The sequence below is a fragment of the Phocoena phocoena genome, chromosome 14 (genome assembly GCF_963924675.1).
Source record: "Phocoena phocoena chromosome 14, mPhoPho1.1, whole genome shotgun sequence".
NCBI classification, from domain to species: Eukaryota; Metazoa; Chordata; class Mammalia; order Artiodactyla; family Phocoenidae; genus Phocoena; species Phocoena phocoena.
Window position 1 is genome coordinate 43,716,111 of NC_089232.1, and position 144,179 is coordinate 43,860,289.

Below are 144,179 nucleotides of genomic sequence, written 5' to 3' on the forward strand. Positions count from 1 at the left end.
TAGCTATCTGTTTTACGTTTGGTAGTGTATATATGTCCATGCCACTCTCTCACTTTGTCACAGCTTACCCTTCCCCCTCCCCATATCCTCAAGTCCATGCTCTAGTAGGTCTGTGTCTTTATTCCCGTCTTACCCTTAGGTACTTCAGGACCTTTATTATTTTTTTTCTTAGATTCCATATATATGTGTTAGCATAAGGTATTTGTTTTTCTCTTTCTGACTTACTTTACTCTGTATGACAGACTCTAGGTCCATCCACCTGACTACAAATAACTCAATTTAGTTTCTTTTTATGGCTGAGTAATATTCTATTGCATATATGTGCCACATCTTCTTTATCCATTCATCTGTTGATGGACACTTAGGTTGCTTCCATGTCCTGGCTATTGTAAATAGAGCTGCAATGAACATTTTGGTACATGACTCTTTTTGAATTATGGTTTTCTCAGGGTATATGCCCAGTAGTGGGATTGCTGGGTCGTATGGTAGCTCTATTTGTAGTTTTTTAAGGAACCTCCATACTGTTCTCCATAGTGGCTGTATCAATTTACATTCCCACCAACAGTGCAAGAGGGTTCCCTTTTCTCCACACCCTCTCCAGCATTTATTGTTTCTAGATTTTTTGATGATGGCCGTTCTGACCGGTGTGAGATGATATCTCTCTGTAGTTTTGATTTGCATTTCTCTAATGATTAATGATGTTGAGCATTCTTTCATGTGTTTGTTGACAATCTGTATATCTTCTTCGGAGAAATGTCTATTTAGGTCTTCTGCCCATTTTTGGATTGGGTTGTTTTTTTTTTGAAATTAAGCTGCATGAGCTGCTTGTAAATTTTGGAGATTAATCCTTTGTCAGTTGCTTCATTTGCAAATATTTTCTCCCATTCTGAGGGTTGTCTTTTGGTCTTGTTTATGGTTTCCTTTGCTGTGCAAAAGCTTTGAAGTTTCATTAGGTCCCATTTGTTTATTTTTATTTCCATTACTCTAGGAGGTGGATCAAAAAAGATCTTTCTGTGATTCATGTCAAAGAGTTTTTTTCCTATGTTTTCCTCTAAGCGTTTTGTAGTGTCTGGTCTTACATTTAGGATTTTAATCCATTTGGAGTTTATTTTTGTGTATGGATGGTGTTAGGGAGTGTTTAATTTCATTCTTTTACACGTAGCTGTCCAGTTTTCCCAGCACCACTTACTGAAGAGACTCTTTTCTCCATTGTATATCCTTGCCTCTTTTGTCATAGATTAGTGGACCATAGGTGCGTGGGTTTATCTCTGGGCTTTCTATCCTGTTCCATTGATTTATATTTCTGTTTTTGTGCCAGTACAATATTGTCTTGATTATTGTAGCTTCGTAGTATAGTCTGAAGTCAGGGAGTCTGATTCCTTCAGCTCTGTTTTTTTCCCTCAAGATTGCTTTGGCTATTTGGGGTCTTTTCTGTCTCCATATGAATTTTAAGATTTTTTTTCTAGTTCTGTAAAAAATGCCGTTGGTAATTTGATAGGGATTGCATTGCATCTGTAGATTGCTTTGGGTAGTATAGACATTTTCACAATATTGATTCTTCCAATCCAACAACATGGTCTATCTCTCCATCTGTTTGTGTCATCTTTGATTTCTTTCATCAGTGTCTTATAGTTTTCTAAGTATAAGTCTTTTTCCTCCTTAGGTAGTTTTATTCCTAGGTATTTTATTCTTTTTGTTGCAGTGGTGAATGGGATTGTTCCCTTAATTTCTCTTTCTGATCTTTTGTTGTTAGTGTATAAGAATGCAAGAGATTTCTGTGCATTAATTTTCTATCCTGCTAATTTACCAAATTCATTGATTAGCTCTAGTAGTTTTCTGGTGGCATCTTTAGAATTATCTATGTATAGTAACATGTCATCTTCAAACAGTGATGGTTTTACTTCTTCCTTTCCAATTTGTATTCCTTTTATTTCTTTTTCTTCTCTGATTGCCATGGCTAGGACTTCCAAAACTATGTTGAAAAATAGTGGTGTGAGTGGACAACCTTGTTTTGTTCCTGATTGTAGGAGGAAATGCTTTCAGTTTTTCACCATTGAGAATGATGTTTGCCATGGGTTTGCCTTATAAGGTTTTTATTATGTTGATGTAGGTTCCATCTATGCCCATTTTCTGCAGAGTTTTTATCATAAATGGGTGTTGAATTTTGTCATAAGTTTTTTCTGCATCTATTGAGATGATCATATGGTTTTTATTCTTCAATTTGTTAATATGATGTATCACTTTGATTGATTTGCATATATTGAAGAATCCTTGCATCCATTGGATAAATCCCACGTGATCATGGTGTATGATCCTTTTAACATGTTGTTGGATTCTTTTTGCTAGTATTGTGTTGAGGATTTTTGCATCTATATTCATCAGTGATATTGGTCTGTAATTTTCTTTTTTTGTAATATCTTTGTCTGGTTTTGATATAAGGGTGATGGTGGCCTTGTAGAATGAATTTGGGAGTGTTCCTTCCTCTGCAATTTTTTTTTAGAATTTGAGAAGGATCGGTGTTAGCTGTTGTCTAAATGTTTGATAGAATTCACCTGTGAAGCCATCTGGTCCTGGACTTTTGTTTGTTGGAAGATTTTTAAATCACAGTTTTGATTTCATTACTTGTGATTTATCTCTTCATATTTTCTATTTCTTCCTGGTTCAGTCTTGGAAGTTTATACCTTTCAAAGAATTTGTCCATTTCTTCTATGTTGTCCATTTTATTGGCATATAGTTGCCTATAGTTGTCTCTAATGATTTTTTGTATTTCTGCAGTGTCCATTGTAACTTCTCCTTTTTCATTTCTAATTTTACTGATTTGAGTCCTCTTCCTCTTTTTCTTGATGAGTCTGGCTAAAGGTTATCAAATTTGTTTATCTTCTCAAAGAAGCAGTTTTTAGTTTTATTGACCTTTGCTATTGTTTTCTTTGTTTCTATTTCATTTATATTTGCTCTGACCTTTATGATTTCTTTCCTTCTACTAACTTTGGGTTTTGTTTGTTCTTCTTTCTCTAGTTCCTTTAGGTATAAGGTTAGATGTATATTTGAGATTTTACTTGTTTCTTGGCATAGGATGGTATTGCTATAAATTTCCCTCTTAAAACTGCTTTTGCTGTATCCCATAGGTTTTGGATCATTGTGTTTTCATTGTAGTTTGCCTTTAGGTATTTTTTGATTTCTTATTTGATTTCTTCAGTGATCTCTTGGTTATTTAGTAACGTATTGTTTAGCCACCCTGTGTTTGTGTTTTTTACGTTTCTTTCCCCTGTAATTTATTTCTAATCTCATAGCGCTGTGCTCAGAGAAGATGCTTGATATGGAGAGACCTTCAAGATGGCAGAGGAGTAAGACGTGGAGATCACCTTCCTCCCCACACATACATCAGAAATACATCTATATGGGGAACAGCTCCTATAGAACACCTACTGAACACTGGCAGAAGACCTCAGACTTCCCCAAAGGCAAGAAACTCCCCATATACCTGGGTAGGGCAAAAGATAAAAGAAAAAACAGAGACAAAGCATAGGGACAGGGCTTCCCTGGTGGCGCAGTGGTTGAGAGTCCACCTGCCGATGCAGGGGACACAGGTTCATGTTCCGGTCCTGGAAGATCCTACCTGCCACGGAGCGGCTAGGCCCGTGAGTCATGGCCATTGAGCCTGCACGTCCGGAGCCTGTGCTCCACAACGGGAGAGGCCACAGCAGTGAGAGGCCCGGGTACAGCAAAAACAAAAAAGTATAGGGACAGGACCTGCACCTCTGGGAGGAGGCTGTGAAGGAGGGAAAGTTTCCACACACTAGGAAGCCCCCTCACTGGCAGAGATGGGGGTAGTGGGGTTGGAGCTTCAGAGCCACAGAGGAGAGCACAGCAACAGGGCTGCAGAGGGCAAAGCGGAGAGATTCCCACACAGAGGATCGGTGCCGACCTGCACTCACCAGCCTGAGAGGCTTCTCTGCCCATCCACCAGAGCCGGTGGGGGCTGGGAGCTGAGGCTCTGGCTTTGGAGGTCAGACCCCAGGGAGAGGACTGGGGTTGGCTGTGTGAACACAGCCTGAAGGGGGCTAGTGTGCCACAGCTAGCCTGGAGGGAATCTGGGAAAAAGTCTGGAACTGCCTAAGAGGCAAGAGACCATTGTTTCAGGGTACGCGAGGAGAGGGGATTCAGAGCACCACTTAAATGAGCTCCAGAGATGGGAGCGAGCTGCAGCTATCAGCACGGACATCAGAGACGGGCATGAAATGGTGAGGTTGCTGCAGCCTACAAGAAGCCTGTGTGCAAGCACAGATCACTATCCACAACTCCCCTCCCTGGAGCCTGTGCAGCCCGCCACTACCAGTGTCCAACGATCCAAGGACATCTTCCCCAGGAAAACACATGGCACGCCTCAGGCTATTGCAATGTCATGCTAGCCTCTGCTGCCACAGGATCGCCCCACATTCCATACCCATCCCTCCCCCATGGCCTGAGTGAGCCAGAGCCCCCTAATCAGCTGCTATTTTAACCCCTTCCTGTCTGAGTGAAGAACAGACACTCTCAAGTGACCTACATGCAGAGGCGGGGCCAAGTCCAAAGCTGAATGCCAGGAGCTGTGCACACAAAGAGAGAAAGGGAAATCTCCCTCAGAAGCCTCAGGAGCGGTGGATTAAATCTTCACAATCAACTTGATGTACCCTGCAATTCTGGAATACCTGAATAGAAAACTAATCATCCCAAAATTGAGGTGGTAGACATAGGGAGCAACTGTAGACAGGGTTTGCTTTCTGCATCTAATATGTTTCCGGTTTTATGTTCATCTTAGTTTAGTATTTACAGTTTATTATCATTGGTAGATTTGTTTATTGATTTTGTTGCTCTCTTCAATTTTTTAAATTTATAGATATATGTATTTTTTCTCTTTTTGTGAGTGTGTATGTGCATGCTTCTTTGTGTGATTTTGTCTGTATAGCTTTGCTTTTGCATTTGTCCTAGGGTTCTGTCTATCCTTTTTTTTTTAAATCTAGTTTTTAGCACTTGTTATCATAGGTGGATTTGTTTTTTGGTTTGGTTGATCTCTTCTTTCTTTTTATTACTTTTTAATTTTTTAATCCTTTTTTAAATTTTTTATTTTAATAACATTAAAACATTTTATTTTGTTTTGTTTTGTTTTATTCCTTCCTTCTTTCTTTTTTACTCCCTTTTCTTTTGAGCTGTGTGGCTGACCAGGTCCTGGTGCTCTGGCTGGGTGTGAGGCCTGTTGCTCTGATGTAAGCTAGCTGAGCTGAATTCAGGACATTGGTTCACCAGAGACCTCCCAGCTCCACGTAACATCAAACGGCAAAAGCTCTCCCAGAGATCTCCATCTAAATGCTAGGACCCAGCTCCACTCAATGACCAGCAACCTACAGTGCTGGACACCCTATGCCAAACAACTAGCAAGACAGGAACACAACCCCATCCATTAGCAGAGAGGCTGCCTAAAATTATAATAAGGTCACAGACACCCCAAAACACACCACTGGACATGTTCCTGCCCACCAGAAAGACAATATCCAGCCTCATCCATCAGAACACAGGCACCAGTCCCCTCCACCAGGAAGCCTTCAAAACCCACTGAATCAACCTCAGTCACTGGGGGCAGACACCAAAAACAACGGGAAGTACAAACTGGCAGCCTGCAAAAAGGAGACGCCAAAAACAGTAAGTTAATCAAAATGAGAAGACAGAGAAACAAACAGAAGATGAAAGAGCAAGGCAAAAACCCACCAGACCAAACAAATGAAGAGAAAATAGGCAGTCTACCTGAAAAAAGAACTCAGAGTAATGATAGTAAAGATGATTCCATGGAAATACAATGGAGAAAATACAAGAAACGTTTAACAAGGACCTTCAAGAACTAAAAAGCAAACAAACAATGACGAACAAAACAAATGAAATTAAAATTTCTCTAGGAGGAATCAATAGCAGAATAACTCAGGCAGAAGCACGGATAAGTGACCTGGAAGATAAAATACTAGAAATAGCTATCACAGAGCAAAATAAAGAAAAAAGAATGAAAAGAATTGAGGACAGCCTCAGAGACCTCTGGGACAACATTAAGCATACAAACATTCAAATTATAGGGGTCTCAGAAGAAAAGAAAAGAAAGGGATTGAGAAAATATTTGAAGAGATTATAGTTGAAAACTTAAATGATATGGGAAAGGAAATAGTCAATCAAGTCCAGCAAGTGCAGAGAGTCCCATTCAGGATAAATCCAAGGAGAAACATGCCAAAACACATATTAATTGAACTATCAAAAATTAAATACAATGAAAAAATATTAATGCAGCAAGGGTAAAAGAACAAGTAACATACAAGGGAATCCCTATAAGGTTAACAGCAGAAACCCTGCAAGACAGAAGGGAGTGGTAGAACATATTTAAAGTGATGAAAGGGAAAAACCTACAACCAAGATTACTCTATGCAGCAAAGAGCTCATTCATATTTGACAAGAAATTAAAACCTTTACAGACAAGCAAAAGCTAAGAGAATTCAGCACCACCACACCAGCTTTACAACAAATGCTAAAGGAACTTCTCTAGGCAGGAAATACAAGAGAAGGAAAAGACTTACAATAACAAACCCCAAACAATTAAGAAAATGGTAATAGGAACATACATATTGATAATTACCTTAAATGTAAATGGATTAAATGCTCCAACCAAAAGACATAGACAGGCTGAATGGATACAAAAACAAGACCTGTATATATGCTGTCTACAAGAGACCCACTTCAGACCTGGGGGCACATACAGACTGAAAGTGAGGGGAAGGGAAAAGATATTCCATGCAAATGGAAATCAAAAGTAAGCTGGAGTAGCAATTCTCATATCAGACAAAAATAGACTTTAAAATAAAGACTATTACAAGAGACAAAGAAGGACCCTGCATAATGATCAAGGGATCAATCCAGGAAGAAGATATAACAATTGTAAATATTTATGCACCCAACATAGGAGCACCTCAATACATAAGGCAAATGATAACAACCATAAAAGGGGAAATTGACAATAAGACAATCATAGTAGGGGAATTTAACACCCTACTTTCACCTATGGACAGATCATCCAAAATGAAAGTAAACAAGGAAAAAAGCCTTAAATGGTACATTAAACAAGATAGAATTAATAGATATATATAAGACATTCCATCTAAAAACAACAGAGTGCACTTTATTCTCAGTGCTCATGGGACATTCTCCAGGATAGATCATATCCTGGGACACAAATCAAGCCTTGGTAAACTTAAGAAAATTGAAATCATAACAAGTATATTTTCCAACCACAACGCTATGAGACTAGATATCCATACAGGAAAAAATCTGTAAAAGATACAAACACATGAGGCTAAACAATAGACTACTAAATAACCAAGAGATCACTGAAGAAATCAAAGAGGAAATCAAAAAATACCTAGAAACAAATGACAATGAAAACACGATGACCCAAAACCTATGGGATACAGCAAAAGCAGTTCTAAGACAGAAGTTTATAGCAATCCAAACCTACCTCAAGAAACAAGAAACATCTCAAATAAACAACTTAACCTTACACCTAAAACAATTAGGGAAAGAAGAACAAAAATCCCAAAGTTAGCAGAACGAAAGAAATCATAAAGGTCAGATGTGAAATAAATGAAAAAGAAGTGTATGAAACAATAGCAAAGATCAATAAACTAAAAGCTGGTTCTCTGAGAAAATAAACAAACTTGATAAACCATTATCCAGACTCATCAAGAAAAAAAGGGAGAAGATTCCAATCAATAGAATTAGAAATGAAAAAGGAGAAGTAACAACTGACACTGCAGAAACACAAAGGATCATGAGAGATTACTACAAGCAACCATATGCCAATAAAATGGACAACCTGGAAGAAATGGACAAATTCTTAGAAAAGCACAATCTTCCGAGACTGAACCAGGAAGAAATAGAAAATATAAAGAGACCAATCACAAGCACTGAAATTGAAACTATGATTAAAAATATTCCAACAAACAAAAGCCCAGGACCAGGCAAATTCTACCAAACATTTAGAGAAGAGTGAACATCTACCTTTCTCAAACTCTTCCAAAATATAGCAGGGGGAGGAATACTCCCAAACTCATTCTACGAGGCCACCAACACCTTGATACCAAAACCAGACAAAGGTGCCACAAAGAAAGAAAACTACAGGCCAATATAACTGATGATCATAGATGCAAAATACCTCAACAAATACTAGCAAACAGAATCCAGCAGACATTAAAAGGATAATACATCATGATCAAGTGGGGTTTATCCCAGGAACGCAAGGATTGTTTAATATATGGAAATCAATCAATGTGATAAATCATATTAACAAATTGAAGGAGAAAAACCGTATGATCATCTCAATAGATGCAGAAAAAGCTTTTGACAAAATTCAACACCTACTGTTGATAAAAAACCCTCAGAAAGTAGGCAGAGAGGGATAGTAAAGCCCATATATGACAAATCCACAGCGAACATCATTTTCAATGGTGAAAAACTGAAACCCTTTCCTCTAAGATCAGGAACAAGACAAGGTTGTCTACTCTCAACACTATTATTCAGCATAGTTTTGGAAGTTTTAGCCACAGCAATCAGAAAAGAAAAAAAAATAAAAGGAATCCAAATCAGAAAAGAAAGAACAAGACAAGGTTGTCTACTCTCAACACTATTATTCAGCATAGTTTTGGAAGTTTTAGCCACAGCAATCAGAGAAGAAAAAAAAAAAAAGGAAACCAAATCAGAAAAGAAGAAGTAAAACTGTCACTGTTTGCAGATGTATATACAGTACCCTAAAGATGTTACCAGAAAACTATTAGAGCTAATCAATGAATTTGGTAAAGCAGCAGGATACAAAATTAATGCACAGAAATCTCTTGCATTCCTATACAGTAATGATGAAATATCTGAAAGAGAAATTAGGGAAACACTCCCATTTGCCATTGCAACAAAAAGAATAAAATACCTAGGAATAAACCTACCTAAGGAGACAAAAGACCTGTATGCAGAAAACTATAAGACACTGATGAAAGAAATTAAATATGATATAGGTGGAGAGATATGCCATGTTCTTGTATTGGAAGAATCAACATTGTGAAAAAGATTATACTACCCAAAGGAATCTAAAGACTCAGTGCCATCCCTATCAAACTACCAATGGAATTTTTCACTGAACTAGAACAAAAAATTTCACAATTTGTATGGAAACACAAAAGACCCCAAATAGCCAAAGCAATCTTGAGAAAGAAAAACAGAGCTGGAGGAATCAGGGTCCCAGACTTCAGACTATACTAAAAAGCTATAGTAATCAACACCATAGAGTACTGGCAAAAAACCAGAAATATAGATCAATGGAACAGGATAGAAAGCCCAGAGATAAACCCATGCACCTTTGGTCAACTAATCTATGACAAAGGAGGCAAGGATATACAGTCGAGAAAAGACAGTCTCTTCAATAAGTGGTGCTGGAAAATTGGACAGCTACATGTAAGATAAATGAAACACTCCCTAACACCACACACAAAAATAAACTCAGAATGGATTAAAGACCTAAATGTAAGGCCCGATACTGCAAAACTCTTAGAGGAAAACATAGGCAGAACACTCTATTACATAAATCACAGCAAGATTCTTTATGACACACCTCCTAGAGAAATGGAAATAAAAACAAAAATAAACAAATGGGACATAATGAAACTTAAAATCTTTTGCACAGCAGAGGAAAACTTAAACAAGACGAAAAGACAACCCTCAGAATTGGAGAAATTATTTGCAAATGAAGCAACTGACAAAGGATTGATCTCCAAAATTTACAAGCGGCTCATGCATCTCAATTTCAAAAAAAACCAAAGAACCCAATCCAAAAATGGGCAGAAGACCTAAATAGACATTTCTCCAAAGAAGATATATAGATTGTTAACAAACACATGAAAGGATGCTCAACATCACTAATCATTAGAGAAACGCAAATCAAAACTACAATGCGGGGCTTCCCTTGTGGTGCAGTGGTTGAGAGTCCGCCTGCTGATGCAGGGGACACGAATTCATGCCCTGGTCTGGGAAGATCCCACATGCCGCAGAGCAGCTAGTTCCATGAGCCATGGCCGCTGAGCCTGCGCATCTGGAGCCTGTGCTCCGCAACGGAAGAGGCCACAACAGTGAGAATCCCGCATACCGCAAAAAAAAAAAAAAAACAAAAAAAACCCACTACAGTGTGGTATCACCTCATAGCAGTCAGAATGGCCATCGTCAAGAAATCTACAATAAATGCTGGAGAGGGTGTGGAGAAAAGGGAACCCTCTTGCACTTTTGGTAGGAATGTAAATTGATACAGCCACTATGGAGAACAGCATGGAAGTTCCTTAAAAATTAAAAATAGAACTACCATATGACCCAGCAATCCCACTACTGGGTATGTACCCTGCGAATACCATAATTCAAAAAGAGTCATGTACCACAGTGTTCATTGCAGCTCTAGTTACAATAGCCAGGATATGTAAGCAACTTAAGTGTCCATCGACAGATGAATGGCTAAAGAAGATGTGGCACCTATATACAATGGAACATTACTCAGCCATAAAAAGAAACGAAATTGAGTTATTTGTAGTCAGTTGGATGGACCTAGAATCTGTCAGAGTGAAGTAAGTCAGAAAGAGAAAAACAAATACCGTATGCTGACACATATATATGGAATCTAAAAAAAAAAAAGTGGTTCTGAAGAATCTTGGGGCCGGACAGGAATAAAGACACAGACATAGAGAATGGACTTGAGACATAGGGAGGGGGAAGGTTAAGCTGGGACAAAGTGAGAGAGTGGCATGGACATATATACACTACCAAATGTAAAACAGATTGCTAATGGGAAGCAGTTGCATAGCTCAGTGAGATCAGCTACGTGCTTTATGACCACCTACAGGGGTGGGATAGGGAGTGTGGAAGGGAGACACAAGAGGGAGGAGATAGGGGGATATATGTATATGTAGAGCTGATTCTCTTTTTTATAAAGTCAAAACTCACACACCATTGTAAAGCAATTATACTCCAATAAAGGTGTTTAAAAAAATCTATCTGGTCTATTTTGTCATCTAAAGCTTTTGTTTCCTTATTAATTTTCTGTCTGGATGATCTGTCCATTGGTGTTAGTAAGGTGTTAAACTGCCCCACTGTTATTGTGTTACTGTTGATTTCCACTTATATAGCTATTTGCCTTATGTATTGAGGTGCCCTTATGTTGGGTGCATATATATTTATAATTGCTATATCTTCTTCATGGATGATCCCTTGATCATTACGTAGTGTCCTCCCTTGTTTCTTGTAACATTCTTTATTTTAAAGTCTATTTTATCTGATATGAGTATTGCTACTCCAGCTTTCTTTTCATTTCCATTTGCATGGAATATCTTTTTTCATCCCCTCACTTTCAGTCTGTATGTGTCGCAAGGTCTGAAGTGGGTCTCTTGTAGACAGCATAGATCCAGGTCTTGTTTTTGTATCCATTCAGCAAGCCTGTGTCTTTTGGTTGGAGCATTTAATCCATTCACATTTAATGTAATTATTGATATATATGTTTCTATTACTATTTTCTTAATTGTTTTGGGTTTGTTTTAGTAGGTCCTTTTCTTCTCTTGTGTTTCCCACTTAGAGAAGTTCCTTTAGCATCTGTTGTATAGCTGGTTTGGTGGTACTGAATTCTTTTAGCTTTTGCTTGTCTGTAAAGCTTTTGATTTCTCCAGAGAAATCTGAATGAGATCCTTGATGTGTAGAGTAATCTTGGTTCTAGTTTCTTCCCTTTCATCACTTTACATATATTGTGCCATTCCCTTCTGGCTTGTAGAGTTTCTGCTGAGAAATCAGCTGTTAACCTTATGGGAGTTCTCTTGTATGTTATTTGTTGTATGTCCCTTGTTGCTTTTAATAATTTTTCTTTGTCTTTAATTTTTGTCAATTTGATTACTGTATGTCTTGGTGTGTTTCTCCTTGGGTTTATCCTGCCTGGGACTCTCTGAGCTTCCAGACTTGGGTGGCTCTTTCCTTTTCCATGTTAGGGAAGTTTTTGACTATAATCTCTTCAAATATTTTCTCGGGCCCTTTCTCTCTCTCTTCTCCTTCTGGGACCCCTATAATGCAAATGTTGGTGCACTTAATGTTGTCCCAGTGGTCTCTTAGGCTCTCTTCATTTCTTTTCCCACTTTTTTCTTTATTCTGTTCCTCAGCAGTGATTTCCACCATTCTGTCTTCCAGGTCTTATCTGTTCTTCTGCCTCAGTTATTCTGCTATTGATTCCTTCTAGTGTATTTTTCATTTCAGTTATTGTATTGTTCATCTCTGTTTGTTCTTTAATTCTTCTAGGTCTCTGTTAAACATTTCTTGCATCTTCTCAATTTTGCCTCCATTTTTCTTCTGAGGTCCTGGATCATCTTCGCTATCATTATTCTGAATTCTTTTTCTGGGAGATTGTCTATCTCCACTTCATTTAGTTGTTTTTCTGAGGTTTTTTCTTATTCCTTCATCTGGCACATAGACCTCTGCCTTTTCATTTTGTCTATTTTTCTGTGAATGTGGTTTTTATTCCACAGGCTGCAGGATTGTAGTTCTTCTTGCTTCTTCTGTTTGCCCTCTGGTCTCCTTAAGGTCTTTCTGATCCATCAGGTTTTTTAAAAAAGTAAGATATCTCAATAAAATCTATATATTATATTATCATAATTGAGGGTTAAAAAAAGCCAGATTTTCGGGGCTTCCCTGGTGGCGCAGTGGTTGAGAGTCCGCCTGCCGATGCAGGGGACACGGGTTCGTGCCCCGGTCTGGGAAGATCCCACATGCCGCGGAGCGGCTGGGCCCGTGAGCCATGGCCGCTGAGCCTGCGCGTCCGGAGCCTGTCCTCCGCAACGGGAGAGGCCACGACAGTGAGAGGCCCGCGTAACGCATAAAAAAAAAAAAAAAAAAAAAAAAAAAGCCAGATTTTCAATTAACCAAAATACAGCATGATTATAATCCAGGAAGTTATGGTATTTCAATTCAGTAATGACTAGAACTTGGGCTAGAGATTTTTCATAGAGAAAATCAGAGCTTTCATAGAGAAAATCAAAATTTTCATAGAGAAAATCAAAAGCTTTACAGAACATTACAAAATATGAAGAAATGTTTAAAATATAAATGTTAAGAAAGATAATAAAACAATATACAAAATCTTGTACATATATAATGTACATGTTCCAAAATAACAATGTTGTCTACATTTGCATATATACTGAGAATAAATATTGGGGAAAGAGAGAAATCAAGACAGAGCAAGGGAGCATATAGAAAAGTCTGGAAAGAAATACAACCAAATGTTAACAATAGTTGTCTCTTAGAGTGATAATGTTTAAGTTATTTTTGTTATGGGTGATTTTAATTTACATCTTTATATTTTCCTATTTTTGTAAAATGTCTTCATTGAGCAAATATTACTTCTAAAATCAGAAAAAAACAAGTACTGTTGTCAAAAAGAGTCATTAGGAAGAAGGAAGCTACAGAATGTTTAGAAACATAAAAAATTCATTTTTCAGTGTTAGCAAACTATGGAAAATAAGCTTCTAATTAAGGGTGTAATTTTAAAACCTATTGTCATACTCCTTTAATATACTTCAGAAGAAAAATAAATGCTATTTTGTCTAAAATATAGCTGATTCGTGCATTATTTTTAAATTGCTAGTTATTAGTTAACTCCAACCAATAATTTCTGAATGTTTGAAAGAAGACAGAGTGATAGAAACTCAGCGTGTGTACACAGTAGAACCCCATTTCCTTCACTGATTGGACAGTTCCTCAGAGAAAAGAGAAAATAACTCCTCAATATAGCAAAACTTATATCCAGACTAAGTCTTCACACACAGAGAAGGAAAATAATAACCAGATATACATAGAATTTGCCAGGTATTTAAACCAGCCATCTGGAGATTCAAGACTAAGAATAGGCTTTATTTTCATGTATGTGAATGTGATCAATTGAATCATGATCCATTTTGCATCACACCTTCTCTCCAAGCCAACCATTCAATAAAAAGATGAGGATGACAGCAAAGATGACACTAGTGTCTTTACTGTTCATTCCACAAATGTCTGATGAGTATCTACCAAGTGCAAGGCTATCTTCATTTCTTCAGCAGTATGAAGATAAGACTATCAATTTCAGCTCCCAGGTAGATGGGAGCTGGGCTTTAGCATGGACAAGGGGCAGTGTCCTGGGAGCTTACAGTAGGGGCAGATATGAGGGTCACTTGACCAAGATCTGCAGAGCATAGTGTTAAGCAGAAATAATACAAAAGCCAAAATCAAAGTCAGGCTGACCAAGTGAATTGTCAGTCCAAAGGAGAGTGTAGGCTGAGAGGAGGACTCCTACTAGGAGTCAATAGGTAGAAACCAAAACAGAGAAGAGGATTCATAGGCTAGGGATAGGTGGAGAAATTTCCTGAGGCAGAGTGCATTCTGCATATAGCTTCATAGAGCATGTTCTGCAATGTGGCCTGGAAGAGAGGTGGACAAACACAATCCCTGCCTTCAAGAAAATCACAGCCTAGCCGAAGATATAAGATCCATTTCATTCTGCACACTTACATGTCAGCGCCACCCAACAGCTCCCTAAGCCTTGAAACATGCCTCAGTCAAACGCTCACTTTGTGTTATATGAATAGATGATGATAATGAAGATTATGTCAAAGAGACAAAGGAGGCTGTAGATAAAGAGACGAGGCAGGGAAGTGGAATGCTCCAAAGACAAGGTGTCAAGACACCTGGTTCTAGTCCTTGGCTCTACTACTAACAAGGGTTAAGTTGGACAAGTCATCTAAGCTCCAAGTTTCATGAAGGAATTGGAGCAGATAAGATCCCTTTTTTCTCCTTTTTCCTTTTCTCCATAAAATGAATTCATCTTTCTTAAATCAGATTGGAAAGTTCTTTCTGATCCTGCCATTCTTCCAAATGTATTGAATAAATTCAAATATTTTATAACTCTTGGCCCTTTTAAAAATTAACTGCAATTGAAGCATCTGCTTGAACAGAGTTATTTAGGAAAAAAAAAAAAACAACACTTAAATCTAAGTAGTATCCTTGCATTATCTCCCTTGTGGATATGGAAACTTTTAAACTCTTACCTTGAATAGAGTTTCCACATTTGCCCTATTTAATCAACGATAAAAGTCAGATATGTCATTCCTTATACTTTATCCGTTAGCAGCATACTGTAGATTCCAACAGAAAGACTGTTTTTCCCTTTCCACATTCTATAGTGATAAAGAAGTTACTGCTAGTTTATCAAAATAATTTATGCCTTAAAATTCCTCTAAGGGCAGAGAGAAAATAATAATGTCCATTCCATTTTAGGCTTTGGTCTCAGCAGTTCCATTGGTATAGGATATGACATACTAAGGAGAAAAAAATCATAAATCAGTTTTAGTAATGCTATTACACATTTTTCTAAAAAATTCTAAATTTCAACATATCAATGTCTTTGATTTTGTTTGAACCACTGCTCCCGAAAAAATTAATTTAAATTTTTTCAAAGAGATTTTAAAACCTGCTTTGTTATCTATAATCGGTATCAAGATACAAGATTAAGGGCTTCCCTGGTGGCACAGTGGTTGAGAGTCCGCCTGCTGATGAAGGGGACGTGGGTTCGTGTCCCGGTCCAGGAAGATCCCACATGCCACGGAGCAGCTGGGCCCGTGAGCCATGGCCACTGAGCCTGCGCGTCCGGAGCCTGTGCTCCGCAACGGGAGAGGCCGCAACAGTGAGAGGCCCGTGTAACGCAAAAAAAAAAAAAAAAAAAAAAGATACAAGATTAAGTATTCACAAAAGGAAAGATAAGGAGGATTTTCTATTTTAATAAAAAATCCACAACGGGAAGGAAAAAATAATTCAAATAAGGTAAAACAAAATTGGAAAGTAGAACACAGAAAATTCTAAAAGTCAACAAAATATTATGGAAAGATTCCAAACTGGCAAAAGTGGGAGAGTGATGATCCATTTCGTTAAATTACATTTTGAAATAAAATTACTAATTTTCAGGGGATATTATTTCTACTTTCATGCTCCACAATGCAATCATCTTGAAACCCCATCGGCCTTGATTAGCCAAATGAAGTTTCCAGAAAAGCTAATTTTGAAAAAAGGGAGGAAGGAACTTGTTGCTGAAAACAAAATAAAGCTTCACATCTGTGTCCGCATCTGAAGTTGTTCTGTAAGATCTGATAACTTGTTAGAAAGCAACTTTTTTTTTTTCAAGACAGTGGATTTACATCATACATTTTATCTCTCCAAGGAAATTCTAATTAGTCGTTCCAATCATTTCTGATTGATTTGCTTTTTATTCATCCAAGGTATTCTCTGCTCTATGATGAAATCAAGCCTTCAATAAAATTCCAAAAATTTGAGAACAATTTACAAGCTCCAGATGACTGAAAGTTTTCTCATGTCCGTTTGGCATTCAGAAGGAGAGTTTCACCAAATATATTCTGAAGAAGAATACATCTGGCACTCACTAAAACAAAGAACTCACCAGTGACATACTTGAGGCAAATTAATATCACATAAATGCAAAGTTGCCAATATTCTTTGAAGCCAAAGCTGCAATCCAACCTCCATGTATTTCAATGAGTCTTCTTCTAGCACAGGCCACCAGCCACATAGGTTAATGTTTGGGGGTGTTTTAGCAATCAATTTAATAAACACATTATCTTCTGTGTAGAAGTTTATAATGGTGTGTGTGTGTGTGTGTGTGTGTATTAGAAAAGACTTAGCATGTGCTGAAAGCCCACTTAAATTCATTTTTTCTCTTGGCCTGATGCTGACTCCAATTCAGTAACAAAAGATAAGATAAAAATCAAAGAATTTTAGCACTAAAAGACAATTAGAAACTATCTCTTCCAAGGACTTGTTTTAATAATGGCAAGTATATCAGAAATCCTTATGTGTATTTACCGCAAGAATATTTTCTTGGATAATAATGGTAAACTTAGCTATTCAGAACTATTGAATTTTTAAGCATCAGTATGAAAGCAGCCCAAGAAAACAAATAATTTAATCAACATTATTCTTGCAAGACTATGCTACAGGGGCTATCAGTAGTCAGTGTCAAATTTTATCATGTCACTAAGAAATCTAGTATTTAACAAATGAACTCTTTTTATGAAAGGCAAAGACTTATACAGCCAAATATGGCTCAAGCATTGGCTTCTCTTTCAACAGATTCATAAGGGCATATACTTTCACAAACCAACTGGACCCAAATATAGTCTTATTTGGCTACATGGCCAAAAACTGTAGGCTATGTCTGCTATTCATGCCTTGGTCTCTAGGACACCAGGATTACCCAAGGTTGGGCATAGTTAGCCAACACCTTAATCAGCTGCTCTTAGAACTGAGCCACACTGATAGGACACCTTTGATTTGGATGTACAGTCGAAAGCAGACAGAGACTTAAAGCACGCGCAGGCACTTCCCTGGTGGCGCAGAGGTTAAGAATCACCTACCAATGTAGGGGACATGGGCTTGAACCCTGGTCCGGGAAGATCCCACATGCCACGGAGCAAATAAGTCCATGCACCACAACTACTGAGCCTGCACTCTAGAGCCTGCGAGCCACAACTACTGAGCCCACATGCCACAACTACTGAAGCCCGCACACCTAGAGCCCGTGCTCCGCAACAAGAGAAGCCACCGCAACGAGAAGCCCATGCACCACAACGAAGAGTCGCCCCAGCTGGCTGCAACTAGAGAAAGCCCGCGCACAGCAACAAAAACCAAACACAGCCAAAAATAAATAAATAAAAGGAATTAAAAAAAAAATCACGATGTGTAGTCATCGACATCTGTGAATCTCTTCTGAAATTGTCATTTCCCCCCCACCAAACAGATCTTTAAAATCTCAGATTCCCGTGGGTTCATAGCAATTTAGCAAGGTGAATTTATTGCAATCTCCAGTTGCAGTCCACTCAATCTACACGTCCAGTTTGAATCTGTGTAGTTGTACCACATTGAAGAATCATCCATGTTTCTGTTCTATCCCTGCAATCCTAGATACTCAGTTGGTGGTAGGGAGGGAGTAACATAGAGGAAACTTTAGAGTAGGGGTTCTTGCTACCAGAGAGCTTGCTTTAGAACCCCTACTTTGCTGCTCACTACCTATATGACCAGGGCAAGGTACTAAATTGTTCTGTCTCAATCTCCTTTTTAGTAAAATAGGCATAATAATAGTGCTGTTGAATTAACACATGTAGCACTTGCTTCAGTTCCTGACATAGTGTAAGTACTACATACATGTTAACTATTACTATTTATTACCAGTAAGGAAGTATAATTTTATAAGCCACTTGAAATTCAAAAAATTAGGTATCTCAGAGCCACTTATTCGAAAAATACCATTGGTTTAGGACGCTGCTCAGGGTGGGGTCACAGGTTTCCATGACCCAGTCATCAAACTGCAGTAAACTATGTGTCCAGACCCTGATTCCTCTAAATAGCCCATAAACTAGACAGAGTTACACACAAAAATATGAAGCAATTTTTAGACTTAATAACCTCTTTTATTCTATCATGCAATTAACCCGACTACGTGATTTAAGATTAGTCACTGTGATCAATAATAACAGCAGCAACAGCTATGTGCAAAGAACTGTACTAAGGGTTTTATGTGCATTTTCTTATTTAATACTCATAAAAATTCTATGAGATAGGAATTATCATTAACCCCATTTCACATGTGAGGAAACTGAGGCCCAAAAAGGGTGAAGTAACTTTCCCAAGTTCACACAGTCAGCGAGTGGCACAGCAGGACTTGAACCCAGGCTCTCCGGATCCAAGCCCTACACTACACTAACTCCTCATTGGGGGTTATCTTAGGGTGTGTCCATCATTCCTGAACCAATCACTGTGTCTATAGATTTGATGTTGATTGGCAGAGACTGAGCCACATGCTCACCAAAAAGTCACAGGAAAAATAAGCTCCATACAAACTGTATGAAGTGGGAGTACTCAAGGCCAAACTGTGGTGTCTAGATTCAAAGATAGTAAGAATAAGCAGGCAAAGGATACAGCAGTCCCCAATTACCCATGGTTTTGCTTCCCACAGTTTCAGTCACCCAAGGTCAACCACGGTCTGAACATATATGGAAAATTCCAGAAATAAACAACTCATAAGTGTTAAATTGCTGTACCATTCTGAGTATCATGATAAAATCTTGACTCATCCTGCTCCACCCCACCAGGGGTCCCCAACCATTGACATCATCTGCCTACATCCAATCATAGACATCATCATGGTTCGATGATCCAGGATCACCAGAAGCAGATGATTCTCCTTCTGACTTATTGTCAGAATGTCAATAGTAGCCTAACACTAAGTCACAATGCCTATTGTCATTCACGTCACTTCATCTCATCATGTGACCATTTTATCACCTTACATTATCACAAGAAGAAGGGTGAATACAGTACAATAAGATATTTTGAGAGAGAGACTACATTCACATAACTTTTATTATAGTATATTGTTATAATTGTTCTATTTTATTATTAGTTATTGTTGTTAATCTCTTACTGTGCCTAATTTATAAATTAAACTTTATCATAGGCATGTATGTATAAGAAAAAACATAGTATATATAGGGTTCAGTACTATCCATAGTTTCAGCGTCCACTGGGGGCCTTGGAACATACACCCCGTGAATAAGAGGGAACGACTATATAAATGAAATAAAAGCTCAGGGTGGATGCCCCAGCTCCTGGTCTGCCGTGTAGCTCACAGAGACAAACCTAAATCTAGAAGTCCTTACAGCCCGTGTAGAATGGGCTGTCTTCCAGTCAGAGAAACCTGGAATCGCAGGCTCAGTGCCCTTCGTATCCTCAGGCTCATCGGCACACAGAAACAGCTTAAACCACTACAGAAGACGATAATTCTGCCACATCACCAGACCTAATAGCCAGGTTCTGGACTTTGACGTTCTTGTTTTACTGACACTGGGCCATTTCTCCTTATTTTTTGGACTTAGGAGTTTTTCCTTTGTGTACACGTAGGGGCATTCTATGGGCAAAACTGGTCATGGCCTACCACTATAAGGGAATAGATGATGAACAGGCAAAAGCAATGTGATAAATACAGGAAAGTAGAATGTGATAACAACAGGCAAGTATCAATACAATATAATAACTACAAATAAATGTTGTTACCCAGGTCAATGTGTGTGCAGAACTGACTCAAAGAAGTTGAGCAACTGCCATGGTTCCCCAGCTAAAGCATGGCAAAAGTCCAGGCAAGAACTCCTGAGTCCTATCCTATTTTCTTTCTGCCACACCTTTTCTGTACACTTTTTTTTTTTTTTTTTTTTTTTTTGTGATACACGGGCCTCTCACTGTTGTGGCCTCTCCCCATTGCGGAGCACAGGCTCCAGACACGCAGGCTCAGCGGCCATGGCTCATGGGCCCAGCCGCTCCACAGCATGTGGGATCTTCCCAGACCGGGGCATGAACCCGTGTCCCCTGCATCGGCAGGTGGACTCTCAACCACTACGCCACCAGGGAAGCCCCTGTACACTTTTTTATTTATTTATTTTGGCTGCACTGCACAGCTTTCAGGGATCATAGTTCCCCCACCAGGGATCAAACCTGGGCCCTGGCAATGAAAGCACCAAGTCCTAACCACTGGACCACCAGGGAATTCCCTTCTCTATACCTTTAAGTTTGCCTAGGACTGAGGGCTTTCCCAGGACACACAACTTTCAGTGCAAAAACTGGAAGAGTCCTGGGCAAAGTGGGATGAGTTGATCACCCCACCATTAATCCCTACGTAATTGTTCCATCTTCACTGCTTTCTTACTGAATTCATTTTTTCACAGATTTCACTTTCCAGTTGCCCACACCCAATAAAATATTATTAGCCAGGTTTTAACCACAAGACTTGTGGCTCCATGACTCAGTTAATTAAAGACCCTTGTGGATCCTTGAGACTTCTAATTATTTTCAGGGATTTTTTTAAAAAAGGGAAATAGTAAAGAAAACATAATAATATAAGTTTTTCTTTGTGATACATATAGTATAATAGCTGGCAAACTGGGAAATAGAGGGCTCCTTTATAAAAGTTGATCACTGGTTATTTGACAAATGCTGTGAAAAGAAGCCAGAGTTGCCTTCCTGAGGCAGTGACTATTAAAGGAAGATCTGAAGTCTTAAATCTTTGAAAATCACAAACACACACACAAAGGTAAGGGGATGGAGGGGGACCCAGAAGCTGATCCAAGAAGAAGTGGTTGGAATGTTCAGCTTGCCCCAGGACAGAAAGCCTGGGAATCTCTCCCAACAGCCTCTCCCAAGAATCAGCCAAGGCCTGCCACTCTGGGGTGCAGGACACAGGTACAACACATCACAGGAGCCAGAGCCCCCGGAGTAGGAGGCTTCCTCATGCTAGCAGCAAGACATTTTCTGCTCCAAGTAACTGAACACCTGACTCAAACTGGCTTGTGCCATAAGGAAATACATTACACCTCACAAAACTGGGGTGCAGAGGCAGGACAGAGTTCGCTTTTGGCTGATTTAGAAGCTCAACAATCAGGGCCACATTATGATTTTCATTGTCCCTGGGCACTTTTGCCTTCACGGGTCCCTTTCTCCATACAAAAATTATATTTTACAAACTGCAATGGTATAAGGACAAATATAATCCAGACTGGATGATATTTATTTTTTCCTTCTGACTTTAAAAATTAAACCTTTGTGGAGAACCCCTAAAAGTATCATGAGTTCTAGGGTCAGTCAGCCCTCTGAACAATCCCTCAAGATCCAGGTTCTCTCCATGTGATTGGCCATGCATAGTATGTATCACCCTTATGCTCAGGCTGGCTTCCCTCCAGGCTGTAATATGGCTGCCAGTGGCAACTGAGGCAAAGGACTCCACTGTTCTCCTCCACTGTGAGCTCAGAAAGCCTTTTACCTAGGAAAGAAATCCTTCCTTTCAGTTCTGATTGGTCAAAGTGGGATAATGGGCTACCCTGAAACAACAGCCAGAAAATGCCATTGCTGATTTCATTACCTTAGACTAGTCAGGAGATACCCTATTGTAAGAAATACCTAAATAATCCTGGGTTATGTTACGATGGAGGAACGGTCTACTATAGCCCATCACATTATATATTGTAATACCTAAGAACAATCATTCACATGTATTTGGTGTTTGATTGATGAGTTTCTTTCTCAATCCCCACAACCTTAAGTAGAGTGTGTTATCCTACCCATTTTACAGAAGCAGAAACTGAGATTTATAGAGCTTACAAGATTTGCCCAAGGTAAGATTTTGTAAATAGTACATAAAGAGGACAAAACATAAAACAACAACAAAAAAAGTTAGACTTCATCAAAATTTAAAATGTTTGCTCTCAGAAGACAGCATTAAGAAAATGAAGAGGCAAAGCAAAGACTGGGAGAAAATATTCAAAAATATATATCTGACAAAGAACTTGCAGGGAGACTATATTTAAAAAAAAAACAAACTCTTACCACTAATAAGACAAAAAACCAAAAATAAATGGATGAAAGATTTGAATGGGCTCTTCACAAGAGAAGACATAATGATGGATAATAAGCACATAAAAATGTTCAGTATCATTAGATATCAGAGAAACGTAAAATAAAACCACAATGAGATGCCACTTACACACCTGCCATAATGGCTAACTTATAAATTACTGACAATATCACATAGAATTTCACATATTGCTGGTAAGAATGTAAAATGGTACAGTCACTTTGGGAAACATTTTGGCACTTTCTTATAAAGTTAAACATACCCATACCATATGATCCAGAGGTCCCACTCCTAAGTATTACCTAAAAGAGAGGAAAACTTCTGTCCACACAAAGATTTCTACATAAATGTCCATGACAGCTTTATTCATAAACAATCCAAATATCCATCAACAGGTGAACAGATAAACAAACCAGGGTATATCCACACAATGGAATACTAGTCATCAATAAAAACGAATGAACATCTGATACACCTAACAAGGATGCATCTCAAAAGCATGCTGAGTGAAGGAAGACAGACACAAAAAAGTCCATACTCTAGGATTCCATTTATATGAACTTCTGCTGAGAAATGGCTGCAGGGGACCAAGGGTATAAGCAAGGAGACCAATTAGGAGGCTGTAGTAATTTGCTTGGAAGATGGTGGTGGCTCAAGCCACCATGGTCGTGAACGAAGTGATGAGAAGTGGTTCAGTTCTGGATACAGTTTGAAGATGGAGCCAACAGAGTTTTCTGAAGAATTGAATGCAGGGTGTGTGAGAAAAACAGAAATCAAGGATGACACTGTGATCTTGGATCTGAGCAAATGGAAAGATAAAATTGCTATTCACTGGGATGGTGAAGCAGGTGGGTAGAGCAGGTTGGGAGAGAGGGTGAGAATCAGCAGACCCGTTCAGTTTGAAATAACCATTAGGTGTACAGCTGAAGACAGCAAGTCAGTAGTTGGATGTACAGGAAGAGTTCCAGGCTGAGAATAGAAATTTGGGAGTTTTAACTCACTTTTTCTGGGGAAAGGGCTGAAGATAGGTAAAAAGAATTCAAAAAGTAGAAGAAAATGTCTATACAGATCTTTTACTGTACAAAAGCAAAGATCCAACTTTTTAAAGTCTGGAGGTCATTAATGATTGGGAAAACAAACATTTGAATTTTGGTACCAAAATCTTCAGTACTGTTAGCAAAACCCCATGTACTAAAGTAAGGTTCAGGCTCATGAAGCTCCTTTGATCTTGTCCAATATTGCGTGGCTTGCAGCCAAACTGGCAGGGTTGGCGACCCATTGCATACCCCAGAGATATGGAGAGAGGCTTCCACCTGGCAGTCTCTCTCTCTTGCCCTCCCTGCCATCTCCCTGCCCCTCCTCTGGTCTGCAGGAAAGGGGAAGGAGCTGCTGAGGTCAGAGTGAATACCTTCAGCTTGCATATTGTCTCATTTGTCTCGTTCATGAAACCGTATTTGCTTCAGAAGGCATGACTCTTAATTTGTTTGGAGGCAAACTCTTAATCTGACTTTAGAGTTAGAGCTTTCAAAGATAACTGCAATCTGTGTGGTAAGATTTGAAGAAGCCAGAAAAAAATATTTTTTTTCTCTCCAGATTCCTGAAATTCCACCATTAGTGTGAAAGGTGAGAGTGAAATGCCCAAAGTTGAATGACCAGTACTGGAGACTCCCACAAGGGAACGGGGGGGAGAGAAGAAAAGCAGTAGATGAGACAAGGGGCCCATAAAAAACGGAGGTTTGAGAGACCAGAGGACAACCCAAGCTCACGATCTTGTGAGTGTGAGTTCTACCTGGGCCATTCCCAACCCCTCACACATAGTAAGTCACAGATACTGGTGGAATGAATGAATTCTCTTTTTTCTACCTTTGAGGAAGCAGGCACTTTCCCACCCTTCAAAAAGAAAAAAAAGTATCTTAAAGAAAAGGCGAAAGAACCAGTTCTACGAATGGAGTTAATTTACTCTCCTAGGATTCACCTATTGGGGAAAAATAATAATAATAATAATAATAAATTTCTCAGGACGCTCACAACAAGCTCTACTAGGAGAGCCTTTTTCCACTCCGCGGCGCACAAGAAATTGCCTGGGAGGCTGGAGCATCACCAAGGCCGATTCAAATCCCAAACGTCACATGCCAAACGTGCCATCTTCTGCCTGGAGTTCCGGCGCGTCTGGGAACGAAGAGTGAGGGGATGGCAGGGGAGGGCAGGCGGGTGGTGGAGAGCCCCTGTAGAAGGGGGCGCAGACCCAGCTGCGCAGCGCGCACTCCCGCCGGGTTTGCAGCCCTCGGCTCAGCCCTTTTGCGCCTCCCTCAGCTCTCTCCTCCGCCCCCCTTCGCCCTCCCCTCCGCCCCCCTTCGCCCTCCCCTTTCCCTCCTTTTCTCCTCCTCCTCCTGCCGCCGCCGCGGCCGCTGCCAGACCTCGCCAGTTCAGACCCACGGGGCTGCCCTCCCCTGCTCTCTCCCCTCGCTGCCCGGGCCCGGAGCGCAGAGCGGCCGCGCAGGTAGGAGCCCCGAAGCGGGGGTCACACCAGCTCGCCCAGTGCCCGCGGGGCCGCGCGCCGAGGAGTAAGTGGGGTGACCTGAGGGGTGCAGTGGACCTGAGAACTGCCGCACACTGTGCAGGATCTCTCAGGCAGAGAGGGAGGTGGAGGTGTGTGGTCTAGGAATGCGATCTGTCAGCATGTGCGAGTACGGGGTGACATCTGTTTGGATGGGCATGTGTGTGCGTGCCGACAATCAGCCGACAGGGCTTTGCCCATAAACAAGGTTTTGAAAGTTTCAGGGGGCCAGAGATTTAAGCCGCACCTGGATTCCACAGGAGCTGGTTAGAAACTGGAGCGCTGAGCAGCTCCCCGGGGACGGCTGCCTGATAACATACAGTTGAGAAAAGGGACCTCGCCTCCCTGGGGGTGCCTGGCCGGCTGCCCTGAAATTGGTACTTCGGGCCGCTGTGTGGTTGCCCAGTTCCGGCCCTAGGCAGCCCCGATCCTGAAGGTAGCATTTCGGGGACCGAGGGACTGATAAGGCACGAGGGCATGAGACGCTTTGGGCTGCTCCTCTACACAACCTGGGGGTTTTAAACAAAGCTGCGCAAAGAGAACGCCTGGAAATGCCACTTTGAGAGTTTGCGCTGGGGAATGTAAGAAGGAGCTCTGAAGGGCAGGTATTCTATCCTAGGGGAGGAGATTGCTCCCGAGTTTTGTTCTGGTGTTTTGTTTAAAAAAAAAAAAAAAGAAGAAGTTTGAAGCCAAAGTAATTCATATTTGTTCACAGGTTTTTCTGCTGAGCTGTGCAAGGAACTTAACTAGCTGGAGGTGAGCTTATAGGGAAAGCCTTAACGTTCAAGGGAATATGAGATTTGCTGCCCCACTTCAGCCCTCGGAAAAAAATGAACCGTCTCCTTTGAAATTAATGACACTGTACTCTTTCTCTTTCACTCCCTTTCTCGAGCCTGTTGTGTAGGTGCAGTATAAAATGCACGCTGTATATCTTTTGTATATATTTCAGCGAAGCCGGACAGAGTAAAGTGAAATGTAATTCTGCAGCCGTTTTACAGTCTTTGGTGCCTCGTTTGGCCAAGGGAAGGTTGAGGAGGGGGAGGGGAGATGAGAAAGTAAATTGTAAGTTGGGTATGATGGAGCCTCAGCCTCCTCCGCCTTCGCTATCTTGCTTGTTACTTTACAGCTAAAGTTTTATTTCCCCCGCAGCAGATACTAAGGATCGGTTTGTGCTGTGTTTTCTTTGAGATTCACGATGGTGAAAGCCCTTTTCCTAATTATGCTGACTCTGGCGTTAGTCAAGTCACAGGACACCGAAGAAACCATCACGTACACGGTAAGGGGTGATGGAATTTGAGATAAGTGCGGTTCATAGGGATTCTGTGGCACAAGGGAGACTTTATCCACTCCTGCCAGTCTATGTGGGCTGTTCGCTGTGGTGGATAATAAACGTTAGCAAGTTTCATGTTTAAGATTCGTTGTAAATTGCCTGTCCTTTCAAAACTTCACTTAGTGTAGCGAGGTGGATGGACCTAGAGTTTGTCACACAGAGTGAAGTAAGTCAGAAAGAGAAAAACAAATACCGTATGCTAACACATATATATGGGATCTGAAAAAACGGTACTGATGAACCTAGTGGCAGGTCAGGAATAAAGACTCAGACGTAGAGAATGGACTTGGTGGGGGGTGGGTGGGGGCGGGGGAGGAGCTGGGGCGAAGTGAGAGAGTAGCATGGACATATATACACTACGAAATGTAAAATGGATGGCTAGTGGGAAGCTGCTGCATAGCACAGGGAGATCAGCTGGATGCTTTGTGACCACCTAGAGGGGTGGGATAGGGAGAGTGGGAGGGAGGTCCAAGAGGGAGGGGTTATGAGGAGATATGTATACATATAGCTGATTCACTTTGTTGTACAGCAGAAACCAACACAACGTTGTGAAGCAATTGTACTCCAATAAAGATATTAAAAATACAACAACAAAAGTTCTCTTAGATCACCATTTGAGACAGAGACCAAAATGCAAGGATTTGTGCAAGGCCAGAAAGGGAAACCCCTTTAAAACAAAACCCAAAGTAAGCTACATGTTTCTGACACATTAAACAAATTAATGGGTATAAGTAATTGGAAAACCTGAATTCCTGTATACATGCAGATGAAACCAGAACTCAAGGAGTAAGACAAGTCAAATAGGAATGTTAAACATCACAAAAGCCCATCACCTCATTTGTGCATGTGACTTATGTTCTCATGTAAGTGGACTTTCTTGACTTCATAAAGGCTATTATTCATTTACAGTATAACTGATAACTCATATAAATGCCATTCAGATAGACTTTACGTGTTACCAGGATGTGATATTTGGCAAAATGGTTTTAAAATGCATTGTATGAAATTTAGTTTTGCATTTTCTAATTAGCATATCTGATATTTCCAAGTAATTTTGATTAATTAGTTAATTGTATGGATATAACCAATGTTTAATACAATATTGAATATATCATCTAACCCCTCCCACTGCCAGGAATATGGTGATATGGTGAGAACAGAGGGCAGTGCTTACCTCACTTCTGGTGAGTTTGTTTGCACCTCTGTTTTGTGTTTTCTAGTCTTTAATCAGTGTTGTGAGGCAAATGACATTTGTCCTGGATCAGAATATGAAAAACATATTTTTCTGCTTGCTCCCAATTTAAAATTAAGTAATCTCACTCAAAAGAATGTGAAAAATTTTTGAAAATAAAACTCTTAAAAGTGAGCTAATGTCAATTACTGATAATAAACATTATCTCACTTTTTTGATATTATCCCTAGAATGTATTCATCTGGCAAATATTCCTTGTTGTTTATATCAACTATAAATCAAATGGGATTTAATATAAATATTTTGTTAACTTAATGGTAAATGTAGTTGCTTTCTCTGCTGAAGATAAATGAATACATGTGTTGTTTATCTTCAAATGAAATTGTTTTGTTATTCAGGCTAAACTTACTACCTTCTTAGGGAGCTAAAATTAAATTAGCTACCCACTTTTATATTCATCTAATAAAAGATTTTATTGCTTTTACAATTGCTTATCTTGTACCCCCTGCCCATTGCTAATCACCTAAATCTTACTCATCTTTAGCAGAGAAAGTTCCCTGTGGAGTAAACACTGTAGTTTTAAGACCACTAACTAGAGTTCATCATATTATAACAGGTTTCCCAAATATGACACCCTTTTTGTGCTAAGATTAGAGCTATTCTCTTTTGAATTGTGTATGCCTATTAGTTCATGGCTAAAGGACAAAATGTAGCTATATTTTTAGTAATTCCACTGTGGAGACACTGTCTCCTTTCATCCTCACAGCAAAGTATGAGGTAAGTGACATCCTCTTCCTTCTGCTGATAGTGGAACTGAAGATCAGAGACGTATCTAACTTGCTTAAGACTACACAGCCAGTAAGTGGTGTAACTAAATTCACTCTAGGCTTGTTTAATAGTAGATCCATATTGAATGTACTGGAACTGAAGACCTAAAGCAAACTGCAAGTCTTCTCTATTTAGCATACAGATTTATTCAAGTGCACTGTCATTTTGCCTGGCTTGAAAGATACTTTTCAGAAGGATGGGTTCATATCCACAAGACAGCCTCATATTCTTTCATGTTAAAGATAGGGTCCATTCAGTTATTCACTCATCAAGTATCTGCCGTGTGCATAAGCAATGCTCATCACTATCAAAAGAATTTAAGTTTACTTGCTTACTAAAAAAATTCAGACCTTAACCTTAGGGAATTTACCTTGGGAAAATACTTTTGAAAAGTACAAAGTATTATACATGTTGCTAAAGAAATACAAAAGCAAGGAGGTAATTAATGTTCATACTGGCATATTGAAGGAGGTAGAACTCTGTGCTGGTTCTTGAAGGAAGTGATGACTTTGGATTATTCTAGAAAGGCTGAAGAGGCACCTGAATCAGAAAAAGTGGCATAATCAAAGGCTAGAAGTGAAAACAGCCAAGTCAAGTCCAGGAGGTGACAACAAGCTAGGTAGTGGGGAGAACCTAGAGATGGCAATAGTGGGAGATGAAAGGTCTACAGGCCACTGTGAGCCCTTAGATGGAGGGGCAACGTAACCAAGAGAGCAAAGAAAGATTGTCATGGAGGCTTGTGTGCAGCATGTAGAGATATGGAGACCACCTAAGGAGACTTGCCTACTCATGAGGCCAGGAAGGCTTACACCAACGTGGGAGAGATAAAAGTGGAAACAAAGTCAGCAGAGCTTGAAGGAAAATAATTGGAAAAGTTGATGTTAAAGTTGTAATCCTGGGTGCTGAGAAAGGTGGTAGTGCCTTGGACAGTGTTGGGGAAACTAGAAAGAATTAGTCTGGGAGATGAAGTGAGTTTAGTTTTCACCCTGTTAAGTCTCAGAAATCAGTAAAATACCTAAACTCATCTCTCTGTCTCCATTCAGCTATATAAGTAAATTTACTATTTACTTACTTGGTTCTTACAAAAGAATTTAAGTTTATTTATTTGTTTACTCTACTTTTCCTCAATCCTTCCTGAAGCCTCTTCCTCAAATCTGCATCTGATCAGATGTTTTCTTGAGCTTAAAATTTCTTCAGAGGCCTCATCACTTATACCAGCATTTCTCAAGAAGTAGCCCATAGATGACTTGTATCAGAATCACCTGAGATGCCTGTTAGGAATTCAGATTCCAGGCCCCCAACCAAACCTACAGAATCAGAACCGTTGGTTGGGCCCAGGAATCTGCATTTTAACAAGCACCAGAATGATTCTTAAGTATAATGGAGCTTGAGATTCACTGACCTTTAAGGTAGAATTCAGTTTCCGTCTATCCCAAAGAAAGGCTTCCCAGGTTTGGACCTGCCTACCTCTCTAACCTCACTCCACCCACCCAGGAATACTTGTAACTCCTTCCTTCTTTAACAACTCTGCGCCTTTGCTTACGTGGTCCCTCATCCTAGACTCCCCATATCTCTCTGGAAAAAAGTCCTGTAATGCCCAATTCACTTGTAACTTCGCCCATAAAGCCTTCCCTTCCACCCTGTCATGTCCACCCACAGCCCTGGGTAGGGTCCATCATTCCTTCCACAGGTAGACTTGTGTCACGACACCTGACATCTTACTCCAACTTATCTACCTGTCTGTCTCCTCTTCAGGCCTGTGAGCTGCTTGAGAACAGGAACAAGGTATTAATCATCTTTGCTTTCCCAGGGACTAGGGTGGTGCCTGGTGTGAGAAGGTACTTGACAGATGGTTCCTTCAGTGAGTGAACTAGAGAGGACCCGTAGGAACTAAAGCTAGAAGGCAGGCCATGGTGTGAGAAGGAGCCTCAGGACTCTACTGAATAGGAATGATAAGGAAAGCCATGTCTGGAATGCTCTAAGAGGATTTGGAGAGAGAGAGGAAATTGTCAAGGGCTGAAGAAAAGAACTCAGCTGAATTTTTTTTTTTTTTTTTGGTAAAATTTACAGTGTGGAAGAAGGGGCAAATAAAGCAAAAAAGCAGTCAGAGAGATTGCAGAATATTAGTATTGGGACAGAGAGAAAGGAATTCCAAGAAGATGGTTATGGGCAACTGGACCCAACGCAAATACAACAAAAGAGTTGAGACAGCTGGTGATTGAGAAGGGATCCCTGAAGCGGTCCAGTGCACAGATGTGTCTTTTTAAAATAGCTACAGAATGGTAAACTACCCATCTCATCATCTATCTAGGACTCTAGCACAAAGATTGTTGCCATAAGTATGAAGCTTTTAGAGTGACTTCTCAGAGAATGGATACTCAATTAACTGTCTCCTGGCCCCATCTTGATGTTTTCTTCACAGCAATGCACAGATGGATATGAGTGGGATCCTGTAAGACAGCAGTGCAAAGGTGAGCCAACTTTCAGACTTCCCATCTGAACGTAGCTCTCTGTCTCCATCTCATATGTCCTTCATGTCCTGCCTGTATTATACCCAAAAGGCATAAGCATATATTTACATATTGAGTTTCCCCTCTAAGAAGATTCCTGACTTATTTTATTACTGACCACAGATATTGATGAATGTGACATTGTCCCAGACGCTTGCAAAGGTGGAATGAAATGCGTCAACCACTATGGAGGATACCTCTGCCTTCCTAAAACAGCTCAGATTATTGTCAACAATGAACAACCACAGCAAGAAACACCAGCAGCTGAAGGTGTGGGTGCAGCTACAAATGCAGCTGTGACCTCTAGTACAGGCACTGGGGGTGTAGCAGCCAGTGGCATGGCAGCCAGTGGAGCGGTGCCTGGGGGTGGTTTTGTCGCCAGTGCTGCTGCTGAAGTGCAGACTGGCCGAAATAACTTTGTCATCCGGCGGAACCCAGCTGACCCTCAGCGCATTCCCTCCAACCCTTCTCACCGGATCCAGTGTGCAACAGGCTATGAGCAGAGTGAGCATAACGTGTGCCAAGGTAAGCATGACTTTCAATGCTAATGAGAAAGTTCTTGCCCAGGTGCACCTGTGGTGAGGATGACAACAGCTCATATTTACTGAGAGCTTCCCACTCGCCAGACTTTGTGCTAAGTGCTTTGCCTGCATTATCATATTCAATCATCACAATAGTCCTAAAAGGTAGTTGCTGCCAGTACCATCATCATTTTGCAAATGAGGAACTGTGTCTCAGAGAGGTCATCAGTGGTTCTCAACCTTAGCTGCACATACTTAGGGTCACTTGGGAGCCTTTAAAACTTCTCCATGTCCAAGCCACACCCCAGCCCAATTAAATAACAGTCTCTGGGGGGTGGGTTCCAAGAATCAGTATTTTTTTAAAGCTCCCCATGTGGTCCCAGTGTGCAGCCAAGTTTGAGAACTAGGGGTCACACAGGTGGTGAGTACAGAGCCAGCGTTCAAGCCCAGACAGATGGGGCCAGAGTCACAGCTGTCAAAAGAAGCAAATTTTTCATTTGGAATTTGAAATTGTGCTGTCAAGCTACTCCACAAATGTCCGCCTTTAAGGTCTCAAACTCTTTTTATTGAACTTGCCACTGACTTGTTTTCCTCACAGAGGAATAAAGAAATGGGACTTCTGCTTCTCATTACCTTTGAGGGAGTGTCCCCCACTCACATTTATATCTATTTTTAAGCTCTCCTTTGAGCACATTTCGCTTATATCACTTACACCATGGCACTGTCCGCTTGGGTTTTTCTGTTTATTTTCACAAAGAGTACACATCACTGTGTATTCTAGAAACAGCTGTAGACTCATGCTAGCAAAGTGATAAGAATCTTGGGCTTTGAAGACATGTAGGATATTAACTAACTGGACTGTGCTAAGGGATTTTCTTCCTCTTTGCCTACTTAGCAAACCCTTTTAGATCTGCCTAGTGTGGCAATAGAAGCTCCAGACTACTTTTTCACTACCAGGGGCTGACTGGGTAAACCCCATAAGACACCATAAGTGCCTGGTACCCCCTGGCCAATGGAAAGGGCCCAGGAGTTCTTACCTTCTACCTGCCTGAATGAGGAAGAGCACCTTCCTCCCTCAACACTGAAGGGTTCAACTGGGGTCACCTAGCTGCTGCATTAAGTGAAAGAAGCAACTGCTGGTCCTCTAGAATGCTGCCCCTTATTTACCAGTGTTGAGTTTTATCTTCTGTATATAGTAGATTTTAAATGGTTTATAAATGAAGTAAGGAAACCTATCAGGCTCTGACTTTTATTATTTTATATTTTGTGTTCAAATTTTAAGTATCCCACATCAAGAGCTAACCCATGCTGTGATGGTGTCACTTTTCAGAGAACCTATCGTATTAGCATCTGTTTTGTGTTACTGTCATGAGTCAGAATTCCAATATTGATGATGAATGCTTCAGCATCTGCTTGATATTCAGATATTTAATTTAAGGATTATGTCAAAGAGATAACCTCATGAGGTTATTTATATATATAAATAAATAGATATTTACAAATAAATATATATTTATATAAAATATATATGGTGTGTGTATTTGAGTGAATACTGGTTTAAAAATACCTTGAATTTATTTAAAATACCAACTGTTAATTGTGTTATTTAAATATATAATTATATTGGAAGGTTTGGTGGTATTTTTCCTGAAACTGAAAAGTTTTACTGAAATTTTTGAAGTATTGACTTTTACATACTGAATTGTTTTTTACACTTCAGATGTATGTTTTAATGGTACTTAGGAGAAGAAAACCCAGGTAAATGAATGGATCATTTATCAGAAACTGTCAAAGTAGTTTATGGTCCACCATTGACAGTTGTGGTTGAAAGCAAGAACAATGCCTAGAATCGAATGAAAAATTTCTAGAATAAAACATATTCAGGATTTACAACATGCATTGGTTACAGTAGAAACTGTATAATAAAAAGTGAATAATAAAAATGAAATCCTATTTAATTTTTCTTAAAGATTTAGACTATCTTACAAAGTAAGTTACTTTTAAAATATTTATAATCCTTACTTCTTTGGGAATTTCTTTTTAATTTTAAGCTAAAACTATTAAATGCTTATGGTAGATGCTAAATACATATTCATTGATTGTGTGCACACAGGGCATTTCCAACCCAAACTGTTTTGCATAATTCAACTAATTTCAAAAATTTGGGATTGGGGGTCTGTATCATTAAAAGTAGGGTTAAAAGTTTTTTGGATGACTTAAGGCTTAAGTTGGATTTCTTCCCACCTCACAATTTTGCAAAGTGCCCATAAATGTGGATTTACTTAATTGTTGATAAAAGGGGGTTATTTCATATGATAACAACAGGATAATCTGTCTAGGGAATCTGACTAACATAAGTCAGGTCACACTTGTGCCCGTTTATTATTGAGCCAATCAAACATGCAGTCCAGTTTCTTCTGATTGCCTGCAGATGTATGACATTCTCATTCCAGGCCAGCAGCACAAAATAATATTTTATAACCAATGTGAAAGTGTGGGGACCTCCGCTTGAAACAATAATGTGCTCCAAGGACCTACATTACTGACATCATTGTGGAGTTTGAGGAGCCTTCTGTTTTAATAAAGATCTCCACTCCCTTTTAAATGTTGCATACTTATGACCAGTAATCCAAACATATTTACCATGGTTGCTGGATCAGAATAAATGAATGCCTGTAGATGGGTCGTGTTTGTATTACAATTATTTCTTTTTCCCACATATATTTTTCAACAGGTACAGTTTATCAGTACATAACTTAAAGCTGACGACATTTTTAATGTAATGGCTGAAATCTGAACTGTGTTTCAGTGTTAAAGTCAGTCGTGCCTTTGAATGCACTATTACCAATCACAGTCGCCACCTAATTTAAATACCACTAGATATTTTAAAATGTATTCTATTTTAGGGACTCCCCTGGCAGTCCAGTGTTTAAGACTCTCAGCTCCCAGTGCAGGGAGTGTGGGTTCAATCCCTGGTCGGAAAACTAAGATCCCACATGCAGTGCGACACAGCCATAAATAGATAAATAAATAAATGTATTCTATTTTATAAATATATTTTGAACCAGCTTTCCATGTTTTAACATTTAGTGAAAACATGATCCTTTAAATTTTATTCATCTATTTGTCCAGAGTTTTTCAATTTTTTTTTTTTTTTTTTTTTTTTTTTTGCGGTACGCGGGCCTCTCATTGTTGTGGCCTCTCCCGTTGCGGAGCACAGGCTCCGGGCGTGCAGGCTCAGCGGCCATGGCTCACGGGCCCAGCCGCTCCGCGGCATGTGGGATCCTCCCAGACCGGGGCACGAACCCGTGTCCCCTGCATCGGCAGGCGGACTCTCAACCACTGCGCCACCAGGGAAGCCCCAGAGTTTTTCAATTTTGTGCAAAACCAAAGGGTTTAAAATATAACATCCAAATATCAATTCACAGTAAGCAGTTTTTCTCAGGTAATTTTTGCCAACTGAGCGTGATACTGGGGAGGCCATTCACACTGAGAATTTCAAAGACAGGTCCCATCTTTGGCAGCTATCACATTACATGAAGATCATTTCAGTGTTACATACCTGGAGTCATGTAAATATTAAGTTTTAGAAATTATTCATTTCTCCATGAAATATTATCTACCTCAAAGACAACAGATATTCATCTGCTCCATAAGGAAGTTGGATCTTTAGTGCATAGTCACTATGTTATCTTCTTCAAGGGATATGGAGTTAGAAATCACTAGTTCAAGCTGAGAAAGAATTTTTTTTATCATATATAAGTTTCCAAGAGCCCCATTCTTGTAGGAAAAGAATATCATTTGGGACCTGGCAAATAAGAGAAAGCATCAATTGCCCAATTCAAAGGAATTTGTTCACTTAATTGAACTTTCAAAAAATTAAATGTAGAATATTTTGCATAGCTGGCAATTAAGTCATTACTAACCTCATGCAGGTTTTACAAGTATCATTACTAACTTGCTAAAGAAACCATACCATCAAAAAATGAACTTGATACAAACGTCTAATGAAGCTGATTGTGGAGCCAATTCCAGAGTGCAATACCTGGCTTGTGTTATCTAAGGTATAATTGAGAGATGTGAAAGCATACCCTAGAGTTTCCAACCATCCCTGTCTACCCAAGATTTTCCTGGTTTGAAAACTTAATGTCCCACATCGCTGGAAATGCCTCAGTCCTGGGGAAATGGCATTGTGCACCACCCTAGCAAACCCCCAATAACCAAATGTCCTGCACATCACAGCCAACAGTGAAAAAACGAATGTTAGAGCCACTTTTTCAGGTTAAGGCATTGTTTGTCCAGTAAAACTGTTTTTTCAATTTGTTTTGAACTTTGAAAAACCATGTTTCATTGATCTTTATGTATCTGGACAGAGCCTTTCTTTGCAGTTATCAGGATCCCGCCAGTTTGTCAGTTTCCACATTGTTCTAGATTGCATGTGTAGGATACCTATACATTAGCACCTACATACTTAGATACATGTCATACCATAGTTAGCTCATCCTTCCTCATTTCCACTGGGAAAAATTTTACCACTTAGCTAAATTAAATACCATACTTCAATTATAAAGTTTTCTTTGCCAAAATTTTTTTTTCAATTTTCAACTGTATTTTCAATGATTTTATTTGATTTGTATTATTATTACCTATGACACAGGAGCAACTAAAAAGCTAAAAAGAAAAAACTGTTGCCTTTTGGAGAGCCTAAAGGAATGAAAAAATTACACTCAGGGTTAAAAAGCTCTAAGCTCTTGGGGGCCATCAATTATCCTCCTCACGTTTCTTTATAAACATAAGGATAACTAAAATACTATTTTGAAAAGGAAAAATGTTTTTATCTATACATCTACTTTAAAAAAAAGAAACTTGAACTAACATGTACAGATTCTCAGATGCTAGGGATGTCTCTCTTCGGCTTCTTTCATTTGAAACTTAAATGATCACATATCCAAAAGGGGATTTATAAACTATAGTGTAATCAAGTAGCTTAGCATACTTGGCATTGTCATTACCAAACAACTTTCAAACACTAACCTTTTGCTGATCCTCACTAATGTCATTAAGGTCTCTGTTTTCTCCTGTTAGTTTTGTGAGGAAACGCCTAATTTTTGTTACATGTAATTATACAGCCCAGCGAAGAGCTTTGATCTCAGAAAATAGATATTTTGCAAAAGGAAGACTATAATTGAGAAAATTATTATATTAACAGAAAAGAAATATTTCAAGCACAAAGTAAAATGGGTATTAACTTACTAATAGTTCATTGTGTTTACTTGTTAACTACCTTTGAGTATCTGAAAATTCTCTAAGGCCATATACATGGATAGGAGTTGAGTTTACAGGGAAAACCTAATTACTTTTAAAATAAGCTGATGCAGTGTAATTGCATTGATTTCCTCCTGAAAAATCTAGCATTGTTTCATAATTTACTTTTCCAAACACTGTAGTCATAAAATTTCAGTTAATTTAAGACTCATTTTAATATACATTTTATAGATAATATGTATATCTGATTCATGCATAGTCAGAAAATTCTTTAAAATTCCTTCATAAAAATTGAGTGACAATTATTTGAGGTGGAAGGATGAAAGAGGTCAATATGATCACTCTTCTGCAACAGAAGACTAAGTTGTATAACTGTTTAACTCAATGATTTTCAAAGTGTGGTCCCCAGATCAGAAACATTAGCATTATCCTGTAACTTATTAGAAATGCAAAATCTTGGGCCCCATCAGACCTACTGAATTGGAAACTCTGGGGATGGGGCTTAGCAATTTGTGTTTTAACAATTCTATGATTTTGATCCCTGCTGAAGTGTGAGAACCAATGGCCTAACTTAATCTTAACTTCAGGAAGCTGCATTCAGTTATAAAAACGAGAGGGCAAGGTCAGAATACTTTATGTGGGATATGGGAAGTAATGAAGAGAAAACATCTAAAATATACATTCTACTTATAGGACAGAATAATATTTCCATTTCATTTCTCTCACCTTTCTTGTTGTCATCACCAGTGCTCTGATCCCTAAATATTATTGGCCATGAGTCCTGGTTAGGACTATATCCCCAAACCAAGGACACATATGTGCAATCTAGAGGAAAAGGGGACATTTTAACCAGAAAACAAGAGATCTTGCACCTGTCTATAAAACCTGCAAGTGTAAAATGCTGTAACCGCCCTTAAATTGTAAGTGAAACTTGCAGTTATGTTTTGGCTATGGTAAGGATTGGTGCTGTGATACCCCTACCTTCTATAGGCATCCCCCTTATACTCAAGGCACAAACATTGTTGTTTGGAGGTTCAGTTCATGTAGAGTTGTGAAAGAGGAGGAGGTTGATTCTGATTTTGGTCTTAAAGTGTGTTTTGGTTACCAAAGTGATAGGAGATCCTTTCAATATCTGATGCACAGCTGACATCTCCTTTAGATTCTGTGAATATCATCAAATATTAGAAGAGTATTCACATAAGTATCTTCTGTTCAATTTAAACTTTATCACAGATTTACTTCCCATCAAAGACAAGAAGACTCTTGTTAAAGCTAGTTAACACAATCTGTAGAATGAACTTTCCTCTCCCCATAGAAGCAAAAAGAAGCAGATTAGACTAGAATTGCAAGCCTGGGTAACTTCAGGAATGTGCACTGGTACTGACTCATTATTTCTTTCTCCAGCAGAAAATTTCAAACTATAGTCTCTGAAATCAACAAATTGCCCCATTTGTAAGGATTGCCTTTGCACTTGTTGAACTATTGGCACAATTTTATTCTTTGAAACCAAAGAGTAAACAAAATTTGCCCCAAATGTGTTTGATTTTGCACGAAGGTACAAATAAGTAATTCATGCCACATCTGAAATTCATTACCATGCTTCTTTTTCCAGGAGGTAACTGCAAATTGCACACTCAAAAATAAAACTGATCAAGAAAACTGCATTCAAATATTGGCAGAAGAAAACAGCTGTCATTGCAAGCATTTAGCCACAATTGCAGGCTTGTAGCTTGAACCTAAATGATTTGTAAACATTTAATAAAGATGAAGTGAAGGAATGACATGAATCGAAGGCTGAGTGCCAGGATACTGGCAGCATCATGAACAGCTTATTGCTGTCAATTTCAAATAACCTTTTCAAATTAAAAGGAGGGACAGAGAATGAATCAATGTTATGTAAATGTGTACAAAGTGACTTAAAAACTTGAGATATTCGGCTAACTCAACTCAACTAACTTGAACTACCTTTGAAATAATTGTACATCCATACTAGTCAAAGGTAACCAGGCAATATCACAAGCAAAACTGATCAAACAAAATGCAAAACCATTCAGTTAATGTTCAATAAAATCCAATCAAATTTTAAGAACCACTTTCTGTTGTAAGGCACTTTGATAGAATAAAAGTAGAAGGAAGGAGTGGCCATTGTCCTCAGGGAACTGACCATCATTAACCCATGAATTATAAAATAACAATAAAAGAAGCAAAATATATAGCTCAGGAAAGTTAACACACGGGACATCACAGTAAGTACATAATGAATTGCCAAAAGTAGTAGCAAAACCAATATGTGATACAGGTATGCTTACAATTTATTAAAATCCACATTTAGACAGAAAAAAGAACATGTCCCCAGAAATGTGGAACAAAAGCCTGGTTCCTCCCTGGAATGGAACATTTAGAAGAGAATGATGAGGGGAAGTTGAGAGGTCTGATGAGGAAATTAAGATCCGAAGAGCGAGGGAAGTAACCATCTTATAGCCAAGCAGAAAAAGCGGAAAGCTTTATGTCCATGTTCCTTCTACCCAAGAGTGGTTTCCCAGGAGAGTCCCCCAGAAGCAGGGTGCTGCTGATAGGAATGCTAATGAGGTAAGGGATAGGGGTACGTGGAGGAAAACAAAATTTGATAGTACATGTGATGCTGAAGCACTGCAGAGCAAACATCTATGACTAGTACTCCATCCTCAGTAACTCTCCCCAACAAAATACTAATGTGTTCCTCCAGCCCTGTCTCAGTATCTTCCCAAACTGTGTCCCATTTTACTTATTATTGAAAAGGCAGAAAGCAAATGTTTCATGTCTGTGTGTACGTGTTTGAATAAATGAATGGTTTTTAATCATCAGAGAATTCAGGCTTAAAGTTTACTTGACTTCTAAAACCATCCTTGAAAATGAGCAATTATGTACCATATGTGTATAAGGTGTATTTCCCAACTCTATATGTATCAAACTTCGTATTAATAATGGAGGGTGGGAAGGAGGCTCAAGAGGGTAGGGATTTGGGGATATATGTATACATACAGCTGATTCAACTTATTGTACAGCAGAATCTAACACAACATTGTAAAGCAATTACACTCCAAAAAAGATGTGAAAAAAAAAGTAGATAAAAAACAATAATGGAGGTCTTAAATATCTAGTTCCCATCTTAAGCTTAAGCCACTTGAAAGAAGGAACTATGAAGTCTATTCTTTATATTGTGGATTGTTAGGTTTTTAACAAACATTGGTGAATAAATAAGTTGCTGTTATTCCTAAAGCAAGACTAGTAATTAGAAATACTAGAATTCTTTTAACTTTCTGACAAGACATTTAACCAGTGAATGCATCTCTATATCAAATATATCCTTCCTCAGAAATCTCATGGTGAATAATGAAAATACAGTTGGGTTGGGGAAATGTTAATATTTATGATATTTGAAGTGAAATAATCACAAGGCTGGAAAATATTTATGTAAGCTCTCTAATACTGTGAAGAAAATCAAGACACTGGGTGAAGCTCTATAAAATAAGAGCAAGAAAGGAAGAAGGGATCAGAGCAATCCATCTTGGTTCTTTCCCTTGACTGCAAGCCAGAAACTATCTTTTTCGTAGTTGTTGTTATGTAGTTGTTTTAATTGAAGTAAAATTGACTTATAATATTATGTTATTTTCAAGAGTACAGCAAAGTGATTCAGTTATATATTTTTTCCAGATTATTTTCCATTATAAGTTATTACAAGTTATTGAATATAGTTCCCTGTGCTATGCAGTAAATCCTTTTTGCTTATCTATTTTATATATAGTAGTTCGTATCTGTTAATCCCATACTCTGAATTTATCCCTTCTCTCCCTCCATTTCTCCTTAGGTAACCGTAAGTTTATTTTCTATGTCTGTGAGTCTGTTTCAGTTTTGTATATAGATTCATTTGTATTATTCTTTAGATTCCACACGTAAGTGATAGTATTTGTCTTTCTCTGTCTGACTTATTTCACTTAGTATCATATTCTCTAGGTCCATCCATGTTGCTGCAAATGGCATATTTCATTCTTTCTTATGACTGAATAATATCCCATTATATATATACCACATCATCTTAAGTCAATCACCTGTTGATGTGCACTTGGATTGTTTCCATGTCTTGGCTATTGTAAATAGTGCTGCTATGAACATTAGGGTGCATGTATCTTTTCGAATTAGTTTTTGTCTTTTCTGGATATATGCTCAGGAGTGGGATTGCTGGATCATGTGATAGCTCTATTTTTAGTTTTTTAAGGAACCTCTATACCGTTTTCCATAGTGGCTGCACCAGTCTACATTCCCACCAACAGTGTAGGAGGGTTCTCTTTTCTCCACACCGTCTCCAGCGCTTATTATTTGTAGACTTTTTGATAGCCATTCTGACCGGTGTGAGGTGATATCTCATTGTGATTCTGATTTTCATTTCTCTAATAATTAGTGATGTTGAGCATCTTTTCATGTGCCTGTTGGCCATCTGTATGTCTTCTTTGGAGAAATGTCTGTTTAGGTCTTCTGCCCATTTTTTATTGGGTTGTTTGTTTGTTTTTTATATTGAGCTGAATGAGTTGTTTATATATTTTGGATACTAACCCCTTGCCTGTCACATCGTTTGCAAATATTTTCTCCCATCGCATAGCTTGTCTTTTTATTTTGTTGATGGTTTCCTTTGCTGTGCAAAAGGTTTTAAGTTTGATTTGTCCCCATTTGTTTATTTTTGCTTTTATTTCTATCACCTTGGGAGAGTGATCTAAGACAATATTGCTACGATTTATGTCAGAGAATGTTTTGCCGATGTTCTCTTCTAAAAGTTTTATGGTGTCATGTCTTATATTTAGGTCTTTAAACCATTTTGAGTTTATTTTTGTATATAGTGTAAGGGAGTGTTCTAATTTCATTGATTTACATGTAGCTATCCAGCTTTCCCAACACCACTTGTTGAAAAGACTGTCTTTTTCTCCATTGTATATCCTTGCCTCCTTTGTCATAGATGAATTGACTGTAGGTGTGTGGGTTTATTTCTGGGCTCTCTATTCTGTTCCATTGATCCATGTGTCTGTTTTTGTGTCAATACCATGCTGTTTTGATTATGGTAGCTTTGTAGTATTGCCTGAAGTCTGGGAGGGTTATGCTTCCAGCTTTGTTCTTTTTCCTCAGAATTGCTTTGGCAATTCTGGATCTTTTGTGGTTCCATATACATTTGAGGGTTATTTATTCTAGTTCTAAGTGTCATGAGTATTTTGATAGGGATCACATTAAGTCTGTAGATTGCTTTGGGTAGTATGGCCACTTTAACAATATTAATTCTTCCAATCCAGGCGCATGGGCTATCTTTCCATTTCTTTGAATCATCATCAATTTCCTTTATCAGTGTTTTATATAGTTTTCAGCATATAGGTCTTTCACCTCCTTGGTTAAGTTTATTCCTAAATATTTTTTATGTGATTTTAAACTGGATTTTTTTTTTACTTTCTCTTTCTGATATTTCATTGTTAGTGTAAAGAAATGCAACAGATTTATGTATATTAATCTTGTATCCTGTTACCTTGCTGAATTCATATATTAGTTCTAAAAGTTTTTGTGTGGAGTCTTCAGTGTTCTCTATATAGAGTATCATGTCATCTGCAAACAGTGACAGTTTTACCTCTTCCCTTCCAATTTGGATATCTTTTATTTCTTTTTCTTGACTGATTGCTGTGGCTAGGAATGAAACTATCCTTTTTAACTTTATTCTGTTAAAATGCTAAAGGGTAGAATCCAAGAAAATCACTTAGTTGGTTGTAGGTGACTTAAAGAAGCACAGTTCTGATCTGGTCCCAAGGTAGGAAGAACTGAATTTCTAGAGAAGTGAGAAAGAAATCCATGGGTCCGAGAGGCCCAGGAAAGAACACAGATTACTGAAGGCCCCTTGGGAGCTAATAGCTAGCTTGTATTATGTACTTAACTGTATGTGAAATATGAGTGTGAAGTAGACAATGGAACTAGAGACAACCATAAAAGCTGTGTGTATTGCTTTATGTGTGCCCAGCTAAAGGGAGAATCATGATGGAAATTGCAACTGCCTTTATGCATATAGTTAAATCTCAAAAAGCTCCAGAGACTGTAGTGAAATAAGTTTTGCACTCTAAACAGCTGTGTGTGCTGCAGAGAATCTAATCCTACTCCCTTGAGTGGAAATGTGGAACACAATCCAAAACAGGAAACAACTCAGAGGTTCCCATTCAGTGTCTACCCTGGAGACCAGGTCTATCACAACCTGGATTAGGGAAGAATTTTTGTTTAGTAGTGATTAGTTAGATCTCACTATTTTGCAGCAAAGCCCTCCTCTCATACATACATTCACAAAATGAGTATGCCATTAAATTGTTGCTGACTTTTTCACTATTCACTAAAAAACCTAAGTATCTCAATATGCTTAAATATACCAAAATTATGAAGAGCAGTATAAGTCTGTTTTTCAGAGTCTGTTGTTGAATCCTTCAAATGTGTTGTTTATTTGAGGAAGCTTCTTAGAGAATTAGTTCAACTTTAATCATTCTCCTAAAATATATGAGTGATTGAGGTATTTGGCATCACTCGAAACCCACCAGTAAGCTTTTTTCCTAATCACTGCTTTTCATCATTTGAGGCCTAAGGAGATACTGTTACGTAAGATGGTTTTCTCTCCTTATCCATGTTCTGTCCTGAGCAGTTTGTGATATCAGAAGATATCTCGTCTAAAAAAGGAAAGGACATTCCAAAAGAAGCTGTTAAAAGACACCTTAGAAACCTGCCCACACAGCCTAAATACCCCCTTTCTTTCCTAGATTTAGTTTATTCCAGCTATTTACACTCACACATATGCACACATACACATACCCACTCAAGTTCATGCCCATATACATGCATGTGCACAAACATGTAACAATGCACCATTTTTTGGTAGGAAAGTAACATGTACAAAAATTAAACTGATCAAAGCTGATAATGCTTCTAAAATGATTTGGAACACAGTTCCCCCTCTTATTATTCTTGTAAAATCAACACTGGGAACTGCTTTCTAAATTCATGTGTTTACCTATCACAAGGGAAAGGGCACCTTGGACAGCTACTACATGATTTAATCAATAAAGACATTATTGGATGGAATATAGAAAGAGTCAACAAAGAAATAAAAGTGTTAAGGTGTAACCCCTAACACTCTGTTGCCTTACACTTCAGCAACATCCTGACCATGTCTTGACTAATCTTTCTTAGAGATTTACCTGGATTCCATCCTGACCTACCTTTGTGTTCTTGGGCAACTGAATTTTTAACAAAATAAACTTTTTAGATAGACCATCATAGAGTGGATTAGAAAATAACTTATCTGGGACTGACATTGAATCCCCATGCTCTTTTATTCCTCAGACTTTGGCAAATTATATAGTCAGGATGTAGCCAAGAATAAAACGTCACTCAACAAACAAGGCAGAAAATTCCAGTTATTCATGATTAATTAAACTTCCCAGTAAAAGCTGTGGGCCCTTTTTGTAAAACTAGTTCACGACTTGGCACATCAGAAGAGCCCTAATCCAGGGAGGAAGGTAGCTAGAGAAAAATGTCCTTCCACACAAGCTGGTAAAGATGCTGGGCTTTGTTTTCAACTTCAATTCCAAGACCTCCTTTCTTTAGTAATTGGGCGGGGGGGCGGGGGGGCAAGCTAATGATAAAAAAACGCTAAATAAAAGAAGGAAATTTAATTGTGGTGCAATTTATACAGCTAATGATAGTTCTGAAAAAACAGGAAAGATTATTTGGTGATTAGTTCATTTTAAAAAATGTTTAATAGGAAAGCCATTGTAAATTACAGTCCAACTGTAAGTAAACTAAACAATTGTCTCTGATTTTTCAATTTAAACAGAAAAATGGATTGTTTAAGCATGCCAGAGCAATAGTTTCCAATAAACCAAGCTATCACTGATGGTTAATACCCCAAATAGAATATCACTGTATTAGAAAAAGAGCTTGGGCTATTTAGTTGTCATTGTAAAAACCTGGCCACAAACAGTATTAGGGTTCTAACAGAGTTTTAAAGAATTATTAGAAAAGCTGGTTATAATATCAAAGTCAGGAGTAGGCACAATTACATACTCCCCAAAGCATTATGAATCCATAACAAAATGTATGTATTTTTCTTGGTAAAATACACAGTTTCTGGTCTTGTATTAAAGGGAACAGTTTATAATGACAAGGGAGAATAAGGACAACATCAATAAGGAAGACTGCATGAATTATTTGATTAAATATGAATGATGTTTTGAATTTTCTCAAGAGCTTAAAAAATCAAATAGAGGTCCTGACAAGGGGTAAAAGTAACTGCAAGCAACTGGCCTGCCTATTCCTCAGTATAAATCTCAAATTAGGAAAAGAAGAATCAGGTGCAGATTCAAAGTCAGACCAAGCCTCTGTAGTTGATTTGGAGAGCTACATCTTAAAATTATTCTAATAGATGACACATCAGTGTTATGTCAACTCTATTACTCAGCAAAAAAGAAAACACCACTTTCCCTTAAAGGAGAAGAAATACTTTCTCTTCTCTGTTACAGTTAACTACAGAGATCATAACTGGGTAACTACTGTAGCTAAAATTTCATGACTTAAGCATTGCTTGCTCATTGATCGATTTTAAATACAGTGTCCCCACTTATCCTTGAGAGATATGTTCCAAGACCCCCAGCAGATGCCTGAAACCATGGATAGTACCAAACTCTATATATACAATTTTTTCCCCATACATACATACCTATGATAAAGTTTAATTTATAAGTTAGGCACAGTGAGAGATTAACAACAGTATCTAATAATGAAATAGAACAATTATAACAATATACTGTAATGAAAGTTATATGAATGTGGTCTCTCTCTCTCTCAAAATATCTTATTGTACAAATTTAATGCCTTTTCCATCTTAACTAAGCACTTATCATGCACTGACCATAACTTTTACAGTTTGAGTTTGGCAGCAAAACTAGCATGAATTTCTTTTTCCTTTTTTCACAATTTCACATTTAGAAGATTCATTCTTACTGTAGATCTTAGCAACCTCAGCATACAAAATTTTTTTCTTTCCTTATTAAGTCGAGAACTTCCACCTTTTCACTTAAAGGAAGCACTTTACGGTTTCTCTGTAGCATACCCTAGTTGCCAGCATCACTACTCTTGAGCTTTGAGACCAGTATCAAGTGAAGTAAGGGTTACTTGAACACAAGCACTGCGATATCCAAAACAGTGGATCTGATAAGCAAGATGCTACTAATCGGTTGATGGGCAGGCTATGCTAGACAAAGGGATGATTCGTGTCATCAGCAGGACGGAGTGGGATGGCAAGGTATTTCACCACACTATTCAGAATAGCAGGCAATCTAAAACATATGAATTATTTCTGGAATTTTTCATATAATATTTTTAGACCATGGTTGACCATGTGGGTAACTGAAACTTCGGAAAGCGAAACCAAAGATAAGAGGGGTAACTATATATATATATATATATATATATACCACGTATTCTTAAGATGAAACAGTGAAGCCAGTTATGAGAATTTCCCTGGCTCTTCTGCTGAGTGACTCAAGTAACAGTGATACTTTACCCCCAACACCATCTACCATCACCACACACCACTCAGTATGAAAATCAATCATCTAAGGAAAAAGCAAACATGCAGTGAACACCTGTGAGGGTAGAAGCCAGGAATGTATCCATACATTTATGGAGAAAAAAAGCAAAACAGAGCAAACAGTTGAGCTATATCCTTCTCTTCCAGGGACCTCCTCTTACTCTGGGAGACAAGAGCAGTTGTAAGAGGGATGAGAGGCAGAAAAAGAGATGTAGAATGGAACTGGAAGAGAGAGAAAAAGAGAGCAAGATAGAGTAGAGGACATGAGCAAGCATAAGACTATTCTAATCAAAAATAGGTTCTGCTGAAGTATCTTGTAAAATAGTATTACAGTGACCATTTTCTACCTGTGTATATGTGGATAAGTACATATTTTCCTCAAAGGACTGATGAAGAAAAAAAGAAAAGGTGACACCTGAATAAATCAGTTTTTCTGCTTTTATAAAATTGTCTGAGGGATTCTTTAAATTTGGGATTCCATTCTCTAATATGTTTTTGAGGATCTTCTATATGCTATGTGTGATAGACCAATGATTCTCAAACTTTACTGAACATGTGAATTCCTTGGGGATCCTATTAAAATGAAGATTCTGATTCAGTAGGTGTTGGGTGAGACCCACGGTTCACATTTCTAACAAGCTCCCAGATTCTGTTGGTATATTCAGAGCCTATCTTCCAGTAGCTGACAATTTGTGCTGCCCACCAAGAAGCTGATATGTCTAGTGATTCTTCATTCTCTATTTTCTGCAGTTAGCAGTGTGGTATACTTTGGATAGAATTAGATCTGCATGTGGTGGGTTTTTTCTTTTTTTTTTTTCAAAAAGATATTCTTCTCCTCTGATTAGACACTCAGTTTCTCCAATATAAATTCCATTGTAACAGTTACAGCTGTAATGCACAGATATTTCCCTTATTAATTAATAGAATTTTCTTCTGTAGTGGAATGTTTTTATGCTTGAATGCTCAGGGGGATCCAGAAAGTAGTCTTTGGCAGCAAAAAGTGGCAGAAACTCCATGAAACTCAGCAAGAGAAAAAGGTTCCCATCTGAATCTTCCCCTAAGTGACTCTGACTGTATTAAACCAGTTAACCTCTCTGGGCCTCAGCTGTCAAAATTAAGAGTTGTCCCTTCCAGCTCTCATTCAAAATAATTTTAAAAGAATGAGAAAGAGAAAAAGAGAGGTAGAGAGAGTGCACTTTGTCTAGGCTACAAGCCTTGGAAGTGTGGTCGCTATATGGTTCTTGACTGATACGTGCGGCATTTAAACTATTTCTATTGATAGGAACTCTTCTTTGACTTTCAAATAGCATTTTTATCAGGAAAACATACCAGAGCAAGTTAAAATCTGCCCTGAGAAGAATGCAGGTGTATTCTGTGATTATAATAGCATTAATGACTCAGAAACAAAAAACCAGACAGTTCTAATGTCTTGAAGCTTTATTGACAAAACAGTTCACACCTAGTGCTGGTTGTTTGCTAAAAGTCTGGACCAAATCACTGAAGCTTTAAACACTAGATCACTGCAGTCTTCCCCCGAGGCATGGACATGGGTAATTATTATGGTTCATGCCACAGCCAAGGACTCCATTTCAATCCTAGCTTGGAAAGGAGTTGTTTTTTGTTTTTGTTTTTTTTTCGTTTTTTGGTGCAGAATAAATATACTTTTTGCATGTATTACTATAAACTCATTTAAAACATAAAGGTGACAACATTAAATATTACAGGTTCTTTATTATTTTCTGAATTTTGAATTAAGATTTTCTGCCTTCACTGGGGGACATGAATACCTTTCAGCAAAGAACAGCCTGTTTAAAGTCTACAGGTTTGTTCATTTCATATTTCAGGATGTTTTTCAGCCTCAGATTCAAACCAGGCTTACAACCAAAGCAATCAGTCTTTCCTGAGCTCATGCATTATTATCTGTTACACAAAAAGCCTAAGGAAGCCTATGAGTTATCTGTTGCCACGTGACAAATTGTCCTAAAACGCAGCAGCCTAAAACAACAAACATTTATTATTTCACAGCTTCTCTGGGTCTGAATCAAAGTACGGCTTAGTTGGGTCCTCAGGCTTTGGGTCTTTCACAATCTGCAGTTGTCTCAAGGCTTGACTGGGAAGAATCCCCTTCCGAGCTCACTCAACTAGTGGTTGTTGGCAGCATTCACTTCCTGCCTGCATTTCTCATGAGTTCTTCCTCCGTGGCTCCTAGCCACATATACCTCTCCCTAGAGCACCTCACAGCACAGCAGCCTTCTTCGTCAGAGTCAGCAAGGGAAAGGGCAGGAGAAAGTGCCAGCAAGAAAGTGAGTGCTAATAAGACTGAAGTCACAGTCTTCTGTAACTCAATCACTGAAGTGACAGTCTATCACTTTTGCCATATTTTGTTCATTAGAAACAAGCTACTAAATCCAGCCCACAGTCAAGGGTGTGAATGCCAGGAGTCTGGGATCATTGCAAGCCATGTCAGAAGCTGCCTACCACAATCTGTAATTAAATTCTCCCTGAAATGATTCCATCCAAAACTTTAGAGTTAAATCTAGAATTTTAAATGGTTTCAAAAGCAAAATATGAGTTAAAAAGCAAAATGCACCCACCTCCCCAGCGGTGCAGGAGCCTGGATGACTCACTCAGATACGCATCCTGATGGGTGTGGTTGAAACAGGCAAAGTACTGTTCAAAAGAAGAACCTCACAGCTTCTAAGAGCTCCTTTTGAATGAATGTACCCTTCTCTTCTTCATGGATATGGAACTTCTAAAATGCTATCAATCCTCTCCAAAACCACTCATAAATAATTATGAATATATACTCTGATTTTCAGACTTTTTAGTTAAAATCCTGCTTTACTCCACTCTACAAATAAACAATATCCATGAAACAAAAACTTTATGAGCAAACACAAAAACTCCCTTTATTTTTGCAGGTTAGCATGTATCCACATGCCTGTTATATAAAAGAAATTTAATAAACACTGTTCTTGCCTCAACGTGAACTTTTGTCCTAGACATCTGTAATATTTGTGTGTTTGTTAGGGAATCATGGAAAATGTTCTCCATCTCTCTCATAGAAATCTCTGTTCTGTTTCAGTCACATTTTTCTTCCTACAGCCTATTCAAAAGCCTGCTTCCTAGTCATCATTTTTGTGTTTAAATATGTTTACATCTTTTGCCTCAAAATTCTACTGGGAGACGTGCTAAATATAACCTAAGGTTACAATAAATAAGTTGTGTAAGACCTAAAACTTCAGAGGCCATAAAGTCCAACATGAATTTTCATCAGTTCTGAGGAGCAGTTATCATGATAAGGGGCAGAATAGTGATTTGTTTTTCAACAAGGAGGCAGTAATGAAGTAGAACAGCACTCTAAGGGAAAGGGAAAAGAGAAAGGATGCATGAGCAAAAGTAGAAAATCACCGTGAGGGTGGAAACCAAGAAATTGAACAACTAATAAAAACAGATGGTAACATGTAGGGAGCGCCACCAGCCACATCCAATCTCCCCAAAAGAATATTCTGATGGCCCGATTGTGACTTAACCAGAGGGAAAGAATAGAGAAAAGGCTAATGCAGCTGTTAAAAGGAATAACCAAAATCCAAAGCAAAGGGTTTTTTTTTTCCTTAAAGAAAATGGGAACAGACCAAATGTTCTTAAATTGCTTTTTAAAGTACATAATACAGCTCTGTATAGAGAACAGTACATTTTCTCCTAGGTTCACTCTCCCCCAGAATTAGCTTCCAGATTTTCTCAGGTGTCTCTGATGCCAATAATAAAAACCTCTGTGGGCCTGTTGAGTGGGTAGTAGGATAAATGGGTGCCTCAGAAGCCAGGTAGAAGCCAGCCTCTGACCTCGGGCCTGGAGCATCCCCGGGAGGCTGGGCTAATTCATGAAGCAGGCAGGGGCTCCCGGTCAGATGTGGTTCCCTTTACCATGATGTACAGAGGAGGAAAAAAAAGCATTATGCTCATAAGATTTCCTCATATTCAGCCATCCATTTACTAGTACATTCTCTTGACATAAGTAGCCTCACTAAATTCCTCTTTCCTCATCACTGACTCTAAAATGACAGTTTAAGGATTATCCTTTCTGCCACTTACCGTGAAACACAGCTCCAGATCAGTTTGTTGTAGATTTCTGAGCTTAACCACATAGCTCGCAACTGAGTGGATAATCAATCATTCTATGACTAAATCCATCTGGAACAAATTTGAAGCAGTGGCCATGTAGGTTTCTTTTGAAAAAAAAAAAAAATTAAACTGAAACCAGAGTTGATCTTTTCAAAGGTTCAGAAAAAAAAATACATATACAACTTAGCAATGACTTTTCCCCCCAGGAATCTATTAGTAAGACTTGTTTTGCCCTGGACCCATTTTGCATTTCATTTAATCTGTGAAAGAAGTGGTCCTCAAATGCTTTGGAGGAGAGTCCACTTCCCTGAGAATGAGGTCATGACCCCTCCTTGGTTAGAAGGAAAGGGGGACATTGTGTGGACAGGTTGTCACCATAACTTCATGCTGATCTTAAATTCCTAAACACACAGGACTCAACAGAGTCCTGTGGAACTAAAAGAGCCCATTTCTGGCTATTCTTGCTAGACCCCCTACTTTTTTGCCCTGTAGACATTAAAGGATAATTTAAGCATCAAGAGCCTTGGCTTTTAAGAATTCTACCAATCTTATCCTCAGTAGACTTCAAATTGTTTGTATTAATTTAGGATATATTTTTCCATGTATACCCTGAAATCTGTACCATTCACACATTCTTTTATTCAATTTTCAGTCACTTTTTCACCAATTCATGCATCAATGCATTCAGTTAATATGTGTTCAAACTGTACTAGATGCGTAGACACACCACCTTTTTTTTTAACATCTTTATTGAAGTATTATTGCTTTACAATGGTGTATTAGTTTCTGCTTTATAACAAAGTGAATCAGCTATACATATACATATATCCCCATATCTCCTCCCTCTTGCGTCTCCCTCCCTCCCTCCCTATCCCACCCATCTAGGTGGTCACAAAGCACCAGGCTGATCTCCCTGTGCTATGCAGCTGCTTCCCACTAGCCATCTATCATACATTTGGTAGTGTATATATGTCAATGCCACTCTCTCACTTCGTCCCAACTTACCCTTCCCCCTCCCCGTATCCTCAAGTCCATTCTCTACGTCTGCGTGTTTATTCCTGTCCTGCCCCTAGGTTCTTCAGAACCTTTTTTTTTTTTTTTTTAGATTCCATATATATGTGTTAGCATACGGTATTTGCTTTTCTCTTTCTGACTTACTTCACTCTGTGTGACAGACTCTAGGTCCATCCACCTCACTACAAATAACTCAATTTTGTTTCTTTTTATGGCTGAGTAATATTCCATTTTATATATGTGCACATCTTCTGTATCCATTCATCTGTCAATGAACTCTTAGGTTGCTTCCATGCCCTGGCTATTCTAAAGAGAGCTGAAATGAACATTGTGGTACATGACTCTTTTTGAATTATGGTTTTCTCAGAGTATATGCCCAGTAGTGGGATTGCTGGATCATATGGCAGTTCTATTTTTAATTTTTTAAGGAACCTCCATGCTGTTCTCCATAGTAGCTGTATCAATTTACATTCCCACCAACAGTGCAAGAGGGTTAACTTTTCTCCACACCCTCTCCAGCATTTATTGTTTGTAGATTTTTTGATGATGGCCATTCTAACTGGTGTGAAGTGATACCTCACTGTAGTTTTGATTTGCATTTCTCTAATGATTAGTGATGTTGAGCGTCCTTTAATGCGTTTGTTAGCAATCTGTACATCTTCTTTGGAGAAATACCTACTTAAGTCTTCTGCCCATTTTTGGATTGTGTTGTTTGTTTCTTTGATAATGAGCTGTGTGAGCTGCTTGTAAATTTTGGAGATTAATCCTTTGTCACTTGCTTTGTTTGCAAATATTTTCTCCCATTCTGAGGATTGTCTTTTCCTCTTATTTATGGTTTTGTTTGCTGTACAAGAGCTTTTAAGTTTCATTAGATCCCATTTGTTTATTTTCGTTTTAATTTCCATTTCTCTAGGAGGTGGGTAAAAAAGGATCTTGCTGTGATATATGTCATAGAGTGTTCTGCCTATGTTTTCCTCTAAGAGTTGTATAGTGTCTGGCCTTACATTTAGGTCTTTAATCCATTTTGAGTTTATTTTTGTGTATGGTGTTAGGGAGTGTTCTCATTTCATTCATCTACTTGTAGCTGTCCAGTTTTCCAGCACCACTTATTGAAGAGGCTGTCTTTTCTCCATTGTATACTCTTGCCTCCTTTATCAAAGATAAGGTGACCATATGTGTGTGGGTTTATCTTTGGGCTTTCTATCCTGTTCCATTGATCTATATTTCTGATTTTGTGCCAGTACCATACTGTCTTGATTACTGTACCTTTTTAGTATACTCTGAAGTCAGGGAGCCTGATTCCTCCAGCTCCATTCTTCTTTCTCAAGAGTGCTTTGGCTATTCAGGGTCTTTTGTGTTTCCATACAAATTGTGAAATTATTTGTTCTAGTTCAGTGAAAATGCCATTGGTAGTTTGATAGGGATTACATTGAACCTGTACATTGCTTTGGATAGTATAGTCATTCTCACAATGTTTCTTCTTCCTATCCAAGAACACGGTCTATCTCTCCATCTGTTTGTATCATCTTTAATTTCTTTCATCAGTGTCTTATAGTTTTCTGCATACAGGTCTTTTTTCTCCTTAGGTTTATTCCTAGGTATTTTATTCTTTTTGTTGCAATGGTAAATGGGAGTGTTTCCTTAATTTCCCTTTCAGGTTTTTCATCATTAGTGTGTAGGAATGCAAGAGATTTCTGTGCATTAATTTTATGTCCTGCTACTTTACCAAATTCAATGATTAGCTCTAGCAGTTTTCTGATAGCATCTTTAGGATTCTCTGTGTATAGTATCATGTCATCTGCAAACAGTGACAGTTTTACTTCTTCTTTTCTGATTTGGATTCCTTTTATTTCTTTTTCTTCTCTGATTGCTGTAGCTAAAACTTCCAAAACTATGTTGAATAATAGTGGTGAGAGTGTACAACCTTGTCTTGTTCCTGATCTTAGAGGAAATGGTTTCAGTTTTTCACCATTAAGAACAATGTTGGCTGTGGGTTTGTCATATATGGCCTTTATTATGTTGAGGTAAGTTCCCTCTACGTGTACACTCTGGAGAGATTTTATCAACAATGGGTGTTGAATTTTGTTGAAAGCTTTTTATGCATCTATTGAGATGATCATAAGGTTTTTATCCTTTGATTTGTTAATATGGTTTATCACACTGATTGATTTGCATATATTGAAGAATCCTTGCATTCCAGTGATAAACCCCACTTGATCATGGTGTATGATCCTTTTAATATGCTCTTGGATTCTGTTTGCTAGTATTTTGTTGAGGATTGTTGCATCTATATTCATCGGTGATATTGGCCTGTAGTTTTCTTTCTTTGTGACATCTTTGTCTGGTTTTGGTATCAGGGTGATGGTGGCCTCGTAGAATGAGTTTGGGAGTATTCCTCCCTCTGCTATATTTTGGAAAAGTTTGAGAAGGATAGGTGTTAGCTCTTCTCTAAATGTTTGATAGAATTCACCTGTGAAGCCATCTGGTCCTGGGCTTTTGTTTGTTGGAAGATTTTTAATCACAGTTTCAATTTCAGAGCTTTTGATTGGTCTGTTTATACTTTCTATGTCTTCCTGGTTCAGTCTCAGAAGGTTGTGCTTTTCTAAGAATTTGTCCATTTCTCCCAGGTTGCCCATTTTATTGGCATATAGTTGCTTGTAGTAATCTCTCATGATCCTTTGTATTTCTGCAGTGTCAGTTGTAACTTCTCCTTTTTCATTTTTAATGCTATTGATTTGACTCTTCTTTTTTTCTCGATGAGTCTGGCTAATGGTTTATCAATTTTGTTTATCTTCTCAAAGAACGAGCTTTTAGTTTTACTGATCTTTGCTATTGTTTCCTTCATTTCTTTTTCATTTATTTCTGATCTGATCTTTATGATTTCTTTCCTTCTGCCAACTTTGGAGTTTTTTGATTCTTCTTTCTCTAATTGCTTTAGGTGTCAGGTTGCTTTAGGTTGAGATTTTTCTTGTTTCTTGAGGTAGGATTGTATTGCTATAAACTTCCATCTTAGAACTGCTTTTACTGCATCCCATAGGTTCTGAGTCATCGTGTTTTCATTGTCATTTGTTTCTAGGTATTTTTTGATTTCCTCTTTGATTTCTTCGGTGATCGCTTGGTTATTTAGGAGTGTATTGTTTAGCCTCCATGCGTTTGTATTTTTTACAGATTTTTTCCTGTAATTGATATCTAGTCTCATAGCGTTGTAGTCAGAAAATATACTTGATACAATTTCAATTTTCTTAAATTTACCAAGGCTTTATTTGTGACCCACTATATGATCTATTCTGGAGAATGTTCCATGAACACTTGAGAAGAAGGTGTATTCTGTTGTTTTTGGATGGAATGTCCTATAAATATCAATTAAGTCCATCTTCTTTAATGTATCATGCAAAGCTTGTGTTTCCTTACTTATTTTCATTTTGGATGATCTGTCCATTGGTGAAAGTGGGGTGTTAATGTCCCCTACTCTGATTGTGTTACTGTCAATTTCCCCTTTTATGGCTGTTAGCATGTGCCTTATGTATTGAGGTGCTCCTATGTTGGGTGCATAAATATTTACAATTGTTATATCTTCTTCTTGGATTGATCACTTGATCATTATGTAGTGTCCTTCTTTGTCCTTGTAATAGTCTTTGTTTTAAAGTCTATTTTGTCTGATATGAGAATTGCTACTCCAGCTTTCTTTTGATTTCCATTTGCATGGAATCTTTTTCCATCCCCTCACTTTCAGTCTGTATGTGTCCCTAGGTCTGAAGTGTGTCTCTTGTAGACAGCATATGTATGGGTCTTGTTTTTGTATCCATTCAGCCAGTCTATGACTTTTGGTTGGAGCATTTAATCCATTTACATTTAAGGTAGTTATCGATATGTATGTTCCTATTACCATTTTCTTAATTGTTTGGGGTTTGTTATTGTAAGTCTTTTCCTTCTCTTGTATTTCCTGCCTAGAGAAGTTCCTTTAGCATTTGTTGTAAAGCTGGTTTGGTGGTGCTGAATTCTCTTAGCTTTTGCTTGTCTGTAATGGTTTTAATTTCTCCATTGAATCTGAGTGAGATCCTTGCTGGGTAGAGTAATCTTGGTTGTAGGTTTTTCCCTTGCATCACTTTAAATATGTCCTGCCAGTCCCTTCTGGCTTGCAGAGTTTCTTCTGAAAGATCTGCTGTTAACCTTATGGGAATTCACTTGTATGTTATTTGTTCTTTTTCCCTTGGTGCTTTTAATTTTTTTCTTTGTATTTAATTTTTGACAGTTTTATTATTATGTGTCTTGGTGTGTTTCTCCTTGGATTTATCCTGAATGAGACTCTCTGCACTTCTGGGATTTCACTGACTATTTCCTTTCCCATATTAGGGTAGTTTTCAACTATAATCTCTTCAAATATTTGCTCAGTCCCTTTCTTTTTCTCTTCTTCTTCTTTGACCCCTATAATTCAAATGTTGGTGCATTTAATGTTGTCCCAGAGGTCTCTAAGACTGTCCTCAATTCTTTTCATTCTTTTTTCTTTATTCTACTCTGCAATAGTTATTTCCACTGTTTTACCTTCCAGATCACTTATCCGTTCTTCTGCCTCAGTTATTCTGCTATTGATTCCATCTAGAGAATTTTAAATTTCATTTATTGTGTTGTTCATCATTGTTCGTTTGCTCTTTAGTTCTTCTTGGTCCTTGTTAAATGTTTCTTGTATTTTCTTCATTCTATTTCCAAGATTTTGGATCATCTTTACTATCATTACTCTGAATTCTTTTTTAGGTAGACTGCCTATTTCCTCTTCATTTGCTTGGTCTGGTGGATTTTTACTTGCTCCTTCATCTGCTGTGTGTTTCACTGTCTTTTCATTTTGCTTAACTTACCGTGTTTGGGGTCTCCTTTTTGCAGGCTGCAAGTTTGTAGTTCCCGTTGTTTTTGGTGTCTGCTCCCAGTGGCTAAGTTTGGTTCAGTGGATTGTGTAGGCTTCCTGGTGGAGGGGCATGGTGCCTGTGTTCTGTTGGATGAGGCTGGGTCTTGTCTTTCTGGTGGGCAGGACTGTATCCAGTGGTGTGTTTTGGGGTGTCTGTGATCTTATTATGATTTTAGGCAGTCTCTCTGCTAATGGGTGGTGTTGTGTTCCTGTCTTGCCAGTTGTTTGGCATAGGGTGTCCAGCACTGTAGCTTTGCTGGTCATTGAGTGGAGCTGGGTCTTAACGTTGAGATGGAGGTCTCTGGGAGAGCTTTTGCCATTTGATATTATGTGGAGCCAGGAGGTCTGTCGTGGACCAAGGTCCTGAACTCAGCTCTCCCACCTCAGAGGCACAGGCCTGACACCTGGCTGGAGCCCCAAGACCCTGTCAACCACATCGCTCAGAAGAAAAGGGAGAAAAAAAGAAAGAAAATATAAAATAAAACAAAATAAAGTTATTAAAATAAAAAAATTTTAAACTTATTAAAAATTAAAAAAATTTAAAAGTATTAAAAAAAGAAAGAAGAGAGCAACCATACCAAAAAACAAATCCACCAATGATAACAATCAGTAAAAATTATACTAAAAAAAAAAAAAGTCCAAAAAAACGGAAAGACAGAACCCTAAGACAAATGGTTAAAGCAAAGCTATACAGACAAAGTTACACAAAGAAGCATACACATACACACTCACATAAAGAGAAAAAGGAAAAAATATATATATATGTCTATATATTAAAAAAAAGGAAGAGAGCAACCAAATCAATAAACAAATCTACCAATCATAATAAACTCTAAATACTAAACTAAGATAAACATAAAACCAGAAACAAATTTTAGATGCAGCAAGCAAACCCCAAGTCTAGTTTCTCCCAAGTCCACCACCCCAATTTTGGGATGATTCATTGTCTATTCAGGTATTCCACAGTTGAAGGGCACATCACGTTGATTGTGGAGATTTAATCCGCTGCTCCTGAGGCTGCTGGGAAAAATTTCCTTTCTCTTCTTTGTTCCCACAGCTCCTGAGTTTTAGCTTTGGATTTGGCCCTGCTTCTGCATGTAGGTCGCCTGAGGGTGTCTGTTCTTCGCTCAGACAGGACAGGATTAAAGGAGCAGCTGATTCGGGGGCTCTGGCTCACTCAGGCTGGGTGGAGCAAGGGGCACGGATGCGGGGTGAGCCTGCGGTGGCAGAGGCTAGAGTGATGTTGCACCAGCCTGAGGCCCGCCGTGCGTTCTCCCGGGGAAGTTGGCCCTGGATCACGGGACCCTGGCAGTGGCGGGCTGCACAGGCTCCCCGGAGGGGAAGTGTGGATAGTGACCTGTGCTTGCATACAGGCTTCTTGGTGGTGGCAGCAGCAGCCTTAGCATTTCATGCCCGTCTCTGGGGTCCGCGCTGATAGCCGTGGTTCGCGCCCGTCTCTGGAGCTCGTTTAGGTGGTGCTCTGAATCCCTTCTTCTCGTGCACCCCGAAACAATGGTCTCTTGCCTCTTAGGCAGGCCCAGACCTTTTCCCGGACTACCTCCCGGCTAGCTGTGGCACACTAGCCCCTTCAGGCTTGTTCCCGCAGCCAACCCCACTCCTCTCCCTGGGATCTGACCTCCAAAGCCCCGAGCCTCAGCTCTCAGCCCCCGCCCGCCCCCGGGTGAGCAGAAAAGCCTCTCGGGCTCGTGAGTGCTGGTCGGCACCAATCCTCTGTGCGGGAATCTCTACGCTTTGCCCTCCGCACCCCAGTGGCTGCACTTTCCTCCATGGCTCCGAAGCTCCCCCCTCCGCCACCCCCGTGTCTGCCCGAGAAGGGGCTTCCTAGTGTATGGAAACTTTCCCTCCTTCACAGCTCCCTCCCACTGGTGCAGGTCCCGTCCCTATTCTTTTGTCTCTGTTTTTTCTTTTTTCTTTTGCCCTGCCTAGGTACGTGGGGAGTTCCTTGCCTTTTGGGAAGTCTGAGTTCTTCTGCCAGCGTTCAGTCGGTGTTCTGTAGGAGTTGTTCCACGTGTAGATGTATTTCTGATGTGTTTGTGGGGAGGAAGGTGATCTCCATATCTTACTCCTCCACCATCTTGAAGGTCTCCCCACACCACCTTTCTTGCAAGGACTTTTCAGTCTATCTGAAAGGGGTTAGATAAGGTCATATTTTTAAAAATTAAATGATACATAGATAGAACAGATTGGTGGTTGCCAGAGGTGGGGGTGGGGGGTGGGCAAAATGAGTGAAGGGAATCAAAGGTACAAACTCTCAGTTATAAAATAAATAAGTCATGGGGATATAACATACAGCATGGCAACTATAGTTAATTACACTGTAGTGTATATTTGAAAGTTGCTAAGAGAGTAGACCTTAAAAGTTCTCATCACAAGAAAAAAAATTCTGTAACAATGTATGGTGATGGACATTAACTAGATGTATTGTGGTGATCATTTCACAATATCCACAAATATCAAATTGTTAGGTTGTACGCCTGAAACTAATATGATGTTGTATGTCAATTATACGTCAATTTAAAAAAGAAAAGAAAAATAACCAACACAAATAATTCAGCTCAACAATTCAAGTCAACAAAACCCTCCTGAGGGCCTCAGTCCCCATGTAGTCAATGGTAGTTATGGTTACCAAGAAGCACTGGAGGGGTCCAAAGGAGGGATTGGTTGCTGCAACCAAGGGCCAGTTAGGGCTTTGTGGAGGGAGCAGATGTGATATGGGTCATGAAGGTTGAACTGGATGTTAATAAACCTGAGAAGAGAAAGGCAGGCTTTGCTGGGTGGACACCCTGTATACAGAGTAATGGGTTTGGGGTGAGGGAAAGAGGGACTACTATAGGGGAAGCAGGAAACAGGATAGGAAGGTCATTGGAGGAAATTTATGTAGAACCCTGAATTCTTGTTAAGCCATTTAGATTTAGTACTGTCAAAATTAGTGAAAGATTTTGAGCAAGGAGTGACCTAATAAAAATGCTACCTCCAGATAGTTGTAGGATAAGGAGGAAAAATAAGCATACACATATTGTTAAATGTATTAAATCAACCTAATAGGACTTGGGTGGGGGACTGGGACAGAGAGGGCATATGTCAGTCTGACTGACTGAAAATTGAGTAAGTTTCTCAAGAAAGAATGGTACTAACTTTCAAGTTAGTACATAGAGTAATGATGCTAATAAGAGGTATAAAAAGGTAGTTGAATCCATAAGGACTATTTTCAGAATCATAATGATAATTTAACAATTTGTTTAAAACTATTTCTAACAGACACATTCATTATTTTTGTACATAAGTGCTTCTCCTGAGTCAAATGATGATTCTAAACAAGTTCCACTCCAAGTAGGGTCAACAGTTTATGATATTGTTTAGCAATACATTTATTCATAGGTATTACAAAGGTAAACATCAAACTTGTAAATTAATAACATTTTGGTGTAACTTCATCTTCTGCACCCAGTGAAATAACCAGTTAGGAGCTAAGTAAGCCCTTAAATGATCTTCTGGACAATCATCCTTTCTGCTTCGTGCCCACATCCATTAAACAGTAGAATGTTCGTTAGTCATAATGTAGGACCAAAGGAATATGGAGCAAGTCTCTAACCATAAACTGTGTCTAAACATAGACCTTTAAGAGTTTCTCTTATCTTAACATGTTTAAGTCTGTGACACTGCAATATGCAATGAATACAACCTAAGGAGAGTCATGCCTTAGTTAAAATAAGGTTTTGCAATTACAGAAAATTATGGCAAGATGCAATTATCCATAGGCCCACTCTCCCCTGTGAGTCTCCTACCATCCATTTTGCAAATAAGCATGAACTAAGGGAGTAATCTGTTTACAAATAGAGGAGAGCAACAAGTTCTCCTGATATGTCTAGGGGAAATGCATTTTCCAGTTAAAAATTATCTTTGTTTAAAAATAAGAATTTGAATGGAATACAAAAAGGGGAACAGCAGTTTTGGAGTGGGGGTGAGGTTAGACTGCTAAGCTAATAAAGCAAGAACTTAAGAACATAAGAATGTATAGTTTAGCCTATGGAATAATCCAAAAGAATTTTAACTAGACTTAGAGATCACTTCACTAAGTCTTGATACTCTTTGGTTTGGGGGGGGGGGGGGACATTGTTTTGTTTTGTCTTTGCTTTTGTTCTTTTGAAGACCTACCCAGAGCAAGAATTTTGCAAAGGCAAAACACCTGGTTTGTTCATTTATTGATCTATTTAAGTGTCCATTCTGGAACACTTCATAAACAATAGTCAGGTCTATACTTTTCTTCTCAAGAGTGGGGTCTGCTGGAGATGATGTGTTAGTTGTCTAGGTTTGCTTTTTAATTTTATGTTGGATTTGGGAATAATAAGATGGGGGGGAAATATTTTAACAATTGCTCTGTTACTTACAGTTTGGGAGATAGCACAAGACCACAGAGGTATCCTGTAGCTGGATCCTTAAACATAATTTCAAAGTGTGAGATTATTCAACAAGCCTGAGTAGAGTAACTACTGTGTGCAAAGCACAGTAGGTGTTGAGAATACAAAGATGAAAGCTTATGGTGCCTGCCCACAAAGCGCTCACAGTCTGAGCAAGTAGACAGTAAAAGCAATGTGAAATTTTGAGTCCCGTTTCAGAAACTTTCCAGAGAAGGTACTACCAGGTGTCAGTCTTGGGAAGTTGTGGGAATTAGCCCTTAATGAACTGGGGGAAGGAAAGGAGGGAAAGAGAAAGAGTGTTCTAGGCAGAGGGAACAGTATTTGCTATGGTCGTTAAGTAGAATACAGAAGAAACAAGTGTTCTGTACAATTCAGTGAGCAATACAAGATGACAGGTTAAAGTCAAATCATGAAGGGCCTTGCATGTCATGTTAAAAAGTTTGATATCATCCTGAAGATAGTGGGAAGTGGCATAATCAGCTTTGCTTACAGAAGAGGTAAACACATCATTTGCTTTTAAAACTTATTTCTGAGTTCTAAATTTGTTAACCCAATAAGATAATTTTATTGTAGTTAATTAGGACTGGTTTTATTCTTCATTTATACCAGTGCTACAAAGGCAAATTAAGTATGAATTTCATTATAAAAATAGCACAGTTCTGTTTGTAAGTTTAAATCTTTATCAAACATAACACAGTGGGGAAAATACCTTAGCTCAAGGAAAAGCTTCTATAAAGTCAAAACCAGCCTTAAAATTCCACTCGGCATGTAGTCATTGTTCCAGGCCATTACGATTTTATCCACACAGAATATAACTGTATACTCTTAAAGCATTTTTACTACTTGAGATTTGTTCCATCTTAAAATTTGTACTAAAACTTACTGGAAAACTAGTTTGAAAATAAAATTGCAACTCAGCCTTTGCAGAAGCTACGAGAGGTTCTACACATTTCCCTTATTTGGCATAGCATACCCTAGTCTTGTAAAAAAATTGTTGTAGTGACAATATAATTGTAGAAATACTATGGAAGCATTGAGTGTTATTTATCTTAAGTGTTTTGCCACTTTATAATATAATAGTGCTAGAATTTACACATCAAATCTAATGGAGAGCTCAACTGGTACCTTTAACAAATTGAGGCTATAAAATTTTATAGGCCACTGATGTGTGCCTAGGGATATTCAGCTGCTGGTTTCCTAGTGGAGAATGCCAGAATTCAGTGGTCAGAGAAAAACTTCTTTAGGACCCTAAGCCACACAGAGTGCCAGAGGCACTCCTTCATCCTTAAGGTGAGTCTAGTTAAGGAGAAGAGGGGTGGGGGGATAGCTGTCCAAGATCTCTCCAAGGCAGTGGATTTTCCACAGATAGCAAGTATGCTGCTCTTCCTCTTCCTTAGCAAGGATAATCTGTAGATACAGCAGTCCCAGAGGTCAGTTGGACAAGCTGCTTTCCGCAGTCATCTTACATTGGCCAAAGGAACCCGGGAAAAGAAACTTAAAGAAGGTGGACGTGAGCTGGACCTAGAAGGGGAATCTATCCTGTTAAGGTAGAAGGGTTGGAGAGAGGATTACGATCAAAGGCAGACAAGTGGCAACATATGTTTGCACATGGCAGTATATTGCCTGGCTGATATGGAGGGCCATACAAGATGGCACTGATGAAAGGACTAGTTTTTAGATGAAACTACCTGTTATATTGCAGTGAGGTTCATCCAATTATACAGGACCTTCTGCATTTTACTGACATCTATGTGAGTAGTCACAGGATTAGGTGGCTGGTGTTGGGGTTCTGGGGGCCTGTATAGCAGCCCACCTCCCTGAGGAGATGAAGACGGTGGGGACAGCCTGATGAGCTCCTGAGGGGTGCACTGGAGAGTCACAGCACTGGGCTAGGGAAACAGCACTCACAAACCATTGCTGAAGCAGCAGTGCCCAAGGCCTGCACACCAGTAGGAGATGGTCCTCACCCTACCTTGGATGTGGCAGCAGTCAGAATTCTCAAGGTAAAAGAATGGTCTGCCCAATTGAGGTGAATTTGAGAAAGGGCAAATGCAAAAGCAAATACTGAAATAGGAAGAAGGAATCAGAAATACAGGATGGAAAAAGGTGGGATAATAAGACAACAGAGAAGGAAGTCAGCCTTGTCACCTGCTAATTTGTCACACTGCCACCATAAGCATAGTGTTTTTCCTCAAGCTTTAAATTCTTTAATTTTTCCTATTAATTTTCTCTGTTTTACCTTTAATATGGGAATAAGAATCTATCATATATACATATATAATTTTTGTAAGGCCATAATGAAGGCATTTGGAGGTCATTTGGTTTCCAAAGAAACCAAAATTAATTTTCCAAAGAAAATTTTTCTAATATGCCATGAGTTTTTACTATATTACTAGCATAGCTTTTTTTCTTTTTTTTTTTTTTGCGGTACGCGGGCCTCTCACTGTTGTGGCCTCTCCCGTTGCGGAGCACAGGCTCCGGACGCGCAGGCTCAGCGGCCATGGCTCACGGGCCTAGCTGCTCCGCGTTATGTGGGATCTTCCCAGACCGGGGCATGAACCCGTGTCCCCTGCATCGGCAGGCGGACTCTCAACCACTGCGCACCAGGGAAGCCCCTACTAGCATAGCTTTTAACAAACAAAAATTGGCTCCAGATCAAATCCTCCTGTGTGATATGACTGAATGGGTGCTTCACCAACTACAAATGATATAGATCACTATTATGTTCAGCGGAGACTCCTCAGACCTGCTCATTTGACTCATTTACATGCAGTTTTTCCCACTACGTTTGAAAATATTCCCCATCTGTTCTCTAGTTCTGATTTATAATTTCATCACTGTCTTGAAAGATGATGACCATAATATCCTTGACATAGTCAATATAATAAATAAAAATTGCTTCTGAATTTTACACTTTCACAGCTTTTTCATAGCTAGGACTTGTTCACACAAAAGTTCTCAGAGTTACACTTAAGTTCTAATTAGAGCTCTAGTTAAAGCTATGTTTGCTAAGTAGTCTTCGTAAGCATTAACATTCCAATTCTGTGTCTGGGTCCTATTGCCACCAACTGTTCTTTCATATCACAAAATATTATAAAATGCAAAAGATTCGAGATTCTTTTTGTTTTGCCACATCACATTTGTGTGAATGTTTGCAATTTCCCTAATGAGAAATAACTTTAAGAAAGAAAGGCTGATTTTGCCTGTTCTTGCATCTATTCATCTGGAATACGCAAAAGCAAGGGAAGTCATTTGATGCTATGGTTGTTCCTCATGATTGGATTTCACTGTCACACTCAAAATACGACACTGAGCAAAGAAACCAAGATAGGATGTGTAATTACATGCAAGGACATAGAAAACTATATTAAAAAGCCCTGCCTTTCTGCAGTTTTCTTGCTTCCTTCCACTTGTCTATAACAGAAGTACCACCCTTACGTATAGCAAATTCACAGTTTTGTTAAATACAATTTATTGAGCCCTAGTGTCAACCAGGTACCATTTGGGGTGTGTATTACTTCAGTTAGTCCTCACAAGAATATTAAGAAATGCATATTATCCCTACTTGACAGACATGGCAGTGAGACTTGGAAAGGTTAAGTGACTTTCTCCCGACACATACCAAAAACACGGTGTTGCTTGGGTTTGAACTGAGACTTATTTGACTCTAAAACTCATGATCTTACCCACTCTTCTGTCTCAATCGTATTTCATATCTTTCTGTCAGGGAGCTGTATAAGAAAAAAATTTATTCTGTGGTTCTCAGACTTTCTAAAAAGGTCAAGTCTTCCTGTAAACTCTAATTCTTGGTATAATAAACTCTTGGTATAATAAGGCTATAAAAAAGGCTAGCACAAGCAACTAAAGAAGGAAACAACCTCAAATAAAATAATTTAGAACTTAAAAATACTATGCAGTGAGAAAATAGTACGGTTGTTCTAATTCTGAAAGCCATGGAAAGAGACCTGTAGTTGAAGGTCACTGACAGGACCTCCTTACATCTACCTGGCAGCTTCACAGTCATCCATATTGACCACATATGTGCCTGAAGCCAAAGGTTTTCATTTAAAGGTTTCCACAAACAAATTATTACATTTCTAGGGAGAAATAATTCTAGGCTAATTTTAAAATTAACAATATGAATTGCTCAATTTTTCCATTTTCTTCTAAAATTAAAACTTGGAATATGATGGACTGTACGGATGTGCTCCATGCAGTAACCATTTTAAGTATATATAACAGATCTAAGAACATAGACTTTTTTTTTTTATCTGTTTATTCATGCCAAGAAATTCTCTTAAAGACTGCCTTAGTTTGGCATCTACCTTTAACACATCAACTACATAAATGGCACACGTCCATCTCCCTCTGTACTCTACAGACAGAAACCATGTATGGGGCATGTTTCCCCACAAGATTTTTTTCAGAGTTTATGCTGCCAAACAAGCATTAAGCTAGTCTAAATTCCGGGCAAGTATGTAACTTTACAGGCACACAGTACTGCACCAAAACATTGAAGAGAACTTTCTATTCATCCCACTCTGCTAACAGAGCCATTCAATCCTGTCCAGAAAGATGAGTCCATTTTAAACCCTCCTTTGATTCTACAGATTAGGAGGAGGGAGAAGTTACTGCTGAAAAATGAAAAAGAAGGGAAGAAGAAACGGTCATGGCCCCCAAGAAGCAAGAGCATGTTTTTCAGGTTTCCCAGGTTCCAACATTTTGTGTTAGAGAGGGCAGAAGAGGTAAGAGCTGGAAAATGAATCCTTTCCACAACAGTGTTCAGGATTTCAGCAAAGTGAGCTTAAATTTCAGATTTTTTAAACTGAAAGACATTTCAGAGAATATACAGTCCAAATGTATTTTTGCTTCTAAGAACTGTAAGGTAAAATGCCCCAAACTCATTTGAAAGTCCAAAGACTATTTTATATGCTAGCTTGAGAATTCTTTAGCATCAAAACTCACCAGGGCATAGTTTTAGGAAACAGTATTTTCTTTTGTCCCCTATTGCGTTTAGGTACTCCTCAAACTAACACTCAGGAGTTATTTGAATGCTATTTCTTCACATCACTGCAAGTGTTTTAACACAGGGGCTGGGAGATATCCCACAGCCTATGTACATCAAACACAATTTATCAGCAAATTAAATTCAAGTATGCATGATAATTCATGAATAATTTGAGGGAAATAGTAACTATAGTATCAATTTGGAACAAAACCAAAAAGTCAAATCTCACTTGGTTTAATGGCATATGAAACACTTGGGCACAAGCTGATAGTTGCTTGCATTTAACATTTTGAACACCAAATAATCTTATGCCTTAATATGATGAAGGCTGCAGAGTCCCCCTTCCTGAAAAATTCTTAATACTTACAAGGAATAATAAGTCTAGGATTTCTTAACTACCTCCTTGCTCAAGGAAGAGAGAGAGAATAAATAACCACTTAGGATAAGATCTTTCCTTGCTATGCTTTATCATAGAGTGAGTTTTTCATATGTTAGAGGAAATATTATAAAAGTATAAAAGTAAGCATCACAATACATATTGTATATAAACAAAGATATATGTATGTACACCATATGTCAAAGAGAGAAAGTATAGATATTCAATCTTGTTGAATCTTCACAACTTTCTATATTGGGGTGGATGCAGCATCTATTTTTCAATGTTTTTAAATCAAGTTTTCAAACTTGAAGTTGAAGGTATGACACAGATTCAGAAACTGTTAACATTCTGCCATATTTGCATGCCGTGCTTTAGCACCATCTTTAAACACAGGTAACTGGTCAAATCCCCCCCACACACACACTACTGGGATTCACATTGCACCATTTGCATATTTCCAGTGATAGGAACCTCATTATCTCCTAATATATTAAAATGTCCAATGACCACAACATTTTTTTCTTTCACTGAACTAAAATCTGCCTTTCTTTTTACCTGCTTATTCTAGTTCTGCTCTTTGGAAAGACATGGTCAAGATCTTTTCCTCCTTCTCTAAACAGCCTTTCAAAATCCTCAAGTCCACTCTCACAACAGACTAGCTCAGATACAAATCTCATCTTGTAAGTTGAGTACAGTCAGCGGGGTGGGGGGAAAGATAGGATGATGTAAGGGGAGGAGGGACTATAGGCCTTCTTAAGGGTTGGCCTTTTTCCCACAGGTTTTGATACGTAACATTTTCATTTTCATTCAGTTTGAAATAGTCCTAAATTTCAATTTTGTTATCTTCTTTAAATCATGAGTTCTTTTGAAGTGTATTTCTTCTTTTCCAAAAGAGAGGGATTTTTTAGTTTTGTCGTTGTTGCTGTTTCTATCTTATTTGCATTGTAGTTAGGGAACAAAATCTGTATATTGCAATTTTTGAAGTTTATTTAGACTTGTCTTAAGACCAGAATATAGTCATTTTATTTTAATATTTCCTCAATACTTGAAAAGGTTATGTGTTCTGTACAGTGTTCTGTGTATGTAAGTTCAAAGTTTTTAATCATGTTATTCATATTTTCTATTCATTTCTGAAAATGTAGGTTTATTCTTTTAGTTACTGGGAGAGATATGTTTAAATCTCTTACTGTGTTTATTCATTTTTCCCTTTAGTTTTACCCATTTTTGCTCTATCTATATTGAGGCTATGTCATTAAATGAAGTTAAATTTAGAATTTCTACATTTTCCTGGTGAAATAAACTTTTATCATTACACAGTACTACATTTTATTCTGTAATCTTTTTTCCCTTAAAGTCAACTTTGATATTGCAAAGCCAACTTTCTTTTGGTTAGTGTTTGCATAGCATATTTTCCATGTTTTTTCTTTAATCTACCTGTGTCCTTATACTTAAATCATTTCTCTTGAAGCAATGTATTTGGGTTTTGATTTTGTAATCAACCTGAGAATTTTTAGTTTTTATAAGAGCATTTAATTCACTTACCTTTAATGTAACTATTGATATGTTTAGGTTTAAACTACCATTTTACTCTTTGCCTTTTTTTTTTCATTCTGCACATTTTAGTTTCTTTTCCTTTCCTTTCTTGCTTTCTGTCTAAAATGATGTACTGTTTTGTATTATTCCATTCTCCCCTGTATTTGATTTGCAGTTTTATACTCTTTGCTGTTCTTTTAGTGTTTCCCTAGGGAATACTTTAACATGTACCCTTGACTTATCAAAGTCCAAAATAAATTGGTAGTTTTACCTCTTCCCAGACTATAGAAGGACCTTAAAAAACTTAAACTCCATTTACCTTCCTGCCAACCCATGTGCTTTATTCCCATGTATTTTAATTCTAATTTTTTATAAATCACAAAACACCTTACTATTTTTGTTTTATATAGTTGGTGTTCATTAAGATTTACCCACATATTTATCCTTTCATTGCTTTTCATTTTGCTGGAATTTCGAATCAGAAAGAGACAAGAAAAAGGAATTTAGTACAAATTTGATGAGTCACACCCCTCACTCCCTTCATACTACTATCAATTTGGAATTCAGAAAAATATAAGGGCCCTGAAGCATATGGGGAATCATTGCACAGAAACCTCATAAGTACGATGTAATGAAATGGGCAGGAAAATACACACAAGAATGTAACATTCTCTGAAGGCAAGAGGCACAAAGATACACTTTATTTTCAGTCTTAGGCAGTTAATGATTTGGAGAAGTATTGCCAAGTTATACTCAGCAAATTTAGTAGTATGCCTCAATTTAATGCTCACAAAAGCTGTTTATTGTTGAATGAACAACAAGTATAATGTTAATCGGTCTCATACAATTAGGAGGTCACCAAGCCATGCTTGTTATAATTGGCATTGTCACAGCCAGGGGCTTATGTGACCTCAAGTGATGACTGGCCTGATGGAGTAAGCCAGGAATGTGTGTGCTTTGGGCTAGAGAGACTGACTGATCTGACTGTAAGGCCTCAAGGAGGGGGACCAGGAATCAAGCCACAGTGCTCACGGAGGGCATGGAGGACTCAGTTGAATGTTCTCAGTCTCCATCCAGTTCATCAGTCTCCAGGGGTTTGATCTGGAGCTGGGGATAGGAGGGAGGTGGGAGGGGCAAGGTGAAGCAGTGGAGCACCAGGAAAACACAATTGAAATATCAATGCAGAGGCATCCCCTAATAAGATGGGATCATAATTCCTCTGAAGGCCATCCAGTTTGAATTAGATTGCCAGCTTGTATGGGATGGGCTTGAACTTGCATACAGTCTTTAATTCCTGGTACTCAGCCATCCTAGAGCAAAGACTAATGGTGCTGCTTATTTCAAAACACAGTTTTACCTCCACAAGGCTGTAGATTGATGATTGATTGTAATATCATTCCAAATACCAGGGTCATCCTTTCCCAAACATTTTTTAATGGATAATTAAGTTTAAGAAGAAAGAAGGGAGTTTACCTGGGTATGACATATTCTCAGAGATGCCAGAGAACACTCCTGACAATTAACAATCATTTATCAATAGAAAATGTCTTTCCCTTAAGATTCTGAAAGCAATAAGCTTCACTTTGCCAGTGTGCAAAAAGAGGGGAAGAATGAGGATTAAGGTCTTTGTGTCCTTGCTTTTCTCTGTTTTAGTCTATGATTGGTCCATTTGGTTTGTGTGTAGTACAGAGGAGTCACGAGTCGATCGTTCATGTTCACCAGTTGGTTTTCTCCCCCACATTCATGAATATTTAATATGAATTCACGAGGTTAGACATGAACTGTATGTCTAACCTCATCCAATCATCTTGCAAACGAACACCACTAGCCACAGAAGAGACTAGGTGAGAGAGGGTCGACGTGCAGTGCAAATCCATCGTCACTGCTGGTGAAGCAACTGCAAGTACATGTAGCACGATTTTTCCATATGGGAACAGCGTATTTCAAGGTTCTGTTAGAACACAGTGCAATGTCAAGGACTTCCAGAACACTTGATTCACCACTCTCTAAAACAAAGAAATTAACTATCAGGGAGGCTGATATTTGTTGATTTGGGTGATATTTTTGTTTATCATTTAAAGCACACCAAACTATTAACAATCTGTTTGGCCAGAACAGATAAGAATTTAGAACTATAAATCTACTGCTGGCCATCAACGAAGTCAGTCCTCTTTTTTTACTTAATATCAGTATTTATTTTCTCCTCTAGAACTGCTTAGCTTGGGTGAATTCTAGCTGATAATTTCAGAAGGGTGAAAAGCTAACTAGAACTGGGCATTTTGCCCAGATAAATCTGATTCCAGTACTATGAAAGAAGCAGCAAGGGAAATAGAAAATTTTGACAAAAATTGTTGATAATTGGTTAAGGATTGGAGGGAAACAAAAGATTTGGAGAGCTATGAAAGTTATTCTAATGTAGAAGAAAGATGCAAGGGAGGAACCAACGCCCTAAAGATTAACAACCTTCTCTTTAAATCTAAGAAAAATTATGTATTTATATAATATATATAAGAAATTTATAAACATATATGACTACAATAAAACTTCTGCTATCCCAAACTCTTAAGAAATAAGCCTTTCTGGAAACCTAAATTGCAGAAGCAAAATAGAAATCTTAAGTTTGAATCTCCGCTCTGTGTGACCTTGGGCAGGTCACTCATCAACCTACATTTCAGTGGCAACTCCTGCCTCATCCAAAAATTGTGGATAATGAAACCATTATTCCACAGGGCTGTTACTAGGATTAAATCAGAGGCCTGTAGATCTAATTTCCTAATCAAATAATAGATGTTTAAATACTGTTAAATATTTGCCTATTTTTATGCCAGTTAATTTTAGAATTTTAACAAATTTGTATGTGAAATTATATAAAATATTACACACCTTCTCCTTAATCAAATTTCAGTCAACATAATTTAATGTCTTGACTACTCAGGTTATCATTATTAATAGCCATTAATGGATGAGGCAGCGATAAAATAGCAATGCCTCAGCACTTGTTGAAATAGTTGCTACCTTCCAGGATTATACTGAAAAATAGGATTAATATCCAAAATAACTGTAAAATCTTCACCCAATGAGTCCCTTTTATTCAAAAAGCTTCATAGATGAAGTAGAAAGAGTACTTTGCTGGGAACTAATTTATTGTCCTGTCACTAGAGAAAGGAAGAAAGGAAGAGAGAGAGGGAAAGAAGGAAGGCAGGCAGGCAGGAAGGAAGGAAGGAGGGAGGGGGAGGGAGGGAGGGAGGGAAGGAAGGAAGGAAGAGAGAGAGGAAGAAAAAAAAAAAAGAAAGAAAGCGGCCAGGAGTAAAGTAGCTCATCCTTATAGCAAACATGAATCTTGACCTTTTTTTTCCTATTTTACTCCGTTTATGAGATTAAATTAGTATGGTTGGAGAAGAGATAAAATAACATTTTAGACCCACACAGATCAAGAAATAGCAGCAACTTGAACTTAACCACTACCTCTTCTTTACCATTAAATAATATTTACAAAGCATGCACAGTGTCCAACTCAGAACTAGTCAATATATGGTTATTTTACTCTAAGATTTTACGGTCTGGAAACAAAAAGATTTATTTTGAAAATTCTGAACTTTTTGAAATCTATGCATTATCATTAAGGAAGACAGTCTATTTTACAGATGGAGAAACAGAGAGAAAAAGAATTGATGCCATGGCCCTAGATCACAGAGACAGTGACAGAATAAAAATAATTATTTTTATTATTCCTATTTCAGGAATAATATTCCTATTTCAGTGCATTATCATCAAACACACCATCTGGTCAATGGTGGCTTATTCCAAAGTAGTTCTGAATTATTCCCTAAATGTAAAGCAGCACAAATTAGAAAAGTTTAAGTGGTAATCTAAAGCATTTAAGGTACATAAAGTCTTTGCCCAGGAAAACACAGTGAAGTGACTCCATGTCGTGGTAAGTTATCAAATTATGGAAAGAACATAGCAGAGATTAAAATGTTGCATAAGAGAGAGAAAGCAGCATGAGTCAGGGGTTTGGGAAATATGAGTCAGACTGAAGGGCAGGAGCCAAACACATAGAGAATGTGAGCCTAAGCAGGGACTTAATGGACACGACAGAGATGTGGACACAGTTGCCTCCATTAACTTTGAGAGAAAACCAAACGTGCAGTTCCATAGACTGGGGATCATTGTGATAAAGGGGCTAGCAGTGAGAGCTGAGCGAAGATCAGCTGGATTATTTAACGCAATGAGGATGCCAAAGTCAGCAAGAGAGGGACCTACAATAGTATAAATCACTAGAAGGGAGAGTGTGGGCACATTTTTGAAAAATGAGGAAATCACCAAATATTGCCATTAGCTATTCTTAATGCATTAGAATGATGAAATGTGAGTTGATTTACGTGTTGTGATATTTTAGGAAGCACATTCTATTATTTTGTACTTTGGTAATGTTTCCATTAGGCTATGTCTACATAGTTCAGAGCTGCTTCCTGTGGTGTGCAATCCAAACTCTAATCACACCTATAAGGCCTTGAATTTTGCTCGTGACTTGAGCTACCATTTTATGAGCACCTTCAACCAGGCACTGCACCAGACTCCTCATACACAGCACCTCCAGCCGTGCTGATTCCAGCTATCTGCCATTCTTCTCATGCAAACTGCTTTTGTCTTATCAGCATTTTCTAATGTGATCTCCCTTCTGCCTAGAAATAGCCTCCTATTTCTGCCAATCCATGTACCTTACCTTCTTCAAAATGCAGCTCAAAATTCACCTCCTCAGGCCAGCCTTCCACCTCTGATGCTGCTGTTTTCCTAGCTTTGCACTTCTCCACTCCATTGCTTTACAGCCATTTCCATTTACTGACATCTTGCTGTGTTTCTTACGTCTTGCCTGTTACTCAGCCTTGTAAATGTTTAGTTCCATGAGATAAAACACTGATCCTACTTTCTTTAAACTCTAGCCATCAGTTCTTAGCAAACAATCTTGGTTCATTCATCCATTTATTGAACAAATATGTTTTGAAAACCCACCCTGTTTCTTGTACTCTGCAAGGTGCTAGGAATACAGAAAAAAGTAATACATAGTCCCTGTCCTCAAAGAGCTTGGGTTCAGGGCCCAGGGAATGTGTTAACTGAACGTGTTAAGAACTGAACGTGTTAAAGAATGTGTTAAAGAACCTAGTAAGCTTAACTGTCAAGGACAACTTACAGATAGTTTAAAAACAAAACAAAAACTCCTCTCCCCAAAGTACTGTTTCCTAGATTATCAGGAAAACCATAGCTGATGTGAGTAGTTTCCATTATGAATAAAGAATTGCTTTTGCTAATACAGGTATTCCCACCACGGAGGACTTTCATAAACATACCTGGGAGAGCCAGGTCTTCTGGTGCATCTGCACAGAGATGGATATTCTGCTTTGAGTTTCTAACATAGTAGTATATTTTAGTGATTTTCTTATCACATGATATTTAAGACATAGAAATGCATACAAGTAGAAAAGATAAGCATAAAAGAGTTTAACAATGTAAAACAGTTCTTACATGATTTTGTATAGATGTGTGAATAAACAGGATCTCAAATTACAACTTTCAAATTAATAAAACCGTGTTATTTAAATAAACCAATAAATTGATGGTATAATTGAAGACAGTTCAAAGAAATCCAGTCTATCTACACAACCTTCAGCATTAGATAACCTGCTAAGAGCAAAGAGGATAAATATTCTAAACTCAAATTGGAAAAGCCATAAATGAAAATGCAGTCTGTTCCTTTACTAGCAGATCCAACTCAAGGTATAAGATGAAGCATCCATTCAACTCCTTTGGAATAATTTCTTTAAGGGGATTTCATGCAACTGTGTTTTATTGAATTTCAGGGAGGTTTCCCATCTGAAAGAATTAAAACTAAAAGTGAATCCAAGTAAGTAGAAAGTGTATTTAAAATACTACCAGTCAGGGACATCCCTGGTGTTCCAGTGGTAAAGAATCCACCTTCCAATGCAGGGGACACGGGTTCGATCCCTGGTCAGGGAGCTAAGATCTCACATGCCGCAGGGCAACTAAGCCCGTGTGCCACAACTGTTGAGCTCATGCACCTCAACTAGAGAGGCCACGTGCCGCAAACTGCAGAGCCCATGCACCCTGGAGCCTGCATGCCACAGCTAGAGAAGAGAAAACCCATACAACCGCAACTAGAGAGAAGTCCAAGCACCACAACAAAAGATCCTGTGTGCCGCAACTAAGACCCAATGCAGACAATAAATAATTTTTTTGTAAAAAAAGCTTATTCTGTAAAATAAATAAATAAAATAAAATACCACCAGTCAATCCTAGGTGAGGTGAGTCCTGTTGCAGTTTTGTTTGTTATTGATAGAGAAAGGAAAAGAATATAGTGGCAGTAGAGACAGTGGTATTTTATTTTGTTTTTTTTATTAAATTACTTTAACTCACCTAATAGTTTTATTAAATAATTCTCCTTAGAAGGTAAACAGACCTGGTTCTTAAAAAGGAATAGGTCCAGGGAGCATGGCTTTTATGTTTGAAATCTATTTAATGATATATTAATTCCACTGGAAATGTTAGACTATTAATCAAAGAGAGAACTAAATGACAAAAAATAATAGGAAGGAAATCACATCAGGAATGCGATGGGGTGGAGGCAGTTTGCAGAGGGATGTCTCAGGAAGAAAAGCCACAGTCACTGGTGAAGCCTCCTTTAGAAAATGTAGCAGCCAGCCTGAGCCCTTGATTTTCTGCCAGCATGTACCGAGGAAACTTGCTACATCTGAATCTCACATTGCCGTATCTCTCAGTGCTATTATCACTGCAAATGCTGGCAGATGTTCTTGACATAAAACAATATGAACTCTGCTGTCACTTCTGCATTAGCGGGTCATAAAGCTCTGAAGAAACCCCAGTAGACATGTTTTCATCAAGTGCATACGAGAAAATAATAAAAGACACAAAAAGGGCAGATAATTTCAAAGCAAGATTGCTGTACCTCTGCATAGTACCTGAAAAGGACAGAGTTGTAATCACCGCTTTGAAAATAATAGTAATAATAATAAAAAATTTCAAAACAAAAATAAAAAACAATAAGAAAAAATTCACCAAAACTTTAAAACCAGATAATAAGAATTATGTAAGTAGATGCTTTTATAGGTTATTATCCAATAAACAGCCATACATCCCTCGAGTATTCTTTATCTCCCCTCCCTCCTTCTTTTGGAGAGAATCTCTCTTATCATTTCCACACCCAGCTAACTAAAGCCAATATCTGAGGACAACTCTCTTATAACCTGAGCTTCCTACATTATTACACTGGGTGTAATATTACTGGGTGTAATAATGTGCATTTATGTGCACAGTGCAGCAGTTATGTTTGAAAATAAAGGAAGATGAAAGGCAACACACCAGGGGCTACTCTCTGAGCTTCTTAAAGGGAAGGCAGGATTTAAGGAATAAATTCTAATTACTGATGATTCATTTTTGGTACTGATTTTTGCCCCACTATTTCTTCCAAAGCACCACCATGGGTCTGCCACAGTGATGATCTAAACACCCCTAAACCTTTCTCAGTTTTTATGCAAAATTTGTCATCTAGGAATTACAAATTTTAGATATTTTTTAATGAAGCTTAGAGTCTTCAGTTGTTGAAGAATGCCAAAATTTTATAATCCTTTCATCTGTGCTATTTAAACTCATAATATGAGAGAGTTGAATGAATGAAAAGGTGATATGGATAAGGCAAAATTATATTTCACTTATAAATTACTGTAATATGAGAGACACACACAAGTGCCCATCATATTTTGATTGCCAAGAAATTTGTTATGACAAGTTCATATTATGACTGAATATTTTTTACTTTTCTGGAACTATAATCTACCTACTCCTTAAGGTACATTTAGTAAATTATTCCAAGAAGTGAAATGCTTTGGGAAAATATGTATTTTAAACTACACCAGCCTATCTCTCCTAGAGGAATGTGATTAAATTGAATCCTTTCTATTTTGAAATTTGCAATGAAAAGTTTATACATTTATGTTGTGCTAAAGTTTACCAAAAACAACAATAACAACAACAGCAACAGGGAATGCATAATATTAAAGTTTGATTTTTACCTAGTTATTGGGCAGATTTTTAGGGATTAGTTACTAGAGATTATTTCAAATGTCATATATTGGGTGGAAAAGCAAGTATCATACAATTTATTTACATTTTAAAACAATACTGTACGCTCTAATGGGTGCATAACTGTATAATAAAAGTATACAAAAATCTCAGGGAAGGATTCACACCTACCAGGATGGTAGTAGGTGGGTGGGTAAAGGGATGAGGATGGAGTAAGGCTTTAGGTACATCTCCAGTGTTTCATTTCTTAACAAAACAAAGTGAGCTGAGGCATGCATGGCAGAATGTTAGCATTTGTTAAATCTAAGTGGTACACACTGACATCTATGAAATTACTTTTTGAACAGTTGAAATAATGTATCATTTTAAGCATTTCCAATATAACAGTATTACAGAGTAAAAACCTGGTTTCTTTAAGAAAAGTATGATGGCAAAATGGAGGAACTATCAACATCTTCACAACCGACTCAAACTATTTTTGTGCTGTGTGTCTTTAACAGACATAGATGAGTGCACTGCAGGGACGCACAACTGTAGAGCCGACCAAGTGTGCATCAATTTACGAGGTTCCTTCACCTGTCAGTGCCCTCCTGGGTATCAGAAGCGAGGAGAGCAGTGTGTAGGTAAGTACAACAGTGCACTAAGCCAAGTCCTGTTTGGAGCATCTTAACTGTTTAAACCTCAGTCCTTTAAAACAAAGCACTCATCTTTATTTGGAGAATGATAGTGCTTATTTTTTCATTGACTACCAGTCCATTTTCCATGTTAACAAGAAAAAAACTAGCCTTAAAGGTCGAGCATATTCTGGGTATCAAAGTTTTGGTTACATGTTAGACTAAGCAAAAGCAGAAATTTGGGGTGTGAATGAGACCACAAAAGCAACCGGGAATATCATTTTAAATTAGTTATTTGGTACCCTAGCACTAAAACACTGGTGCTATGGGCTTCATTCACCGGTTGTAGCATAGCATAGCTTATAGGGCAAATGGTGAGGTTCAAATCCCAGCTCTACCCCTAACTCACTTTGAGACCTTGGGCAAGTTACTTAAATACTCTGTGCCTCACTCTTTTCCTTTGTGCTATGGAGATAATACCAGTCCCTATCTTAGGAGCTCATGTGCAGGAGTGCTTAGAATGGCTCCTGGTTCTGGGTTGAATAGCTGTGTGCCATCATTATGTAATGAGTTAACAGACTTGTACTAAACATTCTTTACGTGGCAAGTGAGTGCAGTGCTAGGGATGCAACACATGTGCCCTCCTTGAGACCTCTACTTGAGCTCTCTGAGGACAGGGGCCAGGCCTGGTTTGTGTCATTGTTTTCTCCCCAGTCCCTGAAGAGTGCCCACCAAGTAGGTGCTCAATGCATGCTTTCTGAATGACAGGAAGAACACGACATGGGGAGGCCAACTGGCAAATGAGAAGTAAACTAAAGTGTTCAAGTAAACTAAAGGGCTCAATCTTGAGGCCCAGCACTAGGATGAAACTCTGTAATTGACTCCCTCTGTCCACTGATTTACATACCACCTCTTACCAGAAGATCAGTGAAGGGTCCTTATCTTCTCTTAGGAACAGAGGATAATGATGTGGGGACAGGCAACCCAGCACCAGTATTCACCTGAGAATGTGAGCTCTTGGTGTCAGGATGTCAACACTGAGCTCCTCATGGGCCCTGGCCCTGTTCTCCTGCCATGGGGTTGTGCATAGGTGCTGGGGCCAGCGCACAGCCTCTGAGGAAGGACCAGGGCTTGCACTGACTGAAGCTGTGACTTAAGAGAAAATTGTGTGGAAAACTCCACAGGCACCAAAATTTTGCCCACTGTATTTGTCAGGAAAATAAACAATTGAGGGTATAAAAAGTATAGAAAAAGAAAAAATCCAGCCTACTATGGGAAGAATCAAAGTGAATGGAACTTATGGTTAGAGCCCTTTATGGTATGGCAGGAGATGTCCTTAAATTCAGATCTAGGACTTTCCTGGTGGTCCAGTGGTTAAGACTCCATGCTTCCACTGCAGGGGGTGCAGGTTCGATCCCTGGTCATCCCTGGTAGGGGAAATAAGATCCCACACGCCACGTGGTGCCGCCAAGAATTAAAAAATAAAAAAATTCAGATCTAATCATGTGGCTTCCTCACTGTTCCCCTCACCCATAGAACCAACACTACATTCCTCAACCGAGCATATAAGGTCTTCCTCTATCTAGTCCTTGCCCAGCTCTATTGTATCAACACTCCTCTCCTGCCAAAATAATTACAACACTCCAGCTTTGTCCCACTAGTTACAGTTCCCCAATACATCACACAGTGTCACACTTCAGTGCCTCTACCAGAGACATGTAGTCCTAACAAACTCCTGTTCAACTCTCAAATTCTAGCTCAAGGTAACTTCCTCTGGGAGGTCTTCCATGATATACCCAAATATAATTAGTCACTCCCCCCTCTCTGCCAGTAATTCTCAAACTCTGATGTATCCTTTGTAAATTTCCAACCTGTTATAGATCAATACTTATGTAGAGTACAGTAAGAATGTTGCAGTAACACCAAATTGTTATTCCTAAACACTTGCTCCCAATTTCTGTACTTATTCATTGCAGACTGGTCAAAATGGTCCGTGGACTTGCAGTGGTCAGCAGGACACACTTTGAGTAGAATGGTGCTCCCTCTCTCCCTTGTACACTTTTCTATTTTGATCTTATAATTCCATGCATTAATCTGTTTTCATGCCTGTTTTCCATACAAGACAGGGGTAGAATATATATATATGATTATCATCGTTATAAACCTACATTACAAAACACAATGAAAGCAAATAACAATGGTTCAATGAATGTTTACTGGCAGAGAAGACATGCATTATTTATTCATCAAACATTTAGTGAGGGCTGACTGTGTGCCAAGTTCTAGGTATTGGGCCATCATAGTAAACAAACAGATTTTACAGAATTGTAGCCCACGGAACTATTAGAAAGTACCACTTACATAATTTAGCTGTTGATATTGGCACCTGGCTGTAACACTAGGTACTAGGAAGAACCGTGCTAAAATTACTTTTAATTAGTATGAACTTTCCATTCATTCAGCTAATGTTTATTGAGCACCTACTATGCCAGACCCTGTTCCAGGTATTAAGCACACAACAGTGAACAGACAAAAAATACTTTACCTCTACCTCAAGAGGAGGAAATCTGCCTTGCATTATAGGGAGGGACACAGACAAGAAGCAAATAAACACATAATACAATGTCAAGGAGTGTCACTGGCTACAAAGAAATATAAAGCAGGTTAAGGGGGTAGATGGGGAAGAAGTTATTTTATATGGATGGACAGAGATGGCCTCCCTGAGGTGACAATTTGATCAGACACCTAAATAAATTAGGAGGGAAGCCATGTGAACATCATTACTGTTTATTTCAATATTCAAGTTAAATCAAATATATTTTGTAGCTTATTCATAATAGCTCCCTTTTTTTTTTTTTTGCCTGTTTTGTGCAAGGAAGTTCACCTAAACCATCTCATGTAAGCCTCCCAACAATCCTGCCACATTGCTGATTATTACTCACAGAAGAGGAAATGGAAGCTGTGAGAGGTTAAGACCAAGCTAGTAAATGCCAGAATGAAAATTCAAACTCAGATTACCTTGCAGCCACTTGAGCACACTGCCTTCCACACTTTTAGTTATTAAAGTACTGGAAGGGTTCAGCATAAAGTTTTGTTTTGTTTCATTTTTTCCATGAGATAGTCACTCCATAGTATTACAGTGATTTTGCATAATTGTTATTTTTAATTACACATGCCATATTGGAGTTGTCACAAAGTGTAGAATCATCAATTAATGGAATTCTATTATGCTTCTAAAATATTAATCCTACTTTGCAAGTTCTCAATTGAGCATTTTATAGTTGGAAATATTTATACGAGAAGGACACAGGCTGGAACACATCATCAATGTGTCAGAAGGGCACTCTCAAGAAGTAACTTGTTTAGTGTCCCATTCCTTCCACAGCGTTCTTTCACGTGATTCTCACAGAAACTTCATAAGATACACACGCAGCATTACTATCCACATTTTACAGAAGAAAAAACCTAGATACTGAACATTTAAGTGACTTCGCCAAGGTCACCAGCTGAGCAACAGCACGTACCTCCTTTTATTAGTTTTACGCTACATCACTCAATTCTTCCATAGTTCTTTTCTACTTCTATCATTATAAATAAGCTTTTAGATTCCCAGCCTGACATTCTCACTTATATGTGAAATAGTTTTAATTACTTTTCCCTCTAAGTCTCAACCAACCCAACCAGGTTTATGAAGTCTTTGTTCTTAACATCTCATTTAACTGCAGAGGGCAGACCAAAGTGTATTTAAAGCACAGATACTCTAATTTTTTTAAAAGAAAAATAATTACTTTTAAAAGGATGTCTCTAGATAGGTTTTCCAGATAATGCTCTGCTGAGAACTTGAGATTAAACAGCTCAATAATAGTAATTTGGATAGTCAATAATTTGGTTCTCTTTGTGTTATACTTGATAACCTAGATATAGACGAATGTACCATCCCTCCATATTGCCACCAAAGATGCGTGAACACGCCAGGATCATTTTATTGCCAGTGCAGTCCTGGGTTTCAATTGGCAGCAAACAACTATACCTGCGTAGGTAAGACTTCTGGAAACAGTCATCCTGACTGATTTCTGTCTTCCCAAGCCACACTGGAGTATTTCCAGTTTTCTATGTTCTTGAGTAAACTGGTTTCCATCAACTTCCCTGCATAAAGCTGAAAAGACAGTAACCAATCTGGTTTTTTAAAACACATCAAGATGTGAATGGAAAAATTTTAACTTTGGTTTTAGTTCTCTTCTGTGAGTGTATCAAAAAAAATTTTTAACTACAGATCAATTGATATACACACACCAATTAGTCAAGAGTGTGTGATATAAACACTGAAGGTGCCAAAGGGGTTACTGCAAGTTCAAATACATAAACTTTCCGCTGAAAGTGCATCTGATTTTTACATGCTTCTTCTGCCCTTTCAGAATGCAATGTCACGGCACACAATTTTAAGACTGGCATGACATGGAAAGAATCTAGTGCAGGAAAAATGCCTTTTCACAATATTTTCAGTGCCTTAGAGCATTGCAAAACTCTGTATGGGTCTCAAAGGCTTATGTTATAATTGTAATGGAATTTAACAGGACCCATTTAAAAAGTACTAAATAGCACAGATAAATCTTCACTACAGCATGCTGAGAGACCGTATTAGTATGTGTCTTATATCAATTATTTATAGACTTGGCATTTTGCATCTGAACAACAATACAAGAAAATAGATACTGGAATGTATATTTATTAGAATCATTAAATTCTTTTGGAAAGATTCATCAAACACCAAACTAACTGTCATTCCCAGAAAAAAAAATATTCTGGTATTTTTAAAAGAAGTATATGACAGATGTTTGAAGTTGTTCCAACAAATATGAAACCTGAATGGATGTTCTCCAGCGAGCTTCTGCAGAGCAAAGAATCCAGCTAGGGAATTACTCACTTATCATCGGATGACATAGGTACAAAAGAGCAAGGCTATGTTTAAAGACATAGATATTTAAATGTGTATAACCTTGCCTTTCAGACATAAATGAATGTGATGCCAGCAATCAATGTGCTCAGCAATGCTACAACATTCTTGGTTCATTCATCTGTCAGTGCAATCAAGGATATGAGCTAAGCAGTGACAGGCTCAATTGTGAAGGTAAAATATTGTCCAAATAATTAGTAATCACGGTCCACTTCCTGTGATTGCTGTTGCTTTAATCCAAGTGTGTACCTGTTTATGAAAGCAAATTTTTATCCATGGAAATTCTGTTCTAAAATCCAGTTAATTTAGTTCAATTATAACACTGACTTTTTAGTATGTTTTCAAAAGAAAGGAGAAGAAACAAAATAATTGAAATATTAGATGTAGGCTGGGTCTGATAATTAGCAAGGGTGCTCTAGTGTCTTGTTTCTTACATGTGATGCAACGGCTAGCAGCAGTGGCACCTCCTGGGAGCCTGTGAGAATTGTAGAATCTCAGGCCCCAGCCCAGACCTACTGAGTCAGATTCTGCATCTAATGAGAACTCCAGGTGACTGGCATGCATGTTTAAGTTCAAAAATGGCTGATTGCATGTCAAGAACATTAGAAGAGAAACCAGGAGACCTGGCCCCTAGTCATGCCTGCCACTGTGTAATTCAAAAGGCATAAGACATCCTGAAGGGGATACCATTGACACTTCATGCTCCCGACTTCCTCACAAACGCTCCCACCTTTTCTTGGGACAGCACCATTGAGAAATGCAAAGCATTCTGCCAGGGCATCACCTCTAGAAGCTAGCACAGGGATGGAACTTGGAGTTCAAAACTCAGATGAACTTGGGAGCAGAGCCACCCAATTTCTGAGAAGGCAAATATGAATCTGCATCACTAGGTGGGTCTGCCAAGCACAACATGAAGATCATCAACCACAAGCCAATTCTTTCAGTCTGCTCAGCTAGTATGGTTAGTTCCAGGATTCGCCAAACTGTCAGCAATAAGTGAGCAAAACTGATGGTAAGAAAAACTCTCTGTGCTGTGAAGCTCTATGGGAAATGAGCTGATATTGTTAGAATTTGCACTTGAGCTTCTTATAAAGTATTGTATTTCTGTGTCAGAGTATGAAGTGTTAAAAAAAAATTACCAAAATAGTGACATGTAAGTTTTCAACTCTGTCTTATTGCTCTTGTCTGGTTCAACAGACATTGATGAATGCAGAACCTCGAGCTACCTGTGTCAATATCAATGTGTCAATGAGCCTGGGAAATTCTCTTGTATGTGCCCCCAGGGATACCAAGTGGTGAGAAGTAGAACATGTCAGGGTAAGTTTATTGTTTTCATATCTGTTAAGTTTTAACCAGGAAAAGCAGGGAGGAAGTTGTAGGATTCTCTATCACAGACTTTCATTTTTTACAATTTGAGCTCTTTTTTTTCCCCTGTTGATCATGAGACATGCACATCTCATAAAGAGGATATTCAGTGTTAACTCTCTTTGAAATTTAAAGCAATCATTTTTCTTTCTTAAAATAAATAATTTTGATAAAATATTGGTATGCCTTCTATATAGCCTACATAATCCCTATGATATATATCCTCTAATCATCCACCAGAAAAGATTCAATTATTAAAATATTTCACCATGAATTTCAGTGTAGAGCATAAGCTTAATGTGTGGTTAGGTGCACCTCAAACTGATCTGAATTCTCTAAAACACCAGGATTATAAATTGGATAGTAATTTAAGTGTTGAGAATATCAGCTTCATGTGTATTAAAAAGTACTTGAATACTTCAGTAAAAAAACCTATTAATCCAAAAATAGCTAATGTCTTTGGGTCCAGGTTTAAAATAAATGTTCAGGTGATTTTCACAGCTACATGTAGGTGGAAGAAGTGGCTCTCTACATGGTATGATTTCAGAGTCTCTTTGAAAGATTTGAAAATGTGCACCCTCTCCTCCCTACCTCCTGCATGTAGCTTAAAATTTCTTTAACAGGCAAAAGACTATTCAGGTAAAACTAAAACTAGATAATCCAGGAAAAATTGGTACAAACAGAGGTTTACATAAAGCAGTGAGAGAGTGAGAAAAAAAAATGACTGAACTTGAAGACACAAAATCTGTTTGAGACCTAGCTGTAAGGCATTCTATCTATACAATTTGAACAAATTATCAAACTTCTCTGAGCCTCAACTTTCTCATTTGGAAAAGGGAGTTGAGGGAATGAAATGGAATAACATACATAAAAATTATTTACAAACTATAAAGACTATAAAGTTCAAGATGTTTTTATGAAATTTACCCAGCAATATAAATGACTAGTAGCAAATCTTCTCTAGAAGAAGAGCAGTAAAATATTAAGAAAGGAAAAGATCAAGGAAAGGAGAGACTCAGGATTCTCAGTCTATATCATGATTTTACAGGGAAATATTAATTCACAGGAACATCTATGACCTGAGATTTTATAGTGTGCATGTGATAATTCAACTAGAATCCAACCACTAAATATGAGCATAATCAGAATGTAGTTCATTGCACAATAAACATCTTTCTACCCCTTTCCACGTTACTAGAGACTCTGTAATGTTAATTGTGGAGAAACATTGCATTCTAATGGTTTTACTTTCTGAACCCTAATTGAGACTTTTAACATGAATATTACATGCAGGAAAATGTTAGCCAGTGGGATTCCTTAACCAATTTCCCTGGAGTCCTGAAACAAATGTCTATGTGTTTCTGATCATAAATGGATTTGACACCCAGCAAAAGACAGAAACAAGTTAACATTCAGTGGAATCTTACCAGCCTACTCTATTTATATCTGTTATAACGAAAGGTGAAAATGCAATGGAATTGCAAATAGGAGATTCATTAGTGTTATATCTTGAAGAATGTTTGGTTAAACCAAAACAGTTTTTGTGAAAGAGACTTACCATTCTTTTAGGGTGCAAAACAATTGGTTTCCCCCACTGAAACCATTCCTTCCCAACTCTGTCCACAGATTAAAGTAAAACCAAAAGAGTCTGGATTCTTACCTTCCCCAAAAAGGTTTATTTTGGGGATGAAATAACTGTTCTCATTTCACAGTCTTGGAAAAATTAAAACTCTGTGTGTGTGTGGTGGCAGGTTGTGGGGAGGGGAGAGGGACAGTGGGGAAGGAGAGAAACAGAGAGAGAATACACAGATACACAGACACACATTCATCAAATATTTTAATACTATTAATCATTTCTGAAAAACCTTCCAAAATGATTAAGGAGTTGATTAAGCTAGGCTCTAAATTACTGGAAGTAATAAAATTATCACATAAAGTTTCCTTTTGCTGCTGTTGAACTCCATATAACAAACCAGTCTTCACTTTCCCTGTAGCTAAACAGCATCTTTATTTTTCAAAAAAGTGAAAAATATTGAAAGGACAAGTCAGTTGTGATTTCTTCTGAGGAATCTAAGTTCTTTCTTTGGCCATAGCCAGTCCAAAAGAAGATACTTTTTGTAACTGACTCTTGGAAACTGCATAGCTTTTCCAGTCTCCTCTTGGGTTCCAGATAGCTTTTGCCAGTTTGGAAGCTAAAAGAAAATTTTTTCTCCAAAGACAAGGAATGGAATTATTCTCATTTAGAGGATGCAATACCTTGCAGTGGAGAGATGCCTGTCACTAACTATATGAACTTGGGTCAGCCACTTAACCCTTATTTGTTTTCCCTTCATGCCAAATAGAGATAATATATTTCTCACAATCTCTATATGGTTTGTGTGAAGAGTAACTTGGTTCAATTTAATATTTCTTAAAATCCAGTTGCCCCCAGTGCACTCATGCTAGGTGATAAAGGGATAGAAAGATGTGCACAATAGCCTTTGTCCTCCAGGAGCTTACAAGCTAATAGAAGGATTAAGACAAACATGCAGATTTCAATAATGCAACGCAAAAAGCAATGAAGAGGAACCAAAAGAGGAACATGAGATATAAGAATTCAGAGAGAAGAAAGAGATCCTATCCCAGCAACTAGGCCATGACTACCTGTAAATTAATGAATGAAAATATCTGATTGTGGGGAAGGAATGACTCAGAAAAAGGCTTATATTGGATAAAATCTAATCACTATTCCAATGTAAAGGGAGACAAACATACATAGCGATGTGGATATTAATATAATTTTCATTGTCGTAAATGTAATGGTTCTCTAGCATTGTAAACTCTTCTCTCAGATGTCATCTGGGAACTCCTAATTCCCAAATCTAAATTCAGTCTTTGTCCATCCTGGCCTTCCCACAACCCTCCTTCCAGGGACCCTCTCTAGCTCTGACCTTGCACTGCCTTTTCCTGGGTTGCCTCTCACCGCTGACACTGACAGTCCCTTCCTTAATTCCCCTTCTTCCCCATGGTCTTTAAATAGCCATGCTCTACATGGTAGGATACTTCATAGCTTCCCTTCTTTTGCTGTGAACAGATTCCTATGGACAGTGTAATCCACTCCCAGAACATTAACTATCCAGCAGCATGCTACAGCTTACTGCAACCACATAGCAGCCTTTCCCTCTCTCCCAAGCTTCTGAGCCTGACAATAAACTTCCATCTCCATAGTTTTTGTTTGCTGCTTTCTCAGCCTGAAAGGCCCTCCCCACCGCAATCTGAAAATTCCATCTAACCACCACCCTTTTCAAGGCCAAAGTGAGAGGCCTCCTCCTTCTTTCAGCTTTCCTTAATTCCCCAGAGGGCAAGAAATAGTGTCTTTCATTTTTATTTAAGCAAAGTCAATGGAAAGCATTTGGCTTTGAATTCAACAGATGAACAATAGGTGCTTGATAAAATACCATGAAATGACACATATTAATCTGTAGAGAATGGCTCCACTACATCTGTCATGAATTAATGCAATGAACCCAGGTCCCACCAAGTCTTGTGTCTAAAAGCAAATTAAACACAGTCCAGATTCTTATACACCTCCTTCCAGTGGCAAACTGGAATCTGCCACTTACGCAATTTACTTATATCAGTAAACTCTTTGACTCTACATCTCTACAGATATAAATGAGTGTGAGACCACAAATGAATGTCGGGAAGATGAAATGTGTTGGAATTATCATGGCGGCTTCCGTTGTTACCCACGAAATCCTTGTCAAGATCCTTACGTTCTAACATCAGAGAAGTAAGAAAAATCAGAACTTTTGAAACTGAGAATCTTTTGGTTTTACCAAGCCTAACTGGTGAATACTTTTGTTTGTCTCTGCAGCCGATGTGTTTGCCCAGTCTCAAATGCGCTGTGCCGAGAACTTCCCCAATCCATAGTCCACAAATACATGAGCATCCGATCTGATAGGTCTGTGCCATCTGACATCTTCCAGATACAGGCCACAACCATTTATCCCAACACTATCAATACTTTTCGGATTAAATCTGGAAATGAAAATAGAGAGTTCTACCTAAGAGTAAGTATCCTGAGGGCAGCCTTAGCTGTTGAGAAAGTTCCAAGTTTGTTGTTGTTGTTTAGTAGTAATTCACATAGAAAGAAAGCTAACATTTAAAGCGTTTTTTATGTGCAGGCATTGTGTAAGCCCTTCCAGTGTGCATTATCTCATTTAATCCTCTTGGTAATGCTTGGTCAGATTAATATTTATCTCCATATTTTACAGAAAAGAAAAGTAAGACTCAGGGAGATGAAGTAGCTTCTCTAAAGTCACTCAGATAAAAGTTGCACACTCTAACAGAGTTGTGTGTGACCACCAAAACACAAGCCTACACACACACACACCTCAAATAGATACCACAAATCAGTGATAGCTATTTAATTGTACATAGAAAAAATAATTCCTGGAGAGCTTTTCAAAAACGCTGAATTCCTTATTGTTACATTCGCAAGATTATTTACATCTGCACCAAAACTAACACCCAGAAGTATCTGAGAAGTGACCCCAACTCCCCACCCCCCGCACCATGTGTACAACAGATAGTTGTACCATTCTTGCAAATTTCCAGGCAGGCAATGTGAGGTGAGGTCACGTTTATGTTTTCCCTTTCTTTCATTGCCTATATGAAATCTTTCTCTGAATTCTGCCATTTCTCTCTCCACAGTGTCCCCTGGGCTATCTTTGTTTCCTTGTGTCTCTGCTTCTCTTCCTTTAAACTGGCTCTTAGCACCTCTCTAAACCCTCCAAGGGCTTCCCAGCAAATCTCCCTGACTCCAGTGCCTCAGCCTTCCAGTCCCCCCTGCAAAATCTTAGCAAGTTCATTTTAGGTTAAAATTCCGACATATTTCAAATACGGCTCACCACTTCATGTGAAAATGATGGCACCCCACCAAGCAGTTTGCAGGGTTACGGTAAGTCTTTCACGCTAAGGATGTTATTCATCCAGTTCCAATTTTCTCAAAACTCCTTTGGGCACTCTTCATTTTTAATCAGATTTTAAGGTCAATATTTCATTTTGAGAATATGAAAAGTAAATTGGGAAATTCATCCTCGTGGTAAAGTTTACAGATTTTTAATGTTTACTCGTTTATCCTGTTCTTTGATATATTAAGTTCCTTTCCAGCTCCAGAATTATGTGACTCTGTTTCTTTGCCAGTAAATTAGAAATGATTAATCTCTCATGACCAACTCCTGAAGAGAAAAACCCAACCCAAAATACAATCTATTACTATTCTTTTTTCTAATAACTAAAAATAAACTTCTTTAACATTTGATGTTTAAATTTGAGATATACTAGATATATGTAAGAAGTTTACTCTAAATGAATTTCACACAGTTCAGATAATAACAATTTAATAATTTTAACCCAAAGAAATAACATTATTTGTAACCCGTGGCAGTAAAATAGGTTCATCTCAAAATCATTTTTAAAAATAATTTTCCATTTTGAACTCTTAGCCGTAAATTAAGAAAATAAAATTTCTTAGCAGAGTCAACAAAGAGTTAAGCAAAGTACCTGCATGTTGTTTTTTTTTTTGCAATAAACATGGCACTTTTAAAGTTTTATGATTCATATCAGTGAACTTACTGACTTGATATTTTCAGATATAAATACAGTGTTTTTCTCAAGTAAAATCCTTTTTTATGAATGATATAAAACATTGCCAATTTTGATAATCCCAGAATTAAATACTACTATTTGAAACCAAAAAAGCATTTAAAATAGGAAGATATTTCAAGACTATTTATTATCACATAATTCAAAAACTAGTTGTATCAAATCCTACAAAATTTTTCCACTGAAATTCCACTTGCGCAGAGGGCATTTAATCATAAGACTCCATCAGCAGGCCTTAATTAAGCACCTATTATATACTCAGCTTCATGCTAGGTGCATGTAATACACAGTTCCTTACTTCAAAGAGCTTTAAATATTACTTTGCGGCATAGTTAACATCTATGAAAAAAGCAGAGGACAAATTTGTGTTTAACTCCATGCTCCAAGACATCAAAGAATTAATGTGGGCTGCAATAGTCAAAGAATGTTTCTTGAGAAACATGAGGCTGGACCTTATCCTTGAAAGGATCTGTGGGATATAGGATTTTATTTATATTCCTTTTGGGACAATACTGAGAAAATCATCTTCCCTAGAAAAGGGAACATATTAGAAAGAAGTAATACATGAAATTAAAGGTAGAATACCATCCTCCACCCACACCGACCAATATCTATCCTTCCTTACTGAGACTTATTTTTCTTCACAGCCCTTATCACCACCTTGCATAGTATTTATTTGTTTGTGTCACCTACTACCTACTAGAGTGTGAGTGTAATAAACAGAGACATTACCTGTCTGTTCACTCTTGTATGCACAGCACATAGAATGAATGGTACCTGGCACATTGCAGGTGCTCAAAAAATATTTTAAAATGAATACATTAATTCAATCAACATCTTCAAGGTATCACTGTTACCTATAAGAGGCAAGCACCATGCTAGGTTCTAGAGACATAGCAGTGAATAAAACCAAGCCAATTCCTGCCACAGTGGGGCTTATAGTTGAGACATCGAACAAGTGTTCACAAGTATGCTGAGCGTTACAACTGAGCACTGCAGATTGTTCATGAGTACACCACAAGTTAACCCCTAACCAAGGCAGCAGTGGTCTGGGAGATTCCTGGAAGAAGTAGATTTAAGCTGAAGACTAGCAACAAAAGACTAGCAAATGGAAGGAATAAAAAGCAGACAAGTTGATCTGGAACTCCAGGTGCTACAGGCAGAGTGACTTGAGAGGGACCTGGAGAGATGAGCAGGGCCTAGATCACACAATGCCTGACAGACCATACTAAGGGTTTCAAGTAGAGGAGTTGCTATCAGAGTCTCATGTTAAAAAAGATACCTGGCTGCACTGTAGAGCCCGGATTGGAGTGGAGCAAGAATGGAAATGGAGAGACCAGTCAGTAGCTCAAAAGATGGGGGACTAGTGTGGTAGCCAGTGAGTCCAAAAGAAGTGGACAGATTTATGAAGATATAGGAAGAAGGACATGGCTTGGTAACCCATTTGCTATGGGGAGGTGGAGGAGAAGGAAGCGTCAAGGATAACCTCCAAGTTTCTGTCTTGAGCAACAGTAAATGGTGGTACCATTTACTGAGATAAGGAAGAAGGAGCCAGTGGAGAGAGGAAGGTGAGGAGTTCAGTTTGGACATACTGAGTCCTGGTCACCATGAGACATCCAAGTAAAGATGAGTAGAGAATTGGATACGTGGGCTTGGAATTCATAATATAGACTTTTAAGTCACTGGCAGATATGTGATAATTGAAGCCATGGCTATGGATGAGATCACTCAGGCAAAGTATGTAGGAAGTAGGTGAGATCACTCAGATCTGGGCACTATTATAGTCATCCATTACCTCAGCCTACAGTTCTCTGGCCGTCTCATCCCCCATGACCTTCAGCTTCATGTCGCTCTGCCACCACCCCATGGCCACATGCTGGACTTTGTTATCATGCAGAACAGTTCCACATCATCATCTTAGTCTCAGGTGACCCCCTCAGTGACTGATTCTCTTTCCTCTTTTTCATGTCCTCACTCCCACTCTATCTGCTCTTCACCCTCACAGTGATGCTAATCCTCTGACCCCTCACCCACCATTTTCTTCCACTCCATCAACTTCTTGGTGGACCCTTGAACTACTCTGTCACCAACACCTCAATTCCCTGTCCAACAACTCTAGATCAATTACATAATCCAAATCTATTTTCACACCCAGCTTGTCAGCACAGATTGGTAATACTATAAATCTCCAACTTCAGATGTGTCCTCAACAATCCTATTACTTTCTTTTATTTCTTCTCTTCAGCCACTGATCGCAAATGTCCCCATATTCTTTAAGTTCTTATACCCTTCATTTTCAGTAGGTAACCTCATCTCCTACTCTTCTGAAACCACTGAAACCAACAGGCATAAATTACTTGAACTTCCCATCCCATCCCTTGCAAACTTAAGTCCATGTGTTCCCCTTCTAACCTTCTCCTTTAAATTTTCCAAAGAGTGTTTCACTTCTATCAATCAAGGCCAACCCACCACCTGTATTCTTCACTCCATTTCCTCTGGAACCTTGTTCTATCAAACTCTAATATACCTCCTCCATATTTAACTTGTTTTCCCTCTAAGTGTTGCCTCCTCTCTCTCTTCTCCCTTCCTAGCCAAGGTTCTTAAAGCACAGTCTGTAATCACAGTCTCTATTTTCTTATTTCCTAGTTATACTTCTGTCTTCTATTCTCACTACCCTACTGAAATTGCTCTGGAAAAAAGCCACCAACAGCATCCGTACTGCTATATTCAGAGGCATTTTTCAGTTCCAGTCACCCTCATCCTCCCCTGCTGTATTGAGCACTGCTTGCCATTCATCTGTTTGCCACTTAATTATCTATTTCTTCTCAGCTTCCTTCAATGGCTTCTCTTCTGCCCATTCCTTAAATGTTGGCCTCTCACAGACCCAGTCTTATCACATATACGTTCTCTTCCTTGGTTTAATGTTCACCTATTGACGTGACTGCTAAATCCTAATCCACTGTTTCTATCCCTGCTCTCCTCTTGGCGTTCAGATTCACACATCTACCTGCCTGCCTGTCCAAACTCATCTCCCTGCACTCTCCAGCACCCATCACATTGTTCATCAAAGTGAAACTGCATCCAGTTCTCCAGAACATCCTTCTTTACAAAACTCCCACTTATTCTGGGTGACTGTCCTCAGGCATTCAAAGGCCTTCCCTCAATGCTTCAGGGTCCCTCTGTTTTTCTCTGTGAATGCACACCTCTGTGTATCTTCATATATACCCTGCATATCCCTGTATATCTTAGCATTTGCCATATTCTATTGAAATTAACTACTTACATGCCTCTTCACTTTCTAGAATGTAGACATATCCACAATGTTGAGAAGTGAAAGATGACAACTTTGTTTATCAGTTCAAAAAATTATCAGATTCTCACATGAACTGCAGTCTCTATAAAGGCTAGAACTACTCAATAAAAGTGAAGAGAACCATTAACAGAGAGGGATGAGTAGAAAACAAAGAACTATCAAAAGAAAGCAGGTCCCTGTATCTGGAACTAATGACTATGTGTGTGGATAAGGGATAAGATCCAGAAGGATTAGAACCAAGAAGGGACTAAGTAATGACTTTAATCCTACCTCAAAATTCTTCACTTGGGCTTCCCTGGTGGCACAGTGGTTAAGAATCCACCTGCCAATGCAGGGGACATGGGTTGGAGCCCCGGTCCCGGAAGATCCCACATGCTGTGGAGCAACTAAGCCTGTGCACCACAACTACTGAGTCTGCACTCTAGAGGCCATGAGCCACAACTACTGAGCCTGCGTGCCACAACTACTGAAGCCCACGCACCTAGAGCCCATGCTCCACAACAAGCCACTGCAATGAGAAGCCTGCGCACGGCAACGAAAGAGTAGCCCCCACTTGCCACAACTAGAGAAAGCCCACACGCAGCAATGAAGACCCAACACAGCCAAAAATAAACAAATAAATAAATAAAATTTAAAAAGTTCTTCCCCTAATTCTTATAGGAAGTGTATTCACAAATAATAGAAACTGCAATACAAGAAAAATTATTCTCTCACTCCCTCTTTTTTCTTTTATTTTAGCAAACAAGTCCTGTAAGTGCAATGCTTGTGCTGGTGAAGTCGCTATCAGGACCAAGAGAATATATAGTGGACCTGGAGATGCTGACAGTCAACAGTATGGGAACCTTCCGCACCAGCTCAGTGTTAAGATTGACAATAATAGTGGGACCATTTTCATTTTAGTCTTTTAAAAGAGTCCACTATAGGCATTTAAATCAGCCAAAGAATATTGTTATCTTAAAGCACTATTTTATTTATAGACATATCTAGTACATCTACATCTATATACTGTACACTCACCAATAATTCAAACAATTACACCATGGTATAAAGTGGGCATTTAATCTGTAAAGATTCAAAGTTTGTCTTTATTACTGTATGTAAATTAGACATTAATCCACTAAACTGGTCTTCTTCAAGAGAGCTAAGCATACTCTTTCCAGTGAAACTTGGATTCTTTTCTGTAAAAGTGGGACCAAGCAATGATTGTCTTCTGTGGTGCTTAAGGAAACTTACTATAGCTCCACTGATAGTCTCATAAGGAGGCAGCCATCATAACATTGAACAGCATGCAAGTTCAAGAATGAGTTTTTTAACTGCTTGTAAGAAAATGGAAAAAGTCAATAAAGATATATTTCTTTAGAAAATGAGGATCTATCACACTTGTGTTGGTTTTTATTTTCATGATCAGTCTAAATGTAGTTGTTTATTACATAGTAGTAAATCATTATCACATAGTATAGTGGTTTCTATAAGATATTTTAAATTTTGTCAGAAATTTTTGTTATGAATGTAAAAAAGCACAGTAATCAAAATTCCCCAAATAAATAAGATATCCCCTAGAAAATCATTATATTGAGAAATCTATGGGGAGGAGATGAGAAACAAATTCTTTCTAAACCACTTTGGAGTTAATCTGAAGAAGCAAACTCGGTGTACTAGTCAGTTTGAGTTGCTATAACAAAATATTATAGACTGGGTGGCTTATAAACAACAGAAATTTATTTCTCACAGTCTGGAGGGTGAAAATCCAAGATCAGGTTGCCAGCATGGTCAGGTTCTGGTGAGAACTCTCTTCTAGGTTGCAGACTCATATCCTCACATGGCAGAAAGAGAGCAAGAGAACTAATCCCATTCATGAGGGCTCCACCCTCATGACCTAAGTACTTCCCCAAGGCCTCAGGTTCTAATACTATCACATTGGGAGTTAGGACTTCAACATATGAATTTTGGGAGAACACAAACATTCAGTCCGTAACACTCAATAAATGTAATAACATTCCTGAATTCAGGACTTCCACAAGATGTGTAGCAAAATGAAGAAAAGTTATTTTTCTGAAAAAGTTTTGATTTCTGAATAAAATTAAAACCCTAAAACTTCACTAACGTATAACTAAAATTTCTCATCTTTATATTTGTTGCTCACAGAGTAAAGAAATGGTGATGGTTGTTATTCTTGGCATCCAGATTGACAATGAACTAAGTCAAATTACCCTCCCTCCTAACTCTATGAAAACATTTTATACCTTCTTGTTTGTTTAAAATGTAACTGCTTCACTTTGATGTATTATATTTTTAAATAAAAATAAGTATTCTTTTAGAGGTTTTTTTCTGTGTAGCTAATAACAGCCAATATAATTTTTGTGTCCAGGAAAAAATTATTTGTAGCTGCCAGAGCAAAAACAACTATTTGCTTCTTTAAAAAGAAACAATCTAAAGTTGAGGAAACAAAAGACTGTTAAAATCATTCCACAAAAATATATGCAGTCAATTTTTCTCTTACATCCAATTTCAAAGCACATATGAATAACCAGATAACCTTGCCACAGAAACAAATGTTCCTCAAAGAGTTGACAAAATGTGCAGTAATTGTCAAAAAGAAAGTTCACCAAGAGACCAAGGAACAAAACACAAATTTCATATGTGAATAGGGCACGGGATGGGCTTTTAAAGGATACAGGGGCATTGGAACAGTGATGAGAGAACAGGTGTAACCAGGAGTCAGACAAGGAAGCAGAGTAAACAACCAGCCACAACACAGCAGGACTGTTGCGTATGTTGTCACCCTGTCCACATGATTACTTATAGTCCACGTAAATTCAGGTGTGATCTAAACTTTTCCATTCTTAATCAATATACTGATTTTCCTACATATAGACACAGTTTTCAAGTCAGAGCTGGGAAAGATAAGAGTAAAAAAAAAAAATGCCTAAGACCTTACAACAGATTTTTTACTCTTAAGCAAGAAGGCAGTCTTATCTGTACCTCCACAGAGGATTGTAGGAGAAACAGGAATCTCTATGAAATATTTATGCATAAGTCCTGACCCTCCACCCCCACCTCTAAACATATATATAATTATAGAAGTATATATAATCTATATATTAAGAAACATAGATTACATATAGATTATATATACTTCTATAATATATTCTATAAATAATTTATATATTATAATTTATATAATTTAAATATAATCTATGATAAAATAATAATATATTTTATATATATATTTGGACCTACAGAAGCCATTAACTGCAAAAAAGATGGTTTCCCTTTCATCCCAAAGCTTAGTCCTATTCACAAATCATAAAGACATGAAAAGGGTTGATAAACTAGTGTCACTGATGCAATCCCTTTTTTTTAATTGTAAAATACACATAAAATTGACCATTTTAGGGCTGCCCTGGTGGAGCGGTGGTTGAGAGTCTGCCTGCCGATGTAGGGGACACGGGTTCGTGCCCTGGTCCGGGAGGATCCCACATGCCGCAGAGCGGCTGGTCTCGTGAGCCATGGCCGCTGAGCCTGCGCGTCCGGAGCCTGTGCTCCGCAATGGGAGAGGCCACGACAGTGAGAGGCCCGCGTACCAGAAAAAAAAAAAAAAAAAATTGACCATTTTAAAGTGTACAATTCAGATTGCAATGTTATGCAAATATCACTACTATCTAGTTCCATAACATTTTTGTCACTCAAAAATAAATCCCATACCCACTAGCAGTCACTCCTCATTCCCCCCTCCCACAAGTTCTAGTGTTACCACTAATCTACTTTCTGTCTTTATGAATTTGCCTGTTCTAGACGCTTCATACAACTAGAATCATACAGTAAGTGGCCTTTTGTTTCTGGCTTCTTTCACTTAATATAATGTCTGCAAAGTTCAGCCATGTTGTAGCATGTACCAGACTTCATTCCTTTTTATGACTGAATAATATTCCATTGTATAAATATACCACATTTGTTTGTCCATTCATCAGTGGATAGACTATAGTTGATAGGTTGTTTCCACCTGTAATTTCGTTTTATCTGACCATTCATCTACTAATTCCTAGACTATTCATAGATTAGGAATATAATCCTAGTCTATTAGACATTATTAGACTATTATTAGACTATTAGACTGTTACATGTCTATCCTAGACATATAGATTCCTAGACTATTCATCTACTAATTTTACAGCCTAAATCACCCATTTTTAATTTCATTTTTAACTAAAATGAACAGCAAGTGAAAAATCATTTTTCATTCACAGAAGCAAAGTCCTGGAAAGAACTTTGAAAAGCTAACACATGAGTTCCTTTACAGGTACAACTGTCCTCAGTAAACATAAAAATCTCATGCGCTCTTTAAATGTAATTTGAAATTCAAAATAAAGTAAATATCATCACTGAAAACAAACCAAAGCAGTAAGACAAAGCTGTGCTTTGTTTTCAAACTACACATGACTCCTTCCTCCCCTCCTCCATGAGAATCACTGATGTAAACCAGCTCCCATAGATGAGAATTATGAAAATAATTCATCATCAGAATCATAATTATTCAGCAGCAAACTTCATTGAGCAACTTCTATGGTAATTTCTTCCAACATCTAACAGCCTGATGAAGCATAGAAGAACCAGGGTTCTAGTCTCAGTTCTAACCTTAACTAGCTGTGAGACTTAGCTTTTTGGGACCTTGGTTTCTTTATCCATAATACTGGGATATTGAAACAAGGTGTTTTTCCAGCTTTAAAAACTGTACCTATTCCCTATGCCAGAGCTGCACTGAGAGAAAAGGTGACTCTATTTGCCAAACTTTTTAAAGCATTTGAGTATTTTTGTATGTAGTGGCTGTTGGGAAGCACTGGGCATTGGTGAAAAAGAAAACTATAGCTCCTACCCCAAAACAGGTCTTCAAAATGAGGGTTCGCTACTGGGGACAAGGACATGACAAATAACACAACTTAGCTATAAATTATTTGAATTACAATTCAAAATAAATATTTTTAGTATTCACTGTTAAATCGTGCATGTTTTACTCCTTTCCACTGATTCTAACTGAAGTATTATTTCTCATGTTAAACTGAAAGTCATTTTACATTGTTTCACTAGCAAAAAAAAGTCCAGCCATGGGTTCCCCCACTTCCAAACATGCTTCCAGGAAATTCACATGTTCCTACTAAGTAAGCCTCAATAATGAGGACTGAACTAGTCATTTCCATCACTTCACCATTCCAGTGCCCATACCTGGATTCTCAAACTTCATGCTCTCTGACTGGACAGTGTTGTTTTCTGATAGCAGTTAGGAAAGACCTCTTGGTTTTTAAGACTTCTCAGAAAGGAGAACACCTTCACTTCAGCTGCCAAATTTCCCTCATAAATAGCTGCGCTTTTTTTGACAGCTTGCAATCTCCATCCCCTCTAAACTTAAAATCAACCATTACATATGCTTCCTTTTAATAATAATAGGATTCTAAACTTAGATGCCACCTGGTCAAACCATGTTATTAAGACTTGCTCAAGGTCACAGTTTGTTGAGCAAGATCCCTGTGCCTTGAATGAAGGTCTTATGACTTAGATTAGGGCTCTTTTCATTGGCCATGCTCCAAATTTCAGCAACAACAAGCAATCCCCTTCCTTCCAAGGCTTCTTCCTGCAATGCCCACCCCAAATTGTGGACCAGCTTTGCTCGTTGCCATGACTAGTTGTCACCACTGCTGTTAACTGCAGTCGGATTGAAAAAGCACAGATACCAACTTGATTCTGATTTACTCTGTTAAGCTTTAGCTCATTTGTTCTTTTTTTTTTTTTTTTTTTTTTTTTTTTGCGGTACGCGGGCCTCTCACTGTTGTGGCTTCTCCCATTACGGAGCACAGGCTCTGGACACATAGGCTCAGCGGCCATGGCCCACGGGCCCAGCCGCTCCGCGGCATGTGGGATCCTCCCGGACCGGGGCATGAACCTGTGTCCCCTGCATCGGCAGGCGGACTCTCAACCACTGCGCCACCAGGGAAGCCCCATTTGTTCTTTTTAAAAACTCCAGAGAGGTGGAAATAATTGTGTTACACAAAATACTCCTGAACTCTAGAAACTGAAATTCAAGGACCAATCATGTAGACCTTACTATACTTGAGAGGATAGCAATTTCTAAAAGAAAAAAAAAAAGCCTATTCCTAAAGATAAAAACAGAGATCTCTCTATGGGGGATCTTTGAGAGCAACAGTAAAGATGGAATGGGGCTAGCATTATCCTTGTTCAAAAGTTAGACCAAAAGGCTTAAAGAGTCCTTCCTTCCATAAGATCAGTGAAAGGTAAGGGGTTAATGAAAGATTACTGCCATTCTTGACATTGGTTAATATGCATTAGGTGATTACTGAAGGAGCAAACAATGAACATCATTACCTCATCTCCTAAAGGATTCTTGCTTTAGAGGCTTGAAATAAGATAAGAGATACCACATTTTATTAACAACTCAGCCCTCAATGGGGCTTTTGTTTCTTTCAAAATGTTTAAGTTAAAATGACCTCCCCCTGCAAATTAGGGTTTTTTATTGTGATTAAAAATATATAAATATTGGAGGGTGGAAATCACCTACAAACCAATCCCCATTTTTATCTAAAAAATTGTATTCATCTCTACCACTCTGCCTCTGCAAGGAAGGTGTTTTAGTGAATCTAAATGATGGAAATAGAAACATTGTTCAATACCCTACGACCACCTGAACACAACCCAATGGGATTATTATTTGGGGGGAAGCTTCACAAATACAAGTTTATTGTTGAACCTTGTTTCCACAATGCAAGCAGTTGCTTATGTTTTGAATAGCCATATATGCTTCTAACTTTCTAACTCTTCTTTTAAAATATAGAACAGCTGCTGGTCTGCTCATATGTTATGCATAAGAAGCCCACAAGGGACAAAGCCTTCCATTAATATGTCGAATTATTTTTAACACATTTATATTTCTATCCTGAATCATCATCTCAGAAAGATGGCAAGTTTCCATCTTCCCAGCTGGGGGGAGCACCTGCAAAATACAAGCACAAACTGTGACACATCTGGTACCAAAAAACCAATCTTGTTTCATCTGGCCAGCAGACTAAAATATCAAGATCGTTGAACAGAAACAAGGCAAAAAGTTAACTGCCATTTATATGTAGTCAACACAGATGTCTAGTTAAGCTGTTTATATTGTAAGCGCATGTGTATGTTAACGGAGCACAGACCCCTTTAATAAGCCAGAGTTGGAATATAAACGCAAGAGAATTTTAAAGACCTGAATGCAATAATTCAGTTCTTTTTTATCTTCCCATAGAAACTAAATTAGTTTCATCCAAATCTCAGCACTCTTTTTAAACAGATGCATATAACACGAATAATTTTGTTGCATAGCTCCAAATTGTTTATTTATTTCCTTTAAAACTGTATTCTATCTTTTTGTATCTTAATATTTAGACTGTTTCTTTAAGTGGTAAATTACTTGCACATGACTTAAACCAGGTGTCCTGGTTTCTGTTGCCTCAAAAGAAGACCCTGTTACAGAACTTAGCCTTGGTAGTTTGACAGGTTAACTTAGGAAGCACAGGTGAGAAACTAGGGAAAGTGAGTCAGGGAAGGGAGAGATGCCAATCAATGAGTGAGTTAATGAGTGGGTCACTTCTGTGGGCAAACTAGCACTTAGTATCTTTGGGGATCCTCTGAGAAATAGTGTGGAACTCACCTCAAAAGCATCCCACCAGAACCCGCCTAGACTGGGCTGTTTATCTGCAACTCTCATCCCTGTGGTGAGGGTCACCTCCTGGGCCACTAATGCCACACCCACTTATAACTACCTGCAGGTGGGTGAGCTTCCTGGCACTGGACAAAGCCCTCAGGCAGAGGAGAAGAGAAACAGAAGCTTGATAGGGGAGCTTGTCAGTGAGCTAGAAACTCCTACTGCAAACCCCAGTAAGCTTCTGTTGCTGAGGGGATGTCTGGTGGGCAGCAATATCCACACTGCTTGGAGTCTGACAACAGAAGCACATGTAACTGGCCTGATGGCTTCATACCTCATGAGTCTTTCCTTAACCTTTTTCTGTTGGCTCTCTACCTTTTTTTCCCCCTCTCTTCCTTTCTGTAGAGAAAACTCTAGTCTTCTCCTCTGTGTATCACTCACTTAGCAAATCAGGCACCAAACATGTCCATTCGATGCAAAGACACACAAGACATTACATAAAGTGGTATTGTATACTTAACACCATGAGCCTATCTAATTCCAGAGCACATCACAAGTCCAACTACAGAGTATTATATAAAATTGGTTGCCCTTCAAAGATGAATTTTCAAGGAACCTAGTGAAGCTAAAACTTCAAGGCCCTTGCCTTGCACCAATCCTTTCCAAGGCCCTGAAGGGATCCTACAATGTGTTCACAGTGTCATATTATTTTTGTAAAATTTGAAAAAGTAATACATTTTAGCTGGATGGGTTAGTATTGATCTTTCCTCTTAGGTTCCACCCTTCACACTTCTCCTCATGTTAGGTAGCACTGGGACGGTCACAAGGATTTTTGGGAATCCAGCCCAGGAAATTGAGTTAGGAGGGTACATTTAACTTGGCCTTAGTGGAATATACCTATATAGTTCACAGTCACTTCTATGTATGTTTAATTCCAGTTCCTGTCTGGTGTAGGAATAGCTTCTAAAAATATTCCTACCACCTTCTGTGTTGATTTTACCTGACAGCATGCACAGAGTCTCAAGGCCAGGGGTCCTATCACAATTTAATGTGTCCTACAGTATCCAGCACCAGAGTAGGTAGTAGAAGAAAAACAAGTCTTGAAATATGCAGAGCCAGAAGCTAATCTATGGAATATTCTCCCAATCACCAGAGGTATAAAATGAAAAGCAGAGGATTTGGTTTTTATTCAATGCCTTTTCAAGAATATATTTAATTATGTAGCATAGGCAATTATAAATGCACCATACCATGAAAATATTTTTCATGTATTTCTATAAGAACTCACTAGAAATTATTCTGACAATGAGAAGTGAATTATAACCCCCAAAACTCTGTTTCAGATAATACCAAAAACTGTAATTAATTGAGACGAAGAAATAAATTTCAAATAGAAGTAATGAATAGACTCTTGCGTTGATCAAATTAACGAAAAGGAATGAATCATGTGAACACACTGGGAAGGAATTTAAGTGTCCTGCTACTTTGATATGAACACTAACACCAGTAAAGAAAACATAAAATTGTAATTTTACTACCACAACAAGGGCACTGTCAACTCACTAGTTAGTGTGGCCATTTCAAAGGGTGTTTAACATTAGTCCCTGCACAAGAAAACTTAGAGTGATTTAGAGTTGTACATATCTTATGTGATAAAAACTTGATAGGGGTTTCACAAATTTGACAACAATTCTAAAAATTTGTATATCATTGCCAAAATGGCTTGTGAAACCAAGGAAACCTTTCTGTAAACTGTCAATTTAACATTTTTTCTCAACCATTCTAGAAGATAGAGTTATCTTTCTATTGTCTCTGTAAGAAAGGACTGTATAGCACAGGGAACTCTGCTCAATACTCTATAATAACCTAAATGGGAAAAGAACTTGAAAAAGAATAAATACATGTATATGTATAACTGAATCACTTTGCCATTCACCTGAAACTAACACAACATTGTTAATCAACTATACTCTAATATAAAATAAAAATTAATAAAAAAGAAATGATGTTACAAAATTATTGCCATAGGCAATCAAACAGCATTTTTCCAAAAAAATGTAGGGGAAAAATTATTACAAAGGAGTTCCTGGCAGCTAATTAATAAAAAATATTATTTTCCCAGACTGTGATATTTGCTGTCAGCTTTTAAAATTTGTGATTTCTTTTGCTATTCTAAATAAGAATTCACTTTTGTGTCTAATTTTGCATTTATAATTTTGTATTCTTTCCCTTAAAGTGAGCTTCTAAATATGTATAAGTTTTGCTCAAAACCTGGATACATCCCTAATTGCATGAAGTCGCCCTGTGCCTAGCATATATGCGGCTTTTGTGAAAATAGACAAGGACATTTAATCTGGGCCTTGGAATATTTGAATAGGCAGGGAAAAAAGGTATAGGAGATGACCCTTTATTTCAAACTTAACACCACAATGTACAGGCATCAATTAATCTTGTTAATAACAATTGTGTATTTAAGAGTTGCTAATTTCTGACTCAAGCTCAAAAGTTCAAAAGTATATTTCAACCTCTGGCCTCTATTAGATGTGTTCTTGTAGTGATTCAACATTCTGTTCCCCCTGTTTGTCTCTTAGCAGCAATTATCTGCCTTTATTTCCTAATCTGGTGATTAGCCATTAAACATTCACTGGGAATCCACTATGCACAGGGCACTGTGCTAAGTACTAAGGGAGCAAAGGTAAATATGACATAATCCCTGGCCTCAAAGAACTTACAATATGATTAGAAAATTAAACACAATAAATTTGGGTTCAATTTGTTTTAAGTAGTCACTATTTATTGAGCACCTATATTTATTGAGGTGCTTTCAGTCCATTATCTCATTCCTCATATTCATCCAATGAAGAAGGAATTTTTAGCTCCATTTTACTGGTGAAGAAGCAGATTCAATGACTTGCTTAGGGTCAAATATCAAGCAGGGGCAGGACCATGACTGGAAACAAGACCCATCTGTCTCTAGAGCCTTAATATGTTCTAAGGGGAGCACAGCTGAGAGCATTTAACCCAGCCTGGGAGATATCAGAGAAGGCTGGGCTGATCTTAAAGGTGGAATAGGGTTTGTCCCAGTAAAAAAAGGGTATTCCAGCAGAGGGGAATTTACACACAAAGGTAAGGAAGTAAAACACAACAAGGGACATGTCAAGAAACCTCATAAATCTTGTAGTTCCTAACTTAACAAGATCCTGACTCCTAATACTAAACAATGTGGTAACAAATCTCACTCCATCCATCAGTTTTTTCATTTCCCCAACCTTTCTTTCTTTCTTTACTTCTCTCCTTATTTTATTCTTTCCACAAGCATGGATATGAGGGCTGTTTAAACACCCTTCCTGCATTTAATGAACTTAGTTTATTGGGGGAAACAAATTAATTAAATAATCTCACAAACAAATGTAAAATTGCAATTATGACAGAAGCTACCAAAAAGGCAGGTGGTGCTCCAAGAGCCTATAATAGGAGGAAATCAAATGACCTACCATGGCATCCCTTGAAAAATGTCTCTAGAGATGAGCTCTTGAAGATGAGTAGGAGGTAACTGAATAAAAAGGGAGGGAAGGGCTTCCCTGGTGGCACAGTGGTTGAGAGTCCGCCTGCCAATGCAGGGGACATGGGTTCGTGTCCCGGTCTGGAGGGATCCCACATGCCGCGGAGCGGCTGGGCCCATGAGCCATGGCCGCTGAGCCTGCGCATCCAGAGCCTGTGCTCCGCAAGGGAGAGGCCGCAACAGTGAGAGGTCCGTGTACCGCAAGAAAAAAAAAAAAAAAAAGGGAGGGAAGAGCCTTCAGAAAAGGATCTACATACACAAAGGCCCTTTGGAGGGAAGAAGTATTTTGTGGGATGGAATACAAGGGACTGGAATGCCGGTGTAGGTGAAGCTGAAAATGTAAGAGGTGGCCTGATAGGAGATAAAGCTAGACAGGGTACCACTGAAGAATTTGTCTTTATTCTTAGAGAAATTGAAAACTATTTAAATATTTTAAGCAGGTAAATAATGTCATCATATTTGCACTTTGGTAAAACACCCTTTTACCTTGAGATAGACTGGAAGGGGGTCAGAATGGATGCGGGTTAGAAGACTATGCAAGCAGCCCAGGAAAAGCTGATATGCTAACTTGGACAAAAGTATTGGTGGAGAGCATGAAGAGAAATGAACAGATTCAATATACATAGGAGACAAAGGACTTAATGACAGGTTGCATACGGATAATAAGGGAGAAGGACATGTCAGGAATGAGCCTAAGTTTCTGGTAGCCCAATAGGCAGACAATTGTTTCCAAGCAGAGATTCAGGAACCGAGTTTCTTCTATTTGGGACCTCTACTCCCTGCAACTGATGGCTTCCAAGGTCCCTGTGCTCATCTACATCAAGAGGTAGATCAATGGCGGGTTGAAAGTGAGAACATTTTATGGGGCAGGACTGGAAGTGGCTTACATCGCTCTGCTATATCCCTTTGGCCACACTTGTGAGGAAGGCTGGGAAATAGAGTCTAGCTGTGTATTCAAAAAGAAGGGCAAAGGAGTTTGGTTACTAGCTAGCAGTCTCTGCATCAATGGAGAAGCTAGAAAGTGAGTACGGTTGACCACTGAACAATGCAGGGGTTAGGGGTACCAACCCTCTGCCCACTCAAAAATCCATCCAGCCCACCTTATACTCCATATCTGAGGTTCCACATCTATTGATTCAAGCAACTGCGGATTTTGTAGTACTATTTTATTTACTACTGAAAAAATTTGCATATAAATAGACCCATGCAGTTCAAACCCATGTGGTTCAAAGGTCAACTGTATATTCTTAAGTATGGCAATGGAAGTGTTCCACTGGAGCAGAGAACAGTTTTCTAACTCCTTGATTATTTTTTAGTTTCACTTATTTTTCTCTATATCCCTTCTCTTTAACATACTTCTTGTGTTCAAGGGTAAGTAGAACACTTTACTTAGTTCCACACTTGTATGTATTCATTTTTAATGAGGGCAAATCACCTTTTCAATACCTATTTATTCATTCAATGGATATTTAAATGTCTACAGTTGTCTCAGTCTAGTTGTTTACTCCTTGTCCAAGGATGGCAGAAAGAAAACTATTCTTTTATTTAAAAAGGGTATCAGTAATGGTTTTTAAATTTATAAGAAAAATGTTTATGTACAAATATGATTATTTTAGTGTCATTTCTAATAATCAAACAAATGAAAACAGTTTAAATGTATAATAATGGGGGAATGGCTAAGTTTAAACTACGGCACATCTATACGGTGGGGCATTATGCAGTGATTAAAGTGTTAATAAAGAGATTTTTATGGAATGGGGAATATTTGTGATATAGTATTAAGTGGACAATGTAAGAGGTACTATCTCAATTACATAAATATATGTATGGAACGAAAAGGGACACCAAATATTAACTATAGTTATTTCTGGGATAGGATTAAAAGAACACTGTATTCTCCTCTCTGTACCTTCCTATATCTGCAATTTAATTTTTTTACAATTTTAAAAAATTAAAAGCAAACTCAAAAAAGCCATAGGAATCTTGGAAATATGATAGGTAATCACAGCCAAGCCATATTAAAGCTTCCTAAGCAAAAATGGACATTAAAGCTGAAGGTTCAGTCTAAAATTTGTGAGGGGGTTACAAGAATCTTCCATATGAGTGCTTGTTCAATAGTAGTAAGAGCCCACCAGTCCCATTAATTGGGGGCTTCAACATCTTGGTGACCTACATGCAGCCTATGGGATGGGTCCATCAGTGCTGACCTGGTAAGGCAAAGCCAAAAAGAAGAACTCAGACCAGAGAATCAGACTTTGGTAGATGAGGAGGCATAACAAAGCCAAACCTCCTGGTAAGAGAGAATCAGGGGGAAAAGGCCGGCCTTTGGCTACATCAGCGGTCCCCAACCTTTTTGGCACCAGGGACCAGTTTTGCCACAGGCCGGTGGGGGGCTGGGGATGGCTCAGGCGGTAGCACAAGCGATGAGGAGGGGCAGATGAAGCCACTGGCTCAGCTCATCCGCCGCTCACCTACTGCTGTGCGGTCCCGTTCCTAACAAGCCGTGGCTCGGTACTGGTCCACAGCCTGGGGATTGTGGACCCCTGGGCTACACAACAGCAGAGCAAGAGGTCCAGATGTCAAACAAGTAGATGCAAAAGGCAAAAGCTGCAGGAGCAGTTTTTATTCATAAGTGTTTATTCAGAAGTGAGGGTCGGGAGCAAAGGATTCAGGTGCCGGGAGTTCACATTAATCTCCTAGGATGGAATTTAGCCCAGGGCCTCAGGTGAAAATCTAAGGCATGCTTACAAACATCTTAACAAACAAACACCATAGCTTAGTGTTACCAAATCTGTGTTACCCTTTTCCAAGAAAGGCATTTTTTAATGCCTAGATATTTAAATAGTAATGACAATAACATTTCCTGAGCACCTATTGTATGCCATAGACTGTGGCCTCACACCATGCTAAATGCTTTTGATGCTTTACAGATACTATCTCATTTTATGACAGGGGCATTTCTGTCCCATTTGAAAGATGAAGAGACTGAGTCTTGGAGAAGAAACTGGCCAAGTCACACAGGGAGAAAGTGGTGGAGCCAGGTCTATGACCCAAGTCAGTTTGACACCAAAGCTCATAGTCTTAACCACCTCATTACTGGTGAGTGGCTAATTTTATGTGGACATGGATATTTTCTGTGCTTCTTTTTAAAAACATGTCAGTAAACCACAAATCCTGTCTACCAGGGATGAGGCTAATAGACACCATGGGTGAGTAAATTACATTAAGGGCTTTGGTGCCTGTTAAAGGAATATTACTAATAAAAAAAAACTACTTATGAGAGTTAATTTGGAAAATAAAGAAGTCTTCTCAGCATTCCTAACATTACAACATAAGGTCTGAAGATGACTCTTCTTCATCTCTAGCTGAGGTAAATAGGGAGTAAATGGAAAGTTTATGCTAGGGATAGCTAAGGCAGCCATGAAAATTAGCCTGGATTCAGGAAGGATCTAAATGGAATAAGTAAGGCATTAAGCAATTAAGATTTCTAATTGAAAACACAACATACAGCCCTTATGTGATTCTTTGGATCACTGAAACGTACCCTCTTTAGACCAAACATCTGAATGACACTGTTAAATATAAGTATAAAAAAACCTTTATAGTGCAGTAAACATTTCTGTGGACTGAAGCATAAAATCGATTGGGCAAAGTTGAACAATGAATAAAAGAGTAAATACTCCTTCGTTTGCTTCTTAGAGATTTATGTAGAGCTGTTGAATATCAGTTGCAACTTAATAACACGCTTAGGTTTTTTTTTTTTTTAATTTATCAAGATTTGACATGTTTTCGTCTGTTGAGTGAAAGCTCATGCAATTAGCTGTGCAGAAAGCTACAAACACACCCAGGCCACTTTACCTTAGCAGATGTAACTGCAAATCATCCACTGAATACTCTCCAGCACTGGTCAAATCTAGTAGACCATTCCAAAAGTAACCATGGGGCTTTCAGTACATATCATTTACTTCCTCCTGTTCAAAAAAAAAAAAAAAAAAAGGTTAATCCATTCAGCAGCAATTCTCAAGAGATGTTTTAAATATTCTGTGATTAAATTATGCAAAGAAAATAGAAAATAAGTGATATTGCGAATGTCATTAAATGGCAGTGGGGAAGTCTCATAGCAGCCCATGATCACCTTGGAGCAGGGTAAAAATCAAACATCTGCTCAAAAACACCAAAGAAATTTTGGTTTTGTTTGGTTTTATTTTTTTTACTGGTCTGAGGGCATATCTGAAGATTCCATTTTCAAGTCACTGCACTGATATCAAGATACACTTTACATTCTGAGTGTGCTTAAAGGAGGGCAGAGTAAGTTTTGATGTCAAATAAATCGAACTAGAGGATAAATAAAAAACAAGAAATGAAAAATTATGAAACACAAAGCTATTTAGCTCTGCCAGATGCTTCTGTAGCAAAGAAGGAATCCCAGCAAGTCAAATGCATGCCCTGTTATCTTCCCAATAGCTTCAGTAACGAGCTATTTGGTGTGGAAGCAAGCTTGGGCCCTAGCTCTTGACAGTTTTATAGCCCGTGGTCAAAGTTTTCAACAGCACTTGGGCAGGCGTGACTAGGCAGCTAGATTATACATACTCACTTTCCACTTGCAGATACACAATATTTACTTTACAGGGTGAGCCAGTAAACCTGCTGACCAATTAGGCCACAGATCTTTCATGCCTCATGAAAGCTAAGCAAAGACTGAATATAAAAATCTCAGAAATGCATGCAAACTGGACTTTCCTTTAATGTGTCTTCATATAATCTCCACAAAAAAGAATGTCAATGACCAACAGTCTTCAGAGCCACTTCAGTGTAAAAAACAGAGTGTCTTTCAAGCGAAGAGTTCTAGTTCATTGGATTTATGGAGACCCACATTCATATGGGAGATAGGATCAAACTTCAGAAAACAAGGCAATTTTATAAGAAATCTCCTGAACTCCTCTAACCCCTCTGTTATTTGGCCTGTTATTCAAGTGTCTCCACAAAAAATTTTCCAACTTTTTAAGCCAATATCTCCTTCAATGAATTCTCTCTTCTAGCCAAATTGATCTTCTCACGGTCCCCTGGACATGTGATGTGTATTCCTACCTCGCTGCTCCATCTCAAACCATCAACCCCTACTTAAAATGTCATTATCTCCTCCCTATCTCTCCTTGCCCAGCCACCTATAGGCCACTTCTCCTTGAGTGGCTGCCTTACTGCAAATTCAACACATCTACTACCAAGACTATATTCTTCTTAAATTTCCATCACTAGCACCATCATTCTTACATCTCAGCCAGGCTCAAAACCTTGAACAGACTTTTGAGTCTCCTTCTTCTTCCATACATCCTATATTTAATCAGTCACCAGGGCCTGTGGATTCTAGCATTGTTATATCTCTTGCAAATAACCACCTGCCTTTTCCATTTCCACTGCCAACACCCTTGCTCAGGCCTTTATTTCCTCACCTGGATCATTTAAAAAGTTTCCCACTGTCCTCTCTGTCTCCAATTTCTCCACCTTTAATCCAATCTAGACACCTCAGCCAGATTAATCTTCCTAAGTACAGCTCCGAGTCACATGACTTCTCTGTGTAAATACCTTCAATGGAATCCCATGGCCTAGTAAAGTTTAATTTAGGAGTTGGCCCCAAGAGCATTTCCCAATAAACTTTCTGCACTGAAATCTTTATCTCAGAATTTGTGTTCAGGGAACCCAACCTAAGACACCCAAACACCTTTCACATCTTTCACTCCTGTCCTCCATATAGCCTACATTCCAGTCAGACTGGGGGAATCTGCCATCCTTAAAGACACTCCATGTGTTATCACTAACTCATTCATCCACAAAGTATCTACTGAATATCTGAAATGTTCCAGGCTCTATAAGAGGTATTGACCAACCTAAAGGGATATAGACAAGTAAACAGGCCATTAGAATACAGTATGAACAGTGATTTCCCAGCTGAGTCCAGAGGCAGAGCAAGGGAGAAGAGCGTGCTAGCTGGGAACTGTGTGCACAAAGTCCTGGAGATGGGAAAACTCACCTCAGGAGTCTGTAAACTGCAAGAGCACTTCAAAATGGCTGACGCTCAGGGAGCCTGAGTGGTGGTGGCAAGAGACGAGGCAAGAAAAGCCAGCAGGGCCAGAACAAGAAACGCAAGCAGCCTTACTTAAGGATGTAGACACTTTGCCTTAGGGCAAAGGGGAGCTATTAGGAGGCTTTAAGGTAAGAAAAAGCATGATGGCATTTGTACTTTAGAAAGACTCCTCTGCCTGCAATGTAGAGAAAAAATTAGCTGGAGGAAAGCTTGAAGGCAGACGGCTACTATAGTCATCCAAGCAAAAGATGATGGAAAGCTGACCCAAGGAGGTAACAATGGAGACAGAGAGACCTGGACAGATTCAGGAGATATTAAGAAACTATAATATAAAGGGCATGATGATTTATCATATGGAGGGTGCTGGGAAGGGAGGAGTCAAAGATTAAACAATGTTTCCAACTTGAATAACTAGATGTACATTATTCATTGAGATAGGCAACACTGAGGAAGATGCATAACTGGGGAGAAAGATAAGGAGTTCAGTTTTGGTCATGCTGGACTCAAGGTATTTAAGTAAGAGTTGGATATGCCGGTGTCAACAGAAGAGAGGTATAATAGGTTTGACCTTCAAGAGAGCAGCCTGGCTAGAGGCACAGGTGAGGCATCATCAGCATACATATGGTCATAGAAACCTGGGGGTGAGGTTGAAAAGAGCTGTCAGAAAAGCAGGGAGAAACCCAGTGGAGTGTGGTGTCATGAAGCCAAGAGAACGCTTCAAGATAAAGCAAAGGGTCAACAGTGTCAAATATCGCTCAGGCCAAATAAAATAAGGACCAAAAAGATTGTCCACTGATTATAAACACATCTGTGGTTTTGCTCAAACTATTCCACAACCAGAAACCATAGAAACATTTCCCATCTTTCTTTCAAGGATCGTCTCAAATTGCCTCACATTTGCATGGTGATTTATTGAACATCGTCACATGTTACCTCATTTACTGACTAAGATTTCGAGGGTTAAAACCATCTCTTATGTATCTTGGCATCTCTCTCAGCTCATTAAAATGTGGATGCTGTAGGTTCAGAAAAGGAGCCAAATTTGCAGGGAAAGCTCCATGAAAGAAGAGAATCCATGGATGGGAAGAGCTGGTCCACAGACCAGAACTATTGTTTGTCCCTGTCAGCAAGATGGCACAACTAAGACAAGTCTGTGTCCTCGTGAGAAGAGTCATGAAGAATTGCCCTTGACTGTTTAAAAAAGGAACACCAGACAGTCAGTCTTTATCCTTATATGCAAACTTATTGAATGAAATGATGGTGACAAGGCCATCCTGCCTTTTCACCAAGACATTAACCTCATGGACCAGTTTAGAATTAGATCTGGAGCAAAATGCCCACATCCCCCACACACTGACTGACCACACTCACTCCAAAAGAGAGGCCATGAGCAGCCACTGATATGGACGCATTCATCTTCTGACTGTTCTTTTTTCTGGAGGGCAAACATCTGAAAAGGAAAACCTATTTGAATAGGTGTAACTGCCAACTTCACTTACCCCTTCATAGTTAATGAGCCTATTTTGTTTTATGGGTGCTTCAAAAGAGCTGACAGAGAGGAGAGACAGCTCTGAATGGAAAACAGCTTGCTGAGCCCTCATTGTGAGGTGATGGCTTGCCTTGTCATGCCCTCTCAGACCTATATTTCAATGATTCCCCTTTCAAACACTGATCGAAACCCAAAGGAAAAGAGAATTCTCACTCTCCTCCAAAGTGTCAACATGTTAGAATATTTCAAGGCAGCTTGAGGAAGATTCAGCCACCAGCACAGTAACAGTTAAAGCAGTAGTGATGTGGTACATTTTTTAAGACACTCAGCCCAGACCTCCAAAACTTGCTGCTCAGCAAGTTGCCCTCCCCCATCCCTGCCTACACAACATTCTTCTTAAGTTCTCAAGAGGCCCTGGCATTTAGAACATTGGCAAGTATTTACTCAATGCCCAGAAGAGTACCTTCAAAATGGTGGGTGCTTGATAGTGGTGACATTCAACAAATAGTCCTTTAAGCATTAGCTTTTTATAAATGGAGTGAAGATAAAAGTTAAAGATAAAAATTCCTAGCAGCTTCTGTCTGCAATATGTTGCCTAAAGAAAGTTCAGTTCAGTAAGACGTTAATAATATAATAAGCCTATTAATATTAAGTACCACAGGAGTTCAGGAGTTCCCCTCTTTTCAAGTCATTTTGTCATTCAGCATTGCCTCCATATTAATATTGCACATAATATTGCAAACTTCACTTCCGGATGACTTTACCCCTTATACTGTGGTTTCCACTGACAACCCTGAGTGGGTTAAAAACAGATGATCCATTTTACACCGGTCCATTCTACAGGTGTCCAAGCATGCATGGCATCATTAAAGTGGGACCAGCTATGTAAGGAGAGCATTTCAAACAGGAGAAAGAGTACTATAAATCAGAAGCTTAAGAAGGAAAGTAGGGATTTAATCCAATGCCAGCATTTTACATGACTAAAAAATTTTTAAACAAGCTGAGACATGAGAGAAAGTGCTTTACCAAGGTCACATAGTTACAAGTATCTTCTCAGAATTAGTTTTATTCTCTTGTGTCCCCACTGTTTTAACAACTGTAATATTAGATTCCTATCACAATATACTAGTATGCTACATTTTATAATCTTAATAACCACACAGAGCACACAGCTGATTAGTAGGCCTTCAGGAGTAGCATAGATAGAAAGATTAAGAACAATTTAGGTAGGAAAGAATTTGCTCCAAACACCAACTACATATTAAGTTGAGAAGAAGGCTATGTGTAAATAGGCCAGAAATTTTTCACCTGTAGCTAGTAAAATAATAATAATAATAATACTAACAACAACAACAAGAGGTAGAATATTTTAGATGTATCAACACATCTAATCCTGACAACCATCCTATGAAGTAGAACTATTATCCCCATTTTAGAAGTGAGGAAACCAGGGCCCAAAGAGGTTAAGGAATTTTCCCAGTTGTTCACAGGTTCTATAGCTAATAAATGAGAAAGTAAGGAGTTAGACCTAAACTGTCAGGCTCCAGAGGCTGCCCTCTTAACCACCATGCTGTACTGACTAGGCATAATATACACAACCATAAACAACATGCATGAGAGTAATTTGATTAAAAAAAGCTTTCCTGGTGGCACAGTGGTTGAGAGTCCGCCTGCCGATGCAGGGGACACGGGTTCGTTCCCCGGTCCGGGAAGATCCCACATGCCGCAGAGCGGCTGGGCCCGTGAGCCATGGCCGCTGAGCCTGCGCGTCCGGAGCCTGTGCTCCGCAACGGGAGAGGCCACAACAGTGAGAGGCCCGCGTACCACACACACAAAAAAGTTTTCCACATATAAAATTAATATTTTTCTTCTTTTATATTAGGTCTTGGAAGTGTTGATCTAAAACAGAATAATTCAATGTCTCACAATTTTCAAGCTGTCCTTTCCACTGAATGTGTTGCATTTCATTTCACTAGCTAATTTTTATAACTAGTATAAGACTGCGTCTACTTTAAGAGCTACAGGAATGCACTTATTTTAATATTTTTCAAGAACTTAGACTTTTTTCTCTAGAAGATTGCTTTTTCTAAACTAAAGATTTAGCACCTCTACCTTTTGGTCGTCATTCATAGCTTGTTCCAGTTCTCATAATTTATTAGTGGAAATTATGCTTGGTTTTTGGAATAACACATTGCAGATTGTAAATGGGGTTACTTTCCACTAAGTGTAAATAAAAGATTCCAATAGTTACTACATATTTTACCAGTGAGAAATTAACTGTAACTTCAAGTGAGCCCTTTTTGAAACAGAATCTGAATTTTTTTTTAAATGGTCAAAATAGGAGATGGCTTCTCTGTCAAATACTTATCTCATACTTTTAAGCTGATCGGAATTCTCCAAAGTGTCAAATTATAAATCACTGTCAAAAATAACAAATTAAATTAATTATCAACTTACAAAATAATTTGAGTAATTATAATTCAATAGAATTTGTTAGGTGACTATAATGTGACTAGTCAGTAGCAGTAACAAGTATCCATATTATTTATAGGTAGAAATAAAAGGGTTATTTACTGATTAAATGTGAACAATCAACTTCTTTGTAGCTCTTCTTCTCCAAGTAGCATATGGACCCCAACAGTTAATTTTTCACTCATTTTCCAAATAAGATGAAGTAAAAATCTGACTTGAAGAAAAAAATCAAAAACTAAGCATACCAAGCATGGTATCTTACTTTAGTAAGGTACCTATGATGCACAGGATGCTCATAAGATATACCTAAAACTTCAAAAACAGGTCTAAAATCATTTTATACCACTAGTTTGACTACATTTTTATGGAGAAAGACAGACTGAAGTAAATTTCACTAATTCATTATAATTCTTTAACCAAGTTTCTATGTACATTTATAGTATTTCTAATTTTTCTATTTTACTTTTACTTTCTATACTATTTTCATTGTGATCAATTCTTTAGGGGGTGAATTTTGCAATGAAGCTTTTATCATTTATGAGGTTTTTATCTATATCAAATGTTACTGATTGTGCCTTCAGTCATTTTGAATTTTCTTTTTGTGACCATTTTTTGATACCAAGTAAAAATTTTGCCACCTAAATTTTGTCAACAATATTTTCTTCTGTTAAATTTGGTAAATAACACATTTTATCATGTGAAGTTTTAATAACTGTCACAGTTATTTCTTACTGATTCTTTACACATGTAATATTCATTATGATCTTGATTAAAAATAACTGATTGTTGGTTCATGATAATGAGTAATTTCTCTCAGATAATCCAGGATTGACCTATTATTAAGGGCTGGCCAGTTGTATGGTTTGTATACTTCTAATCACCCTTGTATTCCATGAAGTAACTGTCCACATCATTGACTGAATTATCTTGTTCAAATTTCTTAACCTGACTACCTGACTGTTTCTGTTTTCTAATTTATAAAATCAGAATTATAATAGTGCATAACTTATAAATTGCTATATTATAAGAGAAAATACATGTAAACCACTTACAGCAGAGCCCAGCACCTAGGAATCAATAAATACAGCTGTCATACTTTTTACTTTTTTTATTAACGGCAGGTAAGAAAGTAGATAGAAGGGTCAAAATGTCCTTGATATCAATATGATGGAGGCAAAATGGCAAGATCGAAACAGCAAAATCAAAAGGTGGGATCAAAATATCCTGTTTTATTTACACATAGTACCTAACTCATTTTCTCTCTGAAAGAGAAAAAGAAGAAACTTTCATTATTACATTCTCTATCATAATTTAGCAACCATTTTACTGTCTTAGGAATAACTCTATACTAAGTTCACTTAAGTAAAAACATAATGAAACACTATGTAATTCATAGCAAAGACCGCTACCTCCTTGTGACTTTGTTTTTTTGGGTTTTTTTTTTTGCTGTAATGACTGCTCACAGCTCCTAAAAGTTACAATATCTACATTAACTTGCTTAGCAATCTGCCCTTCTCAATATGTTTTCATATCCATTGCTTCAATTGGGCCTTACAACCACCCTGGAAATTTGATTAGGGCATTATACAGATATGATAGCTAGACCACAGAGAAAATGAAATATTTGTCCAAGGTACACAGCAACCTAGGAGGTGAGCCAGAACTATAGGTTAACCCTTTGACAATATATCTCAGGCATTACCCGGATACCAAAGCCAGACAAAGACACCGCAAGAAAATAAAACAACAGGCCAATATCCCTGATGAATATAGATGCAAAAATCTTCAGTGAAATAGTAGCAAAACAGAATCCAACAGCACATTAAAAAGATGACACAACATGAACAGGTGGGATTTATCACTGGGATGCAAGAATGGTTTAATATATGAAAATCAGTTAATGTGATACACCACATCAACAGAATAAAAATTTTAAATTACATGATTGTCTCAATAGACACAGAAAAAGTGTTTGACAACATTCAACACTCTTGCATGATAAAAACTCTCAACAAACTAAGAATACAAGGAAAATACCTTAACATAATAAAGATAGTATATGAAAACCCTGTAGCTAATGTCATATTCAATGATGAAAAAATGATAATTCTTCCTCTAAAATCAAGAATAAGGCAAGGATGCCCACTCTTGCTACTTCTATTTAACATGGTACTGGAAGTCATAGAGCAATTAGATAAGAAAAAGAAATAAAAGACATGTAAATTGGAAAGGAAGAATTAAAATTATCCCTGTTTGCAGAGGACATGATCTTATATACAGAAAACCCCAGGCTTCATTAAAAAAAAAAAAACTGTTAGAACTAATAAAGGAGTTCAGTAAAATTGCAGGATACAAAATAAACATACAAAAACCAGTTGCACCACAGCAATCAGAGAGAAAAAGAAATAAAAGGAATACAAATTGGAAAAGAAGAAGTAAAACTGTCACTGTCGGGCTTCTCTGGTGGCGCAGTGGTTGAGAGTCTCCCTGCCAATGCAGGGGACACGGGCTCATGCCCCGGTCCGGGAAGATCCCACATGCCACGGAGCAGCTAGGCCCATGAGCCATGGCCGCTGAGCCTGCGCATCCGGAGCCTGTGCTCGCAACAGGAGAGGCCACAACAGTGAGAGGCCCAAGTACTGCAAAAAAACAAACAAACAAACAAAAAAATACTGTCACTGCTTCCAGAGGACATGATACTATACATAGACAATCCTAAAGATGCTACCAGAAAACTGCTAGTAACCAATGAATTTGGTAAAGTTGCAGGATACAAAATTAATGCACAGAAATCTCTGGCATTCCTATACACTAATGATGAAAAATCTGAAAGAGAAATTAAGGAAACACTCCCATTTACCATTGCAACAAAAGAATAAAATACCTAGGAATAAACCTACCTAGGGAGACAAAAGACCTGTATGCAAAACACTATAAGACATTGATGAAAGAAATTAAAGATGTTACCAATAGATGGAGAGATATACCATGTTCTTGGACTGGAAGAATCAATATTGTGAAAATGACTATACTACCCAAAGCAATCTACAGATTCGATGCAATCCCTATCAAATTACCAACGGCATTTTTTACGGAACTAGAACAAAAAATCTTAAAATTTGTATGGAGACACAAAAGACCCCAAATAGCCAAAGCAGTCTTGAGGGAAAAAAACGGAACTGGAGGAATCAGACGCCCTGACTTCAGACTATACTACAAAGCTACAGTGATCAAGACAATATGGTACTAGCACAAAAACAGAAATATAGATCAATGGAACAGGATAGAAAGCCCAGAGATAAACCCACACACCTATGGTCAACTAATCTATGACAAAGGAGGCAAGGATATACAATGGAGAAAAGACAGTCTCTTCAATAAGTGGTGCTGGGAAAACTGAACAGCTACATGTAAAAGAATGAAATTAAAACACTCCCTAACACCATACACAAAAATAAACTCAAAATGGATTAGAGACCTAAATGTAAGGCCAGACACTATAAAATTCTTAGAGGAAAACATAGGAAGAACACTCTTTGACATAAATCACAGCAAGATCTCTTTTGATCCACCTCCTAGAGTAATGGAAATAAAAATAAACAAATGGGACCTAATGAAATTTAACAGCTTTTTCACAGCAAAGGAAACCATAAACAAGACAAAAAGGCAACCCTCAGAATGGGAGAAAATATTTGCAAATGAATCATCGGACAAAGGATTAATCTCCAAAATATATAAACAGCTCATGCAGCTCAATATTAAAAAAAACAAACAACCCAATCCAAAACTGGGCAGAAGACCTAAATAGACATTTCTCCATGGAAGACATACAGATGGCCAAGAAGCACATGCAAATGTGCTCAACATCACTAATTATTAGAGAAATGCAAATCAAAACTACAATGAGGTATCACCTCACACCAGTCAGAATGGGCATCATCAGAAAATCTACAAACAACAAATGCTGGAGAGGGTGTGAAGAAAAGGGAACCCTCTTGCACTGTTGGTGGGAATGTAAATTGATACAGCCACTATGGAGAACAGTATGGAGGTTCCTTAAGGAACTAAAAATAGTATTACCATATGACCCAGCAAACCCACTACTGGGCATATACCCAGAGAAAACCATAATTCAAAAAGACACATGCACCCCAATGTTCATTGCAGCACTATTTACAATAGCCACGTCATGGAAGCGACCTAAATGCCCATCGACAGACGAATCAATAAAGAAGATATGGTACATATATACAATGGAATATTACTCAGCCATAAAAAGGAATGAAACTGGGTCATTTGTAGAGACGTGAATGCACCTAGAGACTGTCATACAGAGTGAAGTAAGTCAGAAAGAGAAAAACAAATATCATATATTAACGCATATATGTGGAACCTAGAAAATGGTACAGATGAACCTGTTTGCAGAGCAGAAATTGAGACACAGAAGTAGAGAACAAACATATGGACACCAAGTGGGGAAAGCAGCAGGGCGTGGGGGTTGTGGTGTGATGAACTGGGAGATTGGGATTGACATGTATACACTGATGTGTATAAAATGGATGACTAATAAGAAAATAAATAAATAAACATTAAAAAAAATAAAAGTCCCTGTTGACAGCATATCACTTTCAAGGTAACTAATGCTTCATTTCTCTACTCTCCTTGGAAATTTCCTTGGAAAAAGCTGTCTATACACAAAGATTCCATTTCCCCTCTTTCCAATCTTTCTCATGTTTACTACAAATGAGCTAACTCCCTACCTCTTCACCGAAATGGATATTGGCAAGGTCACCAGTGACCTTCATACCGACAGATACAATGATCAGTTCTCATCTTATTCAAACTACCAGCAGAATTTGATACACTTGATCAGCCCCTCTTCTTGAAACAATTTTTTATTTGACTCTAAGATATCATGATCTCTTGATTTTCCTTCTATTGCACTGACTGCTAGTCAGTCTCCTTCTAGTCTCCTTTGGTGAATCCATCTCATCTCCCTAATCCCGAACACTGGAGGCCCCAAGGTTTCAGCCCTGAGATCTCTTCTCCATCTAGATCCTTTCTGTAGATGATATCATATACTCTGGTCTTTAAGCACCATCTATGTACACTATTTGGACTTCTACCTTGAATTGCTATGTTCTTATACCAAATGTCTATTTGACATTTCAGCTTGAATGTTTAATAGGCATTTCATACCTCACACTTAACATTCACACTTAATTGAACTCATGATAGATTCCTGCCCCAACTACCATGAACGTGCTCCTCTTACAGTCTTCCTCATCTCAGTGGCAACTCCATTCTTCCAGTTGCTCAAGCCCAAACCTTAGAGTCACTCTTTGACACCTTTCTCCTTCTCTTATTTCCAATTATTCAACAAATATTGTCCGCTCTATCCTCAAAATAGACACTGGATCTTACACTTCTTACTATTTCCAATGCCATTACCATAGTCCAAGCCACCAATTCTCCTATCTGGCCTATTGTTGTAGCCGTCTAAATGGTCTTTCTCCTTTACTTTAATCTCCTATAGTTTATCCTACAAAAAGCAGCCAAAGTCAATCTTTTAAAACATAAGTCAGATCATACCATTCCTTTACTCATAACCCTCCAACGACTTCCAATTAAAAAAAAATAATAATAAAGTTGCCTTTTTATACACTAACAATGACCTAGCTGGAAGGGAAACTAGGAAAACAATCTTATTTACATTAGCACCAAAAAGAATAAAATACTTAGGAATAAACCTACCTAAGGAGGTCAAAGATTTATATACTGAAAACTGCAACACACTGATGAAGAAAATTAAACATGGCACAAAGGAAAGACATCCCATGTTCATGGATTGGAAACCTTAATATTGTTAAAATGTCTGTACCCAAAGTGATCTACAGATTCAATGCAATCCCTATCAAAATCCCAAAGACGTTTTTATAGAAATGTTTTTAAAACTCTACAATTTAGGGCTTCCCTGGTGGCGCAGTGGTTGAGAGTCCGCCTGCCGATGCAGGGGACATGGGTTTGTGCCCCGGTCTGGGAAGATCCCACATGCCGCGGAGCAGCTGGGCCCATGAGCCATGGCCGCTAAGCCTGCATGTCTGGAGCCTGTGCTCCGCAATGGGAGAGGCCACAACAGTGAGAGTCCCGCGTACCACAAACAAAACAAAACAAAAACTCTACAATTTGTATGGAACCACAAAAAACCACAAATAGCCAAATCAATTCTGAGAAAGAACAGAGCTGGATGCATCACATTTTCTGATTTCAAAATACATTATGAAGCAACAATAATCAAAAGAGTAAGGCATGAACATGAAGACAGACAAATAGACCAATGGAACAGAATAGAGCCCAGAAATAAATCCACACAGGTATAATCAACTGGGATCTTCCCGGGCCAGGGCTTGAATCTGTGTCCCCTGCATTAGCAGGTGGATTCTTAACCACTGCGCCACCAGGGAAGCCCCCACATGCCGTGGAGCAACTAAGCCCTGGGCCACAACTACTGATCCTGCACTCTAGAGCCTGCAAGCCACAACTACTGACTGAGCCCACATGCCACAGCTACTGAAGCCCACGCACCTAGAGCCTGTGCTCCACAACAAGAGAAGCCACTGCAATGAGAAGCCCGCACACCACAACGAAGAGTAGCCCCCGCTCCCCCCAACTAGAGAAAGCCCACATGCAGCAACAAAGACCCAACACAGCCAAAAATAAATAAATAAATAAATAAATAAATAAATAAATAAAATTTTTAAAAGATACAGTCAATTGATCTTCAACAAGGGTTCCAAGAATACACAATGTGGAAAGGATAGTCTTTTCAAAAAATGGTTTTGGGAAACTGGATATCCACAAGCAAAAACATGAAACTGGACCTTTATCTTATACCATACAAAAAGAAAAAAGAAAAAAACCCAACTCAAGTATAAGTCCTGAAACTGTAAAACTCCTAGAAAAAACATAGGGGAAAATCTTCATGACATTGGTTTTGGCAATGATTTCATGGATATGACACCAAAAGCACAGCCAACAAAACCAAAAAAATTAAAAAGTGGGACTATGTCAAATTGAAAAGCTTCTGCATAGCAAAAGAAACAATCAACAGAGTGAAAGGTAACCTATGGAATGGGAGAAAATATTTACAGATCAAATATCTGATAAAGGGTTAATCTCCAAGAGATACAAGAAACTCCTACAATTCAATAACAACAAAAAATTACACTAATAATCTGATTTCAAAAATGGGCTAAGGAATTGAATAGACATTTCTTGAATGACATAAAAATGACCAACAGATATATGGAAAAAGTGAGTGCTCATCATCACTGGTCAACAGGGAAATGCAAATCAAAACCACAAGATATCATCTCATACCTGTCAGAATGGCTATTATGAAAAAAAACAAAAGACAATAAGCATTGGCAAGGATATAGAGAAACTGGAACACTTCAACATTGTTGGTGGGAATACAAAATGGTGCGGTCACTGTGGAAAATATTATGGAAGTTTCTCAAAAAATTAAAAATAGAACTACTGTATGATTTAGCAATCCCACTTCTGGGTATGTATCCAAAAGAATTGAAATTAGGATCTCAAAGAGGCATTAGAACTCCCATATTCATTGCAACACTATTCACAATAGCACAGGTAGAAATAACCTAAATGTCCATTGACAAAAGAATGGATTTTTAAAATGTGGTATATACATAAAATGGAATACTATTCAGCCTTAAAAAAAAGGAAATTCTGCAATATTTGACAACATGGTGAACCTTGAGGACATTATGCTTAAGCCAGACATAGAAGACAAATATTGTATGATTCTACTTATATGGGATATCTAAAATGGTAAAATTCATAAAACCAAAGACTGGAATGATGGTTACCAGGGCTGAGAGGAGGAAATGAGGAGTTATTAATCAATACTCATAAAATTTCAGTTAAGTATGATGAAAAAGTTCTAGAGATTTGCTGTACAATATTTGTGTCTGTAGTCAACAATAATGTATTGTAAACAAAATTTGTTAAGAGGGTAGATCTCATGTTAAGTGTTTTTTACATTAATAAAATAAAAAGGAAATATACCTCAGTTTTAAATGTTTGAGGTCCTCTAATAATTCACAGGATGCTTATTATAATAACAAAATAAGTATTTTTGACATGTAAATCTAACAACATTTCCCACCCTATCCCCAAAGCATTTTGATGGCTCCCCATTGTTCTTAGGATTAAAGAGCATGGCCTTTGAGCCTCTGGATGGTCTGGGCTCTGCTGCCCATCTTCACATTGCCCCTTCCTGCTGCCTCATCCTCACTCTGTTCCAGCTGCCCTGGCCTTCTCTTTCCCTGTCCCCCTATCACAGAGCTTTGGCGCTTGGCCACAGTCTCTAAGGAACTACTTACCCCACTCTTCAACCAAATAAATCCTCTTGTTCCTTCAGATCTCCTCCCACCTCACAACTATGTCAATGCCACCTATTTTATGCTCTAATATCTCCACGACTTCCATTTTTTAACTCTTTTTACTGATTATCATTTTAAATGTATTTGTGTGATTGTGTGATTACCATATGTCTTTCTCACTGGATCCTAAACTCCATGCCTGGCTTTAACAGTGTGCCTGGAACAGAGTAGGTGCACTATGAAACAAATAAACAAATGAACGGCCTAAACAAAACAAGCAGATTTGAATTTATACTATCACTTGGGTTATAACTTTGTAGTCTTCCAACATGTAGTTCCCATATTGGGCAAATTCCATAGAGGAAGCAGCTTTTTCACCCTGAATAAAGCCCTCACCACAGGAATCCAAGAGGAGGGCATGAAGTACTTCAGATATCAATGGCCTCTAGTTCCCCTGGGAGGGATTAAAGTTACCATACAGGTGAGGAAAGCCAGGGTGTGCCAGAGGAAGACCTGTTAACTGCACTAGGAGTTATTCTCACCACAGCTACTCCCCCTTCTGAGAGTTAATCTCTTCTCAGATGTAAGGATTTCTGACCATCTGACGATATTGATCTTTTGGCCTCTCTGAAAAGAGCCAAAATTTTTTATGGCTTGGAAATTGTTTTGTCTGTTTGTTTTTCAGCTCACCATAACTTCAAGCTATAATATCTGAGGGAGAATCTAAATGCACAAAAAAAGTTTACCTGATCCACAAATCCCAAGTGTATCTCTTCGTGGAATCATGCCATCCTAAGGGTGGAATGGACCTAAGAGAGGTCATAACCCATCACCTTTCACACCTGCAACTCTGAGTCATTCCAGGCTTCTCTCTTGAGTGTTCCCTTGAGCTAAGGCAATCTGTCCCACATAGTTTAGGGGACTTGGCACAGAACTTCATGAAAGTTCTGTGATTAAAGAGCAAAGAAGGACGAATCTCTCCACAAAGATGTAGAGAAATAGGAAGAGATGGTGCAGAAAAGGGAGGATATGTGGAAACAGGAGTTGGGGAATGAATAACAGGAAAAAGAAGAATTAGGGAAAATACTGAAAATTTTTTTTTTAATTCTGGAAACATGCACAAATTGAGATAGCCCAGGATATGAGTCAGAAGAGACTTAGTTAAAAAAAAGACAATCAAAGAAAAATAAGGAAAATGAAGATGAAGTTTTTGTTGTTGTCGTTCTCTTAACATAAGTTTACGGTTACTAAACCAGGCAGAAATTAGAATTGTTATAATGTACTATATGTGTAGGGAACTAAATTTTTGAGGTAAAATATGATCGTCCAAGGATATGTGCAAATCAAATGAAAAGATTCAAGATGCAAAATAAAGCATACCGTACATTTGTTTTTTTAAGAAGTCACATTGAACAGCTAAGATCCCTTCCAAAATGTTTAATTTTCCTTCTCTTCACCAGCTTCCTCAAAGTGCATTCACCAACATACCCCAATGTTAGTGGCACATAAATCAAACCTTTCATAAAAATCAGAAAAAGAAAAATATATGAGCACAGGAGGCTCCTGATATCGGCAAGACTCCAATCCACATATACTCTTGGGCCTGATCCACTAATATTAAGAAGCCAGTTTGTTCTTAGCTCAGCAACGGAGAAGGTTCTACCAACCTTAGTTTCCATGTACTGGTGTACTCTCTATAAGGAGCGAGATGTCTCCAACAAATTACTTCAGAATTGTCATATGAGATATTGCTGCAAGGTGTGTGAACTCTTCCTGACTACCAATTTGCAGCAATGCAGTGATTAAAGTATCAGAAGATTTTGAAAATCTGGCTTAATGTATTTTTTACCCACAGCAGAGTAACAGCTTAAGAAAGGATATACCTTTCATGAGTGTGAAATCTATAGCAGGGAAGCCACCTCTTAGGATAAGACACTTGCATGCAATACAGGACACTCTGGACCTAAGGAAGATCTAGTGCTGATCAACAATGAAGCAAACAAGGGTTCTGTCTAAACAAACAAACAAAAGCTCTTTGAAAGGTACAAGCTGCAGATCATATAGAATAATCTTAGCTGAAAAAAATGTCAAAAAGGAGGCACAGTAACTCCCTTTCTGCCAAAGGCTGACTCCTTGGGAGGGGCTCCCAGAGCAGTCTTCAAGCCTGTTGACTTGTTTTTTCAAGCTGTTAATGTAACTCGCAGCTACATTGGTTTGTTTTGTTGTTGTGACATGGTCTCCATAGATGTGCATTGAAATTGTGCCCAGCTACACTGAAGCCAAGAACCATGCAATCTGGAGGTTGTGCAAGCAAGATTACAAGGCTCCAAGGTATCCAGTGCCTGCGCTGCTCATCTCTTCCACTTACCTCGAAGCTTGGCTTGTCCAGCCTGGGCAGCAGAATGCTGCACTGGGACCAGATCCAAATGCTTCAGAAAAGTGGCTACATTTGCAGGGAAGGAAGGGAGCTTTATCTTCACATCAGGGCTTTATTTGCATGCCTAGGGAATGGTCAGTGATAACCAGGACCAGTTTAGTGCCTATTTGTCTTTAGTTGTCCCTCTTCCTTTTTGTACGAAGCACAACTTGCTCATCTTATTCCTCTCAGGAGTCTATCACCCTCATGTTTTCTTCATGCCCCGTGCATCTCAGGAAATGTATTTGCAAGAAATAACTTGATCCCCTCATTCACAGCAAACTTAGCAAATAAAAATACAGGACATCCAGTTAAATTTGAATTTCACATAAACAACAAATAATTATTTTTTTAGTGTAACTATGTCTCATGCAACATTTGGGACATACTTATACTAAGATAATTCATCGTTTACCTGAAATTCAAATTTAACTGGTTGTCCTATATTTTACGTGGCAGCCCTACACTACAGAGTAAATGACTTGTGATGCTTTTACCTCTCCAATTTTAGCTTAGGGTTAAAGTCCCTATAGCTTAAACTAAATTAATAATTAGGAGATTTTAGCAACAAACGAGAAGAAAAACATATCATATGAGGTAAGTAATCACTTCATATACTCAGCCATAAAGTCACATTTTTTAAACTGCAAGACTATAACCTAGAGACAGAAAGCATCACTTGATTTTTACCTGCTTGGACTTAAGGCTACTTATCAATATTTATTTCAAATCAGACAATGTGATGGTTCACATTAATGGATGCTTTACTCTTCTAGATGGAGAAAATACAATTCAAAGACACAAGCCTCTGCCCCCAAACATCTATTCTCACGGTGTCTTCGGTGAAGTAGAGATATATGTGGTGTTAGTTGAACATCCTAGGCCTCAGCTCACATCTCATCAAAAAAGACTTCACATGCCATGTCTATAGACAAAGCCAAGTATGAAACATATACTCTTCAAGTTCTCAGAAATCCTATAGTTAGGGTCAAAGAAAAGGAAGAGATATGAAAAGAATGGCAATCAAAGAGAAAATAGTAAGGAGAATGGATAAAAGAAAGAAGAAAATTAACTCAATATAAAAAAAAATGTAAAGGGAGTGAAGAAGACACTTGGGCCGACCCCAATTACCTAGAATAGGTGGTTACCTTCTGGTGCGAGTTAAGGATCTCTGGGAAGAACCCTGTGGAAGATACTAGAGATGAGCTCATTTAACACCTATTCCAACCTCCTTCTGCAATGTCTTCCTGTGTATTACAGAGGATGATAAACTGAAACCTGCCTTTTTCTAGGGTTTCTAGGGTTACTAGGGTTTGGGGTACGATAAGGGCTCCATTATTAGATTCACTTTCAGAACATGAATTCAGACTCAGTAAAGCAAGGAGAGAGACTGCACATGAGGTATCGTTCTACTGCTGCACATGGAGTGTTAACTCCCCAGTTTAGCAGTAGTTTCCTGCCCACAGCTTCTCCATTTGATAGGCAGCATCCAGATCAAGACAAGTATAACAGTTTCTTTGATGACTCAGTTGTGGTGTGGCATCAGGATTTGTTTCTGGAAGCTCACCAGCCTACAGTCTGTTTCTTCTGCCCACAGACCAGTTCTATAGACCATTGAATAACCTGTCATTAATATATTTCAGCTTAAACCAGCTAGAGTGGGTCTGTTCTCTGCAACTGAACACTAACTGATACAAGCTGCTACTCCCAAAATATCTATTTCACTAGCCTAGTGGTTCTCAACTTAGCAATATCTGGAGACATTTTTGGGTCACAAATGGAAGGGGGGCTGCTCTTGGCATCTCATAAGTAGAGGCCAGAGATGCTACTAAACATTCTACAAGGCACAGAACAGACCCCACAACAAAGAACTGTCCAATCCAAAATAGTGCCAAGATTGAGAAACCCTTCCCTAGTCCAGAATCCAATTTGAAACTTTATCATTAAAAATATAATATTTGCAGTATGTTGGTTTAACAAGAACTCTCTTTCATAATGCAAATAGCCCTCAAAAAATTACAGGTAAAGTTTTGTTCTTAGCCAATGTAGTATTAAAAACCACATTCTCTTTATTCTAAGATTTACATGATTTTCACATTGTTATATTTCTGCAGCCAGGTCATGACCTAAAATTAAGGTATGCTTTTAATGTAGTGATATTTATCTTATTATTTTAAATCAAAAAGTTATTATTAAATATACAGTATATCTTAGCACTAGTGGCTTCTTGAATCAAGGAATGAGTATAAGTTTACCAAATGGCACGCGGAGGAGAATCGCTGACAGTGAGCAAAGAGCACTGTAGTCTCAACCTTAGCTCCTTAACAGAATCAGTGCAGAGCGTTTCGTTGGTTTCAGCGTGAGTCCCAGATATCAATATTTCTTCAATGCTCTTTGCAGCCAGAGTCAAGAACCACTAATTTAGGGTATCTTGGAGGATTCGGCCCCCTAAAGATAGAGAAAAGGGAATGAAAGGGGTGCCACTATAGGGAAGATAAGCAAAAAGTGATGGCAGATAACCAGACAGACTTCAGAACCTCACTCTTACAACCAGGACCAGACCTTGTTACTATTGCTGGAAAATCTGCTAACACTCCAGCCTTATAGCTCTTGAGTAACTTTCACAAGCTCTCTGGGGCCCAAAGAAAGCAACAAGTGGAGAAGTGAACTAATAATGGATCCAGACAAAAAGAAATGGAGAATGCTTTCATCCACTCCAACTTAGCACACATTTAGAATCAAGATGTATCTTATAAATATATTTCATATAATTTGTAAATGTCTTATTCCCCTATGAAGTCTAGCCCCGTGCCTTGAATGAAGAGGTGCTCTGTAAATGTTGGCTAAATTGAATTAAATATACTCCCTAAACGTGCTACTGACTTAAATTGTATGGGGAAGAGATATAAGCCCCCTTTAAAGGGGAGAGCAAAAATTCAAGAGAAAATAGTAAAAGGAAACAAAGGAACTAGCCCATTCCAATTGCCTCTTTCTCCAGCAGTGGAAGAGATCCTCACTGGTCCAAATAAAGGTTGCCTCAGAAATTTGTTACTACTGCCAACCCAACATCCCTACTATTTCTTTGTTAATTTTTTAAAGTCAAAATTGTCGCAGTAAATTCTACAGTATCCCCAACTGCCTCAAGACCCAGAGTGTAGACTTCTAAAGCCAGATCCTAGATAAGATTCTGAAACCATGCTCTGTTATACCCAAAAGGTGTGTTTAGGTGACAGGCCGTAATATTGCAGAGGACTTAGTCTCAAGGAGTAAGTAGAGTCTGAAGGCTTAATCTACCCCTTTAGAAACAATCACTCTCATCATGCCAGCAGAGTCAGTTTTCCTTTGTTTTACATTTATTTATTCAGAGACTTCTAAATATATGCTCCTCTCTTGAAACATTCTCTGGGCCCAAGTACAATAAAAACATTAATTAAAACACATGATTAGAAACACCCAGCAGCAAGACTGGAACAGTATCAGATGAGCTCTGACATTTAAGTGTCAGTCATGGAAGATAAATCCACCTGCAGGTGACCTGTACCATTCCCCCCACGTCCCCACCCCACCTGCAGCTCTGCCGTGGATTCCGGCCAGCTGATGCTGAGGTGCGCGCTCTCTGCAGATGGATGGCCACGCCCAGTTATTCCATTTCTTTCCTCACCCTTGATTTGGCACAGTCTCTACGTGCCTCTCCTCTCATTCTACAAGAAGCTAAAGAGAAATTCACAGAGTCCCCAAATTTGGCAGAGACCCGGACATGGGAATCTTACATAACAGTTGGGCTTTGGTAGGGCAGGACTGAAGAGCTGGTTGTCCTCTGCTGAAAAGGGCCCTGAACTTTGTGGGCAGCATGATTCTCCCAGAGGTGTTCTACCCTTGGTTCTGGCCCCGAGCACTTCTGAATGCAGAGGCAGCAGCAGAATTAATACGGAATACACAATGGAAGAGTCAAAGGGAACACCATAGGGAATAGCATGGATTTCAGACAGTGTAGACATTTCAGATTTGGGGGTGGGGGGGAATCCCATCTACAAAATAGACCTTCTACAAAATTATGATCTACATAATAGGTAATAAACCTTCACTCCCTTATGACACAGAAAATTCCCTAAATCCCAAATGTGTTTACACAGCCTAATTAGGCATGAAAATTTTAAATCTAGCGCAGGCCTGTTAAGAAGGTCTTGTTATATGCAGACATGTTCTGTCAAGGGTACGTATCTAGTGAGGGATGCCATCAATAGGTAATATGACTTTGTTATAAGTTCTATCTGTTTCTTAAACGTTCACAAGTAAAACAAAAGCAAAAGATCTTAGCTCCCTTCTTTTATGTATGATTTTCCCACAAATCTCCCATTTTAGAAAAACAAGAAAAGAGATTTGAAAGAAAACAATAGCAGATCAATGCTAGGTAGGAATAGTATTTCAAAAGTGGTGGAACATGTTATTTTATGTTCCACTGGATTCTGTATTATTAATTCCTCTTTTTTTTTCTTTAATGACAAAGTGCCAGTATCTTATTACAAAGAGGCTACCACCAAAGAAGATAAAAATGACTTTTATCATGCATCTGGCCCAAATTATATCTCTGGAACTCCTTTTCAATCAGCCATGGTGTTTTTCACAATTTTGTGATTTCGTCAAATTGGCTGAATCTCATGTGCTGCCTGCTACTACATTCTGAAGTGCCAGGCTGGTATCTAAGAGAAAAAATAACATTTTCCTTCACTCTTAACCCACAATCTGACTTCTCATGCTGAATTCAATCCCCAGCTAATTAGTTCAAGAGTAAGCGACTTTAACCAAGATTTGGTATTACTTTCCTGCTTCTGAGAGCGGGTCTTTCCCCAAATGTAGCTCTCTTGTTACCCTTTGCATTTTAAATAAGCCATTTTGGAGCACTGGCTCTTGCTTTTTCTTTAATGTATGCGCCCCTTGGGGCTGTACTTAAGCTTGTGATGGCTCTTTGCCGACAGTCAGGGCAACAGAATACCTACAAGATTCAGCTTTGTCCTACAGCTGGCACCCATTGTGCAGCCCCAGCTGAACAGAGGGATTGCCAGTCAATTTTCTCAGAAATTCAGGGTCCCTAATATTCGAACATAAAGTCCTGAGTCTCCCTTGGCTTCCTCCATCTTGTTTGTTTTAAACATGCAGTAACATTTCCCTTATTGGCAGTTTCTGGAATAAAGTATTCCAAAGAAGTCAATTTTTCAGATAAAGAAAGACTTGCCAATGTAAGAGTTTGATAGAAACTCTTTTTAAAATGTTAAATAGTTCTGGTGGGTCTCAAACAAGGTATGTCAAATGCATTTGACTTTTTCTTGATAAGTTAGGGTCATCTTTAAACTATCAGTTATTTTACATTGGTGTATAAAACAATAACCGATACGTAAAATTATTTGCCCCTACATTCAATAGGCCACTATGCTTTCTTGGTTACTTTGCCAAATTTTTATAATTTTATTTCTGTCCCTTTCCATACTATCAAACTATCAGTGTTCACTTTGCACTGATGTTCACATGTCGGTCCCTGGAAGCAAACTTTGGGTTCATTGCTTCCAGCTTGCGGATGGCTGGAAACCCAAACAAATTTGTTGTAACAACATCTACGTTGAAAGTAAATTAGTTCTGGATGGTATTCTGAAGCTCAGCCTTCTGATCTAAATGCATAAGCATCAGTACATGAATGTTCAGCATGTATCCTGTTTGCTCAAAGCCCTTTGAGCTCTTCATCTGTACCACACAGAAGAGCATTACCAGATACTTGTCCTTGGGTATTGCAAAGTCAAGTTTAGCAATTTGTCCACTCTCAGAGTTCTCCCCTTTCCTTCCTGTTCTTATCTTCTCTTCATCCCTCTGGTTCCTTCTTTGAGCCATTTCAGTAGGCATTAAATCATCCATTGTGATAAGGAAAGAAATCATAAAGGAAATAGCAAAATATTTTAATCAATGCAAATTGAACCTTGACTTTTGGGGGGTGACGGGCAGGGGTTAAAGGATTGGTGGGAGAAGGATAAAAGTACATTGAAATGAAAGATTTTACTTTTTAAATTTGCCTCTCACCAAAATGGAAGCATGAAGTTTGGCTATGATCACAAAGGCACATGATACTCATATGTGGCCATCTCCCCAGGTTATAAAATCTCAAACTCTTTGACTAAAATCCCAACGGCTGTTTGAAATACCTCTCCAAGATGACCCAGACAAAGTTGACTTGGAGTGTCAAAAGAGACTCCTGCCGAAAAAGATAAAAGTTCTTACTCAACCCTACACTATATGATGTTGGCATTGGTTGGGGGTAGGTGAACAATTCCCTGGCTTGCCAAGGACCATCCTGGTTTTGAAACCAAAACTCCCATGTCCAGGGAACCTTCTCAGTCCTAGGCACATCAGGACATTTGGTCATCCTGGTGGCAGACAATCCCTCAAAGGTCTCTCATGTTTTCCCCCAGATGGTCACTTCTACCTTCAAAGCAAAACTTTTTATTTTTACAGTTAGCATTTCTAAGAATTCAAAGGATCCTCCTTTTCTCCTTTGCCCAGTCAGGCTAGATAATTCTTTCTTAGTAACATCACTAGCATCAATCTCCTCTTTCCTTATTGCCACCAACTTGGACTTTATTCCCTGATGCTGGGCTATTGTAAAACTTCCATGAAGTCTCCCTGTCTTCAGTACAATGTGCATGGCCTTCGCAGATTAATCTTTTCAAAACCCTGCTTTGCACAAGGTTCAGTTGAAGTCCCACCTCTTCCATGAAGCCTGGTATCTTCCCTGGCAGGAGGGAAAACACGACCAGGGTGGGAGAAAGGAGTGGCAGAAGGTATCAGCTTAATGAAGGTAGCGGTGCTGTGAGGCCAGTGCAGTCTATCACTTCACAGAAGCTGCTAAAGAACAAAATCAAGACAGGATGCAGAAGGGAGAGACAGGCAAGGCACAGAGGTCAATAACCCAAAAAGGGTGGTCTGAGTCAACCACCAAGCCAAGAAGTCCTAGCCACAGACACAAATCCCCAGGATCCATGTGGATATCCAAGAGCCACAGTGCACCAGGCTCAGCACACTAGACACAAGAGGGTCATACCAAGCAAATCCTTTGGAGAGCAGACTTTACTTCACAGCTAGTTCAAGGCAGGGCTGGCCACATGAGATGGGAAAGGAAACTGCAGTAGCAAAAACTGCCTGTCCCACCCTTTCCACAGCTAGCGGGTTCTAACTTGGAAAGCTGTTAATATATTAATGTATGCATCCCTTAAATGCAAAGACAACATCTTATAACTCTCTGAAATTCCCCACACCTAGCACAATATGTAGTCAATAAACACTTGATTTATATAGTATAAAATGTGCTGCCATGTTCAAAAGGCCATGTGTGTAGGAAACAAGGAGGAGCACACAGCAACTCCACTTCTTTTCAGGGAGTCTGGAAGTCATCTGCCTGGTTGGGGTTTAAGATGCGCTAATCAGCAAGTCGAGTGAACACAAATTCTCCCTTTCCTCTTCTTAAAACTTCAGAGCAAACCATTAACCCTCCTACTTCCTTTTGTATCTTAGTTCAAAACCTAAGCACAAGAAAAAATAATAACAAAACAAACTATCTTTCACCAAGACTGCAAATCAAGCCTCAGATCCAAAATAGCCTCATGTCTTCATGCTATAGTGTTTATTAGTACTTGAAGTTCAACCAGAGGGAATGAAATAGTTCAGTTTCTCAACTTCAGAGTTTTCAGCACATATGCTAAATCACTTCTTGAGCAAATGTCATGGTGTGTCCATGCTGAGAATCCCTTTAAAATGATCAGGTCTTAAAAAGACTTTGCTAAGAATATATTTTTCATTCAGTAACATTTAGGAAAAAAAGATCCAAGTTAAAATGAGGGCCTATTATGTTAGCTTTATAAATGCAATCACCTTTCTTTATTCACTGATTTATGAAGTCCCTTGAGTAAATAAAGGTAAAAACGTGATAGTTCAGATTTACAAAAAATGTGCTATTGGAAATGCCTCAAGTGAGAGTCTTGTTTTAAGTGCCAGAGTAAACACCTGCAACTATAAAAGCAGACCACTCTATTATGTTTTCTATCAAAAAAAACCAGTGTCAGATGTTATTTTGGAATCTCTCGAGAAAAAAAAAAAGGAAGGCTTCAAAATGAATCTCTGATAAGAACCCGCATGGCATGCGTAATGCTAGAAGTATTATTAACCTAAAGAAAGCAACTACTCTAAACTTCGCAAATCATTAAATCAGGATTTCTCAATACTATTATCAATAGTCAAGCACTGTGGATATTTTGGACCAAATAATTATTTGTTTTGAGTGGCTGTCCTGTACATGGTGGTATACAGATGCCAGTAGCAGCCTCCCGCCCCCACCAGTCATGAAAAACAAAAATGTCTCCAGACATTGCCAAATGTTCCCTGGAAGGCAAAACCACCCCCAGTTGAGCACCACAGATTAAACTAGAGAAACTTTTTAAGAAGTGAAGTCGCTTAAGACAATAGACTTAGAAGGACACAGCAAAGAATCAGTGATGTCAAGATGTCAAGGAAAGGACTTCCCTGGTGGCTCAATGGTTAAGAATCTGCCTGCCAATGCAGGGCACACAGGTTCGATCCCTGGTCTGGAGAGATCCCTCATGCCGCGGAGCAACTAAGCCTGTGTGCCACAATTACTGAGCCTGCGCTCCAGAGTCCACGAGCCACACCTACTGAAGCCCACGTGCCTAGAGCTTGAGCTCCGCAACAAGAGAAGCCACTGCAATGAGAAGCCCGCACACCACAATGAATAGTAACCCCCGCTCACCGCAACTAGAGAAAGCCCACGCACAGCAACGAAGACCCAACACAGCCAAAAATAATTAATTAATTAATTTTTTTAAAAAAAAGATGTCAAGGGAACACTGCACTAACAATATAATCAGCTTAGACAAGCAATAGAAACAATGCACAGGACTAAACGTACCTGAAAAATGGAACCATAAGTCTAACCAGCAAGAACAATGGTATACTGAAGATAATGAGAAAGGCCAGCATCTGTTGAAAAACATTTTTCCTAAATTTTTATCTGAAAAAAAATCAGTATGGATAAAGTCAATCAGTTTCACTCAGAAACAATCTACAAAGAATGACAATTCCCCTTCCCGCTCCCCCAAAACACAAACCTACTTGTCAAGTATTGGTATTTTTATGTATGCATCTATGAATGTGAAGGCTGGCTTAGAACTCTCTGTATCCCCCACGCTTAGCAGTAGGTACTCAATAAATCTTTGATTTAAATGATAATAAAAATGCACCTTCATGTTCTAAAAGGTTTTAAAGAAGACATTTCAAAGAGTGGTGAAACGAATGATTTTGTACATCTCACCTGGAAATAAGAAGCTAAAGGAAAAACCCAGACAAAGCTCAGCAGAAATATCAGGGTGAGAAAAGCAAAGGTCAGAGAGTTGAAAAGACCTGAGTTAAATCCCAGCTGCATTGGTCCTAGATATGTGAATCTGGTTCCATTTACTCCACTGTACTCTATAGAATGAGTACAATAATCCTACCTCAAAGGATAGTTAGGATAAGTACATAAGATGAAGTACACATAGTAAGAAAAAAAATCAGCTCTCTTGATCTCCCTCTCCAAGATTAATGGAATTCTAACCACAAGTGCAATATCTACCCAAGTTAAGTTTTCTCTTTGAAGTCAGAAAGAGAAAAGTCTCAAATCATTGTGGACCTAAAACTAAGGGTTAACAAAGTCCCACACCAACAATAATAATGCAAAAAATCATTAAGGAGTACAAAAAAAGAAGACAGACACTTGTGATGGAAGTGTGGAATAAGCCAAGTGATAGAATAAGCCAAGAGAAGGGAAGATTCAGCACAGTAGAGAAAGAATTCTCAAGATGGTGTCAAAATGAATACCTCAGAAACAAATGTGTCACAGGTTTAAAAAGCAACCAATCCTGATTGGAAAAGGAAGATAAAAGGTGATAGGATGGATTTCTCTAGGAAAGAAATAAAATGGAATTTGCAGATTATCCTACAGATTTTATCATGTAGAAAGCTGTATTGAGAGCCACTTTCAGAAAAGAATCAGCCACAGATTCAAAAAATAAAACAGCTAAGCAAATGAAAATACAAAACAATTATTAACTCCAAGATAACTTAGAAACTGTATAAGAAAAGTAATTTTAGTATAAACTATATACACCCTATATACATATATATACATACCATGTTTTAGTATGTTTAAACTTTACATAGTATATATACTATATATAATATAGTGTATACTATAATCTATATATCATATAAACTGTATACATATTTGACTAAATACTATAGTATATATAGTTTGTACTATATATATAATATATAGTACAAACTATATATTACATATATAGTATACATAGTATAACTATGTGATTAATTATACACAGTGTAAACTACATATATTTCATATTATATGAATTATATATAATTACATACATCTCAAATTATATAAATATATAACTATATAACAGTTATAATAAATCACTGAATATGAATTCAACCAAAAATTGTGACTCTACTACTTTGGAAGGAATGGAATGGGGAAAGGAAGTATAAGAAGGCCAAAATAAATAATGTCCAAAAATGTTGAATCAAACAATAGCAGTATATGCATAGTATTTTGATATGAAAAGTAAATACTGGATTAAACAGCTAAAGATTTTGAAAATGGTTACCTTAGGGAGGCAGGGGCAGCCAGAAGGACAAGAGGCAATACAGTGCAGAGGAATTAAGAGAATGTTGGATTTTGCCTAAGCCAATTAGCATTATTTGACTTTACGACTATGTGCTCATATTACTTCGATGAAAGGAGGAAAATATTAATTTTTTATAAAAGGAAAGAAAGGGAGGGAGAAAAGAGTGAAGTTATTTCCCTTAAAATAGATTTATACACATGTTGTAATATTATAAATATATTTATACCACCATAGTTCTAGGGACTGCAACTCTAGAAGAAAGCTACTGCTCCCAGCTTTTCAGTTGGTAAAAAACTCACCCTTACAGTTGAAGCATTCAAGTTCAAGTTCAATCTAATTGGTTGTATTAGGTCCAGAAACAATGGTTGATGGCTTAGCAGGAAGGAACACTGGCCTTCCAGGCTTTGTTTACAATTACTTCCTCAAACCCAGCCCCACGTTCTTCACAAGGGCTTGGATCACTGCTTCCACAAGGACTGAGGGCCTAGAACACAGCTCCTTCTGCTTTGGCCGTTCTCATATTGCAGTGAATAATACATAGTAAATAATTCAAAACTTTAATTATAGGTACAGGAGGTACAGGAGGACAAAGTTATTTAATCGATGGGGGTAGGAAGATGGAAATTAGCACCTTATTCACAGTGATACAAGAAGAAAACCTATCATTCATAAAATAACATCATCGTGAGAACTTCCAAGAATAAGTATGCATTCTCACTACCACATAAACCAGGAGCAAAACAAATCCTCTGTTACATAACTCTTATTTTACCTTTCTTAATCTTTGAGTAATTAACATTGATAAAAGTTGTTTTCTGGGCGCACTCCACAGACAAATAGTTTCCCAGAAGAGACAAGCAAATAGGCCTAAGCATGTGATAGACTTGGAAAGCAATGAATCTTAACAAATTTGCAGCTGAATTATTGAACTGTTAAGCCTGCAGAGTCAAACAGAAAAGATCTGGATGAATAAATGAGGTTTTGTTACCTTTGTTTCTTTGCTAATTTTGTTTGTTGCAGCTACTTGTCATGAGCACCAAAAGTTATGACGCTACAATTCACACCGAATATTTTTATTTGGAAAATAAGATTTCACTTACATAGTTGAGGTTCATCAACCACATGAACTGTGAATGGGAGGTTTACATATGCCATAAATTTATTTGCTAAACTACTGACCTCATTTATTTTCAGATGAACTACAAAATGGTGCTCCTTCAGTTTAGAGAATCTTTTCACTTATTCATTCAAAAAATATTTGTTGAGTACCTACTATGTGCTATGTGCTACTATGTACTATGTGCTCTAGGCTCTGTGCTAAGTGCTAAAAACACAGCAGTGCAAAACAGAGAATTTATAATCTAGTGTGTTAGTTAGATAATTAAGCAATTAAACAAGCAATTATAATAGGATGATTTAAGTGCTTGGAACACATATAATAGAAGCACTCAACATATCCTAGGGCTCACAGGTAGGGAGGGCTTAGTCCGGTAAGTTTTTTAAGGGAAGTGACATTAAGTGGAACTTAAGAAATGACTCGAAGTTACCCTTGCCAAGTAGGATGAAGATGAGGCAAAGAGGCTGAGGAAGGCCAGGGGCCAAAGAGAACAATGAGGAGGCCACTGCAATAGAGGGAGAGGTGACAGTGGCCTGGACTTGGGTGATGGCAGTGTTAGAGAAAAAGAGATGGATCTGAGAGCTATTAGGAAGACAGAACTGGTGGAATTTCATGACTTACTAGATGTGAGAGATGAGGAAAAATGAGGAATGAAACACAGCTGGATTCTGGCTTGAACAACTGGGTACGTTGTAGGTGTTAACTGAGCAAAGGGCACAGAGGAAAGGCTGGTTGAGGAGGGAACTGATGAATTCAATTCTGAAAATGTTGAGTTTAAGGTACATAGCAGACATTCAACTGGAGATTTCTAACAGGCAGTTAGAATACAGTGTCTGGGCTACAGATATAGATTTGGAAGTCATTATCTAAGAGCAGACAGCTGAAGCCATGGATTGAGGCAAGACTGAGAAGTGAGAAAGTATAACTGGCAAATGGAGACAACCCTTTCAAGTAGGGTGACCATGAAGAGAGACAAGAATGAAGAAGAGTAATCAAAAGGGACAGGGAGCTAAGGATGAGGGGTTATTTTATTGGTTTCCTTTCTTTGGTTTTTAATTATATGAGAGATTTGAACATGCTTATATGCAAAAAAAAAAAAAAGTGCCATGGAAAAGAAGAGGTTAATAGTACAGAAAAAAGGCAAAGGAAAGGGGTGGTGTGTGGATAAAGATGGTCCCTGGGGCAAAAACAGGAAATGGGAGAAGGGCTCTGTAGCTCATCTTGCTAGTCTTACCTGTATAATCTCCCGTTGTGTCCTAGCCCCATGCCAGCTCTGAAGGGAACAACCAGCTATGTAAAAGACTGCCCCACTTCACTCCTAGAATCACTGACCAAGAGCTTTAAATCTCTAAACATGGGATTTGGAAACAATTTGTAGAGCTCTTCTATGCCAGAGCCAAAGACTCAGGCATTTGCATGGTGCTAGCAGTAGCAGACCTTCTTTGCCACCCTCACCAATCCCTAAACTATAAGGTGAACAGAGAGCCTTTCTGCCCACTTCAGCCTAGCCTCTAGCCTCTCTTAGGGCAGGAGAGGGTCCTCTGTTTTTCCCACATCCTCAGGGCCCTGGTACAAAGAGTGGGTCAGGAAGGTGAGGAGACCATCAATCCTGCCTTATATCTCAGGTACCCGATTAGGTGTATGCACACACACACACACACACACATGCATGTAAACCTGTGCCTTGGGTTTGGAACCTATCCTATTCTCCACCCTCTTTTGAGACAGGCTTTCTAGCATAACCCTACTTTGCCTGGTTCCTTCACCATTGCTATTCTGTAATTTAAAATCATCCCCTATGCCTGTCACCCCAAAAAGAAACTCCCTTTGGGCCTCCAGTGCCAGCTTAGAACTAGACTAAATGTATCTCACTCCTATTTGACCTTCATTCACCTTTCCTCTAACTTCTCCATCCTCAGCTCTTGCTCTCCCAGGTTCCCAACATGCATTAAGGTCAGGGCTATGTCACACCACCAGTGGGATTCCAGGGCGGATAAAGAAGTTTGCAAGGCCTTGACTCTGAAGTCAAAACATAGAATAAGGCTCAAGTGAAATCACCTCCTTTTACTAGCCTAAAATCTGGATTATAACATGCTGTCTGTGTTGGTACTGAGCTGGGACTTGACGAAATCTTGACTGGTATAAAAGAACGCTGAGTCAACCACAGCTGATGTTTCCACTTGTTTATTAATTCTGTGAGTTTTGGCAAATTGCTCAAGTTCTCTGAGTCTTACTTTTCTTATCTGCAAAATGGGAATGATTAATGCCAGCATCTGTATGTTTATGGCATCCTAAACACTTTATGAATGACCTCATGTAATCCTCACAACAACCTTGTAAGGCATGTTCTGTTATTAATCATTAATATTTCATGAGCAAAGTTCAAACAAGCTAGCCTTATTTCAGACCCTGCCTCATTAACCACTGCGCTCTACTGAGCTAATAATATCTTCCCTCCTACTTGCAGGGCTATAGAGAAGAGCCTGAAATATGAAATAATGTGTGAGAGAACACTTGGTAGATTATTGTTTAATGGATACAGAGTTTCAATGATACAAGATGAGAAGAGTTACTGAGCTGGATGGTGGTGATGGTTGCACTACAGCGTGAACGTACTTAATATTACTGAACTATACACCTGAAAATGATTAAGATGCTAATGATTAAGATGATTAAGTTTTATGTTATGTGCATTTACCACATACAATTTTTTTAATTTTTAAAAAAGAAAACCACTTGATAGATTATAAAGTGCCACACATATGAAAACTACTAATGATGTTTTTAATTCTTTTTAACTTCTAAATGAGCAGGTTCCAGAAGAGGATTTTATGGGACTCACTTTTTTTTTGCCGTACGCAGGCCTCTCACTGTTGTGGCCTTTCCCGTTGCGGAGCACAGGCTCCGGACGTGCAGGCTCAGCGGCCATGGCTCACGGGCCCAGCCACTCCACGGCATGTGGGATCCTCCCAGACTGGGGCTCGAACCTGTGTCCCCTGCATCGGCAGGCAGACTCCCAACCACTGCGCCACCAGGGAAGCCCTGGGACTCACTTTTAATCCTCTCTGAATATCTAGAATAGATGATGGAAAGAGGGGAAGCATACCGTAAAATGGCAGTATCTGTACTTCAGCAGCCCCTCACGGCAGATAGAAATAAGGAGAAAAAAAGTGGGTCCGGAAAGAATTTGAGAAAGAATAGATACATGTATATGTATAAATGAATCGCTTTGCTGCATACCTGAAACTAACACAACACCTGAAACTAATCAACTATACTCCAATATAAAATAATTTTTTTTTAAAAAAAGGAAAGAAAGCAAAAAAAAAAGTGGGACCAGGTTAGTTTTCACACGACAGTCTGAAGGTTCCAAGTCTGACTGCATACACCTTCTCTGGCCACCTTCTGCATTGTCCAATGGAGACTAGAATATGCTTTCAAAAGTTAGACCCATCTTCCAAAGGGAAAGGTCAAAGCTGAGTCTCAAGAGACAACATCAGTGTAAGGACTGGGTTTCAAATCTGCTCTTTCGCATCCATTTCTCTTCAGGCTGAGGCCGAGAGCTCCCCCAAAGATTGCCAGCATCACGTGTGAGTGATTCCCAGCAGTGTGCACATTTCCTACCCTGGCCTCTATCACTATGTGTCCTTCTGTTATTTATTATACTTATGCTATTGTAATCCATTTCCTTTCTTCTAAAAATACTTTTTTTCTTTATAAAAAGGACATATTCGCTATAAAAATTTTAGAAAATATAAAAGCGTTCTTGGCTAAGTAAGAAATTGTTTTCTGATTCTCTCCAGAGAATAGAGAAGTGAAGTTCAATCTTATTTTGTGGGTGAATTAAGTTCTGAAATTTTCCTTGGAGGTTTATTATATGGCACTCTGGTTGCATTCCTCCTTTTAAATAATATCATGAAAGGCTATGAGGTTTCTAAATAAGCCCACAAAATCCTACCTAATGAAAAATGAAGCTGAACTATAACATGGGTAGAGCTATGACACCAAGCCACCAGATTTGAGGCTCCTTCTAGGAGGCAAGAACTTTGGCAGCCATTTCTGAAGTATTGGCACCCACTGGGCATGAAGCAATGGTGATTCCTAACTTTGACTTTACAAAGAGAGAGAAACTGGTTTTGTGGGCATCTGCTCCCTCAAGCAGCATTAAGAGCACCAATAGTTTCCATAGTTGGAAGGAAGATGAAACCATCTGGTTAAAGAAGGGGACTTTAGTGTGCAAAGGTCACTGGTAGGGGGACCTTCAAGATGGTAGAGGAATAAAATGTGGAGATCAACTTCCTCCCCACAAATACATCAAAAATACATCTACATATGGAAAACTCCTACAGAACACCTACTGAACGCTGGCAGAAGACCTCAGACTTCCCAAAAGGCAAGAAACTCCCCATGTACCTGGGTAGGACAAAATAAAAAAGAAAACACAGAGACAAAAGAATAGGGACAGGACCTGCACCTCTGGGAGGGAGCTGTAAAGGAGGAAAAGTTTCCACACACTAGGAAGCCCCTCCATTGGCAGAGACTGGGGGTGGCGGGGAGGAAGCTTCTGAGCCACAGAGGACAGCACAGCAACAGGGGTGCAAAGTGGAGAGATTCCCACATAGAGGATTGGTGCCAACCAGCACTCACCAGCCTGAGAGGCTTCTCTGCTCACCCGCCAGGGCGGGTGGGGGCTGGGAGCTGAGGCTCCAGCTTTGGAGGTCAGATCCCAGGGAGAGGAGTGGGGTTGGCTGTGTAAACACAGCCTGAAGGGGGCTAGTGCGCCACAGCTAGCCGGGAGGGAGTCCAGGAAAATGTCTGGAACTGCCTAAGAGGCAAGAGACCATTGTTTTGGGGTGCGCGAGGAGAGGGGATTCAGTGCACCGCCTCAACGAGCTCCAGAGACAGGCACAAGCTGCGGCTATCAGCGCAGACATCAGAGACAGGCATGAAAGGCTAAGGCTGCTCCTGCAGCCATCAAAAAGCCTGTGTGCAAGCACAGGTCACTATCCACACCTCCATTCCTGGAAGCCTGTGCAGCCCGCCACTGCCAGGGTCTCGTGATCCAGGGACAATTTCCCCGGGAGAACACAGGGCGCGCCTCAGGCTGGTGCAACATCATGCTGGCCTCTGTGGCAGCAGGCGTGCCCCGCATTCTGTGCTCCTCCCTCCCCCTCGCCTGAGTGAGCCAGAGCCCCCTAATCAGCCACTCCTTTAACCCCCTCCTGTCTCAGCGAAGAACAGACGCCAGAGGGCAACCTACACGCAGAGGCGGGGCCAAATCCAAAGCTGAACCCCAGGAGCTGTGCGAACAAGGAAGAGAAAGGGAAATTTCTCCCAGCAGCCTCAGGAGCAGCAGATTAAATCTCCACAATCAACTTCAGGTACCCTGTATCTGTGGAATACCTGAAGAGACAAAGAATCATCCCAAAATTGAGGCAGTGGACTTTGGGAGAAACTGTAGAATTGGGGTTTGCTTTCTGCATCTAATTTGTTTCTGGTTTTATGTTTACCTTACTTTAGTATTTAGAGCTTATTATCATTGGTAGATTTGTTTATTGATTTGGTTGCTCTCTTCCTTTATATATATATATATATATTTTCTTTTTCCCTTTCTGTGAGTGTGTATGTGTATGCTTCTTTGTGTGATTTTCTCTGTATAGGTTTGCTTTTACCATATGTCCTAGGGTTTTGTCTGTCCATTTTTGTGTGTATGGTTTGCTTTTAGTATAGTTTTTAGCACTTGTTATCATTGGTGGATCTGTTTATTGGGTTGGCTGCTCCCTTCTCCTTCTTTTTTTAAACTTAAAATTTTTTTTATTTTAATAATTTTTTATTTTAATAACTTTATTTTATTCATTCTTTCTTTTATTTTTCTCCCTTTTCATCTGAGTTGTGTGCCTGACAGGGTCTTGGTGCTCCAGCCAGGTGTCTGGTCTGAGCCTCTGAGGTGGGAGAGCTGAATTCAGGACATTGGTCCACCAGAGACCTCCTGGCCCCACGTAATATCAATCGGCAAGAGCTCTCCAAGAGATCTCCATCTCAACACTAAGAACCAGCTCCACTAAATGACCAGCAAGATCCAATGCTGGACACCCGATGCCAAACAACTAGCAAGACAGGAACACAACCCCACCCATTAGCAGAGAAGCTGCCTAAAATCATAAAGTAACAGACACCCCAAAACACACCACTGGACATGGTCCTGCCAACCAGAAAGACAAGATGCAGCCTCACCCACCAGAACACAGACACCAGTCCCCTCCACCAGGAAGCCTACACAACCCACTGAACCAACCTTACACACTGGGGGCAGACACCAAAAACAACGGGAACTAGGAACCTGCAGCCTGCGAAAAGGAGACCTCAGACACAGAAGTTAAGCAAAATGAGAAGACACAGAAATACACAGCAGATGAAGGAGCAAGGTAAATACCCACCAAGACCAAACAAATGAAGAGGAAATAGGCAGTCTACCTGAAAAAGAATTCAGAGTAATGATAGTAAAGATGATCCAAAATCTAGGAAATAGAATGAAGAAAATACAAGAAACATTTAACAAGGACCAAGAAGAACTAAAGAGCAAACGAACAATGATGAACAACACAATAAATGAAATTTAAAATACTCTAGAAGGAATCAATAGCAGAATAACTGAGGCAGAAGAATGGGTAAGTGACCTGGAAGATAAAATACTGGAAATAACTACCACAGAGCAGAATAAAGAAAAAAGAATGAAAACAACTGAGGACAGTCTCAGAGACCTCAGGGACAACATTAAACACACCAACATTCGAATTATGTTGGATCCCAGAAGAAGAAGAGAAAAAGAAAGGGACTGAGAAAATATTTGAAGAAAAGATAGTTGAAAACTTCCTTAATATGGGAAAGGATAAATCAAGTCAGGAAGCACAAAGAGTCCCATACAGAATAAATTCAAGGACAAACACGACAAGGCACATATTAATCAAATTATCAAAAACTAAATACAAAGAAAAAATATTAAAAGCAACAAGGGAAAAGCAACAAATAACATACAAGGGAATCACCATAAGGTTAACAGCTGATCTTTCAGCAGAAACTCTGCAAGCCAGAAGGGACTGGCAGGACATATTTAAAGTGATGAAAGGGGAAAATCTACAACCAAGATTACTCTACCCAGCAAGTATCTCATTCAGATTCGACAGGGAAATTAAAACCTTAACAGACAAGCAAAAGCTAAGAGAATTCATCACCACCAAACCAGCTTTACAACAAAGGCTAAAGGAACTTCTCTATGCAGGAAACACAAGGAAGGAAAAGACTTACAATAACAAACCCCCCAAAATTAAGAAAATGGTAACAGGAACATACATATGGTTAACTACCTTAAATATAAATGGATTAAACACTCCAACCAAAAGACACAGACTGGCTGAATGGATACAAAAACAAGACCCATATATACACTGTCTACAAGAGACCCACTTCAGACCTAGGGACACATATAGACTGAAAGTGAGGGGATGGAAAAAGATATTCCATGCAAATGGAAATCAACAGAAAGATGAAGTAGCAATTCTCATATCAGACAAAATAGACTTTAAAACAAAGACTATTACAAGAGACAAAGAAGGACACTACATAATGATCAAGGGATCAATCCAAGAAGAAGATGTAACAATTGTAAATATTTGTGCATCCAACATAGGACCACCTCAATACATAAGACAAATGCTAACAGCCATAAAAGGGGAAATAACAGTAACACAATAATAGTAGGGGACTTTAACACCCCACTTTGACCAATGGACAGAACATCCAAAATGAAAATAAATAAGGAAACACAGCTTTACATGATACATTAAAGAAGATGGACTTAATTGATATTTATAGGACTTCCCATCCAAAAACAACAGAATAAACTTTCTTTTCAAGTGCTCATGAAACATTCTCCAGGATAGATCATATATTGGGTCACAAATAAAGCTTTGGTAAATTTAACAAATTTGAAATCGTATCAAGTTTCTGTTCCAACCACAACGCTATGACACCACATATCAATAACAGGAAAAAAATCTGTAAAAAATACAAACACATGGAGGCTAAATAGTACACTACTAAATAACCAAGAGATCACTGAAGAAATCAAAGAGGAAATCAAAACATACCTAGGAACAAATGACAATGAAAACACATCACCCCAAACCTATGGGATGCAGCAAAAGCAGTTCTAATAGGGAAGTTTATAGCAATACAAGCCTACCTCAAGAAACAAGAAAAATCTCAAATAAACAACCTAACCTTACACCTAAAGCAATTAGAGAAAGAAAAACAAAAAACCCCCAAAGTTAGCAGAAGGAAAGAAATCATAAAGATCAGATCAGAAATAAATGAAAAAGAAATGAAGGAAACAATAGCA

The 144,179-nt window shown here is 38.6% G+C and overlaps 1 protein-coding gene across 1 annotated transcript; it reads left to right on the top strand.

Annotated features, from left to right (window-relative positions):
- The first annotated feature begins 24,949 nt into the window (after positions 1-24,949).
- On the top strand, positions 24,950-93,179 carry EFEMP1 (EGF containing fibulin extracellular matrix protein 1). Its single transcript, XM_065890891.1, has 11 exons — positions 24,950-25,070; positions 26,316-26,403; positions 30,900-30,948; positions 31,111-31,512; positions 76,418-76,540; positions 80,450-80,569; positions 81,540-81,659; positions 82,683-82,802; positions 86,499-86,622; positions 86,707-86,902; positions 92,551-93,179. The coding sequence occupies exons 2-11, from the start codon at positions 26,323-26,325 to the stop codon at positions 92,710-92,712; spliced, it is 1,497 nt and encodes a 498-aa protein (XP_065746963.1). The 5' UTR covers positions 24,950-25,070; positions 26,316-26,322; the 3' UTR covers positions 92,713-93,179.
- Positions 93,180-144,179: the final 51,000 nt, after the last annotated feature.

Bases quoted from the DNA above. Each gene is read 5' to 3' on its own strand.
- EFEMP1 (XM_065890891.1), top strand. From the start codon at position 26,323: ATGGTGAAAGCCCTTTTCCTAATTATGCTGACTCTGGCGTTAGTCAAG. The intron at 76,541-80,449 runs GTAAGTACAACA...TTGATAACCTAG, and splicing joins GCGAGGAGAGCAGTGTGTAG to ATATAGACGAATGTACCATC. The intron at 82,803-86,498 runs GTAAGTTTATTG...ACATCTCTACAG, and splicing joins GAGAAGTAGAACATGTCAGG to ATATAAATGAGTGTGAGACC.